At 39.0% G+C, this 124,854-nt stretch overlaps 1 protein-coding gene across 7 annotated transcripts; it reads left to right on the forward strand.

Annotated features, from left to right (window-relative positions):
- Positions 1-9,106: 9,106 nt before the first annotated feature.
- Pikfyve (phosphoinositide kinase, FYVE-type zinc finger containing) lies at positions 9,107-94,212 on the forward strand. Of its 7 annotated transcripts, none has more exons than XM_085698897.2 (43): positions 9,108-9,260; positions 12,920-13,100; positions 14,102-14,251; positions 14,487-14,522; positions 17,178-17,296; positions 17,940-18,111; positions 23,486-23,693; positions 25,496-25,585; positions 31,792-31,930; positions 35,167-35,324; positions 38,003-38,114; positions 39,390-39,537; positions 40,050-40,217; positions 47,870-47,929; positions 49,758-49,887; positions 50,254-50,434; positions 51,038-51,112; positions 54,124-54,231; positions 57,657-57,797; positions 58,542-58,668; positions 58,902-60,058; positions 62,732-62,832; positions 64,252-64,323; positions 65,273-65,444; positions 68,400-68,578; positions 69,295-69,408; positions 69,745-69,853; positions 69,959-70,113; positions 70,598-70,688; positions 73,184-73,244; positions 73,542-73,679; positions 74,739-74,859; positions 77,185-77,280; positions 78,707-78,790; positions 79,600-79,697; positions 82,206-82,370; positions 83,938-83,997; positions 84,573-84,749; positions 85,802-85,905; positions 86,635-86,763; positions 89,641-89,902; positions 90,255-90,329; positions 90,918-94,212. In XM_085698897.2, exons 2-43 carry the CDS (start codon positions 12,929-12,931, stop codon positions 91,031-91,033), a joined length of 6,330 nt encoding a protein of 2,109 aa, XP_085555023.2. In that variant the 5' UTR covers positions 9,108-9,260; positions 12,920-12,928; the 3' UTR covers positions 91,034-94,212. The 7 variants fall into 7 exon arrangements, with proteins under 7 accessions (XP_085555046.2, XP_085555023.2, XP_085555033.2 ...); XM_085698907.2 differs by having other exon boundaries at positions 14,490-14,522; XM_085698903.2 differs by lacking the exon at positions 9,108-9,260 and adding an exon at positions 11,684-11,805.
- Positions 94,213-124,854: the final 30,642 nt, after the last annotated feature.

Below are 124,854 nucleotides of genomic sequence, written 5' to 3' on the forward strand. Positions count from 1 at the left end.
GGTGGGCGGGGCCGTAGGATGCAGCCTCCGGGGTGTTCCCGGTGGGGGATGGGGCTGGGCGCCGCCGGGATTCCTCCGGAGCACCCTGCCGCTGAGGAACGAGAATGCCACCTACAGGCCGGCTCCGGACGTCGGTGTCCTGGTTCTCACCTAAGGAGAGCTCCTTTGACTGGATTTTGGCAGGTTCCCTTCGTGGCGTTTCCGGATGCTCCTTAATCTGGAATGTGCATTTTGAAGAATATGCGTTTGGGGGGGGATCTCAAAAGTGGGGAGTGGCTATAGGCGCTGCTAGAATGCAAAGGCTGAACCGGCCGCCATACCACCTCAATAATTCACTTCACTACCAATGATCTGTATTCCCAACAGTTACTACTTATAAATAAGCCCCATTCAGCGCTTGCCAAGGAAGACAATGAAGTTTATTTTCTAGGTTCCGATGAAGCTTACTAGAGATACAGGATACAGGACTTTTGATTCTAAGAGTGGGTTAAAAATATTCCTATCTCTCCAGAGGTTTCTTTTCTGTGTTCCTTAGTCTTGAAACAATAATATTATGACTTGTAGGACAATAGGTCCCTGATTGCTCAAAATTCAATCTTCCAAAATTCACCTTTAAAACATCCAACATTGCAGTGTAAAGTTATGAGTACAAGACAATTAGCAAGATGCATTTGGGAGTATTTCCCCAGCTGGAAAAGGAATAATGAATATAGTGTTCGCTGTCAAGTGGATGAACAGGTACTGGGGGCCACTTCCATTTATTCTTATGAGATGATTAGAGAGGGTGTGAGTTTATACCTTCACTTCTTATCTCATACCCTAAATCACACGAGACGGTAAATGTTACTTCCTACTGCATCAGGCTCTTATCGTTTATTCTTGTGTTTATTACTAAAAGTAACTATTCCTATCCATTTGTGTTATAGAAAGCATTCTAGAATAAATTCAGGAAACAGAATAGAGCACAATAAGAAGTATTGACTCTACGTAATGGCATAGGGTGTGATACAGGACGAAGGTGAATGTAGGCATAAACATCCTCGTTATGTTCTAAATATGTGCCAGGCATGCTGAACGTGTCTCTAAGACACGGAGATGGGAAATACGGCACTCATGAGCATGTCACCGTCTGAAACCATGTTTCCAAGGACTATAGCATATGATAACTGATATATAACTGAAAGCGAGTATTTGTAGATGCCTAGAATTGAGTTACATTAAAATATTACAAAATAACCATGTACAGTAGTGCATATTTGTATTCCCTACACTCAGCAGGAGGACTGACTGCCTCAAGATCCAGGCTAGCCTTGTCTACCTAATGGGGTCCAGGTTAGTCGGACCCCATTTCAAAACCAAGAACAGCCAATACCCTACTCATAAATAAATACATGGGTAAAACCACATGGGATCATAAAATAAAATAAGTTTATAGACCAAATGACTAAAAAAATTACAAAGCATTTTTAAAGGTAATTATTTGTGTATATATGTGAGCATGGGGATGTACATGCCACAACAGGGATGTGGAAGCCAGAGGATAATTTCTAAGCGTTGTCGGTCAAAAGGCTCACGGGAGAAATGCTTTGACCCAGCTGCCTCCTTCTGCCCTCATGGAGCAGGACCTCACCATGTCAGCAACAGTTAGACTTAACAACTGATGTTCGGCTGAAGTTGCATTGCTGTTAAAAATGTGAACATAGAGTTCACTGCTTCTATTTACTCTGCTCACTGCACTTCCGTGCACATGGCTTGGTACTGTTTATTTTCACTTACACATAGAATCTAAATATTTGAATACTGTCTGGCACAAAACACTGTTGCAAACATCAGTGGAAACCTGGTCAGAAAATGTCTTTCGCATCTGTTTGGCTCTGAGACACTCATTCAGATGATGGGATTCCCAGGAAAATCCAAAGCTACCGCATTTTCATTTTGGCCATCTGAAAACAAAACAAAACAAAACAGAACAAAACCGAAAAACAAAAAACAAACAAAAACAAACTTGAGGTAGTGGACTGGCGAGGTGGTTCAGTAGGTCAAGGCATTTTCTTCCAAAGTAGATCTTCTGAATTCAGCCCTCGGTACCCACATGGCAGGAGAGAACTGACTCCTGCAAGTTGTCTTCTGACCCCCACATATGTGCTGTGGCGTGCATATGTACATAGATGTGCAGGCATGCATCCATACATGTCCAAAATAAGTTTAAACAAACAGGACTTGATCACTTCTGTCTTAGAGTCTTTATTGCTGTGGAGAGACACCATGACCACCGCCGCTCTTACAAGAAAAATATTTAATTGGGGTGACAGCTTCCAGTTCATTATCATCATGGCAGGGAGCATGGTGGTGTACTGGCTACATCTTGACTTGCAGGGAACAGGTAGTCAACTGACACACTGGGAGGCATCCTGGGCATAGGAAACCTCAAAGTTTGCCCCCACAGGGACACACTTCCTCCAACAAAGCGACACCTCCTAATAGTGCCACTTCCTATGAGATTATGGGGGCCAATTATATTCAAAGGAGCACAACTACGTATCCATGAAGGTTATGGGCAAGAGAACAGCAAAGGTGAGTGCTACACTTGGGGTTTGGGTGATAGAACACCCCTCAACAAGGAAGGGAGATGGACGTGGATTGGTTGGCTAAGATAATGAGTGAAACTCCAGGACTGTTTGAAAGTGTGTGAAAAGTGTGAAAGGCTGTGTGACAGGAAGATGGGGTGTCCAGGAGGCAGCTAGCTACGTGCATCTGGAGCCCAGAAGAGGTGGCTGAGCAGGGGATGTGAACCTGGGTTTTGGTGGTGTCTATTACCAGCACTGAAGACGGTGTGGGAGCTCATCCAGAAATTCTGTCAGGAGAAAAGCCTACCAGGCTTGTCTAAATCTTTAAGGGTCATGTGGAAGATAAGAGCCTCCCACCCCGAAGAGAATGAGGAACTCGGGTTAGAGACTCCCAGTATCTGATGTGGAAGCCAATAGCTCAGAAAGTTGCTAAAAGGAAAGAAGTACTAAGGAAAATGACAGAGCCCGGAAATAACTTGGCAAGCAGGAAGATCTCACGAACGCAATTTTAGAAGGATGACTCCAAATTGATTATGACAGGAGCCATGGTGCAGAAAGCAGTTGTGAGCGGAAGATATTAGGAGGGAGACAAGAAAGATGATTGCGAGGAAAACACTTCTTAATAAAGATTGTCTCATGTAGTCCAGCACTGATTTGCTATGTAGCTGAGGCTGGTCTAGAACTCCTGATCTTCTTGCCTCCACACCTCAAATGCTAGGGTTACAGGCTCCTCCTATACCTACCTGGCTAGAAAACATGATTCCGTTTTGATGACTCCACACTTTCCCAGCATTTGGCAGACTTGCAGGCCTTTTGTCTTAAGCAGAGTGGATCTGAGTCTGTTACTGTGGAGTCGTTTGTGTTGGTTGTTTCTGTTTCATTTCCTTATTGTGCCAATAACAATGTAAAACACATCTTTCTTTATCTTGCTTGTTTAAAATGCTTGTATCAATTCTTTAAGCTCGACTAGTGGAACTGTAAGTGTTAGAACAAAGAATATAAACATGTTTACAGTGTTTGTGAGATCCGCCAAATCATTTTGCCGGCAGCATATACCCATTTACGCTTTCACACAAAGTATGAAAGAGTGGTAATTTCATGATATTCTATCTAGAACTGAGTCTTTCAATAAGACCAAACAAAACTAAACAAACAAACAAAACCAAAAAAAACCAAATAGTTTTTGCAATATTTACCAAAGAGAAGCAAAGCTTCATAGACATCAATTGATTATAGGCACTGGGCAGGTAATGTTGGAAACGAGTCCGCTGGGCCAGGACTGCCCTGCCCACAGGTCAGGTGCTAACATCACCGTTAACTGTGGAAATTGAAAGCCTTTTGTACACAGTCAGACAAGGATGCCCACTCTTCCCACTTCTCAATACACAATACAGCAATTAGGCAAGACACCGGCATAAAGGTATCCAGATCAGGGAGGGAAAAGTGAAAATGTCCTGTCTGTACATGATATTACCTTAGGTATAGGAAATCTTAAAGCTGGGAGTAAAAACCTGTTAGAAGCAGTGCAATTGAGAAGTACTGTATATCACACAACCAACACACAAAATCAACAGTATTTTTATTCACCAATGACAAATTCCTCAAAAGAGATACAGAAAACAATCTTACTTATAATAGCTACAGAATTAAAATTCTACCTGGGCGAGGTTGTTGTGTGATGTTTTTATTTGTATGGCTCTTTGGGGGGGGACCACCCACAAAAATAAATCACACACAGAGGCTTATTCTTAGTTATAGATGTTTGGCCTTAGCTTGGCTTGTTGTTTGCCAGCTTTTACTTAAGTTATCCTGTCTACCTTTCACATCTGGGCTTTTATCTTTCTCTATTTCTGTATATCTTCTCTGAAATTACTTCTTGCTTGCTGTGTAGCTGGGTGGCTACCCCTGGTGTCCTCCTCTCTTTCTCTTGCTCTTCTTTCTCCCCTATTTATGCTCTCTGCCTGTCAGCCCTGCCTATCCTTTCCCCTGGCCATTGGCCATTCAGTTCTTTATCAAACCATCAGGTGTTTTAGACAGGCAAAGAATTACAGCGTTAAACAAATGCAGCATTAACAAAAACAACACATCTTAAAGTAATTTTCTGCAACACATGGTGGCACACTCCTCTAGTTCAGCACTTGGAGGCAGAGGCAGGAGGCTCTATCTACATCAGTTCGAGACCAGCCTGGTCTACAAATCAAGTTCCAGGACAGCCAGCACTACACAGAGAAACCCTGTCTCGAAAAAACAAAAAGAAAAAAAAGTTAAAATCCTTAGAAATAAATTTAACTTTACAAAGGTGATACTGAAAAGTATAAAACAGATGAAAAACTGCAGAAATAGACAGAGACAGTGTTTGCCTTCATCTAGAAGAGCATTTTCTCTCTCTCTCTCTCTCTCTCTCTCTCTCTCTCTCTCTCTCTCTCTCTGTGTGTGTGTTTGGAAAACCTAGGGAAAGAGGGTATGTTCAATGAATGTTATGGGAGAAACTGAATACCAATTTGTACAAGAATCAAATCAGATTCATATCTCATACTCAATATGAAATTGAATTACATATCTGTGATGATTTGAAAGAAAATGGCCCCCAGGGGAGTGGCATTACTGGGGGTGTGGCTTTGTTGGAGGAAGTGTGTCACTATGGAGGAGGGCTTTGAGGTCTTTTGCTTAAGCTTCACTCAGTGTTACAGATGACTTCCTGTTGCCTACAAGATGGAGGACTCTCAGGAACAAGTCCAGCACCACTGCCTGCACTCTGCTGTGCTCCCTGCCTGCACTCCGCTGTGCTCCCTGCCTGCACTCTGCTGTGCTCCCTGCTATGATGATGATGGACTGAGCCTCTGAAGCTGTAAGGCAGCCACCCCCATTAGATGGTTTCTTTATGAGTTGCCATGGTGATATCTCCTCACAGCAATAAAAAACCCCAACTAAGACAATATCTAAGTGTAAGACCTGAAAATGCAAAGTAACAGAAGAGAACAGAAGTGAAAAGCCCACAGACACTGACCTGGGTAGTGACTTTTATTTTCATCTTGTATAACCCAAGGTTAGGGAGGAAAGGCAAAGCAGACACATAATAGGATTATATAAAAATAAAATGCTCTGAAAAGTTAGAAAAACAATAACCTATGGAATGACAGAGGATATTTACAGACCGTACATCTGCCAAGATGCCATTGTCCAACGTTTGCCGAGAACTCAACAGTGAAAAGCACTAAGGATGTTATAAACTGAAGAAAGGGTAGGAAAAAGCCAACACCCCTGAGTAATGAAAAAAGATAAGCATCACTAGCTATCAGAAAAATGTAACTTAAAGCCACACAGAGGTACCATAGCCTCACATCCATCTGAATGGCTATTGTTATAACAAGTTTTCACAGGGAAGTGGAGAAAAGAACATTTGTGCATAGTGTTGGTGGGAGCAGACACTGGGGCAGTCATTATGAAAAACAATATTCAAGTTCCTTAGAACATAGAAATTCCACATGATTCAGTAACTCTGCTTTAGTGTATATGCACAAAAGAAATGAGTGTGTCAAATAGACAAATACATGCATCTCTATTTTCAGTGTAGAATGACCCATGGCAATTAAGATGAATAACTAACCCGTCACTGGAGGAATGGGTAAAGAAAGATGTGGCATATTTGCATAGCAAAGTACTATTCATCCTCAAAAAAAGAAAGGTGAAAGAAAAATAATAAGGTTGGAGTGATAGTCCTGACCCTGAGTTGATCCCCAGAACACATATAACAAACACAGGCATGGTGATGCATACACATAGTCCCTCCTAGTGCTGGAAAATGAAGACAGGCTGGTCCCTGGGCTCTCTCCATGGCCAGCATCATCTAACTGGTGAGCTCTAGACCAATGGGAGACCTTGTCTCAAAAACAAGGCATGCGGCAACTGAGGAACAACATCTGAGTCTGATCTGCGGCCTCCATGAGTCCTGGCACACATGTGTGCATCCTCCCACATGACTTTGAAATACAATAAATACAAATTCCAAAATAAGTAAATATCATTTGTGGCAACATACACAACCTGTATTAAGCGAACATTTTATTAAGTGAAATACATCAGAAAGAAAAATCCTGCAAGAGCTCATGTGTAGAGTTTTTAAGAAGTTAATCTTAGGAGAAGAGAGTAGAAAAGTGGTTAGGGATGGGGAGCAGAGGTAAGTAAGAGGAAAATTCAAAACAAAAAGCAAATACTCAGGTCATGGAAGCCTGGCAAACCCTCCCAGCAGTTTTTATGAGGGCTCCTATCGACCAGATCAGGGGCAACTTCCCTAAACGGAGCAGTGGCAGTGCTGAATTAGGGCACGACTGAAAGACAAGAGAAGTCGATACTGCTAAGAAGGAAAAGCTATGGCTTTTCAGCAAAGTGTAAGTAATTACAATGTATAGAAGCATGTGGCTCCATACTATATCCCAGCTCAGCAAGAATAAGTCCTTGGATGGATGTTCATGGGGAGGATAGCTACAGACATTCACAAAATGACTTTACAGATGAAATCCACCTGGAATTAAATTTTGATGTCTAGTTTGAGGTAAAAAATCTAACCCGGTTTCTTTCCCCCAAAGAGAAATCAAAATTTCCACAGAAGTTAAAGTGCATGCTTGTTGTAAGGAGACCACTAGTTAGTTCCTGGCTGCTTAGCCCCGGAATAATCACACAGAAGCTGTATTAATCACTGCTTGGCCCATTAGCTCTAGCTTTTTATTGGTTAACTCTTACATATTAATTTAACCCATCTCCATTAATCTGTGTATCACCATGAGGTAGTGGCCTGCCAGCAAAGTTTCAGTGTGTCTGTCTCTGGAGGAGGTTTCCCTTCTCTTTCCCAGCATTCAGCTTAGTTTTCCCTGCCTAGCTCTGTTCCCCTAGAGCTCTGCTATAGGCCCAAAGCAGTTCCTTTATTAACCAATGATATTCACAGCACAGAGGGGAATCCCACTGGAAATTTCTTGGGAAGACAGACAGCATAATGGTGGAAACTTTATTCTTTCCTACCCCACACAAGAATGCTCCAATTAATGACTCAGAAAATGTTAGTTGAGGAGCTGGAGAGATGGCTCGATGTTCGGGACACATTCTGCTTTTGCAGAGGATCCAAGTTTGAATCCTAGTACTCATATTTGGGGGCTCACTACCTCCTATAACTCCAACTTTAGAGGAATCGGACTCCTTCGGCCTCCACACTGTTAGTTGAATTGGTGTTTCTTTACCAGACAAGGGGTTTGAAAAAACTTTTTTTTTTTCAAGGAAGATGCATGTGCATGTTTATGAGCCAAGGAAAAAGTTATCGGGAAAGATTTGGTTGAGGAGACATTGCAAGCCCCCAGGGATAGAAGGCTGGAAAGCTGAGAAAGAAAAAATTATGATCTGTGAAAGAGGGAGGCTGGCCCAGATAGATGTGGTTGCAGATAAATGTGTGGTGGAGTTGGTTAGGTTAAGAGTTGCACTCATGATAGCCCATGGCATGGATAAAACTCTCAGGAAAAAATGACACCCGGGAGTGGAGAGGTACAGCAGTAATGAACACCAAAGGCGGCGAGAGGGCGCTGAGGACACTAACCAAGGGCCGAGTTAAGGAGCGACCTGGGGCTGCAGCGGCCCCTACCGTCAGGTTTTGGTGATACCTTCCAGGGTTGAAAAGACCAGCTGGAGAAAGATGAGTGGACATGCCCAAATTCTCCAGGAACAGGATCAGGAGACTTGAAGTCAAATAACACCACCCTCAGATTCCTTTCAAAGCTCCCCTGCAAAGCCCCACTTTTTCAGTGAGCAGGTTTTAGCTTGTTTTCTACTTTTAATTGCACAGCACTTTTTATCAGGTCATGTTCATACCAAGCTGAGAAAGTCGGGGCTTGATAACTTTATCTGCAACACAAAACCCGAATTAAAAAACAAAACAACACTGTACAATCAACATCACTTGGGCCGGGCTCTGTGCCGACTGCTTTACATAAACTATTTTACCTCATACTCAAAAGAACAACAAACAAACGAAAACCATGGAGGGAATGCTGCCTTTAATTAACCCGCCTTTTCCCACCAGAGGTCGGAGGCCTAGAAAAATAAGCCATTTGTTCGAAGTCACGATGTTGATTCAGCGGAGTCCTGAAAGCATCCTGAAAGCATTCACCTCTATGCTTTTGGCTACTCAGGAGAATGCAGGTCCAAGAGACCACGGAGAACGGTCCCATATTGTGGGTGCTCACAGTGTTGAACACTTACGGTAACGGCAGTTGGGCTGACGTCTGGTGCCCCGCGCGCCACCCAGTGACCTGCACGCGTGACGCTCACGTGCACTGACATCCCCCCGCTTCCTTCGGGAAGGCTGAGGCCGCCTTAAATACTCCGAGGGGGGCCTAGGACGAGACTCTCTGTCTTCGATTCCTTCTGTCTGGACATCTGATCGGAAGGTCCGGAGGGCGGGGAGGAGTGGGCGGAGTCGGCACGCATAAAAGGTTGTGATTGGCTGGGACGGAGATTGGGCGGAGCCTTGAGGCGGTGGGCGGAAGCGAGAAGCCGCAGCTACCGCGTAAACCTCTTGACTTCTCGAGAGGAGCCACCGCCGGCCGCCTGGGAAAGCCGGGGTTGCTCTTGGCGGCGGCTTCGGGCGGAGCAGGGTGAAGAGGAGGCCGGGGTGGCGGGAGGCCGGCGGGGCCGGGGCTGGAGGCGAAGGTAAGGAAGGCGTCGCGGCGTGGGCCGGCGGGGCCCGCAGTGGGAACAAGGCCGGCGTGGATCGCCGAGCGCGGCGGGAGGGATGGCGAGGGCCCGAGGCTCTGCGGCCAAGGCTCGGCCAGGGGAGCGCGGAAGACCCGACGGGGACCAACTGGCTCCTGAATACCTGCTGGCTCTGTGTGGTGGGACAGGACGGGAGCTGGCTGGGCACCTCCTGCAGAGGCTTTCTTGACACTCTGAAAGTTCTCTTGCCCTTTTGTTTCCCTGATGCACGAACTTATTTCGGAGGGGGACCGCCTTCCCTTCCTGAGCCTGTGAACTCAGTCTCAGAGGTGCAGCTCTAGGCTGGAAAAGAAAGTTCTGACCCACAGAAACCATTCCAAACTTGGCGTGTGTTCAACAGATTAAACGCTGACTTTTGAGGCCTTTTCACTTCAACTTTGCCTTTTTTGAGGAAGAGACTTGATTTCCCAACAGTCAACCTCCCTTTCCCAAGAAAGGATGAAAATCAAACTTGATGGATGCATTTAGGAATTTAGGGTCTTCTGCCCTATTTAAGTTCTTAAGACATTCAGGGAAGGTGCAGATTCCGTACAAAACAGGTCACTGCTGTGTATCTTGTGTGTTATGTGTTAAATGATAAAGGTTGATCATTCGGTGCGCCCAGTGTTGGTATATTGACAGTAGAGGTAGGCGCATATTAATTCACACCATCTTGTTTCCCATTTATTTGAGTCCTTTCCAGTATCCCCACTTTTCTTCTCACGCCCCCCCCCCCAATAAAGACGGAGGGAGGGATTCTTAGTTTTTTTCTTTCTCTTAGGTTCAGGCTTGTGACAAAGACAAAGGTCAGGCCTTTTTTTTTTTTTTGAGAGCAAGACTAATTTTCTGAGTTCCTCCCCCATTTTTTGGGATTTATTTAGTGTTTCTGTTGTGCTCAGGTCAAAAATAAACACCCCCCCTTTTTTTTTCCAAGACAGGTTTTCCCTGTAGCTTTGGAACCTTCCGTAGAACTCGCTCTGTAGACCAGGCTGGCCTCGAATTCACAGAGATCTGCCTGCCTCTGCTTCCCCAGTGCTGAGGTTAAAGGCCTCTGCCACCACTGCTCGGCCCAAAAACCCTTTCTCTGTGGAAGTGAACATTGCTTGTATTGAGCTGCCCTGCCTTGATAGATAACGTTTGAGAGCTGTACTTAAGACAACTGACCCTAGAAAACGACTAGGGTGACACTTGGATTTTCAACTAAAGTTTTCATATGGGCTGATGAATCAAGTTATTTTCTACACTTTAATAACGGATTAGTTTTCTGGTTTGCTTCACCAAGATACTGTGTAGCAAGTCTGCATATATCATTCTCTCCTTGGAATAAAAAGAGACAGTTTTTGACATTGCAGAAGTTGTTGGATAAGTAGGTTAATATTTCTAATTATGTATGCAGAAAGAGCCATGCTTTACAGCATAAATAGTTATTATGCTGCTAAAAATCAGAGTTGTATTTTTTTTGGATGCTGGTGGCATGTAATTACTGAGATTAATTCTGTGTGATTGTATTTATGTTGTAGAGACAGCACTTGCTGTGCACTTTCATGCTAATTTTTACCTTCATATTTTCAAAGCTTAATGAACGTTCTGGCTATGGATGACCTTTAAAAGTAATTCAAAGACTCCTTACGCATATTGGTCACTGTGCTTTTGTTGGTACTTTTGTGGAATTGGAATAGGTTGTGTTTAGAAACTGAGGGGGTTTATTGCCATTATATCCTTCTCTCTGGTGGTCTGCAAGACAAAACAGAACAAAAACTTGAATTTTTACTTGACCAGTCATCATCTTAACCGTTTATGCGGGAGCATCAATTATCACGATAGTTTAATGTCAACTTGACATAAGCTAGAGTCTTCAGAGAGGAGGGAGCCTCTATTAAGAAAATACTTCCAGAAGATGGGCCTTAGGCAAGCCTTGAGGGCATTTTCTGAGTGATTGATGGGGTAGGCACCAGTGTGGGTGGTGCCATCCCTGAGCTGGTGGTCCTGAGTTCTACAAGAGAGCAGCCTGAGCAAGCCATGGTGAGCACACCAATAAACAGTTCTCCCCTGTGGCCTCTGCCTTGGTTCCTGCCTCTATCCGACCACCTTTGACAGTGAACAATGATGTGGAACCTTTCCTCCCCTGGTTACTTTGGTTATTGGTTTATCATAACAACAGTACCCAACTAGACAGTGTTTTGCATTGTCTCCCAGTGGAGCGTGACACTAGAGGTTCTCCTTCCCCGGCTTTCCTCTTTTCCCTTCCCTTTATTCCCCTACTCCATTGCCTTTCTCTGCTCCTTTCTCCCCCATCCCTTCCAGTAAGCACTTGTTGCCAAAATCCCATCAAAGCCAGTGGTTTTATTTCTGCTTTATTACCAGTGACATTACTAATCTGGGGAAATCTTCAGTATTAAGCAAATGCAGCTAGAATTGGAAGTCTGTGAAGAGCTGCAAAAATAATTTTGATCATTAGCAGACAGTTGAGAATTTTGTGACAGTACTTGGAATATAGTCACAAGTAAGTTACTGTCTCTGATCCACCCAAAGAAAATTGTTTTACATTTGGTGTACTTTAATTGCCACAGCTATTAAACATAGAAATAAGACTTGCTTGTGTGACTTCCAGGAGTATTGATAAAATAAAATGAGCTGATAATGATTTTGAAGGAGCAGACCCTTTTTGAAGTGTGTAATGTCCATTTCTGTGCAGTGTAGATTACACGATGTAGCATCCTGATGATTGGCACAGCCAAGGATACTTAACTTTCAGTCTAAAGGAGGGAAAAAGCCCCAGGGCTCTTCTGTGCCCTCTGGTTGGTGATTAGACTTAACTGCTTTCACCAGTTCTGTTTTTTGGTTATATACTTTTAAGAAGGTCATTACCTTAATATCTTACGAGTTTAGACTTGGGGGGGTGGGGTCGTAGAAATCCAAGTTTATGTGCCTGAGAGGGAAGAAGCTTTTTGATTTGAAAACTTGTCACAGGTACTGCCAAAAGCTAACTGCTCAAATTGGGTAGATGTGTCCAAGGGGGCTGATTGTTCTTGAGATGCATTAGTGGAATAAGGCAGAAAAGCTTGTGTTGTGTAAAGTCAGCTTCCCCTGTAACTTTAAAAGGCTATTAAGTATTGTCCCTCCCAATCCTTTAATTTTTCGTCTGCTCACATTTATGCCTTACCTGCAAATTTTAAATTAACTTTAATTATAAAAATAATTAGAATGGTCTCCAAAGCTACAGAGAAACCCTGTCTCAAAAAAAAAAAAAAAAAACAAAACAACAAAAACTTAGAATGGTAATATTTTAAATTTAAATTAGCAGGCTAATGTTCTGCCTGCATGTATGCCTATTGCCAAAAGAGGGCACCAGATTTCTTATAGATGGTTGTGTGATTGTTGGGATTTTAACTCAGGACCTCTGGAAGTGCAGCCCATGCTCTTAACCTCTGAGCCAGCCATCTCTCCAGCCCAAATAGTGTTTTCTAATCCTGAATTTGAATATGTGAAAATAGATTTCATTACTCTTTGGTGTTTATTGGTATGAATTATCACACAGTTGGGCTGTGTGGATATTCGCCTGTTCTTCGGATGGCTTCTAAGGAACCTCTTTCAGTCTTTCCCCACTTTCTTTGTAGACTCATGCAATGGCCACAGATGACAAGAGTTCCCCGACACTGGAGTCTGCTAATGATCTGCCTCGCTCGCCCACTAGTCCGTCTCACCTCACTCATTTCAAACCCTTGACTCCTGACCAGGATGAGCCCCCCTTCAAGTCAGCATACAGTTCTTTTGTAAATCTTTTTCGTTTTAACAAAGGTAAGACTTATTTCTAAATATCAGAAAATGCAGTTTTGGTTCTCTGCATTCAGTGCTGTGCTGTTGCAAGGCAGTGAAATATTAACAAGGTGGTGGCTTTAATCACAGGACACTAAGTCTTTAGAAGGGAAAGGTAGCGTTTCATTGTAATCTGATTAATTATTTGTATGAATTGAGTTTAAAATGGTTAAGGAGGTCCTTTTTAAAGAGAAAGCAGTTTTCCATATTTTTTTCTGTTAATGTGCTTCAACTTAATAAGTTTACAGAATGAAACTTCTTGTGAGGGAGGTGTTAATAACAAAGATTTTTAATTAAAGCAATAAAGTTAAACAGCAGTGCATGGTTTATACATTTAAAAAATTAGAAGCTGCCACCAGGCCTGTTGAGATTTAACACTTATTGGAATTAGGTTTAAGTAATATCAAATGAACAAATAATTTAAAAATGAGTTCTTGAATAGTATATTATTTGTTTTTTAACCAGGAACAGGGAGAATTAAAAAAAAAAATCAGCCATATCTTGCCCGCAGTTTGCCTTTGATTTTTTGTTTGTTTGTTTATTTGTTTTGAGACAAGAGTCCAGTGTTTAGTCCATGCTAGTCTGAAACTCACTGTGTATCTCTGACTAGCCTTGATCAAGAGGCTATCTTCCTATATTAGTCTCCTGAGAACCAGGATTACAGGCATGAGCTACCATCCTGATTCATTTGTCTTTCTTGTTTAAAATGTGTTAGAACAGCAGTTTTTGACCTTTTCTTTAAAATATTTAAAAATTAAGAAAAATAGTTTTATTTTTATGTATAGACTTGTGTACACGTGTGATCGCCTACGGAGGTGGTGAAAAGAGGACCATAGTTACAGGTGGTTAGGAGCTTCTAAACTGAGCAAGGGTCCTTAGCAAGAGCAGCACACACTCAGTCATGAATTTAATACATGAATGCACCTTCTTGTTGAATTCTGAACCTTAGCTTTTCATGTAATACCAAGTTTCCTTTGTCACAGAGAGAGGAGAAGGGGGCCAAGGAGAGCAGCCGTCTCCAAGTGCAGGTTGGTCCAGCCCTCAGATCCCTTCGAGGACACAGTCTGTGAAGTCGCCTGGACCTTATAAAAAGCAGCTCAGCGAGGAGCTCCAGCGGCGCTCTTCAGTGCTAGGTAAAGCAGCGTCTTACCCTCTTCGTGTGTGAGTCTCCATCATGTGTTTCTAGGTCAGGTATTAACAGTTTTCCTGTTTCTGGGAATAGTTAAGTACTCTTTAGAATAAGTAAAACTCTAGTAATAAAAGAATTTTTCAATTCCCGAAACTCTCTTCATCATGTCATTAAACTTTGATTGTGCAAGCACTGATTGTCTTGACTGAATTTTGATTAATTGCTTGCTTGGATTTCAGCAGAGAACACTTTGCCACATCCCCAGGAGAACACAGGTTAGTTCCAACTTTACAGATGGATTCTGCACCTATTCTTGGGATGCTAATGAAGTGTGATGTGCATGCCACTGGCTGCCGAACACTGTCAAACTCCATTCGTGGGCTGTCAGTTGGATTGTTCTTAGGCTGTCGTTGTTGGGGTTCACACTGTCTGTGTGGCTGAATACACTGCTTCTCTTGCTTGCTTGTTTTCCATCTTGCCTGCTTGTTTACCATGTAGTCACCTCATCATTTTTCTGCTCTTCTGATGGGTGTGGGCTGGCAATCTATGCTTCAGTTGAGGACTCGGGTGGTTTATATTTTATTTCTGTTAGATTGTCTAGCTTGGTGATAGAAGAAGGGCAGTGGCAGCAGTTCCATAGAGAGGAGAACCAAGTGTCCCTAAACCCCGTGCCTGTCCTGTCTGGCCACCGACTTCCATGAAATGCTTGCGTGAACACTGCTTGTGTAATGGTGGTTGGCAGAATGTTTTATTGCCTGTTGAGACTGGATGGTGGGGGAAGCAGAAGTAGACGAGGAGCTTCTGCTGAAGGTTAGGACAGAGCGGACTGTGTCACGCCCACAGGTTTTCCAGGGCAACCACCTCTGCCCAACTTATATCATTTTGAAATGAAGAGTTGGGAGAGGGGCAGAGGACTTTCTTTTCATTCTAGATCACCCAAGTTTAACCTTAACCTTGTTACAATTCCCTTAAACCTGACCCGTGACTTTGGAGGATAAGGCAGGAGGATTGCAAGTTCAAAGCCAGCCAGGAAATATTAGGAGATTCTAGACCAATGTAGACTCCACAGTGAGACTATCTTAGGGGAAGAAGCAAAAACAAGTTACAGCCACAAAACCTGGCCCTTGGCAACACTGCGCTGTATTTGAGGATGCTCTTCTGCTCAGATTCTATGCTGAATTAAACGTTACTGTCCGAAAGCTTTTGTTTATTTCCTTCTCCTTGCTAAACAACTCACATTTAGTTTTTCATATAATACCAAGCTATTCTTTGCTGCAGAGGGAGGAAGAATGGGCCAAAGGGTAGTCTCTGGGTTTCTTCACTTGTGAAATTGAGGAATTGGACTCGGATCCTTGTAGTCTTGTAGGGGTTGCAGAGTTGTAGCTTGCCAAAATTTGCCTTTGTTGTTAGGATAAATCTGAACTGTTTGTCCATAGGCAGAGCTTGGATGATCTTCACCGTGGTTCCCACGTTCCTTACTGTCCAACAAGTCTACTTGCGTCTTAGATTTTCCCTTGGAGGTCTTAGATCTCAGAAGCTTGGGACTGCTTAGTCACATCCATCCCCCCCCCCCCCCCCCCACTACATGTCTAACTCTACAGTTTGGTACTTCTCCTATCTTAGGGAAGTTACTTGATTTTCTGGAATCCATTTTACAGATGCAGTAGCTAATGGTGCTTGTCTGAGGGCAAGGGTCTCCTTTCTTCCACTGAGGCCAAGCAGATCTCCCTGCTCATTCTTTCCCAGTGGAAAATAGTGATACTTTTCTTTCCACTATGCAGTGAAACCTATGATAAAGTTTAATTTATAAATTAGACCAAGAGATTAATAATAGTAATGCTAACCAGCACAGTGGTAACTATAGTAAAATTGTGTGAATGTGATCTGTTTCTCTTGAGCTAGGACAGATACTAATATTTTCAGACTATATGACCAAGGGTTACGGAAACCTTAGGAAGTAAAACTGAGATAGGGAGGAGGGAGGAATTATGTAAGTTGGGGGGACTCCACAGGTTGTTAGATTACTGTGCTTAAGCTAACAAGAATGCTCATCTTTTTTTTTTTTTTTTTTTTTTTTAATCAAGCCACCTTCATTTTCCCCTGAGAGTTTGAAATTTCTATAGCCAGGTATCCAGGTATAGATAGAAATTTCACTTGTGATTTTTGTGTAAATAAAAAAGGAATAGGTGGCAGCTATGGTAGTCATACTTTGTTCTGGATTCAAAGCCAGAATTTGGACTTGTTTTATTATCAGTAGGTTTGGTTTCATATTATTTCAAATGTAAGTGATCCCTTGCAGCGTGTAATTGCAAGGTTGAAGAGGTGGCGGATATCGGTGTGGGCTGGGGGAAGTAGGGTCGAAGCCTTTGGCAGTTTTAATCTGCTTGGACACTGGTCATATTTTATCATCCTGGATGTCCTATAAAGCCTGCTGGGATCTTTGGAAAGCTGGTCGATAAAATTTCTTTCTGATGATCGGCTATGGAACAGAACAGTTTGGTCCCATTGCTTATTTATTTGGCTTTTAGACCAAGTTAAAATAATTCTCTGGGATTACTTTTTTTTCTGTTCAGTGTTTCCCAGGTGTTTGTTATTTATTTGGTTGGGAAAAAAATGTGCAATAAATCATTAATAAATTCTGGGCTTGTGAGTGATGACTCCATTTCCACCCTCGAAACCATCCATCATTTAAGGTAGTTCTCAGTACTTAACTACATTAAAGTCGTGGTTTATGTGTCATAAGACATACTTGAAACATCTTATTACTCCTGATAAAGATCAGTTTTAATTCTAATCAAATGTTAATGGCTGAGACAACACATGTATGCTAACAATAGAATATGATTGTATTATATTACACGCGTATAATGTTTAATATTATTCCTAGAAACTATAAAACAATTAAGTGTTTTATTTTAAATCTGACTCAGACTCCAGAAGGAAAGTAGAACCAGCCTTTGGAGGTCATGACCCACGTACAGCTGTTCAGCTCCGAAGCCTCAGCACAGTGTTGAAGCGCCTCAAGGAGATCATGGAAGGGAAGAGCCAGGTACTACGGTGCTTGGGAGAATTCACTGAGCTCATGGAGATCATGCCATACCCGCTGGCAGTGGCATCAGATCACTTAAATGAAAGTTTATTATTTCTTCTGATTCTGAATACCAGAGTTTTACACATAAATTTTTATTTTTTTTTTTCTTATTTGCCCTTCTTATGTTTTGTTTCGGTGTTGCTTTTCAGGTCAATGTTAGTACATATTCTCACATGTGGCTTTGTCAACAAGCTTTATTATTTTTGTTCATAAATAGGGTTCAGGTTTCCTTTTGTCCCTATAGATATCTAGTTGGATCCAGTACATTGTTTTTAGAAAGCCTTTCCTTCAGTGACTGCATTAGCTCATCAGAAGTTCATACGCTGTGTTGGCATGCCACTCTTTCCTGTACTAAAGTTCCATTTTTTTATGATTTTGTACTGATGCTCTGTCTAAGTTATTGTAGCTTTAGAATGAGTTCTAATAGTGGGTGAGGTAAGTACTTCAATTTTTCTTCTTTAAGATTATGTTGGCTATTTTAACCTTTTTGCATTTTATCTTAAGAACTAGCTTGTCAAAAGATACCTTCTAAGATTTCATTTGTCATTACAACTTAATACTCATACTTTGAAGAAGCCGTCACACATTTTTGTGTTTGTAGGACAGTGACCTGAAGCAGTACTGGATGCCAGATAGCCAGTGTAAAGAGTGCTATGATTGCAGCGAAAAATTCACGACCTTTCGGCGCAGACACCATTGCAGGTTGTGTGGGCAGATTTTCTGCAGTCGTTGTTGTAATCAAGAAATCCCTGGAAAGTTTATGGGCTACACAGGTAAGTGTATTTCCTTAACAGTATTGTATTTAAAAGTCAAATTATGAAATAGTTAAATAGAAGGCCAATATTAAGCCATTTTTTAAATTTTGGGCTTTATATTTATGGTAGCAGGGTATTATAATGAGAAAAAGAGATACACTTTGATTTTAAGAACTTTATATTTGAATAGTAAAAGAGATGAGATAAATAACTAGAGTAAAAGTAGAGATATTGTAAAAACCTATAGCAGCATTAGAGATTATTAGATAAGTAGATTGTAAATTTATATTTCTATAGAGTTTCTATTCACAAAGTAAAGGTTGACAAAGTGTACTTTGTCAAATTGTATTTTATTCATATTATTTCATTGGGAATGTAGTGAAATTGTAGTAATGGAGAAAGTTCGATGGAGGTTTGTTAATTGAATGCAGTCAGTGCTCAGGTTAATACTTAACAAACTCCGTGTGAGGGTGTTGGACTCCTTGGAACTGGAGTCACCGACCAGTTGACAGCCATGTGGGTGCTGAGAATTGAACCCTGGTCTGGAAGAGCAGTCCGTGCTCAACTACTGAGCCGTGTCTCCAACTCAAGTTTCCTTATTTTTTATGTCTGTCTTCATAAGCAATTCTCTTCTCTTTAACTCTGTTCTTTAACACAGTTTCTGTGTGTAGTTTTGGTGACTGTCCTGGAACTAGCTCATGTAGATTAGGCTGACCTGAACTCACACAGATCTGCCTGCTCCTGCCTCCTGAGTGCTGGGATTAAAGGCGTGCACCACCACCACCAGACTTTAACAGTTTTTATTCACCTACTTAAAGTTTGAGACTCTTGGCAATCTTATCTTAGCAAGCAATATGGCAACAGAAAGTAAGCACTTCTTCCTGTAGTTTTTTTTTTTTTTTTTTTTTTAAATTTGTTTTATATTGGTATTCCCAGGAGGTTGAGCCCAGGGCCTTGTGTGTAGCTACATTCCTAGCCAATTTGTAAGGTTCATGAGCTGGGAATTTGAGTCCTTAAGCTCACCCTTTTTTCTACTTTGTGTTGTATATTTAGGAGTAATGAACTAATCTCATACTTGTTGTTTTAACAGGAGGTTTGTTAAATATTAACCTGAGCACTGTCCGTATTCAATTAAGAAGATCTAGAGTTACTCTTGCAAGTCTTTATTTCCCTACCACTTTCTCAGTGTTCTTTTTACTATTGGAAATACTCACTAATATTTTTATTTTTATTTAGTTTTTTTAAAATTTTTTAAAATTATTTTATGTGCATTAGTGTTTTGCCAGCAAGTATGATATATGTGTGCTATGGATATGCGTAGTGTTCATAGAAGTCAGAACAGGGCATTAGATCTCTTGGAACTGGAGTTATGGATGGTGTTGGGAATTGAACCTGGGTCTTCCTCAAGAGCACCAAAGTGCTGTCAACCACTGAACCTTTTCTCCAGCCTTTTTATTAATTCTTTTAAATTGAATCTAATTAGAGAACCAATTTCAGAAACTTTAGAAGCCAGTTCAGAAAATTTATCCCTAAGATACTGTGTCTATAAAACCGTTCTTGTACTGAGTCAGTAGAGTCAAGTTTCTCCAGAGAGTGGAACTAGTGGGTGGGCAGACAGTTACCTGTAGTCAAGGACTCGCTCAAATGTGTGTGCGGCCGTGAGTCCAAGTTGAAGGCTTAGTCAGGAGACTGGAAACTAGGATTCCAGTTTTTGTGCTGAGGCAGAGCTCCTTTGGCTTTTGGAAACTCTTCGTACTTGGGGCCTCAGTTGATTCGAATGAGAGTCGTGCTGTGGGTAGTTAACTGCTGTCAGAGGAAAGTCAGCCTTACATGTTAATAACACTGGAAAAACAACAAAACCAAATGAGCTTCAACATTAGTGTTGGAACAAAAGTTTGTGTAGTCAAATTGAACCTAAAGATTAGCCCTTGCAAGTGAAAAATGTATATTGGACACAATTACTTGCGAAGACCCAGAAAGAAATGTAAAATACCTGGAATATTGATAGATAGAAAAATCAATGAATTGGCCTGGTGTTTTGGCACATGCATTTAAGCCCAACACTCAAGAGGCAGAGATTGGTGAATCTCTCTGAGTTTGAAACCAGCTTTGTCTATGCAATGAGACATTGTCTCAAAAAATAGAAGGAAAATCAATGAGTTTTATAGAGAATCAGTGAGAATTAAGCTGCTGTTATTGGTGGTGATAGCAGTAACATCTGCATTTATCAAAAGTTTTTAAATTGCATATGTTCAGTTGTCTCCAGTGAGCTATAGATTCTGCAGGCAAGGACATGTCTTGTCAATCTAAAGCCTTCCAACAATTCTAGGCATGTCCAGTAGTCCTTTGCTGATGAACAAACATTCTTCATGGAATGAAAGCTTTTGTGGTCAGGCTTGGCTCTGTAATTTTAGTAGTTGACTGGTTAAGGGAGTTTATTGTTTATAGTCTAACCTAGTCTTTGCTGTGGTAAAAATTGAAGGGCTTTCTGCAGGGAATAATTTTGCTTCCTTAATATAGTTAAGTCTGGGACAGCAGTAGTGATTATCAGAGCACTTTTATTTATCCTACACCAAAGAACACTTTATTTTGTTATTGTTTACTGAGTCCTGATTAAAATGGATATATTTGTCTTCACTGAGTTTTAGATAAATTTCATCTGCTAAATTATAATGTTAGAAATTAGTAAACTAGTAACATTTTATTTTGATTAATATACATATATAATTTAATTAAACAGAATTATATAATAGTTATCTTAAAATGAGACAATAAAAGTAGTATACTTGGTAGTAATTTATGGTAAATATATATTGAACTTTTGGAAATATTTTGTATTACTTCAGATTTTTAATATTAATGATAAAATATAATTAAGGTATAATTGTTAAATGCCATGCTATTTAGTGAACAGCTGTTTGTCTTGCTACTTAGTGGTAGGCTAAGTTCTGAGAAATGTATTCTTGGAAATTTTTGTTTGTTTGAACATCATAGAGTATACTTAGGAATAGCTAGATAGTAAGTTAGTAAGTTGCCTCCAGTGAACTATAACTTCTGTAATGGCAGGGAATGATCTCATTGTTAGAACAAAAACTATCAAGTCAAGAAACAGAGCCAAGGGCTGGAGAGATGGCTCAGAGGTTAAGATCATTGCCTGCTCTTCCTAAGGTTCTGAGTTCAATTCCCAGCAACCACATGGTGGCTCACAACCATCTGTAATGAGGTCTGGTGCCCTCTTCTGGCCTTCAGGCATACATGCAGACAGAATATTGTATACATAATAAATAAATGTTTAAAAAACATTATTTAAAAAAAAAACAAAAAACAAAACAAAACAAAAAAAAGAAACAGAGCCAAGGCCCTGTGGTGGTGGTGCATGCTTTTGATCCCAGCACTCGGGAGGTAGAGGCAGGTCTACTAGAGCCTGGTCTACAAGAGCAAGTTCCAGGACAGCTAGAGCTGTTAGAAAGAGAAACCGTGTCTCGAAAAACCGAAAAAGAAAAAAGAAAAAGAACAGAGCCAAGACCGACCACAAATGCATTGTGGTCATTGAAGAGTGTCCACTAGACGTGCCCTTCCTTCTGGTTTTTTGAGTCACAGTACCATATGACTCAGGATGGTTCTGAAAGCCTTATCCTCTGTCTTTGCCTACCAGAAGGCCTTCTCTTCCTACTCCACATACCAGGTATGTGCCGCTATGCACAACTTCCCTGTGCATGTATCGTCTTCCCAATACCAACATGGCCCCTCAAAACAGTAAACTCTTATTTTGGTGAGTAGAAGAAAAATGATAACAATAAAGTAAAGATAGAAACCAGTGACATAGTTGTTTCTCTCTTTGTTTTTTTTTTTTTTTTTTTTTTTGAGACGGGGTTTCTCTGACTGTCCTGGAACTCATTTTGTAGACCAGGCTGTCCTTGGACTCACTGAGATCCTTCTGCCTCTTGCTTGCCTGCTGGGATTAAAGGTGTGCGCCCCCACCTCCTGGCTAGTTGTTTATCATCAAGTGTTATTTAGATCATGTGTTTTACAGTTTCATGACTTACAGATCAGTAATGTGAATAATATGCCACCCTAAACTATTATGATGTCTGTTGGACCAGGCAGTAAGATGTTTTCAGCCCCACAATCTCACAAAACCACTGCTGTATGATGTGGTCGGTTGTTAACTGAAATGCCATATGGTACTTGGTATATTTTGCCTCTTAGTACACCAGATTGTTATGGAGACACATCAAACAGTGTTTTATAAAAATGAGTAGAAATGAAACTTATTTTGGGACAGGGCTGTGTCCAACAAAATGGTTAAAAGTATTACGGAATGTTGTTTGTGCTTCTAGGAATGATTCCTGGAATGGAACACCATTCCAGGTTGAACTCGGCCTCATGCATTCTGGGCAAGCACTCTGTCACTAAGCCACACTCTTAGCTAGAACATTCCATTTCTTCTTCACTAGGGCTTTTCTTTTAGTTTGGATCCTATGTGTCATATTGTGTGTAAGACTATTTCCTATTAGTTTTAAAAGCTGTGCTAGTAGATGGAGGAAATCTACAAGACCCTATTCCTAGAAGAAGAGCTACGTGTCTGCTGAGAGAAGCGCAGTCTGTCTTCTCCAGGGACAGGCCCCTGAGAGGTTATCCAGTCCCATGCAGTCAGCCCTACACACATCTGAATAGATCAGGTTGTAGTTTTTTTAAATTTTTTATTGATTTTATTGAACTACATGTTTTGCTCTGCTCCCCTTCTTGCCTCTCTCCTCCCCTCCAACCCTCTCCCATAATCCCCATACTCCCAATTTACTCAGGAGATCTTGTCTTTTTCTACTCCCCATGGAGATTAGATCTATGTAAGTCTCTCTTAGTGTCCACATTGTTGTCTAGGTTCTCTGGGATTGTGATTTGTAGGCTTGTTTTCTTTGTTCTATGTTTAAAAACCACTTATGAGTGAGTGCATATGATAATTATCTCTCTGGGTCTGAGAGCATTATTTCATCCCTACTTACTATCTAGGGACAATAAGTTGTTTCTGTTGTTATTTACTATATTAAGATCTGTTCTCATTGAAAGTACTACCTCTGATAGATCCCTCATTGCATGAATACAGTTATGAAAAAAATATTCTTACAGCCATGATTTTCTATTATTATTGGGTCAAATTTTCTTAACTGTTACAGATACTTGAAGTAATTGAGAAGCTTGTTGAATTTATCATAATAATAAATGTAGCATGTACAACAGACCCAACCAAGTATTCTACATATTTGGAATGTCTTTTTGATAGTCTTTACTTGGAGACACTTCCTTTTATTAAAGTACCTATTAACACAAAGATTTAAAATATTTTATTAACTAATATATTACTGAAACCTTTCCTTATTATTTTTCCTCCTAGGAGACCTCCGAGCGTGCACATACTGCAGAAAAATAGCCTTAAGTTATGCTCATTCCACAGACAGTAATTCCATTGGGGAAGACTTGAATGCTCTTTCAGATTCAACTTGCTCTGTGTCTATACTTGATCCAAGCGAACCTCGGACACCTGTTGGGAGTAGAAAAGCTAGTCGTAACATATTTTTAGAGGATGATTTAGCCTGGCAAAGGTACTGTCACTTGAATATAATTTGATTTAAATGAGAAATGCTTAGTCCTGTGACTTGTATTTTTTATTAGAATTTATTTTTCTTATTATCTGCCAATTTATTATTTTTTCCAGTTCATATATAGAAGGATCATAGATGTTTATGGATGGTGATTATATTAGCATTGAAATAAGTGCATGAGAGGAGAGTTTTTATGCTTTTCTACTATTAAATCAAGAACAGAATATGTGGCAGGTGCGTGATCCTTGCAGTAGTTGGTGATGAGGCAACAGAGTCATGACATTAATAATTCCTGATGTAGTCCTCTTAGAGAAAGCAGAGTGCACCTAAGATCTAGGTCTGTTTCCAAATTCAGTTAGTGTTTTTTTTTTGTTTTTTTTTTGAGTATTTGACGTGTTTATGTTTACACTGGAATAGATTCAAGGTTTATCACTTATTTACTTTAGGAGAATTATCTTCTTACAGATGATTTCTAATTGTCAGCAATCTTAAGAGTTTTAATTGCTTTTTCTTTTTCTTTCTTTTTCTTTTTCTTTTTTTGTTTTTTTCTTTTTGGATTTTGAGACTGAGGCAGGGTTTCTCTGTGTAGCCCTGGCTGTCCTGGAACTCACTCTCTGGTCCAGTCTGGCTCTTTCACCTGCCTCAGCATCACAAGTGCTGGGATTGAAGGCATGCACCACCATACCCATTTTAACTGACATTCTTCTGATGAGTAATTTTCTTAGTTACTTTTTAACAAAGAGAAGAATTAGTATATATTGCATACTTAAAAAGAAATGAATTACAACTAATTCAGCATATGTGAACCCAGAGACATAAGTAGAAAAGAAAATCACAAATCAAATACACACTAAGATTCTAATTATATATTGTTCAGAATTATATAAATGAAGATACAAATGCTATAATTATTAGTTACTTGTCTCATTACTCTAACACAGTCCCTAACAGAAGCAGCTTATAATTGATTCTGTATTTACTAAAACAGTATAAAGATTACATTCTTTAGCTTTTTTATTATTTTAGTTAACAATGCTTACTATTTGTGTGTGGTCCAGTTGTTTGATCTCAGAATTGGCAGATATCATTTAGTAAAGCATCATGCAAGTCAGAAGATGAACTTCAGAGACAGAATAAAATAGTTCAGTTTTGGGCGCTGTGTTAAGATTCATGTGTCGTTCTCCTTTAGTCAGCACATCTTTTTGGTGGAAATCGTTTCTTTTTTTGACAGATGTTGATGCTAAAGTTCAGAAAGTTTGTGTAGTGAGTCTGAGTTCACGCAGCTAGTAAGAAATGGATGGGCCCTGTTCTTGGACCTCGGTTAGTTTATGAGTTGTGGGTTGTGGGACAGATAATAGAATTTTGGAACACAGATTTTTTTTTTTAAACACAAATCACTTTTCATCACTTTCTATATGTGGTATGGAAATGAGTTTTATAAATCACCTATCCAATCAGATTTGGTGTTTTATTGATATTCAGTGCATTTAAAACATCAGTATTTGATATTACAGATGAAACTGTGCTTTTTTTTTTTTTTTTAAGATAAGGTTTCTGTGTAGCCCTAGCTTTCTGGAACTCAATATGTAGGCCAGAATAGCCTTTTCTGTCTCTTGAGTGCTGGATTAAATGTGTGTACCACCACTGCCCAGTGAAACTGCACTTTTTGCCTCAAATAAATGAAAAGGACAAAAATGAAGTATATATAATCTCATTGTTGCAGGGAAAAATAATTTGCTTCAAAATTTGAAAGCATCTGCTTGCAGCCCCAAATGACCCCAGTGTTTTCATTTTCTTCATAGCTTGATTCATCCAGACTCCTCAAACAGTGCTCTTCCGACAAGACTCGTCTCTGTTCAAGAGGACGCAGGGAAGTCTCCTGCTCGGAACAGGTAAGCGCCCAGTAAAGCTGCTCTGGTTTGTGTTTATGTCCATACAAATGAGAACAGACAAACAGGTGCGATTGTGTCCTTCCTTCGTCTGGTAGTTTCTCTTTCAGCTATTCCTTGATGATCGCAGATATTGAGACCTTCTTCTGTCTTCTGGTTTAGTGAGGCATGTAGGCATTCTGTGAAAATGTGTACCAGGGAAACAGAATGGCAGATGCTCAAGGGGGACCACACCTGGTAGGAGTATGAGAGGTCCTGTGTGCTGCAGTAGACTGTCTCAGGATGGATGAGTGGTCAGGGCATTTTAATCTGGTCTCAGATGAGGAGTATTGAAAGTAAAAAAATATTCAATTGCTGTGTAAAATTGAAAATTGTAAAAGTCTTTTAAGAATATGGAAATAAATGTCCATATATTTTCCATTAAGACATACTTATATTTTGTCTGTTTATTTTGACACATCTTATATAATACTTTTCAAGAAACCATTAAAGAGTAATGCCATCGTTTTTTAGTTTTTTTTGGTAAATAAGTTCAAGAAATGTTTTATGTTTGAGACAGGATCTTGTTGGCCTCGGACTCACTGTGTTCCCAGACTGGCTTCTAACTTACAGTCCTCGCTTAACTCGTTGAGTGCTGGGATTGTAGGCAAGAACTGCTTACACCAGCTGAGAATTCTTCTTTGTTTTTTTAGTAGCAGTTTTGGCTTCATAGCAAAATTAAACAGAAACTTGGAATCATGCAGCATGTACATAGAAATAATGATTTCTTTCAGTGGTAATGTGCACTTAAGTTTCTTCTATCTCTTCATGACTTACTGCATACTTTTCTTTGTTGCTAAGCAATATTTTAGTTTCTAGATGTACCATAATTTATGACTTCACCTTCTGAAAGACATCTGGGTAAATTCCATGTTTTGGCAGTTATATAGAAGACTGTGAACATCTGTGTGCAATTTTTTTTTTAAAGTGAGACTTGGCTTATTATGTTGCTCTATCTGACCTGGAACTCACAGAGAGCTACGTGTTCCTAACTTCTAGTGCTGAGACTAAAGGTGCACACCACCACACTCAGCTCTGTGTCGTTTCGTTGTTATGTGTGGATGTAGTTTTAAGTTCATTTGGGTAAATACCAGAAAGCATGATTGTGGGATCATATAGAAAGAACATGTTTAATTTTGCAGGGGATTACCAAAGTTTCTTCTAGAACTGGCATTGCTGTTTTTCATTCCTATAGGCAGTGCAGGGGAGTTCCTCTTCTACTGCACCATTTCCAGCATTGGTGTTGCCAGTGTTTTGTAATGAAGTTTCCATTTCCTGATAAGAATTAAACATTTTTTTTTCATTTGATTATTTACCTTGCATGTGTCTTCTTTGTAAAAGGAGTACATTTTGTGGTTACATTGTTTATTTTTTTCACTGTTGAGTTGTAAGAGGTTTTATACATATATACATGTATATATGTATAAACCTATCTTCTGTTTTCTAGTTAGTATAATGGCCGTAAGGATGTGAGAAAGTGAGGCATGTAGGGCGGTGGTAGCTCACACCTTTAATCCCAGCACTCTGGAGGCAGAGGCTGGTGGATCTCTGAGTTTAAGGATAGCCAAGACTACACAGAGAAACTCTGTCTCAAACAAAACAAAACAAAACAAATCTTTATTAAATGTATCATTTGCAAATACTTTTCAGTGGTGGCTGGTCTTTTCATTTTTTGACATTGTCTATGGAGCACAAGTACTTAATTTTAATTGGAGTGTGCCTTTGGTGTTATGTCTAAGTAGCTATTACTATATTCATGGCATCTAGGTTTTCTTCTGTGTTATATAGTCTTCCATTTTATGTTTTGATTTGTGATCCAGTTTAAGTTATTTTTTTGTGATGGGCATAACTTTATATTTCTTTTTGTATATGTTGATCCATTTGATTCAGTATCATTTACTGAAAAAAATCCTCTTTGCTCTTTTTTTGCCTTTGCTTCTTTATCAGAGGTCATTTGAATGTATTTTGAGGGTCTTGAACTCTGTTGTGCTTTACTGACATGTTTGTTTTTTTGTTTCCCCATGCTTTATGGTCCTGATAGATGTAGTTGTGTAGTAAGTCTTGAATTCAGGCAGTGTCAGTTCTCTAACTTTTGTTTGTCTTCTTATATAACAGTGTGTTCAGGGTTTGCTGGGTTTTTATTTTGTTGTCCTTACGGTCTTTAGAGTCAGCATCTGCAGTGTAATTCACTTTGCTTTCAAGATTGTGCTGACTCTGAATGTGTTTTTAGACAACTCTTTTTTTAAAAAAGATTTTTTAATTTTTATTTTATGTGTATGTATGTTCTACCTTCATATATGTCAGTGTACCACATTCATGCAGTGCCCATGGGCGATCAGAAGGGGGTGTCAGATCCTCTGGAACAGTCATGTGGGTGCTGAGTGATGGCTGCTAGAAACATCTTGGATTCATTATAAATTTGATTTTGAATTAAGTTTTGGTTGTTGTATATTCAGAAAATTTTCATGTTTGCCAGATTTTTCAGGACCCCAAGATTTAATTATGTGATCCTCTATGAGATCAAGACAAATTAAAGAAGGTGGGCGCTACACTAGGTTCATTTATTACATTTGATTGTCATTTCTTTTGGTCTACTTTACTATGTAATAATTCCTTTATTTTCCTGATAATCGATTTGTAAAGAGATAGCCAGTTATTTAGTAGGATGTCCACTGATTTGTGCTTGTCATATGCTTCTTGGATTGGATTTATGGTATAATTTTTATCCTTCCTTCCTTCTTGAAAGTTTTGTGTACTTTTCATTCTGTCCTACAAGAATGGGTACAGTTCTGTTTGTGTCATTGGTCGCATTGACTTACGGTTTTGCTAAGATTATGTCTTAGTTTACCAGTTTTCCCTTTGTCATTTAGAAGAGATATGTGGGGGATACTTTGAGGTTGCATTGGTTCAGTCAGTAGTTTTAGCTTTCTGACTATTGCTCTAAGGCTATAAAATGGTATTTTTTCCTAACTAAATCAGTCCTTCTGTAATTATTAGGTGACATTCTAACCTATGAAAACTTTCTCTTGTTGGAAAGTTGAAAGGGGGAATTTGGAGCATGCAATGTTCTGATTTAATTTTTAAAAGGAGTCTGACTTCTGTAGTGAGTATATCGGAGGAGAAGCAGCAGCCCAGGTTGGAGAACAGCATATAAGTGGGGTGAGGGGTGTGATTAAACTAGTAAAGGACAAGTTCTGCATATGTTTTGGTGGTATGTGTAAATAGGACTTGCTAATAAATACAATGTAGGCTAAACCAGAAAGGACATCAAAGATGACTAAGGGTTTTTTGACCTGAGCAGCTTAAGTGTGGTATTAGCATTTATTGAAATGCAGTGGAGGGTGGAGCCATGTAACAGTTTGATTTTAGACATGTTGAATTTGATATATCATCTAGATATCCAAGAGAGATGTCAAGTAAACACACAGATGGGTTAGAGGAGAAGTACTGGCTAGAGACAGAGATCTCAGCATTGTCATCGTGTGAATGGTTTAATGGCATAGCTCACCAGGAAAGTGAATGGGAGAGAAGGGGTGGGGAAGTGAAGAGGAACTGGAAGAGGAGACTGAGATGGAGAGACCAGTGAGGTGAGAGAGAGAAACGCCAGGAGGCCTTTTGTATCAGCAGCCATGAGCAAAGGTGTTGAGCAAGGGAGGAATTTACTGCAGCTGTGTTACCTAAGATGAGTTAAAGCTGAGCATTGGGTTTCGAACAACACCGGTGACCATAATAGACCATCTCGGTGGGTTGTTTGTCATCAAAAAGAGAAAAAGGAAGAATTGAGGATGGGAGTTTCACTGTAAGGAGGGAATGAACAGAAGGATGTATAGCAGAGCCAGGTTTTAAAAGGTAAGATATTCGCAGTCCCCTTGTCGGCATGTGCAGAAACAGCTTTGCTGGTTTGTGTGTCTCCCTGGGCTTTGGGTTGAAGACGTGGATCGACAAGGTCTTCAGGCCAGATAGAATTGCGTCAGTATATGCCGTCTTAATAAAGTTTAGTCAGCATTCTTGTCATAGCTTATTTGCTAAAGCTTTTGACAGCAAAAAAAAAAAAAAACCCTAATTTTCTTTTCTTCTTGATGCTGCTTTATTAGAGTGCACGCAGGGATTTTTTTGCAATGTTAGAGAATCAGGCAGCATGAGTGAATGCACACACTGAGGAGGAGACTTGAATTAGTTGACTGAGATACAGCCACAGTCTTTCACTAAAAGAAAGTGTCAAGAAGCAAGTAATTGATTATTATTAACTAACTCTGCTAAGTCTTTGAATGATTTATTTTAAAATATTTTTGTGTTTATACTGCACAGAGGGTGAATTTCCTCTTGAAACTTAGGGTTTTGGCTGACACTTCTTAGTATTAGTGAACTGACTTTAGATAAATTTCTTTATACCTAATTCATGAATGATGTGGGATTTCCCTCTGTACCATTAATTAATAAAGAAACTGCTTTGGACCTACAGCAAGGCAGAACTTAGGTAGGCAGGGAAAGCTAGACTGAGTGCTGGGACAAAGGAGAGTTAGGGAGAAGCCATGTAGCCCTGCTGGAGACAGATGGATGGAACTTTATCTGGTAAGCCACAGCCACATGGTGATACACAGATTAATAGAGATGGATTAAATTAAGATCTAAAAGTTAGCCAATAAGAAGCTAGAGCTAATGGGCCAAGCAGTGATTTGAATAATATAGTTTCTGTGTGTTTATTTTGGGGCTGAGTGGCGAAGAGAAACAAGTGGCTCTTTTCATCACTTGAGTTAAAGATTGTTTTACATTTAGTAGATGGTAGTGCACGCCTTTAATCCTGCTCTTGGCAGGCAGAGGCAGACATATCTCTGAGTTGAAGGCCAATCTGGTCTACAAAGCAAGTTCCAGGACAAATAGAGAAACTCTGTCTTGAAAAAAATCAAACAAAACAAAACCAAACCCCAAATTTTATCATTTATATATTTATTATTATTATTATTTGTGTGTGGGGGGGAAACGCGCGCGCATGCGTGCATGCACAGGTCACAGTATGTGTGGACATTCCTATTCTACCATGTGGGATCCAAGGTTTGAATTCAGATCAGCAGGTTCGGTGGCAAAGACCCCTATCACCTGAGCCACCCCGCTGGCTCCTGGTTCTTAAATTTTTTTCCCTAACCTGTAAAGTGGAGCTACTCCATAGAATGTATGAGGATTAAGTAAAAAAATGTATAGGTTACCCCAGAAATGAGTTGTGTAGTGTCAAGTGAAGTTTCTTTTCATCTCTTCTGTTAAAGCTAAAGTTAGATTTTATTTTTGTTTTTGTTGTAGACGATGACTAAAATTTCAGTTAAATTAAAAAATACATAAAAGCTTGGTGTTATGATATTCTGTTTATAAGTCACATGATATGTGCACAGAAGCAAAGTTAAAGATCATGAGAATACTTGCAGAAGAAGAGGAAACACAGTTCCTGTAACTTTTTTTTTTTACTGAAGAAATACGTGTGTGTGTGTGTGTGTGTGTGTGTGTGTGTTGGTTTTCTGAGAGACAGGATTTCTCCGAGTAGCACTCTCTCTCCTGGAACTCACTTTGTAAACCAAACTGACCTCAAACTCAGAGATCTTCCTGCCTCTGCTTCCCAAGTGCTGGGGTTAAAGCCATGTGCCACCACCACCTGGCCTGTATAATATTATTTGAGTACAGTATTTCAAATATAGCCTTACTAATGAGAAGGAAAATAATTTGTTCTTGAGGCTGCTGTAATTCAGGTCATGTGTAGTATTCCTATTATCAGATTCATTGCAGGATGTTCAACTCTAAAACTGATTCTTCTAATTTCTGGGTGATAGAAAAACAAGGGCAGGCTGGATTTGGCATGCATGCCATACTGCGTTTAACCCAGATACGCAAGGTTATTGTATGTAATTGTTATTTCTTATTTTTCTCAGTTATAAAAATGAATTTCCAGTATTTTTTACAAGCAGAGTTTGTGTGCTTCCTTTGAAATACTAATATGCTAACTGTATGATTGTTTCCTATAGTATTTAAAACTGTTCAAATTTTTTTGTTCAAACAATTGTTTCTGGTGTCCTTCCCTATTGTTCCTCTAGCAATAGCACCTAAACATCTGAGTATGAATTTCACATAACTCCATTCGCAGGTGAACTTCAAATTGTGATTTTACTTTTTGTTTTTATTTCCAGATCAGCCAGCATTACTAATCTGTCACTGGATCGATCTGGTTCTCCTATGGTTCCTTCATATGAGACATCTGTCAGTCCCCAGGCTAACCGAACCTATGTTAGAACAGAGACTACTGAGGATGAACGCAAAATTCTTCTGGTACCAGTCCAGCATCTAACCTGTTGCTAGTTTTGAGCATAAAGAGTGATGACTTTTTATTCCCATAAAGAAATCCATATGTGTCAGCTGGGCTTGATATGCATGCCTGTAAATCCTGTACTGGGAAGGCTGAGGCAGGAGAGTCTTGTGTTGGAGGCTCGCTTGAGATAAGTGGGATGTTGCTCTAAAAAAATAAAGTTTATCAATTAAACAGAGAATTAATTAGCTTAACCTTTAATTTACTAGCATCAACTGAGAAACTGGGTAAATACTCTTTCATACTCATGTATTACTGTTTTCTCCCCCCTTTCATTTGACAAAATCATTTATCTAATATAAGAATTGAAGTTAGATTGTAGTTTGCTTAAACTTTGAAACATCATTCTTATATACATGGAAAACTCTGAGAAACTTTAATTTCAACTGTTTATATGACATAATAATTGGTTCTTTTTTCAGTTTATGTATATATAAAACATTTGCCTAATTCTAAGAACAATTCAAAGATATGAAAGATAAGTCTTTTGTCTTAAAGAGGTTAATTCAAAAGACAAAAATGATATCAGTGGGAATATTTTTACTAGTGAAAGAAGTAATATTTTATTTTATAATTTTATTGTGTTTGAGACATGACCTCTCTGTGTTGCCTCAGTTTTCTCTATATAGATGAGAGTGTCCTTGAATTCACAGAGATCTGCCTGCTTCTGCCTTCCAAATGCTGGGGTTAAAAGGTACATACCACTGTGCCCAGCTTTGAAATACTACTTTAATAATAAAAATGTATCAAATGTATAACACAGGTATATATTATAGAGAAATAAAATAGGAAGATTGTTAGCAGTTGAGGGAGCAGGAAGTCTTCAAGGGCTTGAAATTACTTTTGTTAGGCAGAATGTGATATTACAAAGGTATAGATTTAGGATAAAAGCATTTTCCATGGACAATAAGAATTTATTTGTTGAGATAAAATTTAAGTTGGAATCAGTACTAGTTAGATGACGGTTATTTTGATTTACCATTGGGAAGCAATCCATTCAGTCTGTCTGTTTACCATTTTAGAAGTGATAGGGCCTGGGAGAAGGGAGCCAACAAATGACCATGTTCTGACGTCTCCCTCTTTTTAATTTTTTATTAGTAGGATATCCAGAATGCTTTTGACTTGAGATGTTGTAGTTAAATCTAGCATTCTGTGTAATACTCTGCCACCAACACAGGGATCCAAACTATGTCTGGTACTATTGGTTACATTATTATAGTGATGAGAAAAACTAGAGAATAGCTTGGAAAGAGACACATATGATCAGTAGTTCCGGACCTTTGTAGAATTTAAGTCCATATTGTTTGCCTTTTACTAGGAACACAAATGTTATGATGTCGTATGCAAATAGGAAGTGATTTAAATCCCAAAGAAAAATTAAACTCAGTTCTGTCTTTAGATGAATGAAGGAGTTTATGATGATCCCAAGGTCCAAGCATAAACACGAAGTCATTAGTAAAGATAACAGGAACTGAATCCATTAATTCTATCTGAGTTGATGCAAAGAAGGATGAGAAACATAAGTGTTCAGAGGCACTCTCTGAAGATGCACAGGTCAAAGCAGATATATACAGCAAATTTCCAGCTAAAGGGCAAAAGGAGATATTGACCATAGCATTAGAGGTTCTGTCTGCCCTTGTGGGGGCAAATAAGGCTCTATCTGCATATCCCTTCCCAACTGACTGTTAGTGGTGGCTCATGCTGTTAATTCCAGTACAGAGACAGAGGCAGGTGGATCTCTCTGAGTTCAAGGCCAGCCTGGTCTACAAGAGCTAGTTCCAGGACAGGTTCCAAAGCTACAGAGAAGCTCTGTCTTGAAAATCAACCGACCAACCAACAAACAAAAAAACAAAAACAAAAAAACCAACCCAAAAAACCTGAGTGTTAAGTTAAGGGTAATATAATACAACAAGGATCAAATCTATAAATGCATACAATTGCTGACATTGGGTTCTCCCCTGATTTATTAATTGAGGGAAAGAGGAGTAAGGTAAGCATTTGGTGTGAATAAATCCATTCCAAAGGTTTATCTTGGGCTGGAATGTAGTGGGGAAAGTAAGTAAGCTTAAAGGAGGTGAAAGACCTACGTGATACACAAATGCTCTTTTTAGTCTAGATTCAAATTGCTCTAGTTCTTTTCTTCTCAAAATCATATGCAAAGATTGTCCATGCCATCTTCCCTTCTAGAGAAGCCTGCTCTGGTTTCTGCCCCATTATTCGCACTCACCTTCTGTGAGTCTCCCTGCTTTTTTTTTTTTTTTTAAATCTCATAGCCTATTTCAGTTCCTGTTCCTGGCGCCACTTTTTTACCTCTCTACCTGGCGGTGGGACTTGAGAGAATAGAGCTGATAAAATGAGGCAGGTTAAAGTCTCATGCAATTGCCAGTTTTATTCAGAGCATCAGACGAATTTATATTCTGAGGGTAGGAGGAGTCACATGAGATATGTGCACTCAGAGCAAGCCACACGTGGAGATCAAGTCTCATAAGCATATAAATAAATAACAGTAGCCAGTTATGATGAATAATCTGAGTTAAACTTCTATCTGCTATACCTGAGAGGAGCATAAAAACACATTCCAGGAGCAATTCCATGTTTTGAAGAAACTACGGTCACAAGACTCTTGCCTTGTTTTCTTGGAGTTTTCCCATAAGCACTCAGAATTCTCTCACCTCTCCATATTTTGGAACTAGTTCCAACATCTGTCCTTACATATTTACATTTGAACTTGTAGTTCATGAACTTCTTTGAAAGTTTTCTTGAGTAGGAAGTTATTCAGCAAAGACTTTTCTTTAGAAACATTTACTGGTCAGTTGAGAATAATGGGAGGACATCTAGAATCTGTGGAGTGGAGGCTACTCTAACTAGGTTAGTGTAATTGACTGTCATCTTTGTCTACCTTGATTTGTCTCCATAGAATGTATTGTGTGCTTAACTAAGAGACAAGTAATATGTGCCATTGACTGAAAAAGAAGGAACATTTGGAATATTTTGTTTTGAAGAGAAAAAAAAGCCCAAATGTGTCAAATTCAGGCTGTTTCCATGCATGTGCCATTTATATTGAATAACTTATCATAGTTAGCAGCTGTGAAGAACTCCAAACTGAGATTCCTTTTGAGATCTCAATCATAGGAAAGCCTCTGAACAGGTACCCAGTACCCCTTTCAGGGATAACTGATTACTTTTGATGTGATTGCAGGACAGTGTCCAGTTAAAAGATCTGTGGAAAAAAATCTGCCATCACAGCAGCGGGATGGAATTTCAGGATCACCGGTACTGGCTGAGAACACATCCCAACTGCATTGTCGGAAAGGAATTAGTCAACTGGCTAATCAGAAATGGACACATTGCTACAAGGTATTATAATTTTAAAATGTTTTGAAATTATTCATTAGTTTATTGTTTATTAATGACTAGGATGTATATTTGAAGATGTAAGGGTCTCTTTTGCGAGTTATGGTGATGTTTTATGGATTTGATGGTTTGAGGAACAAGCTCTTCAACTTCCTTTATCTGATGAGAATGTTTGCAAGGAACCTGATTTGGGTTCAATTTACTATACTTAGAAACAAGGACTTGGAGCTGGTGAGATGAATCAGTGGGTGAAGGCACTTGTTCCCAAGCCGGAAGACCTGTGTTGGATTAACCAAACCCACATGCTATAAGAGGAGGACTAATATGGTGAAAAGCCCCATGGGAAAAACTGGGTGTAACAATGTACTCCTGTAACCCAGCTTGGGGAGGCAGAAGCCAGAGGTTCAGCTGGTCTAAGTGTAATTGATGAACTCCAAATTTAGTGAGATACCCGTGTCAAAAGATAGGTGGATATCAATTGAGGAAGACACTTCCTGTTGATTCAGTTACTCGCTTCACCGTGTGAGCACCCATGTGCACACAAACACACAGAACCTGAAATATGCAGTAGTTCTTCATATGGCTCCCTAGCAAAGCTGAATAGGAGAATGTAGCTGGAGTCTAAGGTCAAAGGATTTTCTTGTCACTATTCTGTAATCTAGACATTGCAACCTGGATTGAGAATTGAGTCTGTAACTCATTTTTGGAGGGACCTAGTCTGTCTCAGAGATCACATATAACAAACAGGATCTGCTGGTTTTTTTGGGTTAGCTACTTTTCTGTTGCTGTGATATTATACTATGTCCAAGGAAATTTATAGAAGAAAGAATTTATTTTGGCTTAAGGTTACAGAGAGTTAAAGTACATAATAATGGGTATCTTAGTTAGAATTTCTGCTGCTATGGTCAAACACCTTACATATATGTAATGACAACTATTAAAAAAAGGGGTCATGATTTTGAAAAAGAGCAAGGAGGGTATATGGGAAGGCTTGGAGGAGGAAAGGGGAGGGAGAAATGATGTAATTATAATCTCAAAATGAAAAAAAAATAAAAACACAACACAACACCATGACCACAGGCTCCTGGAGGAAGAAAGGGTTTGTTTCAGCTTACAACATTCAGGTCACACTCCATCACTGAGGGAAGTCAGCACAGGAATTCAAGCAACGGTGTGGAGGCAGGAACTGAAGCAGAAGCCTTGGAGGAATGCTGCTTACTGGCTTGCTCTCTAAGGCTTGCTTAGCCTCCTTTATTACATACCTGCTACCACCTGCCAAGGGGTGGGAGCACCTGCAGTTTGTTGGGCCTTTCCATTTCAGTCATTAATCTAGAAAATGCTCCAGAGGTTTGACCACAGGCCATTCTAGTGGGGGCATTCTAGTAAGGAAAAACAAAAACAAGCAGAAAACAAAACAAAGTCCTAAACAGGACAGCAGCGTAGCATTGCAGCAGGCAGCAGGCATGGCGACAGGAACAGGATGCTTAGAGCTCACATCTTGAACCACAGTAGAAGGGCAAGAGGTTTTCACCCTGAAAGTTGGCCTCCATTAGCATAATTCCTCCAGCAAAGCTTCATCTTTTAAATCCCCCAAACACTACCATCAACTAGGATGTTGTAACATGTGTAACATATGGGAACTGTCTCAGTCACTGTTCTGTGAAGACACATCATGACTGTGGCAACTCTTCTTATAAAGGAAAACATTTGATTGAGTTTATAGTTTCCGAGATTTAGTCCACTACCTTGGCAAGAAGTGTGGCATTCATGCAGATGTGATACGGCAGAAGGAGCTGAGTTTTACATCTTAATCTGCAGGCAGCTGGAGGAGACTGTGTACCACACAGGGTGTAGCTTGAGCATCTGAGACCTCAAAGCCCACCCCCACAGTGACACTTTCTCCAAAGGCCACACCTCCTAATAGTGCCACTTCTATGCGCCAAGCTTTCAAACACATGAGTCTGTGGGGGTCATTCCTATTCAAACCACCACACCTTTCAAGTTAAGATGTCTCTTAGCGCTTGATACTTGCTCGGATGAGTCTCCTCTCATGAGAAGGAATAAGAAAGAAATAGCGGTAAGCAGGGAACCTCTGGGTTATAATTTGGTTGTAAGTCTTTTTACTTTTGTGTCTTTAGTCAAAATTTTCAGTCTCGTTGAGACTTGGACCCCTTAGTTCCAATGTAGGGAAATGATTTAGTATTGTAAGTAAGCTGTGGCTATTGAACAAAATAATGTTGGCTAAGTGCTTTATAAATTTGTGAAATGTCATATACTATAGTGCGTTGTTTCCATTTCATTCATGTATTTCATATCTCTTTAATATTTGTGTTGTTTTCTCATCAGGACCGGAAGTTGTTTGAGTATAGGAACCATGCCATTCTCTGTGTTTTTTACTTTGTTAAAGATGAGTGTGAATGCCTTATGTACTCAGTGCATGCTTACTGAAATTAAAATAAGCTTGTTTTTAGGTCTACCTTACCAGTAGTTTCTCCTTTGCTATAGTACCTAGTAGACTTTGTTTTAAGTAGTTCTTTCTTATCCCTTTTATCTAAAGACCATTTGATAGTTCCTCTTAGATTAGAAATAAAACTTAAAAAAAAGAAGTGTTTTATTATGTGCCCAACATACATTACTCTGCATGACTTTTTAAAATTTTAATTTTCTTGGTCTCGATTTAGGGCACAAGCGATAGCAATTGGACAAGCAATGGTTGATGGACGTTGGCTGGATTGTGTCAGTCATCATGACCAGCTTTTCAGGGACGAGTATGCACTGTATAGACCGTTGCAGGTAATTGGTAGTGATACTCTGATAAGAATGTAGTAGCTCGTTTTGAAATTCTGTTTTCATTAGTAGGGATAAAAAGTGGTTGAATCGCCTAAAGACTCTGTTTCTAATACCTCTCAGACTCAGTGCTAGGGAGGTGCTCCTCCACTGAATGACCTTCGTCTAGGATCAGGCACTGTTAGTGTGCTGTGGCTTTGCTCACACTTGGCTTCTGGTACTTATTTTACTTGTCATTTAATTTTAGTGATTTTCATTTTTACTTTCTTTATCTTTAGGACTAAGAGGGAGATTTTAGAACTAAGGGCGGAAATCAAAGTGATTTGAAAATTTGATATTAGCTATTGAGATAGATTTTTGACTCTATACAAATCGTACACTAACGATTTAATGCTAAAATTTATTCATAAGAATGAAAATTATTTATAGATAATTATGTTTGTTTGTTTTGTTTTTTTGAGACAGGGTTTCTCTGTGTATCCCTGGCTTTCTGGAACTCACTATAGACCCAGGCTGGCCTTGAACTCAGAAATCTACTTGCCTCCACCACCTGGCTATAGATAAATTCTTTAGAAAAGATGTAATTCTTTAAATTTTGGTTTGTGTAAAAGAATACACACACACACACACACACACACATTCATATGGTGAAACTGTGAGCAGCTTGTGAACCAAGATTTATAAACTGAAATTGGAAGCCCCATAGTTAGAAATGACCAGTAGCCTCATAGAGTGGTGTGCTATAATTTGTTAGAATCAGATTGTTTTCTAGGGGGTTAGAGTTGCCAGGGTTAGACTACATTTTATGCTATCTTCACTTGGCACTAAAGGATGAGGTGAGACCTTGCCAACTACATACCAAAGAAATGTTCATTTGTGAAATGCTACATTCGCTTTGCAGCAGTGAAAATTATAATTTTAAGAGTATGGTTATCGGGCTGGAGAGGTGGCTCAGAAGTTAAGAGCACCTGCTGCTTTTCCAGAGGTCCTAAGTTCAATTCCCAGCAACCAAATGATGGCTCACGACCATCTGTAATGAGAGCTGGTATCCTCTCCTGGCGTGTACATGCTAGCAGAACATTGTATGCATAAAAAACAAACAAATAAACAGTGTGATTATCAATATGGTACTACTGCTTTGCACCTCCTTTTGGTTATTTAGTTATTTTTATGTGAATTTATCGGGTTGTTACAGTTATAGAAGTATAGGCCACAACTTCTTTATCATATGCTAATGTTGTCACTCAGGCTCAGTTGCTCGGTTTGCTTTGGTCCTTTCAGAGTACCGAGTTTTCTGAAACACCTTCTCCAGACAGCGACTCGGTGAACTCTGTGGAAGGACACTCTGAACCATCCTGGTTTAAAGACATAAAGTTTGATGATAGTGACACAGAACAGATTGCTGAAGAAGGCGACGATAATTTGGCTAGTAAGTTTGACTTTCTAATGTTGTAGTGTTTATGGCTTATTGCTGTGCTGGAAGGGTGAAATGATTGTCTTGTGGATGACTTATGGTTTCCACTTGATGTCAACATGTGATAGTAGTGATCCTTGCTTAGATACAGTATTTTCTGAAGGCAGCTTGTTAGTCAACTGACATTTCTGGATGTTGCCATGGCCTCTAGTTTGCAGCAGCTTAAAAGTAACTCTTGAGCTAATATTGCAGCAGGCAGCTTTCTTATCTCTCTACTGTGGTATCGACTCTCTCTCTGCAGAACCTCCAGTGTATTTTCTCTTTAAAACCTCTTTAAAAAATTCGTTTTAAATTTAACATGCTTAAATTTATTAAGTCTACCCAGAAGAACGTGAAAATACTGTATCCATTTTGGTATTGCACATTGGGCTTGTGTATTAAAATTTTTTCCTTTCCTCCAATGCCCTGATAAAACCCGTTTTTACTCCCCTCTCCCTATATTCCTTCCCCCTTCCCCACACTAAAAGACTCTGCCAGTCCTAGCAAGCGCACCTCAGTCAGCAGTTTCCAGTCCACAGTGGACAGTGACTCAGCCGCCTCTATCAGCCTGAACGTGGAGCTGGACAACGTGAACTTCCATATCAAGAAGCCCTCCAAGTACCCACATGTGCCCCCTCACCCTGCCGACCAAAAAGGTAGGAGGCAGCACCACCTGCACTCCACACAGGCCGGGAACTGGGCCCTGGGATCTCATACAGCCTGTCCTCTGCCTTCCTCTGTCCCAAAAGGCTGCAGGGATCTGGAGTGGGTTTTGTTCCACCGTTTCTGGTTCTCCTCACCCCGTACTCCTCTCCACACCTTTTTTTTTGGTTGATTCTTTTTATTTCTTATTTTCTCCCTTTGCACTACCATGCCCAGTTTAAAGCATATAGTCTTGAAAAGGAACTGTATCTGACTGTTCTTCCCATAATGTGCAACTTCCAAGGTGGAAATTCTTTGCATTTATAACATGGACGTTCTGCTCTGTTTTTTTGTCTTTTCTTCATTTAACATCACAAATCCTCTTTGCCTGTGCTATTCTGCTTGAGTGTAGATGGGGGAAATTATTCATTTATGTTCATTACATTTATTTTAAAATGTCTTCTCTAGTGAGAAATGAGTTCTTTTGTAATAAATTCTTTAGCTGTCTTATTTGATTTTTTTTTAGTTTGTGAACTCAAAAATACTAATGACCACATTAAAAAACATCCAAAACACAAAAACATGATGTAAAAGGAAAGATACAGCAAACCTTTTCTAATACGTAACATAGCAGCATGAATTGATTGCTCTTTTTTAAAAATGCAGGATGAGATATATATTATTAGATACAATTAGAAGCTAATTTCAGGTATAAACCTAATGAACCTAATGTACCATTTTTTTCAAAGAAAATAAAATAAGTAATTATGGCAGTTCATTATAATAATCATCATCATCAAAACATCTTTATTATAAATATGGTGCTTAATTCCATGGTTTTACCCAATATTTGAATTTTAAACATTTAACTCTCTGAAACTGAATTGCTTCTGAAATGCTTGCCTAATTCTTTGCTACTCTTTACTTTGAACCTAAAAATAATAAAAATTTATAGAACCTAAAAGTTTTTTTCATAATTTGAAACATTTACATCCCCCAACAAATTTCTCATAATTGTCAACTATTATCAAGATGTGATAAAAATGTTAAGATAATCATGATAATAAAAGGTGCTTCTTATTTAAAAAATAAGGCACTGAGAGAGAGAAAGGAGATTTGCCCATAGGTGAGCTTTTGGGTGAGTGTGAAGGGCAGTGTGGAGATCTGACCTTGGGAGACTGTACCGTCCGCCACAGTTCCAGGAGCTTAGGCTTCTGACAGGGATGGGGTCAGTAGAAGACTCTGTCACCACAGGACATCTGCCCTCTGAACATGCATGCTAGCTGTTCCATTTTGCTGAAAGCCGAGTGTAAAGTACACTTGCCATTTGCTGGTGGTTTTACCCCTTGTAATGTTAAGGATGTCCTGAAAAGTTTGAAAAAAGTAGCGTTTCATCATAGAATTCCTAAGGCAGAGGGTGGGCTGCTAAGCCGGCACACACACTTTAGGAAGGAAGCCTAGCTCAGTGTTGGTGAGGAGTGGAGCTGGAGACTTCAGTGTAGCTCCCTGGAGAGTAAAGAGGACACCTGCCATGGAAAGCTCATGATTCCTCTTGGAAACTGTCTGGCTTTAAATCTTTTAAAAAATTTTAAAAGTTGTGAGCAGTAGCCGTCATGTGATGAGAAATCTGAAAGAAAGTTACATACTTGTTAAAAAAATAGCTAGAGGCTAGAGAGGTGATGGGCCAGTGGTTAAGAGCACTGGCTGCTCTTCTAGAGGACCTGGGTTCAATTCCCAGCACCCACATGGCAGCTCACAACTGGTCCATGACTCCAGTTCCGAGGAATCTGACACCCTCACACAGACAGAAGTGAAGACAAAATACCCAATGCATATAAAATTTAAAAAAAATAAGAAAAGTAACAAAGATCTTTACAATAACTAGTATAACACGAGAATCATGTTAAGAGTGTTCTCTTGAGTTAAGGATACAACTCAGTGGTATAGTGATTACCTAACAGGCTATGGAGTCTGAAATAGCTTTATAATAATCTATTGCTTATTTAAAATGATAAAACGATCATTGTCTATTAGATGCTAGTAGGCAGAGGATGTTCTAAGTTACCCTATAGGGCTTTGCTTCCCATAGTCATTGCCCAACACTTATTAGTGTAGATTAATAGTATAAGATAATAGGTTTCATTATGACTTTTTTCATATATTCATAAATTTTTTCACATTTGTATTAGGGAGTTATATGGTATGAAGTGATGCAGTGACATTTGTATATAAGGAACAATGAGTCAGTAAAACCAGTTAACATCTGGCATCCCAGGAACCAACTATTTTTTTTTTTTAATGACAAGAACCTTCAAATTTTACTTTCTTAGGAATTTTGAAATATCTACTACACATTACCATATTGCATTCATCATGGTATAAAGTAGATCTCGGTTCCTTTTCATAACTGAAACATTCTACCCTCAACCAGTACTTCCCTATTGTCTCTACTCCCTGGCCACTGAGCCTCCTATTCTGCCCACTGTGAGCTTTATTTTCGTATGGAAACACGCAAAGCATAGTGTGTTTGGTACGTGTAGGAGTTCAGCAGTGCTACTACTAATATTGACATATAATTATGTAGCTTGCTTGAATGATTGTACACAATATTGAAGTGATACCAGCAGGAAGAAGATCCTCCTAGGTTTTGTTACAGGACTTGCCATGTCTATAGTCAGTTTGTTCAGTACTTCGTGTGTGGGGGTTGTGTGGGGCATATGTTTTTATGAAATCTTGTGTGTGTTTGGAGAAGGCCAAAGGTCAATATTGGCTGTCTTACTCAGTATTGTTCTTTACTTTATTTTTTGAGACAAGGTGAACCTGGAACTTGCTGATTTTGTTAGAATATCTGGTTGACAAGTCCCAGGATCCTCCTGTTTCTATTTCCTCACTGCAGGGATTACAGGCGTGTGCTGCTACATCCAGACTTCTTTACATGAGTGCTTGGAATCTGGACTCAGATTCTCATGCTTGTGTGACAAGCACTTTGCAGGCTGAGTTATCTCCTCAGTTTCTGTTCAATACTTTATAAACATTTCCATTTACATTTTTTGTGTGTATTGTTGTTTTGCCTGCATGTATGTATATGTATCATATGTGGGCCTGGTGCCTGTAGAAGCTAGAAGAGGCCAGTGGGTTTCCTTTAACTAGATTTATGGATGGTTGTGAACCACCATGTAGGTGCTGGGAATTGAACCCAGGTTCTTTGGAAGAGCAGCTAGTGCTCTAACCACTGAACCATCTCTTCAGCCCCTGTTCAGTAGCGGTTTATAAGTGTGTAGTATCTGTCTAGAATAATGCATTTCATTGTGCTATTTTCATATATGCATATAACATACTTTGTATTTTCTAAAATTTGTTCCAAGAAAGTATTGGCCAAGGGCCAATGGAGAAATGAAGGGTTAATGTCATTGTCCCTAAGTTATCTGAAAGAAAAGGTGGGAATTTTGTATGTAAAAGCGTCAAGTCCAATAGTTAGGGGTAGTGAGATTCTGCCACTTGACTTTGGAGGTGTTTACATTGAATCTGGATGTTCACCTGTCAGGGTTATGAACAGGGTTATGAAGAGAGATTAGGTGGATTTAATGTACTTCAGATTTTCTTTTAGCTCCAAATCTGTGAGATGAAAATCTGACCTTAGAACTTTAAGGTTATGAGAGTCACTCGCAAGACTATAGAGAAGAGGGCTTACCAACAGAAAGAGGATAGCTTTCAGGTGGATCTGATTGGTTGTTTACAACCTTGATAGTCTTTGTTTGTGATGTGAGAACTTAAGAGTCTGTACCTGTTCTTGCCCTCATAGTTCCCTCTCACTAGCCTTTCTTATACTAATGAGAATTCCTATTGTCTGACGAAGCTGAAATATGAGGAAACATTTTACTCTGTGGTAGTTAAGTCGAACACTGCTAACAAGTAAAGATTATCAAAGTAACTTAGAGTGTTGTGAAGGAATAGAGTTCTGCCTATGTGAGCAGGGATACTGACTTTATCCTTCTTGTGGATTGCCCTTTATTTCACCTATTTGTGTGTGTGTGTGTGTGTGTGTGTGTGTGTGTGTGTGTATCTACTGCCTGCCTATCTATCTATCTATCTATCTATCTATCTATCTATCTATCTATTTTATTCATATGAGTGCTCTATCTGCATGTATGTCTGCATGCTAGAAGAGGGCATCAGATCCCATTATAGATGGTAATGACCCACCATGTGGTTGAGGGGATTCGAATTCAGGACTTCAGGAAAAACAGCTAGTGAGTGCTCTTAACGATTGAGCCGTCTCTCCAGCCCATCCTTTATTTCTTATAGCTGAAGAAATTTAGATTTATAAAACTACTGAAATATCCATACTTAAAAAGTTGCTCTTTTTTTTTGTTGTTTGAAATCTAATTGCAGGGTAGCAAATCTTTATGGGTGTGTTCAGAAGTAGTTACAGGGAAAACCTAGGCTGCATCCTTCCATGTTGACCTCCACATCCTGATTCCCATGTGTGGAAGATCAGTGGTTTCCATCAGATTCTCAAAGAGCTTCTTACAACTACAAGTTTAGAACCACTGTTATATTCCACCCTATCACCCAAACACTCTACTGAATCCTAGTAGTCAGCCTTCTAATTTTTTCCTGAATCAGAGGCCAACCTGAAGAACATCCATTCATTATTATCGGACAGCTAGCCTCAATTAGTTCCTTGTCCATTATTGTTCTCTGCAGAAGAATTGTCTGTATTCTGCCAATCATGTTTTACGATTGGTCAGGCAGGAAGTATAGGCAGATCAACCAGACAACCAGACAGAAGTAGAGGTGGGGCAATGAGAACAGGAGAATTCTGGGAAGGAGGAAGCCCATTCCTCTGAAGTTTTGCCCAGATCACCGAAGAAGCAAGATGTGACCTGCCTCACTGAGAAAGGTACCGAGCCATGTGGCAAACAAAGATAATAATAATGAGTTGATATAAGTTATAAGAGTTAGCAAGAAGCCTGAGCTAATGGGCCAATCAGTTTATAATCTTATGGAGACCTCTGTGTGATTTTCTTTGGGGCTAAATGGCTGCAGGAACTAGGCAGGACAGAAACTCTGACAAGCCTGGCCCATCATGTTACAGTTCTCCCAGTGACAATCTCCAGCTTAATTGAAGATAACATCCTAAAATGAATTTAAATATCCTGATAGTATAATTGTTACTCCTGGTCTTGCAAACCAGAAGTGAAGAATTAAACTTCTCAGGATATCAAAAAGGAAGGCCTAATGCCCCACCACCAACATTCAAAGCTTATATTTTACTTAAACTACCTCTTGTACATTTGAACTATCTCTTCTACATTTTGCCTTTACATAAAATGATCTAGTACAGAATATATACATATATATCGCACATTAACTTACATCCCCAAGCGTATAAGTATGTAATTATCATTAATGATTCATAAACTACAACAATTTAAGCCCAGTTTGGGTGGGCTCTTTTTTTTTAATCTATAAGACAGCCTCAAAAGCTTGGAAAACTTAGTGTGCTTTCTGGTTTAATAATTTTTCAATTTTTTTGAAGATTTGTATTATTAAAATCTATTCTGTTACAGGCAGGATTCTGAGCTGTTTTTAGAAAGTTAGTGACTAGACTTTGACACAGGCAAAAGCCATGGCTCTGTCAGCCCTTTGAGTAGCTTTCCCGTGCATAGAAAACATGAGATGAGGAGCAAGTTCAACACACCACGGGGAGACACTGGATCAGATCTAGAAAGGGGGACTTTGTGTAGGACATTTGCCTGGTTCTGTCAGAACTCATTACTGTGGAAAGAAAGTAGGAGGTATATTCTAGATGAAAAGAGAATGAGGAGGCGTAGTGAGAGGAGTCCTGTATAAACTTGATGGGATCTTGTCTTCGAGGATATATCTATGAAAGACTGTGAAAATAGATAAATTTTAATATGGATCAGTTCTGTGATTGTTGCAGTATTGTATGTTTTCATAAGTGTGTACATGATATGGTGGCTGTAGAGAAGAGTGCCCTTGGTTTGTTTGTTTGTTTATTTTGTTTTTGAGATGGGTTTCTCAGTACAGCCTTGGCTGTCCTGGAACTTTCTTTGTAGGTCTGCTGACCTCGAATCAGGGAGACCCACCTGTCTGCCCCCCAGTGTTGGCTGTAAAGGCATGCACCACCACCACCACCCTCCTAAGTGGCCTTGTTTAAAGAGAGGCATCCTGATGTGCTACTTGAAAAGTGCTGTGTGTAACTTGAATTAATTGGGATAACTTACATTTAAAATTTTTTTCTGTTTACACGTATGTGTGCATATCTGTGAGTATGGGTGTAGGGTGCTGTGGAACTGTGTAATAGAGAGAATTGTGAGCCGTCACGTGGGTGCTGGGGATGGAACCCAGGTCCTCTGGGAAACAGCAGATATTCTTTACCCCTGAGCCATTCCTCTAGCGGCAGGGTAGCTGTAAAAGCATGTGCAGATATACAGAGAAAACAGATATGACAAGTCCTCATTAATTACTGAATCTAGGTGAACAGTAGACAGGACTTGTTGTGTATTTTAATTTTTCCATAATGTGAGGAGAAAACCATCACTTCTGGAATTTGATATTTTAAGTTTTAGTATGAGAAGTAGGGCTTTTAAAGAACAATGCATTGGTTGAACTAACAGAATTTGACATTGCTTATTTCTGCCAGGAATAAATTATAGAAACAAATTGTATCTACATACCTGATTGTATTGTATAATGCTCTTCAGTTATAATGTTTTCTCTGCATTGTAACTGGACTGGAAGGGTAAATGTATTGGCTTGGAAATGAACTCAGAAAAAAATTTGTGGAGAATATTCACATTAAAATAGTTAATGCTTTGTGGTTTACTTTGCGTAGTAGAAAGAACTCCTCTGAGCTGTGTCTTGAGGAAAGTTCACTTATGGAAAAGTGTTTAGATTTTAAATGCTTTGAAGGCATTCAGTCTGTTCATCAGTTATCTTCTGGTAAAGATTTGGTAGTAAGCTAGAAGTTTTAAAGAACCAAAAATTGACTTTAAAACTTAACCACAAAAATTCCTTAAATTATATCTTTATCATCTACAATATGAATTTATTTTATTGCATATATTCTGAAGTTAAAATAATTATACTGTTCTCTTAGGTGGCTTCTATGAAGCACTGTATATATAGATAGTTTTTGTTAGATAATGCAGTAGTATGCGAGGAAAGTGGTGTGATATTTTAAGCCTTATTATACTAATCACTAAAGACCTTTGCTTTTTTTATGTTTGTTTTAAAGGAACAAAAGAGAGGTTATCCTGGAGCCATTTTGAGTGACCGTGGCCCAGGAACACGGATTTAGGTTACCTCAATTTCCATGTTTCAGCGTGGAAGCAGTAGTTCTGTTTTGGCAACTAAGCATCATTTGAAAAAATGTATGTTAAAATGCCTGACATTTGAACCAAGGCAAATTGTTTAATGGTTCTGTCATCAATTTAAGTCTACTGAAAATAGTTTAATATGAAATATATAGAACCTGTGTATAAAAGCATCGTAGTGAAAATGTTTCTGAAGTTTTCCGGACAGTGGTGAGTTTTGTAGGAGTAGTGCACACTGTGTGTGGGTGTTCTGCTGCATAATTGTGCTGGCGTATTGAAGTCATATGTCTTTCCTTCCTCTTCTCTCTTCTCCTGGTTTGCAGAGTATTTGGTTTCTGACACTGGAGGACAGCAGCTCTCAATAAGTGATGCCTTCATCAAAGGTAATTTTACAAATGACTGTACTCGAAATGATATCTGTTTCATGATGCTGTGCTTGAAGTTTTAGCACTTTGACAGAAAGTGCTGAAAGTATTTTTAATTAATATCATAGGAATATAATTTTAAATATGTAGAATGACTTTTGATTATGTTGAAAGTCAAGGATATAAACTTGGTCTTGATTTGAGAGAGAATCTTTAGTTTAAAAATGATTGTTTAATTTTTTGAGTAGTTTGTATTTTATTCTTTATAGGCAGTGTATAAAAGTGAATATTGATATACATATTGTCAAGGATTGCCTCTTTGCCAAAGAGCTCACAAGTGAGCTTATCACTTGCCCTGTAGAGTTGGGAAAAGAAGTAGACAAAGAGAATAAAGCACCAAATCTACTGATGAGTTTCATCGAGACTAAAGAAGAGTAGATGAGTATAGATCTCTTCTACCTTTAACTTAAACTTTTCTCCCGTGGAGAAAGACAAAGGGAGAAGAGACTCCTCCTCCAGTGGTCATCTTAGTTCCTGGGGTTTTAGGACAAGAGAGAAGGTGGGGCGAGTTGGAATAAGGAGGCCAGTGACAGCAGATCTGGCTTGATACTCTACCTAAATTTACCTCCTAACATGTAGCTCAGCTGGAGGTTTATAGACTGGCTGTTCATTATCGGGAAGTACCAGTCTTGTGCCTTATGTACCATGCTTTATAGAGGCTGGTTTGCTCTAAAAGAGAAAGCACTAGAATTTTGTCTTTTCATTTGTTGTCATAGAATTCAATGATTATTTAATGAGCATGTTTTTGTAAAACATTATTTTTTAACTTTTTGTAATTTATTTTGCCCTTTTAAAAATTACTATTTTTATTTTTTAAAGTCATGTATAAGAAGTGTGTGTCTACATGTGTTTATGTGCATGTGAATGCAGGCACCTGCAGAAACCCGAGGTGTTGGATCCCCTGGAGAGTGAGTTACAGATGGTTGTGAGCTGCCTAGTGTGGGTGTTGAAAACTCAACTCCAGTCTTCTGGAAGAGTAGCAGATGCTCTTATTTTCCCAGCTCCAAAAGCAGTGTAGACCAGGCTGGCCTCAAGTTCATAGAGATCTGCCCTTTTTTGCCTCCTGAATTCTAGGATTAAAGATGTGCACGACCACACCCAATCATTTCACTGTTTTTAAAAATTTAAAAACTTCAAAATCTTACATAAAACTATTAAGTTTTATTTAGTATAACTTTTTTAAGGTTTATTTTTTAAATCTACTTTGTTATAGTTTTGTTTTTAAAGCCTATATTGTAAAAATACAGTGGAGATTGTGTTGAGAGACTGTACTGTCATCTGGGGCTGGGTGTCCATGACAATTTTTCCCTTGAGAATTCAGTGCACACATGACTCTGTTATTGTCACCATTCAGGTTTCAATTGAAAGTGGTTTTCAGTTTATGATTTTATGTGCAAAATCTGCATTCTTTTAACTCTTTAAAACAAACAATGCAAAAATACTATTCTGTTTGTCTTTCGGAATTGATGTTGATACTCTTGACTGAGAGTCTTTGTTCCTTAGGTCAAGTTACTTTTCATAGCTGTGCTCAGATTTCCCCCCACCATGCAGGGTCGTGCACATGACACAGAAGCACTATACCTCAAGCTCTGCTTCTGCAATTTAGTGTATTGATGTATGTGTTATTGATTACATATTATATATTTTAATTGTGTGTTGTACAGGTCTTAGCCTTTTTATAGCAATAATTTATATCGGTCAACTTAAGATACTTTTATTTTCTAAGTATATGAGTATATGGTGTAAAATGTGACAGTGAAATACTAACTTCTTATTTTGTGTTTAGAATCTTTGTTTAATCGTCGAGTAGAGGAAAAATCCAAAGAACTGCCTTTTACCCCTTTGGGCTGGCATCATAACAACCTGGAGCTCTTGCGGGAGGAGAATGAGGAGAAGCAAGCCATGGAAAGACTGCTGTAAGACGCTACATCGATATTTTTCAGTGGCTTGGACATAATTCCTCTTCCTTATAAAGTGGAAAATACTAATAGAAAGTGTATTCTGACTTCTGGTGATGTAGCTCATAAAACAGAATCCCAAGCTGATTGTCTCCATTTTAGTTCATGTGTTAGAATCTTAATTGAGCAGTCTGAAGGTACTTTGTTACTTTGAAAATATTCACAGATTTCTATTATGTGCAGAATCATGGTGAAGATATATTGAAGGAATAAAATTGGCATGGAAGATCTTATCTGTTAACCATAATTGGAATGTTTCTTTGTAGAGTGCTTCTTGTGTCTTTAGTCCTAACCGTGCAGACGTGTTTCTGTGACATTTTGTAGCTCAGCTAATCATAACCACATGATGGCGCTGCTCCAGCAGTTGCTTCACAACGAGTCATTGTCATCGTCGTGGAGGGACATCATTGTGTCCCTAGTCTGCCAGGTTGTTCAGACAGTCCGACCTGATGTTAAGCACCAGGATGATGACATGGATATCCGCCAGTTTGTCCACATCAAGAAGGTGAGCTCTGCTAATGTTTGGGTTAATAGTCATTATCTCTTAATGGTGATCTGAAAGGAGCCGTTACTGTGAGGCTCTCTGCTCTGTTAACAGTTCAAGTAGAGCTCTTGGAAGCTGTCCATAGGAAGTGAGAGGTGCGTGGAAAGAGTGAGATGGGTGTGTGGTGAGGACCAAAATAAATATAGTTTCTTCCTTTCTTAATGCTTCTCCTTGGAAAGTCATTTATGAGAAAGTCTGTTCTCATAGACTATTGACACTGTCATGAGGAAAAGCAATGGGTAGATGCTTTAGTTAGATAATACTAAGTTCTGAATATATATTTTACTTGTAATATTTAATGTCAAAAGTATTGCCACAGACACCAGCTTATTTAGTCAATGAGTATTTTAGAGTAGCACATATGATATTAGAGATTAGAGGGAAGGAGAACACAGTCATGGTGAGATAACATGAGATGACGAGAACTATATTCTGGACCTTTTTGCCCCTACTTAGTCATGTTAATTATGATAGCAGTTCAAAGGTGTAAAGACATAATAAATAATAGTCGTGATTAAGTCTGAAGATATATCACTGGTTCTTATTGTTTTCTTGTTTTATTAGATTCCAGGTGGAAAGAAATTTGATTCTGTGGTTGTCAATGGCTTTGTTTGTACCAAGAACATTGCACATAAAAAGGTAATGAATTTCAGTTCAGCAGTGAAATCCAGCAGATCATAGCTATGTACTAAGCTTATAAGTTGGAATTTCTCAATTATGGAACAAAGGAGATGTTGAAGGGTACCTAGCCATGTATTTCGTAGAGGCAAAAGTTTGGAGATTCCAGGAATATCTCAGAGAGCTGATGATGAGTTGGGATTTGAATATGGAAATTTACAAGACAGAAGAAGAAAGAAGGGAAGAGTCAGGTTTCCAGATCAACAGTGGGTACCATACTGGTATCATGACTCCCTAGACCCTGCTTCCAGGCAGAGTTTTTCTGAAAGGCTGTATTCCTTTAAAATGGTGTAGTTTTCTACAACTGGTCTTCCTGCAGAATTGTCATTAGTTTCTTATGCTTCTCACCCATTATAGCTCTACCTTCAGTTCCAAGGTGTCTTCCCAGCACTAGCACAAATATAGGAGGTTAGGTTAAATATTGAGTGTTCAGGGATCTCGAGACACAAAAGTATAAAATGTTACAGTGTCAGACAATACTAAAAGAAACAGGCAGGGTCCCTGTGTTCCACCAAGGGTTTCAAACTTCTGAGGGCTTTTGATTCTCAAAGTACAGTGTATATCAGTATTTTCTGGGCACCTTGCTAAATATATGGACCTCTAAACTTAAACTGTCTCACTCAATAGGTTTAAGAGAGTAGGAAAAGGTAGATAAGTGAAGGGAGGGATAGTATTGCATTGAAAGTAGACACTATGAATATCTCATTGTCATCTGTTGGTTGTCATATTAAAGTAAATTTTTACTGATTTACTTTCTGTGTGTGTTTTGCTTGCATATATGTTTGTGCACCATGTGTGTGCCTGGTGCCCATGGAGATCAGAAGAGGGCATTGCATCTGCTGGAACTGGAGTAACAGATGGTTGTGAGCTACCATGGGTGCTGGGAATTGTATACCAACTGCTCTTAACTACTTCAGTGCCCTGGACTTTACATTTTGAGAAACTATAGCAGCATTCTCAGACCTTGCTCTACGTCCTGACCATCAAGGAAACTTTATAAAACTTGGGATTACCTTAGCATTATCACAGAAGATATTGACTTCATTACTGGAAAAGTTGAGACAGCTGTTCAAATCTAGGAAAGCAGATGGTTGACCTGTAGTCCAGTTTTCCTCTTTTCTAAGTGTAGACTAGTACAGTTGTCTCTGAGTTGTTGCAGGTTATGGATTCCAGGGTCTCAAGGGAATGCTGAAGTCTGGTGCTCAGGCTCCTTATATAAGCTATTGAATACTTTCCTATAGACTTGAAATCATCTTTAGATGACTTACAATGGCTACTACAATGTAGGTGTTGTATAAATAGTTGTTATACTAATGTGTGTAGGCCCTAATAAGTTATAATATTAGAAAAAGATAATTTGTGCATGCTTGGGACACATAGTCAGCCCTCTCCAGTCTTGCAAGATATTTTCTATCCACAGTAAGTCAAATCTAGGATGTGGAAATTACTGGTATGGAAGGCTTACTATAAGACATTTAGCCTTTAGAAAATTGTTATTGGTCACTTATAAATAATATGCTGGTATTCAATATTATTTCTTAGACATTGTCCCAAAATCACTGGGTGTTTGCTTATATAATCTTATAAAACAGTATATTACTCTTTTAAGACAGAATGTCAAACCAAAATAAGTGACGTTTATTGAAGTAAGAGTAAGCATGTTAACTGGGTGGTGGTGGCATATGCCTTTAACTCCCCACACTCAGGAGACAGAAACAGACAGATTTCTGTGAGTTTGAGGCCAGCCTAGTCCACAGAGCGAGTTTCAGGACAGTTAAGACTACACAGAGAAACCCTGTGTTGGAAAACCAAAAGGGGGAAAAAGACTAAGCATGTTATGTCTTTTCAGGAGTTGAAGAAAATTCTGTAGGAGAGGTAGTTATATATCCATGAATTATTATAATAATTTGCCTCACTGATCATATTTAGACATAGTGTTTAATTTTAGAGCCTGAATATATTTTCCATGTTGACTGAAGTTTCTGTCCCACCCGGTTCTTCGGTTGTTCAGTCCCAAAGAAAACACACAGAGGTCTACATTAATTATAAACTGATTGACCTATTAGCTCAGGCTTCTTATTAACTCTTATAGCTTATATTAGCCCATAATTCTTGTCTATGAGGCAGTCACATCTTGCTTGCTCTGTGTGTGGGTGACCACTGCAGACTGCCTCTTCCCAGAATTCTCCTGTTCTCATTACCCTGCCTCTACTTCCTGCCTGATTGCTTCTCCTCTACTTCCTGCCTGGCTACTGGCCAATCAGCATTTTATTAAATAAGTACAAGAAACAAATCTTCACAGGGTAAAACCATTGTCCCACAGCATTCCCCAGCTAGTTACTGTTCTTAGAACTGTTTGCCAGTTTGGGCTGTGTGAGCGTGGTCTAACTGAAAGTTTGACCCAGACTATTTTGCATGTGACTTTAGTTGCATGGTTGAGTGTTAGCATGAATTTTTGCTTTTGAGAATGATTTAATGTGTTTTAACCTCTTTTAACCTCACATTACATTACCCAGTTGAGCTTCCCAGTTTAAGATTGTTGGGGAATTTATTGTGTTAGAATAATGTTCAAGTGCCATTTCATTTTTCCCTTCCTTATTTTTCCCTTCCTTTTCTACTTTTGAAGTTTAGAAAGACTGAAATACACTTCCAACGTTGCTGATCTAGAGTGTGTGAAATAGTCTGCATATAATACTTATCACCACCTAGGGCATGCTGTTTCTTCTTACAGCATGAGAATTAGAAAAGAAAAACATAGTTTATGTTTTAGTATATAGTCAATGAGAATATAAGAGTAAAGAGGAATAGATAAGAAAAAGCTGCTTTGAAGAACTTGCTTTGAAAAAATTAAAGCAAATAACCCAAAAGTAATGAATTGGAGTTTATAATGCTAATTAGTAGGACTATAAGAATTTAAAATTATGATTAAAAGCCTATAAAGTGTAAACCTTTAACAAACTTTTTTTTTTTAGATGAATTCTTGTATTAAAAATCCCAAAATCCTTTTGTTGAAGTGTTCCATTGAGTATCTCTATAGAGAAGAAACTAAGTTTACTTGCATTGATCCTATTGTGCTTCAGGTAAGAATTTCTGGAAGAAATCATTTGATAGGATGAATGCTTACATTTTGTGCTGCTTGCCACCTCTTAATTTCAAAAAAATTGTTACATATCAAAAGTTAATTGTACACAGCAGATTTCTGTTAGTAAGTAGCTCATCCACATCTCCTTCACTCGTTTCTGAAGTTTCAGAGTGTTAAAGGAGCATGTGACTGGGGGTGTATGGAAGAAAAAGTGAAAATTGAAGTTTGGATTTATTCCTTTTCTCTGCTTTGGCTCTTGCTTTACTGGCACAGTTTCTCTAACTTCTCAAGTCTCTAATGGAACCTCCCATTTGTAATAGACTCCTACTACTACCTATTTGTAGAATTTAAATAGCTTGTATGTAGTTGCAAATAGAACAGTATCTCAAGGTAGAGGTTGTGTTGGTTTCTTTCTGTTTCCTAAGTTACCTCATCTGGCTATTGTGAAAGGTATTGTTTGCCTGATTTCTCTCTTAGTCAAATTGTCTTCTCTGTGTTAGGGGGGCTTCTGTTCTGTGAGTTAATCTTTTATCAAGCTGCTTTGATGAAAGTATTTATCAGCTGTAGAAGTTCCCTGGTGGAAATATTAGGGTCACTTTTGTGTGCTGTCATTATCTGTAAGTAAGTGTACTTTGACTTCTTTCTAATGTGACTTCTTTCCAATTTGTATCCCCTTACTGCTCTAGCCTAGACTTCAGGTACTACTTTGAGTAGATACGGAGAGAATAGACAACCCTGTCTTGTCCTTTTTCAGTGGAATTGCTTTGCATTTCTCTCCATTTACTTTGTGTTGGCTGTAGGCTTACTATAGATTGCCTTTATTATGTTCAGGTATGTTCTTTGTCCCCAATCTCTCCAGGACTTTTATCATGAAGATGTGTTGGATTTTGTCAAAGTACTTTTCTGCACTAATGAGATAACCATCTATTTTTTTTTCAGTTTGTTTATATGGTGGATTACATTTACTGACTTTTGAATGTTGAATCATTCCTGTATCTCTGGGATGAACCTTGATGGATGATCTTTTTGATGTGTTATTTGATTCGGTTTGCAAGTATTTTATTGGCGGGTTTTTGCACCTATATTCATAAGGGAAATTGGTCTGTAATTCTTTTTCTTTGTTGAGTCTTTATGTGGTTTGGGTATTAGGGTAACTGCGGCTTCTTAAAATGAATTGCCAGTGTTTCTCGTGTCAGTTGTGTGGACTAAGTTGAGGACTGTTGGCATTAGTTCTTTGAAAGTCGGGTTGAACTCTTAAAAAAAGTCATCTGCTCCTGGACAGTTTTTGGTTGGGAGGCTTTTATTGACTATTTTTATTTCACTGGGGGTTATAGATCTATTTAAATTGCTTATCTGATTTTGATTTAACTTTGATAAGTGGTACCTATCAAGAAAATTAGCCGTTTCTATCACATTTTCCAGTTTGGTAGAATATATATGTCCTTAGATTCCGTGGATTTCATTGGTGTGTGTTATTATGTCCCCCCTTTCATTTCTGATTTTGTTAATTTGGATATTTAGTTAGTTTGAATAAGGGTCTATCTATCTTACTGATTTTTCTCAAAGAACAAACTCTTTGTTCCATTGATTCTTTCTACTATTCTCTTTGTTTCTCTTTTATGGATTTCAGCTCTCAGTTTGATTATTTCTTGCCATCTATTCCTCTTGGGTGTGATTACTTCTTTTTGTTCTAGAGCTTTTAGGTGTGCTGTTAAGTTCCTGCTATGACATTTCTCCAAATTTTTTATGTAGGCTCTTAATGCTGTGATCTTTACTCAGTACCACTTTCATTGTGTCCCATAAATTTGGGTATATGTGTATTTAATTTCACTGGATTCTAGAAAGTCTTTAAATTTTTAAATTATTATTATTCGATAGGGAATTGTTCAGTTTCCATGAGTTTGTAAGCTTTTTGTTTTTGATATTCAGGCTTAATCTGTGGTGGTCTGCAAAGAGTTATTTCAGTTTTATTGTATCTGTTGAGACTTGCTTTGTGTCTTAAGTATGTGGTCAGTTGTGGAGAAAGTTTCATGAGGTGCAGAGAAAAAGGTGTATTCATTTGTGTTTGGGTAAAATGTTCTGTAAATATCTGTTAGTTCCGTTTGGTGTATAATGCCTGTTAGCTCCAGTATTTCTCTGTTTAGTTTTTGTCTAGATGGCCATCCATTGGTGAGAGTGGGGTATTGAAGTTACTACCAGTGTATGTATCAGTATATGTAATTCTTTTTGTTTTGTTTTGACACAGCTCTCCTCTCCCATTAATACTATTAATATTAGTTTGTGGTCATTCAAAATATGTGGTTTTTAGGAATGTAAATGTCATATACATGGAAACATTTATACTTAGTTCCAGAAATATTTAGGTAATAAAAAATTACTTTTACATTCATAGATAGTCAGATTTTTTCAAGCATGGTAGAAGTAGTCACTTTGTATTTCATTCTGTAGATAGTAACTAGCAAAACACAGTTGTAGTTGAAGTTAAGGGTTCGTATTATATTACCTTGGACTGTATACAGTATTCTTTTGCTTTGAAATAAAGCTTTTATTGTGCCAAAATTTCTTTCTTTTTTTTCCTTTGTTTTGTTTTTCTTTTCTTTTTTTAACAGTGAAAATCAGAAAGGGGAGGTTTATTTAATGTAGCCACATTGGGAAAGGGGACAAAGTAATTCAGTAGTTTGTTTTGTTTTTTCAGAAAGGATGTCTCTGAGAAACAGCCCTTGCTGCCTCAGACTCTCAGAGATCCACATGCCTCTGTTTCCCAGAGACTGGGAGTAAAGGTGTGTGCTACCATGCCCGGCTATTGTGGTGGTATTATATTAAGCATTATATTAAGAACTTGAGTTGTATTTGTCTGAAGCAGGGTGTGATGTTAGGAAACAGGCGGAGTAGCATCTGCCTGAGAACTATTAATTCTGACTCCTAGGAGAGAGACGATTGTACATTACAGGTGGAAAAGAAAAGTCATAATCACATAAACTTAGAAGTTGCTTTTATTGTAACAGGTGTAGGAATAGGCTTTTTGTTTCTTGAAAGTTTATGCTACTAGGTTCTTAGTGTTTATTATCCATACACATACACACATGCTCACATGTTGCTAGCGTTGATCCATAGGACCCTAAGTGTGTTCAGCCTGTACTCTCCCTCAGGACTACATCTTCAGCATATTATAGATTATCAGGGACTGAAAATCTTTCAAAATAAAATTGATTGGGGGATGGAACATCTCCTAAAACTTTTAAGTATAATGACTAGTTTAGAATTATGACTAAAATTCTTTGTTGTATTTGAATTTTTTACAGACTTACTTGTGAAGAAAAATTATAGATTGAAAATTGATATTAAGTCAGATTATCATGATATTTTAATATTTTTGAATATTGAATTGTACCAGGTTTTGTATTTCTGTTTTATCTCACTTAGGAAAGGGAATTCTTGAAGAATTATGTTCAACGGATAGTTGATGTTCGACCCACATTGGTTCTAGTTGAGAAAACAGTATCTCGGATTGCTCAGGACATGTTACTGGAACATGGCATTACTCTGGTCATTAATGTAAAGTCAGTGAGTGTTTTCTGTATTTATTCACTTAAAAAACCATGGCTTCTAAATTAATATGCATGTATGGTAGGTATGCAGCATTCTTTCCTTTTGATGTACTGCTTGTGCTGCAGGTGGGACACAGGTGTGGTAGCTGCTTTATTATTCAAGTGTGACTGACTGTGTAGCTATTCTTTTGGGTCTTTATGGAACCAAAGGTAAAATGAACGTTTGCCCATCAACAAGCACTTACCAGTGCTTCACTAGTCCCTCTGCAAAATGGAGGACAGGAAACCGATTTTTCTATTTGTTTGTTTGCTTATAGTATTTTGTACTAAGACAATGGCTAGCCAAATGCTCTTTCAAAAGGTAATAACAAAATAAAGTAAGATTAAAAAAGAAGATAAGGTCTCAGGTTGTACCTCTAGCAGGTCTGGAAGTCACTAATTAAGTCAGTATGACCTCATACTTGCACTGGTCCTACTTCCTCTGTCTCCAAGTGTTGGGGTTATTCAAGTGCACCACCATACCATGCTCCTCTTTTGATGATATTGCAACAAGCATGGTTTGTTTTTGAGGCCATCCATTGATTATTTAGCAAGCAAATTTGATCTAATACAGAATAAAAAAGTCATATAATTATTAAAATTAAGGAAACTAATTGTGAACATTATTTTATTTTAATATTTCATGTACTTTTTCAGGTTAAATTTATTAAAAATTTTACTCATAGCTAATTCTGTAATACACTGTTTTTCTGTGTTGTAGCAAGTTTTAGAACGAATCAGTCGAATGACCCAAGGTGATTTAGTGGTGTCCATGGACCAGCTGCTCACTAAACCACACCTGGGCACTTGCCACAAATTTTATATGCAGATATTTCAGTTGCCTAATGGTGAGTCATCTTAAGCATACATTCATTTAGCTTGGGGAATCTCAAGAAATGAATCAACTCCTAGTTAAATATAGTATTGTTTACTCAGGAAGTATTAATATCTGTGAGCATTGATAGAGAGAGAGTGATTCGGTGTCGTCTTATTCCTGTAAGGATTTTCTTTTTTGTTGGTAATAAATTCTGTCTGGTCCTCTGGATTTTCACCTAAGTCTCTTAATTTTGTTTATTTGTAGAACAAACCAAAACACTGATGTTTTTTGAAGGCTGTCCACAGCACCTAGGATGTACAATCAAGCTCAGAGGAGGCTCCGATTATGAGCTGGCTCGAGTTAAGGAGATCCTAATATTTATGATCTGTGTAGCTTATCATTCTCAACTAGAAATCTCCTTTCTCATGGATGAGTTTGCTATGCCTCCAACTTTAATGCAAAGCCCTTCATTCCCTTCTCTGTCTGAGGGCCGAGGGGAAGAGGGAGTGCCCCAGGAGCAGTACAGTGGCAGCTCCCTTCCCCAGGACCCAGAGTGCCCTCCTGACTCCCTGTCTTCTGATGATAGCATTTTGTTGGAATCAAGGATTATGCTTGAGAAGGGTGAGCAGGACAGTAAAAGTGTTCCCCAGGTGGTTGCCTCTGTGAAACATCAAGATTATACTGCACCCGCTTGCCCAGCAGGTATTCCCTGTGCTCTCTTTGCGTTGGTACCTGAATCCTTGTTGCCTCTCCAAGTGGATCAACAGGATGCTATAGGAAATGAAGAACTAGAGACATCGCAGCAAACAGATGAACAACAGGATCCCAAAAGCCAGATACGAGCCTTTAGAGACCCCCTACAGGATGACACTGGGATGTACATTACTGAGGAAGTCACCTCCTCTGAAGATAAACGAAAGACTTACTCTTTGACATTTAAACAAGAATTAGAAGATGTGATCCTCTGTATCTCTCCAGTTATTACATTCCGGGAACCTTTCCTTTTAACTGAAAAGGGGATGAGGTGCTCAACTCGAGATTATTTTCCAGAGCAGATTTACTGGTCTCCTCTCCTCAACAAAGAGGTGAAGGAAATGGCGCTCAGGAGGAAGAAACAGCTGCTCAGGGATCTCTCTGGACTTCAGGGCATGAATGGCAGTGTTCAGGCCAAGTCTATTCAAGTCTTACCCTCACATGAGCTAGTGAGCACCAGGATAGCCGAGCATCTGGGTGATAGCCAGAGTTTGGGCAGAATGCTGGCTGATTATCGAGCTAGAGGAGGAAGAATTCAGTCAAAACATTTGGACCCTTTTGTCCATTCAAAAGATGCATCATGTACTTCAGGTTGCAAATCGGGAAACAAAAATGAGAGTGATGAAGAGAGGGGGTTGGTCCCAAGTGACGCCTTATGGGCGACGAAGGTAAGATGCAAGATTTAAAAATCACTATGACAGATTGCATAGGTTTATTAAATATTTACTCTTCTGCTTATTTTTCTTCTTGAGTTGGATGACATTTATGTATAAAGTATAAAACTGGATTCATAAGGGAATGAAACAAGGATTTTGGATTTTAATATGTGCTTAAAGTAGGAAGGACCTAAGTTAAGGGAAAGTGGGCAGTTGCTTGAAGTTTATATCTGTATTGCTTATATGTGGTATGATGTAGCTCTTGACTTTTTTCAGTGTTTTAAGATAGGTCTTTAGTTTGTATTTTTGTTGTTGCTATGGTCAAATACTTGAAAAAAAAGGCAACATATGGAAGAGTTTATTTAGTTTGTAATTCTAGGTTACAGTTCCTGTTAGGGGCAGCAGGAAGAGGTAATTTATGATACCACAACCACAGTCAAGATAAAGAGAAATAAATGCATATATGCTGCTTGCTTGTTTGTGTTCAGTTCTATTCTCAATTCCTAATAGTTCCAGATCTTTTGCTAGGGAATGGTGCCTCCCACAGTGGACTGGCTCTCCCCACATTTTAACTTAAGACAGTCACTCAAATGTGCCCATATTCCAACCCAGTATATATAATCCTTCCTTGAGACTCTTCTTCCTAGTTGATTTTAAATTGTATCAAGATGCACTTAAGCTAACCTCACAGGTCTCATTATGTGGTCCTGGTTGACTTTAAGTTCACAATCTTCTTGCCTATACCACTTTATTAGGATTGTAGCTCTGTACCACCACAACTAACTATATTGTTTGATTATAGTCATTGTGAGAGATGGAAATTTGTTACTGAAAATGGACCTGTTTTAAGAAAGTGTATTTAATAGTAAAAAGTTTATATTGTCATTTAACTTTGACAGTGATCTTTTTTGTTCAATTAGAAATTAAAGATATTTAAAGAAGATTTATTTGTGGATGGATATATTACTAGCAGTGAAACTAATAAAAAGACATCTAGTTTTACTGATAGTCAAGGAAGTGCTAAATGTTTTTTGAGACCCACGAAAAGAACCATGGTTAGTGTGAGTCAAGAAATTTTGAATGCTTTGTCTAAGTGTACAAATGTCTAAAAGTGTTAAGGAGGTTTCTCTTACTGTACGTGCATGTCTATACATCCCTGTCGAAATGTACAAAAAGTGATAAGGAGATTTCTCTCACTTTAAATGTACGTTTCTCACCTTTGACTCAGGATTCCGACTTCTCTATTGTAGAACAAATTAAATACATCTGTGTAAGAATATGTGTACAAGGGTGTTTGTTTGTTGAAGAACTACATCCATTTTTTTGTAGCAAAACATTATATTTTGCAGATATGGAAAATATCTGACATTAAACAGTTTAAGAGGGTTTATTTTAGCTCATGATTTCATAGGTTTCAGTCCATCCTCCTTGGCTTCATTATTCGTGGTAGCTAGATGGCACAGAAGACAGGAAGCAGAGAGAAATAGGAGGGCCTGGGATGAGATACAGTCTTCAAAGAGACATCTCCAGTGACCTATTTCCTTCATGTAGGCCTCACCTTTTAGTTTCTAGAATGTCCAACATAGCTCCCCAACTGAGGGACACACCTTAAATACAGGACTCTTGGACAGGAGCTCAATCATACATATTCAACCTGTACCAGATTTTTTTTTTTTTTTTTCCTGAGATAGGGTTTCCCTGTGCAGGAGCCCCAGCTGTCCTGGAACTAGCTCTGTAGATCGAGTTCTGGCCTCAAACTCACAGAGATCTGCCTCCCTCTGACTCCTGATTGCTGAGATTAAAGGCATTTGCCGCTGCCACCCGGCTAAAGGATGGGGTTTGAATGTTTTTTTTTTAAAATGCAACTTTAAAGTTTTATTACTTATTAGAATAAAATACTAATGGTTATATTCCAAAAGCAAGTTATAGTAATATATTTTTTAGCCTATCTCATTTTAATAAAAACAAAATCACCTGTGTATATTTGTGTTTATGTACATGTGTGATTGTGCATGTATGTAAATGCCAATAACATGAATAAACAAAAAGTGATTTTCCTTTTGGTGTTTGTTTGAATTAGGGTTTCTCAGTGCCTAGGCTGGCCTCAAACTCAAGATCCAGCTGATGAAGATGTTAAATTCTCAATCCTCTTGACTCTGCTCCTAAGTGTTGGGATTTCCATGTGCTACCATGCTGGTCTGAGTAGCTTTATAAACTTTAGTTTGAGAGGTGGGTGGCATCCAAAAAGGAGGAACTTTACATTATGTACCTCTGCTACTTGAATTTTACAGGGAGCAGGTGTGTTTAAGAACAGGCACAAGCACAGGTAAAAAAATACCTTAGAATTAGGTTTCTAGACACCACCGATTGATACCATAGCCGTCCACTGTCATAATGTGCCATAGGAATGTGTTTTAGTTAATTTGCTCTTCCAAACTATAATACAATTTTGAAAAAAAAAATTGGAGTGTTTATGTTAAGAAACAAGCTTCTTAGTTGTCTCGCACTTTCAAGCACAGTGCTGGCCCTACCGCTGGTACATTTCCAGCCCAGTTATCTTATGCTTTTACGTTTACTTTGTAGTTCTTAGGTTTAGCTTTACTGACAGAATGGACTGTGATCTAGGTCAGTGACCTGGTAGACACTGTGTTCTCACTTGGGTGCTCACCTGTCCTTGTCCTGCAGGTGGACTGCCTGAATCCGGCCAACCACCAGAGGCTCTGTGTCCTCTTCAGCAGCTCCTCTGCCCAGTCCAGCAATGCTCCCAGTGCTTGTGTCAGCCCTTGGTATGACGCTTCTCGCTGCCCTATTTCTCAATGAAAACTAATTCCTGCTATTGGTTACATGGCACATTGATGGCCACATACCATACAGTAGAATGTTTACACTTGAGTAACTGTGAAATTTCTTTGTTCGTGGGTAAAAAATAGTACCTTAAACAAGAGTGAAGGAATCTGAGAGAGAAAAAGAAATTTTTACATTACAAAGGTTACAAAGTTGACCTGCAAAAACTGGCTAAAAGTTTTATAAAGGCTAAAAGCTACATTTTGATTATATCATGTGCAGTTTAGGTGAGTTTTCCTGTTGAATAATTTTTATAAAAGCAGTCAGCCTTTTATCTTAGTCTTTGTAGTTTTGTTACTGAGCTATACCACATACTGGCCTTTTGTCTCCTTAGTACATTCTTCTTGGGAACATCTAAGTAAGTTTATAGAGACAAATACATTTTATAATGTAATATTTCCAGTGATAGTCACAAAAACCTTACATACCTGTTTTAGGGTTTGTTTGTTTGTTTTGTTGCTGCATTAAAAATTCTCTGTTAAAAGCAACCTAAAGGAGAAAGGGTTTTATTTGGCTCCTGTCCATCGTGGCAGGGAAAGTCACTGCAGCTGCAGCTTAAAGTAACTGATGACATGAAGTCATCATTCAGAAGAGAACAAGAAGGCGTGGCTGCAGGTGCTCTGCTCCACTCCCCTTCTCATGTGGTCCAGTCAGGGAATGTGCCACCGCAGTGGGGGGTCTTCCCATAGCAGTTCACACGGCAGGAGAAGCTTGCTTGTGTTTCATCTCCTCCTCTCCTCCCTGTGTGCACATACACAGCTTTGTGTGTGGGTGGTGGTGGCGGTGGCGGTGGTGGGGTTTATTTTCAGTGGAAAGATTTTTCTTGAAACGTGTAGTTCCAGGACAATTTTAAGCCTGGCTTTCTGAAAGGCCATAGAATTTTTCTCAGAATTTAATGGACTCCTTCAGTAATAACAGAAGAGGATACTGGTTTCAACAAGCACAGGTTCAAAGTCTAATTTTGGGCAGTTGTGAGTTCAGTTCAGTTAGGAACTGGCTCCTTATTAAGAGAGAGAGCTGCTGCTCTCTATACTCACGGAAGATAGGGACCAGAGGGCAGTCGGGCACCCACCCCACCCCACCCCACCCCAGTGTTGATGGGGAGTGAAACTGTGGCAGATGATTTTATCTCTTCCTCATGCAAATCAGTTTTATTCAATTTGTTGTTATGGTTTATGCACTCATTAAATGATTTCTTAAGATATTAACGGGTTGGGAGTGGAAGGGTGAAGTAAAACCAGTTTTGTAGCAACAACATATATGATTTGCTTTTTTACTTCATTATAAGCATATAATAATTAGAATATGGTGGTCATGGTGGTAATGTTGACATATTTCTAAGAAATTATCTCTTCTTTTAGGATTGTAACAATGGAATTTTATGGAAAGAATGATCTTACACTGGGAATATTTTTAGAAAGATACTGTTTCAGGTAAAATGCTTTGCTCTTTCCTTCCTTCCTTCCTTCTTCCTTTCCTCTCCTCTCCTCTCCCACACTCCCCTCCCCTCTCCTCTCCTCTCTCCCCTCCCCTCCCCTCCCCTCCCCTCCCCTCCCTCCCTTCCCCTCTTCTCCCCTCCCCTCCCTTCCCCTCTTCTCCCCTCCCCTCCCCTCCCCTCCTCTCCTCTCCCCTCCCCTCCCCTTCCTTACCCTCCCCTCCTCTCCCCTCCTCTTTATAGCCCTGGCTGTCCTGGAACTCACTATGTAGACTTCGCTGGCCTCAAACTCATAGTGATCTGCCTCCCATGTGCTGGGATTAATTATTATGCATTTTTGAGGCCCATAATTTCAAGCTAAAACATGTGAGTTGAATGTGAAGGACTGTTGATGGTCCTTACCTTTACACCACATGTCAGAGCATTTCTTACAATGATCAACTGGGAGCGCTTAGCGCTTGTCTCCTCTATTTCTTGTATATTTCAGTGGAGCTGTTCGGCTCCTCTGCCATGCCAAGACTGTTTTGGTGTGTCTACTTTTACAGTGATTCAAATGGAAAGCAGGAAAGACTTAGGACCAGCTCGACTTCAGTTTGTGATTCACTGCTGTTACCAGTTAAATTACACAGCATGGGATGAGTAATTTAATGTTAGCAACCTCTTCCACAGGAAGTACAGCCCTTAAAAATGTCTGGGTTTTACTGTTGTTTGAAACTGGGCATTAGAAGGTGTTTGACGAATGGACAAATGACAGATGCTTTATGTTTAAGACAGAATGTTCAGCTGCAGCTCAGGGCCCATGTGTCCCGTTCAGATTGTCCACTGTTGGTCATTACTCTAGAGGTGGCGTGTCACTTCCTTGGTCATGGCTCTGATTATTCAGTACTTGGTATATGTGATCCTCTGCTTCATGCTTAATGTGAGAAAGATTCTCTTGTTTATCACAGGTCGTCTTACCAATGTCCTAGCATGTTCTGTGATACCCCCATGGTGCATCACATTCGACGCTTTGTTCACGGCCAAGGCTGTGTGCAGATAATCCTGAAGGAGTTGGATTCTCCAGTGCCTGGATATCAACATACAATTCTCACATATTCCTGGTGCAGAATCTGCAAACAAGTATGTGCTGCTGCTGGAATATTTCTTTCTATTTGTGTAGTGCTTTGGGGCATAGATAATCAATAGTATTTTGAGCTTTGTTATTTGTCATGATCTTATTTATATACCTTCTTGTGCTATATGTTTAACCTAATGCTTTAGAAAACTTCACTTAAAGAATGTCATTAGCTGGGCAGTGGTGGTGCATGCCTTTAATCCTGGAACTTCCGAGGCAGGGGCAGGCGGATCTTTGAGTATGAGGCGAGCCTGGTCTACAGATCTAGTCCCAGGACAGCCAGGGATACACAAAGAAGCCCTGTCTTGAAAAACCCTATATATATAATGTCATTAAATAATGATTTATGTATACCATTTTCTAGAATAATATATTGAAATTATATTTTGAAAATACTCAGTTATTTTTGTTAATTTAGCAGATACTTAATCCCATCTGTGTTCTAGGTACTGTGTTGCATTTTAGGCATAGAAAGAGAATGAATGTAAATCGCTTGTAAAGAAGGAGACAGACTTATAAAGCAGTAACTATAATATTTTAGGCTATTTTCCTAGCAAATCTGAGCTATATTAACATCTCTTCTAAAAACGTGTAGATGAGGCTTTGTTGACAATGACCTGTATAGACTTTTGTATAATATTAGAAAATGATATAGAATCATATTTAATTTCTTTGAACTATCTTTTCAATCTCTGAGGGAATTATTTGATGTCAGTATTGTGATTTTTTGTTGTTTTTTATTAAATCGATTCAATCAATTTTTTTAGAGAAGTGGCATAGATTTAGGTTTAAGGTTTATTTAATTTTATTTGTATATGTGTGTGCCCAAATGTCCGTATGTGTACTGTGTGTGAAAGTACCTGAGTAGGCTAAATGAGGACTTTAGATCGCTTGGAACTGCTACCTAATTATGGGAATTGAACTGGGGTTCTCTGCAAGGGCTGCAAGTGTTCTTAATTGCTGAGGTATCTTTCCAGCCCTAGTTTTATGGGTTTTTTTTGATGTGTTTGTTGTTTTAATTTACTTTTATTTTATATGTATGCACATTTGCCTGCATATATGTTTGTGTACCATGTATATGCATATTTCCCAAGAAGATCAGAAACTAGTTAAAATGGTTGTGAGACACTGGGGGATCAAACCTGAACTCTGTGGAAGAGCAGCCTGTCCTCTTTACTGCCGAGCCATCTCCAGTTCCTATCACATTTTAAATATATACTATTCACTCATGTTACAGCCTTCATTGTTATCTTGATGTATTTTCCAGTGTGCTTGGAAAGCATTTATGAGAATTGTAGATAAAATAGCAGTGTGTCTGTTAGTATAACACTTGAGGATGGTGACATTAGATTTCTTTATATGCTGGGAACATACCGACTTGCGGTGATTTCATAGTAATGATCAAGTCTTCTGTACTTTCTTGTATATGTTAATGGAGATCAGGCTAGGCAAGTGCTTTATTTACCCTCAAACTAGGTCATAGCGTCATTCTCATACCATAGACCCTTAGGTCCTAGTCCAAAATGCTGGTAGATCAGTGGTTCCTACCTCTAATACAATTTTTCATATTGTGGTGACCTCCAACCAGAAAGTGATTTTGGTCACCACTTCAAAATATAAGAGTTTGCTTCTGTTACGAATTGTAATGTAAATATCTGTGCTTTCCAATGGTCTTAGGAAACCCTTGTGAAAGGGTATTTGACCCTCAAGGGGGTTGTGACCAACAGGTTGAGAGACACTGTTGTAGATTCATTGTTGAATTAAGTCAATAGCTAAATTTTGGTCTGTTTTTCATGCTTTGGTTTATGCATTTAAGATTTTTTTAAGTTTTATGGAGTTATGCTAGAAAGGAAAAGAGTTTTTGTTAACATATACACAAAAGAAAAACTTCTAGTACAAGAAAAATTTAATGTTAAATTTTGTAAGCCACAGTAATAGAAAAAATGGGCAAAGGTCATGACAAAGCAATTAATACAAATGGTCAGTTAAATATGCAAATGAATTTATTTATTAACTAGTTGAAGCATAAATGAAGCCAAATATTAATGAAACAAGTAAAATGCATTAAAAACATTTCAGAGATGAATAATTCATAGGATTGGTAGGAAAGTGAGGGACTTAGTATTCTTAGTTACTGTTGTTCAAAATGTGTAAATGAATATACCTGATTTGACAAAAAAAAAAAGAAAACCATTGCCCTTTGATCCATCATTGCCCACCCTTACTGATTTATTCTAAAGGAACAAATATGTCTCTTTTGAGTGTGTTTGCAAGAATGTTCAGTAGAGCCTCATGCAAATAAGGGAGACCTGTCTATCTCAAATGCCCATTAGTGGACAGTTAGTGTGAGACCATACCCCATGGGCATTTAAAGGTTGTAAAGAAAGCAAATTGATGGTGTGTGAGGGTTTATTAGAGCTATCCTCCTCAACCTCCCAGTGTTGTCGGGAGGGCTGCTTGTTTGTCCCGGCCGCCCAGCTAGCTTAGCCCCGAAATAACCACACAGAAACTGTGTTCATTTAATCACTGCTTGGCCTATTAGCTCTAACATCTTATTGGCTAACTCTTACACCTTGATTTAGCCCATTTTTATTAATCTATGTTTCACCACGTGGCAGTGGCTTACCAGGAAAGATTTAACATGTCTGATTCTGGCGGCTCCATGGTGTCTCTCTCTTCTGCTTTCTTTCTTCCAGAATTCAGTTCTGTCTTCTCTGCCTACCTAAGTTCTGGCCTATCAGGCCAAAGCAGTTTCTTTATTCATTAACTACTACAAGCAACACACAGAAAGAAGGACCTCCTACACCATCCTAGCTCAAATCCATTTTGAATATTTTGTTTTTTTCCCATTTTTTCTCCCTCAGAATATGTTGTTTGTCTTAGAAAATAGAAAATACATCTTTCAAAAAACGAGATTTTCAGCATGTAATTTATTAAATTTTTTTCTTTCTGAACTCCAGGTAACACCAGTTGTTGCTCTTTCAAATGAATCCTGGTCTATGTCATTTGCAAAGTACCTTGAACTTCGGTTTTATGGGCACCAATATACACGCAGAGCCAATGCTGAGCCATGTGGTCACTCTATCCACCATGATTATCACCAATATTTCTCTTATAACCAGATGGTGGCATCCTTCAGGTAAAAAAGCAGAAAGGTCTTGTACTTATCACCTGTTGTTTTCTTACTTACCATAGCTCTCTATTCACATTTTATCTGCCAAGTTCTTCCTCCTTCGTTCTTGGTTTATTATTTCTTTTGCTGTAGTGCTCTGATAAAAATATCTTAGATATTTACATTTTGTTTATTACCCTCATCTAATTCTAGAGTTAGGAGGGCAGAAATTTTGGTGCTATATTCTTGATACTTAGAACATTGTTTCACACATAATATACTCACAAAATATTTATTAATTAGAATGTATTTCCTTTTTAAAGCAGGGTCTTTTAACGATAAACATAGGGTGTAGGTTGGATGCAGCATTTATTAGTCAATACCTCAGGTAGGAAGGACAAGAAGACTCATGAAGAACCCTAAGAGCTGGAAGGTAATAAATTCCTTCATTTTAGTCTCTTCAGATCCAAAGAGAAAGTTTACAGTAAAATCATTGCTGTTTTATAGCAGATGGCCCTCAGAGGGATAATAATAATGGCATCACAGTGCAAGGATAAGAAATCCTCTCAGTACTGGGGAAGATACCTCTGCTGGTTGAATGTTACTTTTATTTTTTTTATCTTTATGAAACTTGATTTTATAGAAAACTTTATTTTTCTCTTATGCTCATTTGAATATATATTTATGCCCCATATAAATTATTAAAATATTTTTTCTCCTCTTATTGTTTTTTTTTTCCTCAGTTATTCTCCTATTCGGCTTCTTGAAGTGTGTGTTCCACTACCAAAAATATTCATTAAACGTCAAGCCCCACTAAAAGTGTCCCTGCTCCAGGACCTCAAGGACTTTTTTCAGAAGTAGGTTTCTTTGTCTTTGGTCATCCATGTTTGTTTTGTCGTGTTTGTAACCCATTGCTGATTTAGTTGTCAGGTTTACCCATATATGTAGTGTGTGCTCAGTGTAAAAGAAAAAGTTCAAGTAACACAGGAAAATCTCTCCAAAACACAAGTGACAACTGGAAATTTTGAAGTAAATCCTTTGAGGCTTTGTTTTGCTTTGCAAAATTTCCATGTGATTATTGATAAGATAGCTTATTTTATTGATAGTTTTATATAAAATACCTTTTCTTCTAATTTCTATGAAGTGGTTTGATTTTTAACTCCTCTAACATGTGATACCCTCCCCATTTTTAGAGTTTCACAGGTGTACCTAGCTGTTGATGAAAGACTTGCATCCTTGAAAACAGATACATTTAGCAAAACAAGAGAGGAAAAAATGGAAGATATTTTTGCACAAAAAGAGGTAATTTGTTTCTTTTATAGAAAATACTGAAGTTACTGACTTGCTGGAAATCCCTTTGTCTCTGTGGTGTCTCTGCTTATTAAACTTGAATCTGTTGCCTTCCAGATGGAAGAGGGTGAGTTCAAGAACTGGACTGAGAAGATGCAAGCAAGGCTTCTGTCCTCCTCTGTGGACGCCCCTCAGCAGCTGCAGTCCGTCTTTGAGTCACTCATAGCCAAGAAGCAGAGTCTCTGTGAGGTGCTGCAAGCGTGGAACAGCAGGCAAGGCTTTGTCGGGGCCTTCTTGACACTGCTACCAAATTTCTTCTGCCATGATTTTTCAAAATTTGTTTTCTGGTCCTGAAGATTAAATCCAAGGCCTTACTTTTGCTAGGCAATACTCTACCACTTAACTAAATTCCCAGTGACAATATTTTAAATTTAAAGCTCTATTTATTATAGATGTTTTATTTTTTTCATTATAAAGATTTTTTTGACTTTTGTTTTCTTCATCCTTTAAAACATATTGCAGCCTTTACATAGTTTGTTAAGATAAAAACAAACAAAACAAAAGGAAACAGCCCTCTTTGCTGTTTAAAATATGTGTGCTGCTGAGTGAGATTGATTGGATCATTGTCCCATGAAACATCATTGGCTATCATAAGAATTCAGTAGTGGCTCCATATACCTTTAAAGTCTGTTTCAAGAGAAGGTTTGTAAGTATAAACTGGAAACAAAATCATGTCCTTTCTGCCTGTGACTATAGGTTGCAGGACCTTTTCCAGCAGGAAAAAGGTAGAAAGAGGCCTTCGGTTCCTCCCAGTCCTGGGAGACTGAGACAAGGTGAAGAAAGCAAGGTAATAATGAAGTGTAGCTTTGTCTTTACTGTCATTGATAAACACACAGTCAGTTCCATTTCTAACACTTTAGGAGTTGTAGTTTAATGCATTAAGTTTTCTGTCATATTGGTGTATTTTCAGGGAAATATAATCTGGATTACTTTTATATACTAACCCCAATTAAAATGATGTGTTCTAATTAATTTATTTGAAGTATTTGTCAAAAGGTTACTGTCCCTGATACACCATTGAGGATATTACAGAGGAAGCTTGTAGGTTCTCAGCGTATATAATAGAGTTCTAATTTTTCATTTTCCTTTCTTTTAAAAATATATTTGTTTACTTTTATTTTATGTGCTTAAGTGTTTTGTCTGCGTGCCTGTATATGTACCTCGTATGTATCTAGAGCCCACAGAGCAGAAAGGGCATCAGATCCCATGGAATTGGAGTTACAGGTGACTGAGCTATCATGTGGATGCTGATAGCCAAACTTAGGTCTTTTGGAAGAACAGCAGGTGCCCTTAACTGTTAAGCCTTCTTTCAAGCCCTTGGGCACTTTTCTTACTGTGTAGTTTTGGGTGTTTGATTTCTGTGCTTGAATGAGAAGTTCTTCTTAAGCCATCTTCCCTGGATCACTCCCTTCCCAACTGATTGCTTTCTTTTGCTGAAAACAAAATACCACAAACTTTGTGTTCAAAAATGCAGACTTAACTGTTTTATAGTGGTGTATATGACTGGATTCTTTATTCAAAATCCCACAGAGCTAAAATTAAGGACTCAGCCAGGGTTTCTCTTATTTTTGAGGGTCAGCATGTTCTTCCAAGCTCCTTTAGGTTGTTGACAGGACTTGGTTCCTATAGTGACCGATCTTCTATTGGTGGCTGTTGATGCTTACATTCCCTGCCCTGCAATCCGTTCCATCTTCTAAGCCTTCCACGCTAGTTCAGCTCCTCTTGAGCTTCAGATCACTTTATCTCTGACTTACACAGCTTTAAGATTTTTGTACTTAATGTATCTGGATTTTTCTTCGTTTTGTGGTCAGTTGACTTGGCACCATTATATTTGCAAAATTCTTTCACAGCAATACTTATACTTCTGTTTGTTAGAGTGATTGGAATAAGGGTGTATACACCAGAGGCTAAACATTTTTGGGGACCTTTAGAATTCTGCCTGCCATGCTGCTCAGATATCACAGGAAATGATGCTAGTGTAGTGACCTTGTATCCTGACATCACAGGGTTTTGAGGATGGAGGAGGTTCTTTTCATGTCACCAGACTGTTGTAGAGAAATGTCATGGAATGATGGCTCTACATACTGCAAATCATTTTAGAAAATTGAATGGTTATTTTTGTCTGTTAAGCGACTATTTAATAATTGTATTTCCTCTTAATATTTAGATAAGAATAACAGTTGGAATGATAGCTCAGTAGTTAAGGGCCCGGGTTCATTTCCCAGCACCCACATGACTGCTCACAGCTGTCTGTAACTCTAGTTCAAGAGGATCTAACACCTTCACACAGACATATATGAAAGCAAAAACATCAATGCACATAAAAATAAATAAAAATCTTTTAAAAAGAAAGAAAGAAATGCACTATCACTCATGAGATGATCTGCTTTTGGAAAGGTGAAAATTGACTTGAAATCCTGTTACACTGCCTTTTGGCAAATGGTTTTGAGTACCTGTTTTTCTTTACGTGTTTTTCTATGTTATATGGCATTCACTTGTGAACAACAGTCATAGTTACTGTCTCATAAAAACATTTGCCTGGTTAAAAAGAGACTGATAGAAAACACATGAACCCAAAAGGATTTAGTGACTATAAAAAGGTTGTAGAAAAGTGTAAAGAAGGCAGAGTTTGGTGATGGAGTAGGTGTTAGTGGTGGGTTTATTTTGTTTAAATGACACAGAGAATCTCTCTAATATGGTAGCTACTACTGACATGAAATGACTTATAAGTAAATTCCCCATGGGACTTGTAGTCCTGATAATGGTGTCCATGGGTAGATGGCTGTTAAGAGAGGAGTAGGCTTACTAGACTGATCTGAGTGTGCCTAGATGTGTCCATACCAAGGTGTGAGCTACTATTTAGAGCAATATTCTCAAAGTCATAGGTCCATGTCTACAGGATATAGAGTCTAGTTGTCTTCTAGTTAGCCAGACATCTAAGATGGTTCTGCTAATGTAAAACAGTGACACTTCTTCATTAGTGTTTTTTTTTTTTTAATTTTGGAAAATAGCTTTATTCTGCTTCAACTAGCTTTTATATTTATGTTTCTATGTAATGGTGTTATTTCTAAGTGAACCAATAAATGCATACTTAGAAATGTACTCAGACTTAATTAGTTAAAATGGCAAGAGCCACTTTAAATTATTAAGACGTAATATTTTAGTGGAAACATGTCTTGAGTTCAAAAATTTCAAGATTCACTGGGTTAGACTACTTTTAAAGTGTGATTTTTTTTTTAAAAAAAATATATCCTTAAAACTAGCATATTTATTTCTCTTCAGATAAGTGCAATGGACACATCTCCAAGGAATATTTCTCCAGGACTTCACAATGGAGAAAAAGGTTGGTCTTTAGTGTGGTGACCTCTTGCTCTTGCATTTAAAGAGATTTTACTCTGTAAGTTACTTTTAACTGCTAATGTGAGCATTATTTTCTAACACACGTGGCCATAGTAATTTTCTTCCTTGTAGAACAAGGAATTGTCAATTTTTATGGCATAAGTTACATGACCTAGAAATTTTCAAAAAGGTATAATTCCACATTTTAAGAAGTAGAAATACGATTTGGAATTTAAAAAAGTGTTATCAGGTGAAATGGATTCTTATCTTAACTGACTCATTTAAGATTATGTTTCTCTAGAGGATCGCTTCTTGACAACCCTGTCCAGCCAGAGCTCCACAAGCTCTACACATCTCCAGCTGCCAACTCCTCCTGAGGCCCTGGCTGAGCAACTAATGGGAGGGCCTTCCGACCTCGACACAGCCAGTGGCTCTGAAGGTGAGGTTCAGGCCACTGTTTACCCTTTTTCATTGAATCTAAGACTGAGATGATTCCTTGTTTCATATGTGTCTCTGAAAAAGAAAAACATGGCTAATTCTTTGTTATAGTGCTTCTTATCCTTTAGAATTGTTTATGTTTGTTTAAAATTCTTTTTTTAAGGGGCTGGAGAGATGGCTCAATGGTTAAGAGTATCTGCTGCTCTTCCAGAGGACCCGGGGCTCCATTCTCAACACCCAAATGGCAGCTCACAACTCTTTATAATTCCAGTTCCAGGGAATTTGACTCCCTCTTCTGACACCTCCTTGGATACCAGTCAAACACGTGGTGCACATTTACACATGCAGGCAAAACACTCATGCACATAAAGAAATAATGAATTAAATTTTAAAATACCTTTTTAAATACAGCCTTTTATTATATCCCTTCCATTAGCTGAACTGACATGCATCACTGTGTATATGTACGTGTCCTAGTAAAACTGTTACTCATTGTTATCTACCCTTTGGGGACATCTTTTTTAAGGTGTGTAAGGTGCTTTGTGTATTGCTTTGTAAGATGAAGGAAAATTTTGCCATTTTTTTCCCAACAGACATTAACATTATAACAAAATCCATGCCTTCTCTCTTTTCTTGTTTTTTGTTAAGCAGTACCTACTGAATTCTGAACTTCGGCTCACTTTGCCGTTGCTGTCAGCTGAGGTGTAATAGCTAGAATGCACACTCCAGTGCTGCAGTAACAGCACGGTGGCATTTCATGCATAGTCAGACAGTGAGTCTCTTGTGGATCCTGTGACAATAAGAGACCGCTGATCAGGATGTCCTGAGTTTCAGATGTAAGGAACTAAACATGTTTCTTGGAGTTAGTGCTGAGTTTACCTCACTGTTGCCATTTCATTTTCTAAGAGCCACTTTCTTGGGCTAGTAAATGAAAACCATAGTTTATATTCATGATGCTCAGTGTGCCTGTCTATATTCTCAAGAGAAAAATAAATAAAAGACGCTTCTTCTTTTATTTTTCCTAAATGTTAATGTGTAAGTAGAATATTTTTCATCCTAGATGTATTTGATGGGCATTTGCTGGGATCCACAGACAGCCAGGTGAAGGAAAAGTCAACCATGAAAGCCATCTTTGCTAATTTGCTTCCAGGAAACAGCTATAATCCCATTCCATTTCCTTTGTAAGTATTTCAAAACCAAGTGACCCTCTGTGCTTAACTCACTATGTATTTAGATCAGTTTATCTACAAATATGTTTCTTAATTCTAAATTTTGCATCATCCTCATAAAAGAGATGGCTTTTAGCGTGTAATTTCCACAATGTTATCACTATATACTAGAAAATGGAAGAAGAAATGTTAACTTATGTTGCTTAGTGTCTAAAGGCACTAGTTCTGGAAACAGACACACAACATATGTTCATCTATGTAAAGACATACTGCTACATCCATTGATCTTTTTAAGAATTTATTTTGGAATTTTGCTTGTATGTGTAGTATGTGAAGTGTATGTGAGATCGTGCATGTATGTGTACGTACACATAAACATGTATATGCAATATCCATGTGTATTTGCAATATCAGGGCCTTTCACTGAACCCAGAGCTAGCTGATGGCCAGCAAACCCCAGTGATCTTGTCTCTGTCTCCCTTAGTACTGGAGGTCACAGGCATGTGTGGTCATATCTGGCTTCTTATATGGTGCTAGGGACTTGAGTCATCTCTTCAGCCCACATTCATTTATCTTTAAAATACATATTGCTAGTTGTATATGAGTGCATTGCCACCCTATAATTAATTTTAACAGATACTGATAAGGAGCAAAATGATCCATGTATGTTTTCATGTTTTTATTTTGTTTTGTTTTGCTCAGACTGGAAAGAAATGCATGACAACTCTAAAAGCTTGTTTTTCTGCTGGTTGGCTGTGTGGCCATCAAATGCTGCCTTTGTTATGCTGGCACAAGTATATCCAAACCACGAGCCTTTACTATGTTTTTATTCAGTAATAATTTTCATTTGGTGCTGTTCTCTTGTCCCCAGGTAGAGAGCATTACTCTTAGGAGCTCATGGTCTTGGGGAAGAGACAGTAGAGATACTCAGATAGTTTAGGGATTCACTACATGGTGTCTTGTATAAAAGGCTCACTTGGTCAACTGCAGGCCTAACAGTCTGTTCTTCGATGTTGTTTGTTCTTCCTATTGGGAACAATTGCCTAATGCTACTATGGCCTTTGTGCTCTTACGCTCTTTCTCAGTCAGGAAGTTATGTTCTTTTTTGAAGAAAACTTTACTGGATGCTCCTTCTGTGCCCTAGTACTGACTAAATTAAGTCTCTATGTGTTGTCAGAATTCTTGTCTTCATGTAGGCTGCTATAATGAATTTTCATATCTTGGTTTGCTTATAAACAATACAGATGTATTTCTCACAACTCTGGAGGATCACACTGTGTCAACAGGGTCGGTTCTGATGAGGGTCCTTGTCCAGGCCGTCCTCACATGGTGTCCCTTATGGCAAGGACACTGACCACATTTATGGTGTCATTATTCTTGATCTAAAGACCCTATCTCCCTCTACCACTACACCGGGACTTGGGGAACAGGATCTAACATTCATCCATAATAATTCTCTTGCTCACTCACCATAGAGAGTTTACTTATTTACTTGTAGAATTGTTTCTTTACCGCCTGCACTACAAACGTACATGCTGGTTCTGTTCTCACTGGTGTATTTTTAACTATGTACATATACGGAAAATATGTAAATAGAACTTTTTCTCACTGTTGTTTTTACACTACATTGGATAGTCAGTAAATGACATCTAAGTAAAGTCAGTGACTCCTAATGGTTCCCAGTGGAGTTAGACCAGAAGTCAGGAGAACAAAATTTGGGTTGAAATTAACACTTGGTTTCCATGTGATCGCAGCAGAGTGACTCTTAGATTACTGCTGTGGAAGTAGAAGCACTATTGCTACGTGATTTTAGGAGGATTCTCTGAGGGTTAGGATAGAACACCGTATTTTAGATTATTTATTGCATACTCATTTTTGAGACTAGTATGACCAAGATCTTGGCAGTAGGTAAAGCTTTGGAGTAACCATTTCTAAAACCTCATTTGAAACCTATTTATTTTTAAATTTTATGTGTCTGGGTGTTTTGCCTACATGTATGTTTGTGTATCATGTGTATGCCTGGTGCCTAAAGAGGCCAGAAGAGGGCATTGGATTCCCTCTGGACTGGAGTAACAGACAGTTGCAAAGCTACCATATGGGTGCTAGGACTCAAGCCCTGGTCCTAGTGTTCTTAACTGCTGAGCCATCTCTCCAGCCCCAAAACTACTTCTAACATTGTTTCAATGAATTTATAAATATTTCTTTTTTCTTTTTGCTGTTTAGTTGCTGTAGTCTCTCAGCATTTGCGTGCCTCTTGGCTTGTATTGCTTAGCGTATGGCTGCCTTAAAATTGTCCTGAGATTTGACTTCTAATTATAGTCTTACTTTATTGAGCAGTGATCCAGATAAACACTATTTAATGTATGAACATGAACGGGTACCCATCGCTGTCTGTGAGAAAGAGCCCAGCTCCATCATTGCTTTTGCACTCAGGTATTCTAAGTCTTTCCTGTAGTTACAGCTGTAAGTTTCTGTGTCTGTCTGTTAATTACCCTATTTAGGGGCTGTTTCCAATAAAATAAAGGAAAATGATTAAATGCAAGCAAAAGTATATGTTCTATAGTCATGATGATTTTTCTTTTTGTTTTTTGTTTCTTTTTTTAATTTGAAAACCTTTACTCAAATAATGGGATTTGGCATGACTTTTAAGCAAGTATACTTAACAGCTAATGTGACTTGGCATAGTATTTACTAACTCTTGAATATTCTGATCACGCTGTCTGATTGATAGCCCTGGTAACATAACAGTGAAGCATACCTGTTTTGGCATTATCTGAATATCATTTCCTTTCTACTTCACACACATACTGCCTGAAATTTTCCTACCTAGAAAATTCTGTTTCTGCTCTCTTGTTCCAAAGACATGTTTGGATGTATAACTTACGGACCTGTCGTTTATCTTAAAGAAAGCATTGCACCTTTAAAATATTTGTATCTAATATCTAAAAACCTAAGAATCTCATTCATAAAACTATTTTGGCTGTGGATGAATTTAATTTAAATAGCATTTGAGGTGCTTAACTAAAGTTTTCCTTTCATTGTAAAGTGTAAAATAATTTTTTATGTATTGATTATACAAAACGTCACATTTATTCAAAAACATTTGGTTATAAACAAAATGTAGTGCATAGATATTGGATATACCAGAGTAAGTAGTATAGTTGTATCTGCTTCTACCTTCATGGAGGTTAGCGTTTTCTGTAGATAATGAAGAGTTTTCACTTTCTAAGAGTCTGTATAATGATTCTTTTCTTTGTGCTTTAGCATTATGAAGATAATATTTGCTTCTTACCTAGTTGATTAATCACAGTCTGTCAATAGATATTAAAGGGACAAAAACTTTAGCCATTCTTTATATTATTAGGAAGCAAGTGTTCTACCTGAATTCATGTTTCAATATTTTAGGAAAGTGATGCATACTAATATTCTAGGCTACTCCTCCAGGAATCAGATTTTAAACCTTTGGAATGTTATTTTTTTTTTTTTTAAGTTTAGATTCTTTAAAGAGAAAATCACTTTCAAATTCCGTTACTCTCTCTATTGTACTAAGTCTCAGTCTTTCTTATTTTAACTTACCTGTTCATTTGATCCAGATAGTTGTAGGTAGGCTTTTTGGGGGGTAGTTGTGTGAGGGTTGCTGATGGCCATTAAATCCAGGGCCTTTAGAGCAAGAGCTCTCCCACTAAGTCATATCCCAGCCCTTATACAATGGATATAGTTGGTGAACTGGTGAGTTAAATCTTTATGGACATTCACAATGATTATGCTTCTATAATGCAAAATTTATTTTAAAACTTATGTTTTATTGTTAAACAAGAGCTTAATGTTTTAACACTTTTCAACCTATTTCTGCCCCAAGTTGTAAAGAATACCGAAATGCCTTAGAGGAATTGTCCAAGGCAACTCTGTGGAACAGTGCTGAAGAAGGGCTTCCAACAAATAGGTGATTAATGATTGAGTAAAATCTTTTTAAATTGAGCTATGTCATCATCTTCTGTGTCCTGGACTTTAATTCTGTGACATCATATATTAGCACAAAATCTCCTGGGATTCACTTAGTCATTTCAGCTAACTGCTGGAGCGGCACAACTCAGGTCTTCTCAGGTCTTCCACAGCCTTTAGGATACAGTTTCTGACATTTGTTGTGATGTGTCACTGTGTGCTATGGATTAAAACTTGCAATTTTTTAAATGATAAAAATAACAAGCTGTTTTATTAAAGAAAAAAATAACCAGTAACCTGTAAAGTTAGTTGTGGTACTGCTTGGCTTTATAATTTTAAGTGCTTGTCAAGTTTCTTTAGTACTAATAAACCTAATACTTAGAAAATAAATACTCAAATCAATGCACTTAGCATGTTTTGTGTTTTCGACAGAAATTTCCATACGCTTATCCTTACTGATATAAATTCGCCTGTTTTACTGACCTAATAAAATTTAGTCTGAATTATCTTTGCGACTAAAGTAAGAAAAATGAAATTGATATATTTTTGTAATTGACTTATTATAGTTCTAACAGTGTTTGGGAAAATTTTATAAAAGTCTATTGCTTTGTACATTTTTTATATACTTTTCTAGTCCTAGTATTTTATTTCTTTAAACGTAGTAAATATTTCAATATTTTTTGTTACTTGTTTTTATCAAAACCATGAATCATATTTTTGGTATTGTGGGTGGCTTTAATTTAGGAATTAGGATGCTTGCTTTTTTCTATCTGAATATCTTCAAACTATTTTTCTTTGTTTTCATGGCAGTGCTTTAGATAACAGACCAAAGAGTAGCAGCCCCATTAGATTACCTGAGATTAGTGGAGGACAGACAAACCGTCCAGTAGACGCAGAACCTCAATCAAGTAAGATTTAAGTTTTTATTATATTTATATTTATTATTATAATCATCATTATTACTATTATTGCATGTGTGTGTGTGTTAACATGAGTGTGGAAACCAGAGGACAGTTTTTGGAGTCAGTTTGATCCTTCTACTGTGTGGGTCTCAGCAGTCTTGCCCAGGTTCTCAGGCCTGGAGGCAAGTACCCGTAACCCCTAAGCCATCTCACAAGCCCGAAATACAGACATTTCTATAATTGTTCTATTTATGATTTGTAGAGGAAAATAAAAGTGATAAGAAATGCCATCTGATAAGAATTGCTCTTTGAAAAACAAACATTTTTTTTAAAAAAATCCTGTTTTATAGATGTTTTGCTTCTGTGAGTCTTCTGGAAATGCAGATTCAGTTTATTGAATTTAAAATGTGTAGAAGCCCTTGGTGAGAAGAAGGATTTGTCTTTCTTAAGCTTTCCACCTAAAATATACACCCTAAGAAACAATAACAATGTACACCTTTTTAAATTTTATGTTATTATTGGCATACTGACAACTTTTTTGCTACTATCTCCTTTAAACTTTACCATACTCTCATAAGAATTGTCTGTTGCATCCATGTTTTTAGGAAGGAAGCTACGATTTAGACTAATTCTCTTGCTCAGGACTAGATGGAAGTAGAGTTGGGGCTTGGATGTGGCTCGTGTTCAGTGTTTGCTGATGCTTTGTGGTTGGCAGGACCAGGAAGCACAGGTGAATGTAAAGCCTTAGTGAATGACTGACACCCGGCAGCAGACAGGTGCGGGTGGTGATCTGCTCAGAGACAAGAGAGGATTTTTTATTTTTCTCATTTTCTTTAAACTAAAACAATATTCCAAATCTGTGCTGAAACAAAGAGAAGGGTGGTGTAGGGTGTATCTGTGCTCTTTTGTTACAGGCGCATCTGTGCCCTGTAGACTTACTTGTCAGGCCCCAGTCTTAGGGCCAGCCACCTCTGACTCTACAGTGTCCTGCTGTGTTTATATGAACCACCATCCAGTTTTTTGGGTCTCTACACATGGTTATCCCCACAAAAATTGCATTTCTGTTAGCAAAGACTTATGCATCAATGGATAATAAGCACTATTATGATTGATACTCTGTGGATTTTGTAAGTGATACTGTTAGAATCATACATATTAATATGATGAATGAAATTAAAAGCTGTAAACAAAAAAGCAAAAGTACAAATTCTTGTTATTCTAGGATACTTTTTAAAAATTTTATATATGCTAATTTTTTAAGATTTTATTTTTTGTGGCTGGAGGAATGCCATTATGGCTGAGTGTACTGACAGCTTTTTCAAAGGATATTCTTCTAGATGACCCAGGTTCAATTCCTAGCACCTGCATGACAGTTTACAACTGTGTTACTCCACTTACAGGGGACCTAACAAAATACCAATGCACATAAAATAAAATGAAAAAAATATTTTATTTGTACTTTTATTTTTCATGTACATGTCTGTGTATTTATGTATGCTGTGTGTGTCTCCTTGGAGGACAGAAGAGGATGTCAGATCCCTGGAATTGGAGTTACAGGCAGCTTATAGTTGCCTGACAGGGGTGCTGAGGACCAAACACAGGTCTCCTGGAAGAGCAATGTGTGCTGTTAACTGCTGAGTCATCTCTCCAGCACCTATTTTATTTAATTATGTGTGTGTGTGTCTTTGTAGGGTGTGTGCTTTTGAGTATAGGTGCCCATTGAGTCTGAAGAAGGTGTCAGATCTACAGCTGGAGTTATAGGCAGTTTCGAGCTGTCTGATGTGGGCGCTGGGGACAGACCTTAGGTCCTCTGCTAGAGCAGTATGATTATGCTCTTAGCTGCTTTGTTGTCTTTCCAGCCCCCCCCCCCTGAAAAACGATACCTATTTCTTTCTTTCTTAATTTTGAAGGATTCTGTGCACAACATGTTTTCCTCGGTTAAGATACAGAACACAGGGACTGGAAGCTGGCTCAGGGATTGAGTGCTGGTGTCTCTTCCAGAGAACGTGGGTCTGATTTCCAGCATCCACATCATGGCTAACAACCTTCTGTTACCCCAGTTCTAGGGGATTCTGGCTTCTTCAGAAATTCATGAACATGGTTTACATGTATGCAGGCAAATTGTCATATGCTTAAAATAAGAATAAATAAATATTAGGACAATACAGAGTGCAAAAGCTAAAGTTACCTTTAGCTCTGAATTCTTTTAGCTTATAAAATTGTTTCATGTTGATTTTTCCTGCAATGTTTTAAGAATGCTGTGGTAATTCATGCTATTGCTTAAAGAGTTTTGTCTGGCTTTCTGGAGAATTTCTCGCATTTCACTTTCAACTAGCTGAACGTTTTTGCCTTGTTTCTGATGAGGGTGCTCACTGACTTAAAAACGCATCAGCATGTGGAATTAAAATCTGTAAACAAGAGTATCTACGTAATGCAGACCTTTAGCTTCATGCCTGATTACTGCCACCGTTAGTGATCTACACCTAAGTTTATATGTTACCTTTTATTTTTAAGCCAAAAAAGCTTCAGGAATGTTGTCCTTCTTCAGAGGAACGTCAGGGAAGAGCCCCGATCTCTCTTCTCAGAAGAGGGAGACCTTACGTGGGGCCGACAGTGCTTACTACCAGGTGGGGCAGAGCGGCAAAGAGGGGATGGAGAGCCAAGGCGTGGAGCCTCAAGGTATGAAGTGGAGTATGTGTGCTTATTTTTAGCCTTCATTCATTTCTTTCAGTTTTGTGTACATTTTTTAATAGACTTAACTCTTTAGTGTAATAGACCAGAAGCAGCATGATACTTGAAGAGTCCATTTGGCTTCAGATGTCTGCAATGTTATTTTTTGAGTGCTAGAATCAGAAAGCTTTAGTGTCCATACCTATAAAGAAGCAAAAGCAAAGTCTTCTAAGGGCTCAGTGGCATTATACATGTAAACACAACATAATATGTATTCATCTTTTCATTACCCATTATCTCCTCCAGATGCTTTCTTCTTCCCCAGTCCCTGTAAGATGGCTATGTATTTCCTACCCAACAAACTGTTAGTCGTTGATTCGTGCTGGGAAAGGAAAATCAGTTCTTGCCAATGGAATGTCTCTGTGTTTATCAGCCACATTCTAGGGCCGGCCCTATGCCCAGGAGTAATTGGCCAACAGAAAGCAGATTACAGACTCTTGGTTTTTGTATGTGTGCATATTTTCTTTTAGGATTTTTTTTTCTTGTCTTCTTAGATTTTTGTTTTGACTTTCATGTTCTGTTTTCTGTCTTTTTTTTTCTTTTTGAGAAAGAGGGCAAGAACATGAGAGCTGAAGTCAGGTCAGTAGGGAAAAGTGGATGATATTTGAGGAGTTGGGGGAAGGGAAAGAATATGATCAACATATATTGTATATAAAAAAGAAAAAATCAAAACTGCAGATTGACTTGGTGGTATACAGGTATAATTCTAGCACTTAGGAGGCTGAGGCAGGGGGATTTTAAGTTTATGGCCAGTTTAGGTCACACTATTTCAAAACTAAGAAAAACAAAGCAAGAACATAGCAACTGATAATTTTTTTTTACTAGTATTTGAAATACATGTTTAATATTCTGTATGTTACTGTTGGTCTGTAGGTGTCTGTTATGTGATCCTTGGAGGGATATGAAGGGATGTGATGCCTAATAAATGGTTCTGAAATGTGAAACTTAGGGGATGGTTTGTTCTTCTAGATATTAGGGTGTGTTTCGTATTTATAGTAAATGTTGTAGAGAGAACTCAGGTGGAGGGATGTTTTGTTGAGGGACAGTGAATGGGAAAGGAGGCGGGACGGGGAGACCGGCCTCTGGGGACAGTAGTAGCAGAAGAGAGAGAAGGGAGAACAGAGAGATAGACAGAGACCGAGAGAAAGAGGGCGAGATGGAGGCGGTCAGGGCCCTTTTTAAAGGGAATGCAGTAAATGTACACAAGAGGTGCCTGTAGTGGCTGCAGCTGAGGACGTATACCCCAAGGTCAGGCCTTGCAGATGCCTGAATACTAACAGTAAGCATAGTGGGTCTGGCCAGGAAGATGAGTCAAATGCAAAAAAGAAAAGACTTTAATATGTCAAAGAAGCATTATTGTAGTCATTTACATAATTTGTCTGTCTAATGCATATTTTATAGTGATTTGATTAGGATATTTGTATTATTGATTTGCTAAATTTTGTTGCTATATTTGGAAAAAGGACAAAATGAACGTCTAATGCTTTGTTTTTATAAATGATATTAAATCTTTTAGATGAGGTAGATGGAGGAGACACACAGAAAAAACAACTCACAAATCCTCATGTGGAACTTCGTAAGTATGCTGTTAACGTTTTGTCTAAGGACAGGGACTGTAACTAAGATGTCTAACTTCATTCTAGATAAATGTACTGATTTTTTTTAAATGAATGTTAGGTATTGGTATGAGTTTTCAATTTATAAAATCTGTACTATTTATTTTCTTTATTTAAATTATAATTATAAATTAATTATACTTTAATTTTTAAAATTTAAATATTTTCTTACTATGTAATTGAGAGGCACAGAGCTTGACATCATTAAGGTGTTTATTTGGGGTGGGAGATGACATGCTCGCCCAGCATGTTTTGGCCCTGGTTTCAGTCCTCATTGCCATATGACTATATGCTCATAAAAGCTGACGTTTAAGAAGTGCTTTAGAAATGCAGTGAAGAAAATACAGCACCCAGTGTAAAAGCAGAGCAGAGCCTCATATTCGATGGGCAGATGGTGTTCCGATATATGAAGCTTGCCACAACACAGTTGTGATTGACCAGATTTTTACTTCATTATGTTTGGTACTTGGAGAGGTAAGAGATTTTCTGTTTACATCTTTTTTTTTTTCTTTTTAATCCTTTCAACTCTTTGTAGAATTTTCGGATGCAAATGCCAAGTTTTACTGTCGGCTGTACTATGCAGGAGAGTTTCATAAGATGCGGGAGGTGGTTCTGGGGAGCAGTGAGGAAGATTTCATCCGCTCCCTTTCTCACTCCTCACCCTGGCAGGCCCGGGGAGGCAAGTCAGGAGCTGCTTTCTACGCCACGGAAGGTAATCTCTTTACTCACTAGTGCAGAACACTGTTGTTCTTTGCCTTGAGATGGTTTATGACACACTTGACGTAGGCATTATATAGTCACTGTTGGCAAACAAAGTCCTCTAGATTCTTTCTGTTCCTGAGAAGAGTAATAAAATCTTAAAAGACTATATAGGCTGAGACATGGGTCGCATGCTTACTGAACTCTCTCCAGGTCTGAGTTTTCAGATCTATATAGAAACTCCATTGGTTATTTTCTATATCTGCACTCCAGATGCCTGACAGAGATAGCCTAAGGGAGGGCAGGTTTATTTCAGTTCATGGTTCAGCTCCTGAGTGGTTGGCAGAGGGAGCATGTGGTGGCTGCTAGCCATTCACATCATCACAGACAGGAGGCAGAAAGTGAGGCTTGGGTGGAGGGGAACAGTCTTTCTCTGTTACCAGCTGGGCCTGCCTCCTAAATGTCTCACCCTTTTCGTAGCAGGGTCAGCAGACTGAACAAGCTTGAAAGCATGGGGCTGGTGGGGGATATCTCAGATTCAGACCACAGCAAACAGCTTGTTGGAAACTCAGTTGGGTGCCACAGAACTGATGATAGAAAAGGAACAGTAGAAATGTTTGGCCAGAATATACAAAGGCCAAGTTCTTTCTTATGCAGACTTACCTAATAACATAATACCCACTGAACGCAAAATTACTGAAGACAGTGTAGATTGTGACTTCATAAAAACTTCAATGACTTTCAAGAGTGACTGAAGTAGCAGTGGAGTTATTAAGCATTCTTTGAGAGTTATAAAAAGTAAATAAATGAATTTATGCTATGAATTTAGATTTGAGGGTAGATTTGAGTACTAGGCGCTTTTAGTCCATATAATTCTTAGGACTCTGAATATTTTAATTACTTGGGAATTGCTCTCTGATCAAAATTTTCACTGTGTGGTTTAAAAAAAAAAGACCCTTGAAACAGAAAATAAACAAGTGATTTGGGTTCTCTGGAATGATTTCCCTTTCATTTTATAGCAGACAGTATGTATTGTGATGAATAAATGTGGATTTCTTCCTGTAGATGATAGATTCATTCTGAAGCAAATGCCTCGTCTGGAAGTTCAGTCTTTCCTGGACTTTGCGCCACACTACTTCAACTACATCACAAATGCCGTTCAACAGAAGGTAGAAGTCCTGAATCTTGTTTGTAGCAACAGTGTATTGGGCTGTTTTTATAGCCTCAGTTCATCCTGATAAAGCTTTCTCTGTGGAAAGATAAGAGCAGGGCATGCCTGGAATCTTTTATTCTATTGTGATGTGAAGGAATGCAGAGTTTTTAGATAATCTGTTTTCCCTACCTCTGCCATTGAGGAACCATGTAACCTTAAACAATTAGCTTTTGGTTGATGTATACATACCTACATACATCTGTAAGTTAATATAAAATATTGAGATTATTAGGTATCCATTTAAAAACATAGTGTTTTTGTTGGGACAATAATAATAATAATGTTGAGTAATGAGGAGGTGCTTCCCTTAGCTAGCAAAGCAGTAGCTCGTGTTTGCCCTCTTGTCATTGATCAGTGACCGTGAATATTAATGAAGGAATTATGAAGGGTTTTCTGGCTGTTGTCAAGTAATAATTTATTGCAGATTTTTAGGGTAAGTAATGTTCATGTGATGATAAAGTTTTTGAATTTGAACAGCTGTGAAGGGCTAGCTACCCTGTTGTACTATTTAAGGACCTCCTATTGTTACTGGCATGCAGCTTCTGACATTGAAGAATTCCAAGTACCTATTCCTGGTATATTAGTAGAAAACCATTCTTGGCTATTACATGGACAAACCAGATATTATATGACTTAGAGATAATCTTATTATGGTAATAGTTTATTTTGATCTCTTTTTGACTAGAGGCCCACTGCTTTGGCCAAAATTCTTGGAGTTTACAGAATTGGTTATAAGAACTCTCAAAACAACACTGAGAAGAAGTTAGATCTCCTTGTCATGGAAAATCTTTTCTATGGGAGAAAGATGGCACAGGTAAGGACATTGTGTGACATCTTATGTTAGTCAGTAGTGCACATTTGATTTACTTTTGGAAGAAAGAAAAGTTGGTATGTATTTCATTTTAAAATTTGACATTTCATATTTTAGACTCAGGTAGTTGGTGGACTAAGAAGACAGATGCCCTCCCACCATCTTAACTGGAAAATAGAATTAGCTGAGCCCTACAAAGATTGGCTGTTTTTAGATTTCATGTTGGTCTAGATGTGAGTGACATTCCTACTGCTGCGGCTAACTAGGCCTCTAATCTAGACTCCACAGTGCTCTCTGGGTGCTGCTCCTTGACCTCTTTCTAGGTGTGTGTGTGTGTGTGTGTGTGTGTGTGTGTGTGTGTGTGTGTGTGTGTGTGTGTGTGTGTGTGTGTGTGTGTGTGTGTGTGTGTGTGTGTGTGTGTGTGTGTGTGTGTGTGTGTGTGTGTGTGTGTGTGCCGGGATTGAGACACGGAGGCTTCTTTTCAGGTGGAAGAACCCTTCTGTGGAGGCCCACCGGCCAGAAAGAACACAAACATCCTTGTCAATTACAGACCAGAAGGAAGTTCCCCTGCTGGTCAGGGGGAGTGAAGGCAGCTGGATCACAACAACTCCCCCATTTTATTTTATTTTATAATACCTTGCCTGTCATGGGGAATAGCCCTCTAATATACCCTGTCTTAGGTAGCATCCTGCCCCCAAAGTATTGCCCGTCCATGGCTACCCAGACACATAGCATTAAACCAAGTATCCCCAGGACTGACAGTGCCAAGGAGCCAAACCAGTGCTGTAACCATCTAGCATGCACTAACTGGGTGGTAAAATTAACAAAAGCAGTATTCCAAACCCCTCTCATAGGACAGCTGAGTTCCGTAACAGTAGCAGAAGCATGCAATACAGTGCCATGAGTAACACACATAACATGATTAACTGTTGAAAAGTCCAAAGATAGTCCACTTACTCCTGAACCACAGCCACTTGTTGGTTTAAGGTCAGTATGCCCAACTGAATATGTCCATTAAGATTTTGAATGTCCAAAGCATTGCTGACTCTTTTCAGCCTGCTGGTTGACAGTCTCAGCCGTCTGCACAGTCTGTGAGAGAGCAGGTCCAGCAGCAGTAGCTGTGGTGGCAAAGCTCTGCTCCAGCTGCCTCTGGCCCCAGCCGCACTCACTGTGGATCCAGACTGCTGCATGGAGCGGAACAGAACTCAGGGAAGCAGGCTCACTACTCCTGCTCTGGAACCATTGAATGGGCCCCACTTTAACAAGCTTTTAGGGAATTTGGGCGTCGTCAACCTGTCTGGCTACTTCCTGCTGAACAGGGGTGCTGCATTCTTGGGAGTATTTTACATCAACATTTCAAGGGGTCTCGATGATTCAAACCACATAAATTTGCAATGAATCCACAGGTTCTCATCCTCTGTGAAGACAAAAGCAGAAACTCTTTTTCCAAAGCATCAAATCCTTAGGCCCATATTTTAAAGTCAAAATACCTTTTTTTAGCAGTTCCAAGAATCAAAAATATCTTTCTCCAGTCCAGAACATAAAAGACAACACAATCAACACAATAACATGTATCTCTACACATTCTATCTTTTGAGGCCCTCAATTCACCCTCCTGCCTCCTCATTATTGCTTCCCTACTGACCAGTCTTCCAGAGGGCATCCCTCAGAGCATCTCTGGGGATGAAGACACACATTCTCTTTTTAATCTGACTTGACTTGTTCTCAGTCTGGAACATTTAAACCCCCTCCTGTACAAAATCTTTGGCTGTCTTCCTTGTTACTTCCGTGCCTTGTTGCTTTAAGAGTTTCAGTTACTTTTTGAGGCCTTTCAATTCACCCTCTTGCCTCTTTATACTTGCTTATCTTTTGGAGGATGTCCCTCAGAGTTATCTCTGGGGATGAAAAATAAAAACACTTTACCTTCCCCCATACGCTCCTCGATTTAGCTGGCAGCTGGAGCCACCCCATTCACGTATCCCCACTTTCCAGATCTCGGTTGGAACCTCCACTTGCTGCAGCCAGCGCAACAGCCTGGATGGCCAAGACTGGCGGGTGTGTGTGTGTGTGTGTGTGTGTGTGTGTGTGTGTGTGCACCGGGATTGAGACACGAGGCTTCTTTTCAGGTGGAAGAACAGCAACCTTTAGTTTGCCCAGCAACCTTTTATACCTCTACTCCTGTGGAGACCCACCTGCCAGAAAGAACACAAACATCCTTGTCAATTACAGGCCACAAGGAAGTTCCCCTGCTGGTCAGGGGAGTGAGGGCAGCTGGATCACAACAAATGTGTCACCGAGAACTCAGACTGAGCTACACTAGGTGCTTAATGCCTTTACCTTCTACCAGTAGCTGTAACGTCTTCATGAGCCAGGACTGACTGCCTAGCGCTGGTCTGTAGAACACCCTCTAGGGTGGACTGGTTCTAGTCATCCAGTTCTTTGACATTCCTACCCTTCAGATGTTCTGAAATTTATATTCTCACTTGTACCTTGCTTTTAATGATTGTATAGAATTTTAATGTCTTAAGTTTCCTAAGTCTTCTTTCATACCATTGGATGATCTGAAACTTAATATATTTTAAATTGGTTAAATTGACAGATTATTTCTGAACTGTTTTAATAATTGAGTGCCAGTATATTGTTTTATATGATATAATTGTGTCACCATGAATTTAATGTATTATACACCATGTACTTTTTGTATTACATAATTATATCACTGTATACTTAGGAATTAAATTAGAAAAGTTAAATTTTGAAATAAAATTTAGAAGTGCATATTATGATAATAACTACAAGGAATCTTTAGTCTTTTAATTGCACTAATTAACTGTAGTGGCAAATTTGCACATAAATAATAAAGAATTTTTGTTTTGGTAGGTTTTTGATTTGAAAGGTTCACTTAGGAATCGAAATGTAAAAACTGACACTGGGAAAGAGAGTTGTGATGTAGTTCTGCTGGATGAAAACCTCCTGAAGATGGTTCGTGACAACCCTCTGTATATTCGTTCCCATTCCAAATCTGTGCTGAGAACCTCCATCCATAGTGACGCCCATTTTCTTTCAAGCCACCTCATTATAGACTATTCTTTGCTGGTTGGTCGAGATGACACTAGCAATGAGCTGGTAGTTGGAATCATAGGTAAGTCAATAATTGTACCCTGTTTATAGCTTGTGGTTAAAACTGGAGTAAAATTTCAGAGAGCCTGTTGAACTGGCTTAGTATCATAATCACTGAATACTTTTGGAAGCTTTCATTTATAATTTCACAGTTAACAAACAACATTTCCAAACATATATAAATTGAAGGGTAATGACAATCGCCTTAAAAGGAGGCTCTGTGTCATGGCTGTAAGAATTAACCAGAGTAATGTGGGGACAACTCTTTGGACAGCACTAGCAGTGTGCCATAGGACTTGTAACAGGCATTGCTACTGTTCTGACTTATGCTTACAACAGCTCTTCTGCTCGTGTTGCCCCCTTTCCATCCCTAGATTATATTCGAACATTTACATGGGACAAAAAGCTTGAGATGGTTGTGAAGTCAACAGGAATTTTAGGTGGACAAGGTGAGAAAATGTTACTTTGTTTACTATTTAAACTGTCCTCACATATTCCTTGGATAATTAAGAAACATGGTTACCAGGCATGGTGGTATAGTGTAATTCCAGTGTTTTGGAGTCTGAGGTATGGGCATCTAGAGTTGAAGGCCAGCTTTGGGTATGTAAGACCCCTCTCTACATGCAAAGTAAAACAAAAAATTAATGTGTATATCTTTGATTTTCTAAAATGACTTTAATGTGAAGATGTATGTAAGTAGGGAAATACTGGATTTATGACAGTTTTTTCAAAGTAAGAAGTTTTTTAAAAGCTAGAGATTCTGAATAAAGGATTTACCTTAATTAATACTTGGTATCTTCTAGATTCTCTAGTTCATTCCTGAGTTTAAAGCTCAGGAGAAGCTTTAAACTTCTCCTGAGCTCAAGAGAAGAGCTCATATCTGAGAAAGACTCTACCTATGGCAGATGTCAGAGCAGACACCGAGTGCTTTGGCATATAGCAGTTCGTGGTTGTTAATTCAGTTGCCCGATTGATTTTTTTTTATATGCACGTACACTTAATTTATTAATTCCTCTCTTTGTCTTTCATTGTCGTAGGTAAAATGCCAACTGTGGTTTCTCCAGAGTTGTATAGGACTAGATTTTGTGAAGCAATGGACAAATATTTCCTGATGGTGCCGGACCACTGGACAGGGTTGGATCTGAATTGCTGAAATTCTGCAGATGACTTGAAGTAGACTGTGAAGGAACGTGGATCTGAGCAAGAGGCCCAATTCTCATCTATCACTGAACACAAAGGCCTTTCAGTTCTGTGATTGCCCATAGACTTTTTTTAGACTATTCATAACTGCAGGGTAAAAGCTCCATGAATTGTACTTTGCTTCTGCTCCTTGAAATTAGCTGACTATAAAGCAGGAAACTATACAAAGTTAAATACAGGTTCTTCTCAAGGGGCTGTGATTGGAGATGAACGTGTAGTGTCATATTTACTAACTCAGTTGGTTAAAGAATAAAGCTCTGTCTGGTAGACTGCGACTATCTGGTGGACCGTGACTATCTGATAGATTGTAGCTGTCTGGTCAACTGTGACTGATAGATTGTGACTATCTAATTAAGATTGTGGCTGTCTGGTAGACCATAACTATCTGATAGATTGTAGCTGTCTGGTAGACTGTGACTGTCTGATAGGTTGTAACTGTCTGGTAGACTGTGACTGATAGATTGTGACTAATAGATTGTGGCTGTCTGGTAGACTGTGATAGATTGTGACTGATAGATTGTAGCTTATCCGGTAGACTCTCCCTGAGACTTACAGACTTGCTTAGTTCATTTTATGTTTCCTATGTAGTAACTTTATGTGTGTACTTATAATTTCTGAAATATTTAGGAAAGTTCTTATTTACTCCATTAATAGCCCGTTAAACAGATTGGTGCTTGCTTTATTAGGAGTTTGATTAAACTGGGAATCCTGTCATACTCTGTATTCTCAGCTCACCTTGTTTTTAGTTGTATTTGAGGCTTTATCATTCTTTTTGCGGGTGGTGAGAGCCTATAACCGTTTGCTTTAAAGCCTTTCTTAGAGCACTTTAAGGAGCTTGTTTAGAACTTCTGTGTAATGTGCCAAACAGCACTTAGCCTGCGTGTGCATTTATAGTCTGGAGTTTTCTCTAATTTGGGGGAAGCAGAATGAGCAGGAAATGAATCTGTAGTCACTGAATCCCAAACTGAACAATTAATAATGAAGGATTTTTTTGATAGTAAAAGATAGATTAGACCCAATCTAAGAGTGAGAAGAAATAATTGTTTTGTTTTATAGTGGTAAAGTATCTTTCAACACTGTTAGCAGTTTAGTGGGATCTCTAAAGTTAAATGGTTTTGCTGTGGATATTCTCACTTTTAAGTTTTTACCACACTGACCAGTGCTGCTGAGAAATGCTGAGAGGTGAAGTTACTCCTATTTAAGGACTTTGTTACTAGCCAGCAGGCTTGTTTAAAAAGTGACTAGGAATCTTGAACTATGAGATGCTATCACCCCAGAAAATAATAAGAAATATGTGAACATTTCCTCTTGACTTTTATGTAACAAGGATATTTGGACATTTATAAAGTTGTAATTCAATTTTTTCAAACTTCATCTAATAGCACATCAATATTCACAGAAAAAAAAAGAGGCTGGATGTGTTGTGCTACGTAGAACAGCCTGCACCTGAACTAGGCACACAATTGACAGGTTTGCTGTAGAGACTGAAGTGATAGCTAGCTATTTGTTTATTGAGAACTTTAGTTTTGAATTCATAGCAAGTTAAATAAGGACGTATGTCTACCTGGTGTTAAGCCTCAGCCTCTCAGTCTTGTGTCTGTGCCTTGTGAAGGTGGACCAAATCCTGCAGAGTCCAGTTGTGATACTAAAGGTCAGCAAAGGAGTTGTACTGATATGAAGATTGTGTGTGTGCCACTTCTGTGCGTCCAGAAACAAAGGCTGTCCTGTCTGGTTTGAAATGCCAGCTCTGTTCATTCTTTCTGTCCGGTTGGTTAGGGCTGTATGTCCTCCCAACTTCCTCTGGGACTATACTGATGCCTTTCCCTGCTGTGTGTGGTTGTTTCTGTTTTTCTTGTTGGTTTCAGTTCAGTGCACAGTGCTGAGCTCCAGGGAGGGCAGTGACCCCTGACAGGAGCATGGCGTTCCCATCCTCTCTTGCCCCTGACTTGAAAAGCAGTTTTGCTTTTTAGAGTATTGCCTCTGGTATTTTGGTAACTAAACTTTCTGAGGCAAGATTATTGCTTTGAAAGCTTGACTTGTCCTTTTAAAATTAATGTTTGACTGGTATTAATGAAGGGGAATTGCATAATTGATCTGTCTTGCAAGATACAAGTGTGTGACTCCTGGCTGCTTGCATTTAGCCACTGCCATGCATATGTTTATATAGTATTTCAAGTGCTTTGAATTGAATGACTGGTTTCCTCTTGAACTTCCTTTCATGGCCTAAAGAATTTTAATGTTGAAAAGCTGTGAATAAGGAAGAAATCTCATGCTCAGATTATAAAATGAATTCCAAAGTAACTGATAGTAACATGAGAGAATTATGTCAACATGTTGCTTTGTATAAAAAACTTATCTGTAAATACAAAGCTTTTTGATTATATAAAATTTTGATTAAAAATTAGAAGAGACTTTTTTTTTTCTCTGTCTGAGGGAAGAAAGGAGAAATGAGCCGTTGTGAGCCCCTTTGTAGTCTACTGTGTGCTTTATAGGTTCTTAAGGTCCTACAGAAATCTAAGCATCTGTATAAATAACAGGGTCATTCAGACCAGCATTGGCTCGTGTGACAGCTTTGTGGCTGACTGGTTTTGGCCCTTTAACCATCAGCAGTGGGCTTCTTGGAAATGCCAAGGAGAGTTATTAGCCTGTAGAAAGTTAGCTGAGTTTCCATTGTGAAAACGATTGCCAGTGAGTCTGGTGAAGTCTGACTAGAACATTCATGCTCTCAAAATGAATTATGCAGTATTCAAAATGTCCAGTGCAATGCCTTTTTTTTTCCTTTTTTTTTTTTTGGGTTGTTTTTGTAACGGGTGCAGTGTATTATAGGGAAAAATGAAAATTACAATCATGAGCAGTTTTGTTAATGCTGCTTTGCCAGTTTTATAGAAGATGTACATACTGTCTTTCAACAGGCTTTAAACCAATAGAAATAATGTTGTAAATCACAGTAGCCTCTTAATTTAATATGAAAAACTCAATATTAAAAGTACTTAATGTATTGAAATGTATATATTTCTCTAACCTTGTTTTCAATTGTTTTATATGATTGACATGTTATTTAAAGATAACCCTAGCCTTTTAGAGACTTGTACTGTAAATAAAGAGGACCTACAATAAACTGGAATTTATATACTCTTCTGTGTTATGGATCTATACAAAGTGAGAGGAAGTTCTGCCTGCCTGTATTGCTTTCTGTTTGTTCTTTCTGTTTATTCTCTTCCCTTTTGTTTCCAGTAGGAGAATGCAGTTTTGCATTTTGATCAGTAATGGGCATGGTCATATGGGTCTTCTAATTCTTCCTGTTTTTTTCGTTTTCTTGATAGAGCATTCAAGGAAGGGAAACCCTTTTCTTACAGGATCTGCAAATTGTGGGGTGGGTGGGACTCCACCGTTCATTACTTTCCGCTGTGAACTTGAAGGTAAATACTATTCCAAATGACGCTGAACTCACCTCAGTGCTGCTCAATAATGCGAGATACAATCCCATACCAGTTTGGATTCAAAAGATTATTTATTTGAGGGAAAAAAACTTACAGAACACCGTCCTACACGACAGCCAGGAAAGGAGTCTAGTCGCTGGAGCAAGAGAGCTAGTGGAGGGCTGCCGCTGCTTTTAAAGAGAGAGTGAGACCACGCCCCAGTGGGCTGGTATCTAAGCGGCTATTGGCTGAAGGAGCGGAAGGAGCTTCCGCAGCACCTCCCCTTTTTGTTTAAGTAAAAGAGTTCTAAACCTCCTACGAAATTATATACAATAAGAACAAATATCCTATTCTAACTAGCTTAAGTCTTGTATAATAAATAACTTGGCCAAGTCATGAGAGGAAAGTAACTACAACTATCTAGTCTTCAACCCCACTGAAGATCTGAGAAGGGAAATAATGTTACCTGAGTAATTAGGAAGTGCAATCAAATAACTTCCAAAACATACAACAAATCACAGAGACAACTGGCTACCTGGGCAATCACCCAAAGTCACATTTGCAGTGTTGAAGCAACCAACTTTGACTAAGGCCTAGAATAATTGACAGATTTTTAACAGGCAAGAAATTTTTCAAAACCGTCTTACCCTGTCTTGGCAAGATTTGACAATTCTGCTCATCCATTTCCAGATAGTATGTATTTTGTCATTACTTGAGGTATGGGCAGTTCCTTGCCCAGAGGCCAGTTTTACCAAGAAGACAAACTCCAAGTGGAGTGTCTTTGGTGCTCAACAGTATCTCGGGAATACATCGGTGTTGCCAGAAGCAATTGTGTCTCACTACCACAAAACTCTAAGATTAAATTAAATGCCATTTTCTACAGCCCTTTGAAGAGGTTGAAGATTTTTTATACAGAATATAATATATAGTCTCTATGTCTAAAGAACTTGATTAGTCTAACTATAAATATGATAAACATAGATGACTATTGATTTACAATTCTTAATACCTATCTAAAGACTAAGAGAATAACGAACTGTTCAATAAATGAGGACAATGTCCTCCAATTGTAAACAATGTACAAGTATACATTGCAATATGTTAAATATATATCAATACATAAACAATATATAAGTATCTTAATCAGAGGTAGAAATGTACACTGCAATATCTAAATATATATATATATCAATACAATATATAAATACATGAAAAATGTTTTAAACAGGTAGGAGCATGCATGCATACAATATTCAATATAATTTAATTTTGTATCCATATACAAAACTCTATGACAATGTAATTTCTATAAACAATAACTCACAAATGCCAATCTATTATCCCATCATCCAATTTTCCTTTTTTTTTTTTTTCAAAATGTTCCCTGAGCTTATAAAATTCCTCCCTCAACCCTCAACCGTATACTAATTATAATCAATCTCTAAATGATGTCCCTAAACCCGAGGACAAACTTTACTGGGAGAGGGGATGTCCTCTAGAATTACTTCCAGCTGTCATGTTCTCTGACTGTCTCACTATGTAGGTGCATTAAAAAGAACTCTGGTGGGGGTGGATATTTGCCCAGGCACAAAGGATGGGGGGGAGAGGGTGGTCAACAGGCCTAAACTGGCCTAAACCAGACTAAACTGACTATCTGAACATGTGGTATGTTTACTTCCCAAAAATGAGTCTACCTAGGTCTGCCAAGGGGCCCCAGCAACAGCTGCTGAATCATGAGACAGGAGGACCTGAACCAGTCCCCAACTGCCATGACAGATGGCCTGGTGCCAGTGCTGCTGCTTCCCCTTCCTCGGGCTGGGGTGGAGGGAGGGTATATAAAGCTTTTCCTTTCCTGAATAAACTAGCTTGCTGCATTCAGCTTGCCTGCCGGAGCCCATGCTGTTGACCTCGCGCCTGCTTGCTCCCTCCCCCAAAGGGCAGCACCATAGGGTAAAGCAATAGAACTCTAGGAAAAATCAGTCAAAGGCTTATGTGTGTGAGCACGTGCACATGTGCGTGCACACACGTACATAAGCATACCTCCACACAATGAACAAGTGTAGTAAAAAAAAAAGGTAAGTATTGTGGTTTGAATGATTCATTAAACTCATTTTGGATTTAATCCCCATTGTGAGATCTTAAAAAATGAGATGAGAGAGGATTTAAAAGGTAAGTAGATCACAGAGGCACACATCTGATGAATGGGTTGATCCATTAAAAGGTTAATGACGTGTCCTGGAGTAAGACTTAGAAATGCCCATGTGGGTTTGCCTTCTTTTTGTGCTTCCCTCCCCTTGTGGTGTCCGCTGCCACCTCAGCACTCTGCAGAGTTCTGAACAGCATGCAGACCGTTGATCAGAGGCAGCCCCTTGTCTTTCCATCTGCTTGACCTAGGGACTGTGAGGTGAGTAAACCTTTCTTCTTTATAAAGTATTCAGTCTGTGTTATTCCAGTTATAGCAACAGAAAATGGTGTATGACTGTATATAATGGATTGCTTGGAACAAATACCTACAAATAGGAAGGTATGCTTATATTTGCTAAGGTCTTTCACCTAAAAAATCAGTGACATTCAGGGAGAACTGACACTTTAGTCAACAATTACTGTGACCGTCATACAGTCAAAAAAGAAAGGCCTGACACAGGCGTGTGCACAGAAGAAAAGAGTTTTTCTGTATAGCCTGGTCTTAAGCACACAGATGGCTACTTAAGGCTTTAGCACTGTGGCTTTAGAGAGATTTGTGGGGATGGAGTTTATTGGGAGGGTATGGGAGAAGATGGGGACTGGGAGTAGGCAGAGCTTCTCTTAAAGGGACCTTTGCACCTGTGTACAGTGCCATAGCAGAGGGGTTCCAGTGCCCAAGGCCCAGGGCCAAAGTGTGCCTGGATACTAACACCTGGTGCCTTCGGCTAGAATGGGAACTGCTGCGTGGTGAAATGGAGACCCAGATGTGAAAGGAAGATGTCTACATGTTACTTCACATCAACCGTACTTCCCAGGAACTCTTTCAGAGCTGTCATCTCCTGAAAGACTCCCCATCTTTTCCCTTGTGATTTTTGATTAGTTAATCTGCAAATAAAAACATGACAGTAATTTTACTTGTTCTCCTGATTGCCACTCGCTGCTTGTTATCTTGGAAAATTCAAGGCATTGTCTGCCCTTCTGTGACACATAGGGAGTTGCTATAACCGCTGTTGCTCTTCAGAGGACTGGAGGAGTAGAATATTTGGGACAACGTGGGTTGCAGAGGTGGAGAGTGGCCACTAGAGGACACTAAAGCCTTTGGTCTAGGATTTGTACATTGGCCATTCAGAGCAAAGAAAGCCCATCCCCAAATCCACCCGAGCCCAGTCCTCATTCCTTAATGCTTTCTTCTCATGAATTCCCATTTTCATATTGAAGTGTAAACTCCAGATGCTGGTTTAGCTGTTGTTTTAAACAATGCAGCAATTTCCCAGAAAGTTGCCCTAAAGATTTATAAACTCTAAAATACTACGTGATTTCTATATTTGTTCTCTCTATAGTGCTGAAATAGTGGATCCAAGGCTGTTTGTGAAAATGAGTATTGTATTGCCATGGGAATAGCTCCATTACTTTCACCGTGTTGATCTGAATTAGGGTTAGTGGGCAGTTGGATCACTTATTGTCCCTTGTTGTCATACTAAAATACAGTTCAAAGAGAGGACTATTATGAACCTAGAATAAGATGTATGTTTAATGAGCATCTACAGTTGTCCCTTGGCAACCCCTGAGGTTGTTTCCAAGACCCCCTGCCCCCCACCCCCAGGTAGCAGCCCCTAATCCTAATGGTGCTCACAGGAAGAGGACTCATGCTGCCTGAGGCAAAGTGACTGCTGTAAACAGGTTGTTTCCTTGTAGTAAATCGTGTCAGAAAAAAATCTGTATGTATTAGTGCAAACAAATAAATTTTAATATGTGTGATCTGTGAGGGGATGAACCCTTGAATATGGAATCTGCAGACAAAAAGCACCCGCTGCCATTTCAGACTTTTTTAAAATCCGTTTTTGACTAGTTTCTTCACTGCTGTGATTTGAATAAAAATTGACCTTATGGGTCCATGTGTTAAAGGGTGGTCCCTTGCTGACAGCCCTATTTTGGAAGGTGTTGTAATCTGCTGGCTTTGCCTGTCACCTGGGTACCTGTCCCTTTAAAAGACAAATTCTGCACACTCCAAATCCCCCCTTCCAATGAAGGTATCTCTCTCCTGTTGAAGGAGTTTGCTTGTTGGTTCCCTGCTGCTGAGCCCCAAATAATCACACAAAAGCTATGTTATTTAAATCACTGCTTGGCCCATTAGCTCTAGCTTCTTATTGGCTAACTCTTACATCTTAAATTAACCCATCTCCATTATTTTATATTTTACTATGAGGCTTGTGGCCTACCGGCAGGGTTTCAGCATATCTGTCTCTGGCCATGGATCCATGGCTTCTCTCTGACTCTACCTTCTCTTTCCCAGCATTCAGTGTACTTTTCTCTGCCTCTCTACCCTATCAGGCCAAGACAGTTTTCTTTATGAACCAATGGTATTTACAGCATACAGAGAGGAATCCCACATCACCTCCCCTTTTCTGTTTAAATAAAAAGTAAGGTTTAACTTTAACATAGTAAAATTACATATAAAAAAACAGTTATCAAGCAAGAATTACAGTTACAACATTTATAACTACCTTATCTTTTATCATAACTAAGAAAAACTACAATTATGACTATCAATTCTTCAAGTCCATCAAAGACTCCAGAAGGATATAATATTACCTAAGTAAACAAGAAGTGCATTGTAAGCAACTTCCAAAACTCTAGAAATTACAGAGACATCTCACTGCCCAGATAGTCACCCAAAGTTCTTATGTATCATTGGGGCATCCATCTTCAGCCTACAGGCCCACAGTGTCCAGCAGACTTTTCCACAAAGCAGGAAATTTCAAAGACAGTTCTGCCTATATTGGCAGTGTCAGCCACTTTCTTCCTTGTCCAGCAGAATGCCTAGCAGACTCTTTCTATCCTTTCATGTAGCAGGAACCCCGAAGGATGGTCTCACCTTTAGGCAAGTTCAGCAGTCATTTCTCTGTGGGTCCTGCATGTCCAGTTCACATAGCATGCCATCAAGCAGTCCAAGCAAGAGCAGTTTCTTGCCTAAATGGCTAACAAAATCCATAAGGAGCCTCTTCGATGCCCATCATCCTCTGTTGGAGATTGGTGCTGCCAGGAGCAGATGTGTCTCATTGTCATGAAAAGTTCTAAGTTACTGAAACATTTTAAATACCATATTCTATAGGTCTCTGAAAGATTTGAAGAATATCTAATAATAAAATATTATTACTGAAATATATCTCTATATGTCTAGAAAACCTAACATGTCTACAGGCTTGACTATTATAGATGACCGGTTATTAACCTATATTTCTTAACCATACATTACACTTTGAAATGAGCTGCACAAACACAACACCCTAATCAAGAGCAGAAGTATACGTACAATAAAATTGACCTAAAGTTTTTATCGATAAACCAAGATCCATACCCATGCAAATCTCTATAGCATATCCCCCTTTAAAAAGAAATATTTATAAATAATATTTGGGAATATGGGCATATTTCTTCTCCAAACCATTTCCTGATTTTTGTTGGGCAAAGTATTTTTTGGGGGGGTGTTCACAGCGACATTTTAATGGGGTCTTGATCTATAAAATCACATTAGTCTGGAAATATTCCACAGGTTCTTATCCTCTGTGGAAACAAAAGAAGAACCGCTTTCCAAAGCCACAAATCCTTAGACATAAATTCTGAAGACATGATACCTTTAAAGTATATATATTGATTACTTAGCTTCTTCACAGTCAAAAACTTCAAAGAAAACAATAATATACATAATCCAGACTCTCTGTGTATTCTCTATCTTTATGTGGTTTATTTGCTTTTACTCTATTACTTTTTATTATTTGATTATCTTTACTCCTTTAATCTATGCTGTCTGTACTCTGTCTCTTTAAAGACTTTCCCTCTTTAAAAAAACATTTACTTCTTTATATAACTGTTTATATTCTTTTTTTCTCTCCCAAGCCTACATACATTTATCCAGTACTGTGATTCATTTAGAGGTTTTTTTCCATCTGACTCTATCCTTATTGAAAACCTGTAATCCTTTACTGTCCAGGAGTACTTCTTAATATGCTAAGCACTTCTTAAAAACTTAAGATACAGCATTACTAGGGTATATACAGCCTTGCCTGCTTGCTCTTCACACTCCTACATGGTGGAAGTCCATTCACCGCCTCTGCAAGCTATGCACATTGCCCCAGTTCCAAGTATGCAGCAGGTCTATGTCAAGCCATTAAGCAGTTGTAGCACTCTGCTCAGAAAACCCCATTTAAATACTCAGCTTTCTGAAAGAGCCAGAGGTCGTGCTGGCAGCATGGGCCAGAGAGCCAACATTTCAAAGCCAGCCATACAGCTTTTTTTCTGCTACCGCTGAGTCAGGAAAACCTCTCATAAAGGAGCTGTGGTATGTTGCCAACAAACAGCAAGAAGCTGTGTTAAACCCTGTATTTTTGTGTCTAGAATTCCTTTTCAAGCTCTCTCAGGTTTTTAGTTGGCCACACTGGTGTGCCAATTTGTTGGAAGGAGGCTGCTTGTTGGTTCCCGGCTGCTCAGTCCTGAAATAATCACACAGAAACCATATTATTCAAATCACTGCTTGGCCCATTAACTTGTTTCTTATTGGCTAGCTTATTGAATAGCTTACATATTCATTTAACCCACTTTTATTAATCTGTGTATCATCATATGGCAGTGGCTTACCTGCAAGGTTTCAGCATGTCTGTCTCTGGCTACAGCTCCATGACCTCCCTCTGACTCTGCCTTCTCTCTCCCAGCATTCAGTTTAGTTTTCCCCATCTCTCTATCCTATCAGGCCAAGCCAGTTTTCTTTATGAACCAATGGTATTCACAGCATACAGAGGGAAATTACCCCCATCCATCCTACTTCTGAAGAGGCAGTTTCTGTTTCTATCTACCCTCTTTCTGTCCCCTCTTCCTTCACTCCCCTCCTCCACCCCTTATTCTTATATCATTCCTAATACCCACTAAATAAACTATATCCAAACTCTCTCTGCATGGCGTATCTTGACCTCAGGTCATCTGCCACTGCTCCTCATGGGACCAGCCTTGGGTCACCTGCATCATGAATGATAACAGAAGGTGGTGTGAACGTTGGAGGTAGAGGTCCTGGCTGAAGGAAGGAATCCACTGGAGCATTGCCTTTGAAGGGTATCTTTTCCCTGGGCCCTTCTTTTGTTGTATTCTGCTTTCTGCCCTCATGAGGTGAGAAGCATTTGCCACATTCTTTTGCTGCCATGATGTTTCTGTCTTGTCTTAGGCCCAAAGCAAAGGAGTCAGCTGCTTTTGTGATGTTGTAAGCCCAGATTAACCTTTACTTCTCTGATAGACTGGGGTTGTGACTCACTCACTGGCAGACTGTGTGCCTTCTGTGTGCAAAGCCTGGGTTTGTGGGTTTGATTCCTAGCAATGAAAAAAGGGGGGCAAAAGTACAGAGGCAATCTAGAAAATATTTGCGGACATCACACCCTAACTTGGTCCCACTTCTTGAAGATAATTGGTTAACAAAACTTCCCTATCACCTTCCCCTTTTGTCTAAACAAGAGCCATCTAAATCAATACAAAACTGTATACAATAGGAATATATAGAGCTGGCTTTGGAGTTGGCCAGTGGCTCTGTACTTCTCTAAATCCAAGCATGAATTTCCCTTCTAGTTGATCATTATCAGTCTGTAAAGACTGTATCATTTTTAAAGGTGCCTCATTTGACTGGGTTCTATTTGTCAAATTTGTTGTATCCTTCCAGAGTGCTGATTTTCACTTTTAGTTGGTCATTAACAGTCTGTACAGACTGTATCATTTTAAAAGCACCTCATTCTTGACCCTATTATCAAACCATGTTTTTAAGGAGAAATTATGGAGGACAAAGCTAATCCCCAGAATCAAATAGAGGGATGTAGGAGGAAAATCATGTAACTTTTGCATAACATTGTACATGGTATAAGTCAAAAGGCTATTGAATCCCTGGATTGTTAAACTGTCCGTCATCTTGCCCTTTTAAATTATAAGTTTATAATTTCTATTTTAAATTATAAATCTTACCTTTGGTTGAATTTGAGCTGGAGTAGGTGCAATAACTGTTACCTGCCAGTAGGTGACATGATGTACTTGTAGCCAGATGACTGGCTTGATTCTGAATTTTGGTGTTAAATGCTGAAAGATATGCTCAGATTAAGAACAGTTTCACAGTATAAATCACAGACTGTGTGCTCAGAAGAAGTCCCTGATAGTCCCCAGCCACATGAGCCCAAAGAGAGCAAGAAAGGAGGGAAGCCCGCATCCACACTGGATCTAGAAACCAGCTGTGCAGTCGCGGGTGGCTAAGGCTCTCTGAGATATTTAATGAGAAAATATGAAGAACCGTGGCTAGTGGCTACTCAGGGCCACTGTGTGGGAATTTTATACCTAAATAAATGGTATGGAACCTGACAGTGGCTGTCTAGAGCCACTGGAGACCCAGGCCCCATGTTGGGTGCCAACTGTAGAAGTTAGCTTGATTTGGAAAACAATCAGGCTAGCTAAAAGATAAAACAATTATATTTTTATTTATTATAAGGGGAAAAAACTCACAAAAGAGGAATGAGAAGTCCAAGCTCAGCTGTGCTGCAAAGAAAGCACAGAGAGAGAGCACCTGGGCCACGTGCCCATTTTTCTCTGGGTTCCAGAAAGCCATACCCTAACTTGGTCCACCTCTTGAAGATAATTGGTTAAGAAAGCTTCCCCATCACCCACCCTCCAAGGATGCTGTTCCTTACTGGGTAATGGTTAATGTCATAAGAGCTCATTCTTGTGGTTTTCCTGTGTCTCCTGTTGTTTTAAGGTGGGCGGTAAGTATGGTTCCTACTACTCTGTCTTGACCAGAAGCATTTGGAATTCGGATTTTGTAAAGATTATATCTATATGTTGTGTTGAATATTTGATATTTTCTCTGGTGAAGTGATAGCTCTTTAGTTGTGACTATTTTAAAATCAATTTCTAAAGAAAATTAAAGTTTCTTCTAATTGAAGTGCCATTTCCTGTAACAAATCAGAATCGAAAGTACATAATTAGAGAAAATGTGCTATTGAATTTGCATTTCCAAGAATGTCCGCACACAATCAGGTGGCCTTTAGCTGACTGGAAGCAAGATGTGGCAGGTGTATTTGAGAGTGTTTCCACATAGGACTTGATCAGTTCTCTGCAGTGAACTTGCCACTTCTTCTCAGGGAAATCACCTGGCAGTTCCATTCCCACAGAATCTCGCAGTTGTCACCTCCTCAGGAATACCATTTAGATGGGATGCTCCTTGGGAAGGCATCATGAGATGCAGAAGGGACAGCTCCCCCACACTCCATTAAGTGCTTCTTCCACTAGTGCCTCTTTGGATGGGCCACGTTATGTCTAGGAGCTCAGATTTGGCTTTTCCATGCTCATTTCCCAGCACCGTATGTGGGGATTTCAAGGATTATCCACATTTCAGAGCATTGTTCTTTGCTTGTCTCTTGGATGTTAGAGCAGTTTCAGGGGACGCTTAAGAAACTAGATGGGATATTGCTGGGAAATCCGAGATCTATGGCTTAATGTAACCCAGGCATGACAGCTGCTGGGTGACACATTCCGTGGGTGCCACAGCACATGGTTTTGTCTGTTATTGTCCCTTAGCATGGCATGTATTCTACATGATGCCAGGCCAACCACTCTTCTGTCCAGCAGTATCAGAAAAACCATGTTACTAAGCAGAACTTCCCCTTAGGACAAATTAACAGGTAAATTTTTTATTCCACACCACTTTGGTATCAGGTTCATTTTCCTTCACTTTTCTATGGTTTCCACAATACTCCCCATGTTTGTTGTGTGCATGTGCACAGGGACAGGCAAATTTATTGGGCAAGCCATCCACAGTGCTGTGACTTTAAAATATGTTATTTGGGGCTATGTTTTGCTTTCATCCAAGTTAACTGAACCACAAACAATCTAAATTGTGTACCATAAAAGCTCTTTTTTGGTCAAGACTGTATTAACTTACATATGAATATGTTGATGATATGAATAAGTTGATGATTTTGAAAATTTTGTGCCTGTCTTTATATATGAGATTTGTAAGTTTAAATTCTGATAATCATATTTGCTACATTTACTACTTTTAGATCTTACAGGCTGGGAATTACAGTTCCTACTTTTGTTTCAGAAAACTATGTACATTTATATGAACAAAGAGATCCGCTATTTTCAGGGCAGAGAGAAAATACCATGTTTAGGTGAAACTATTTCCTCAGAGTAGCATCTCAACACCTTGTTTATATCCATGTAGTATTTGAATACACAAGAGTTTATTGTATGAATTTAATGAATTTATCTGTCGCTCTTCTTAATCCTTCTCTGTGAACTCTAAAGAGAGGAAGGTTTACCTTGGGTCTCCCATGGAACATGTATGGCTCTGAGAAAGAAGGTAGAAGGACAAGTCAAGTCCCTGGGGAAGACACCTCACTGTAATTCCACCCAAGGCTCCTTGTCAATAGTTTGACACTGACTACTCTTTGTTAGATCTCAAACCTGGGACAAATAGCCAACGGAGGTGCCCACTGAACATATTAAAGCGGACCTGGCAGTACCTCCTTCCAGTATCCCTCAGTCCTTACCTGCTGCTAGGATGGCTGGTACACCCTACCTCCTATCCTAAATTTTTCAGTTGAGAAGCTGAGCTGCCCTTCCCCCAGCTGCCCTTCCCTGTATAGTCCAGCCATTTTGCTTACCTGGCTCTTTCCTTTCTCTTCCCCCTTCTCTTCACAGGGCTCAAGGCCATGTTCATTCTGAACTTTCTCAGATGTCTCTGCCTCTGGCTATGTTTTCCCTTTTATCTATAATAAACCTTCCCCTACACCATCCTTATTTTTATTTATTTTTTCATTCATCCTATTAATCAGAAGCCTTTTCTGACTCAGTTTTTCAATGTACTAATTTTGCTTTTCACCTCTTGTTGAACTGGAGACAAAGTCATGAACCTCTAGGCTCTCAATGTTTTCCTTTTCAAATAAAATGCTATGAATAATTTCTCTATATAACCTCCATGTTGTTGGCCAAGTCTCCTGATTGTCATGACCATTACCGATGGACACATTTCTGCTTTGTGCCCAAAGTAACTGAGTATAGGCTAGCTATAGTATAGTCCAGCAGTCTGAGGCCATCAGACTTCATATTGGATGGTGATTGTGTCTTAGGGTTTTTATTGCTGTGGAGAGACACCATGACCACGACAATTCTTACAAAGAAAACATTTAGTTAGGATGGCTCTCTTACAGTTTCAGAGGTTTTGTCTGTTACCATCATGGTGGAGAACATGGTGGCAGGTAGGCAAATATGCTGGCTACATCTTCATATGCAGGTCACAGGAAGTCAACTGAGACACTGGGCAGTATCCTGAACATTGGAAACTTCAAAGCCTGCCCTCACAGTGACAGACTTCCTCCAACAAGGCCATCCCCACTAATAGTGTCAGATTATGGGAGGCAATTGCATTCAAACTGCTACACTGTCTGTGAATTTAGTCAACTTCTTGGTTGTGGTTTTCATAGGCAGCACTAGAAGGAGGCAGTTCGCATATGAGCTGAGACTTTGATTAGAGAGAGAAACTGAGAGGGAGCATTGGTCAGTGCTGTAAAGTGCTGTCTTGATAAAGAAGGGAGAGAGCCCTCCTCTGAGTGGTGGCTAGGGACTCATGTGCCTGGTACTTCTGTGGAATACCTGATGATATTTTCTCATGAGTGAGTTGAGTTTAACTCTCCAGGCCAGAGAGGCTTCACACCTCACCCCCTCAAATAATAAATGCCCATTATGTATTTGAGCCGTGATCTGCTCCACACTGTGTAAAATGCTTTAGTCATTAATGACGGGACAGTCATTAAACTGTCACAACTTGGCATTTCACCATGCCATGACCAGTTAGCCTTTGTGTACTGTTTTTCAGGCAGTAATGACTGAGTTTGTCAAGATAATATAGTGTTAAACAATATTGACTGAAATCCTTTATTTTATTTTATTTTCTGTATAAGGGTCCTTTGCTTGCCCCTGAGGCCAGAATAGTTAGTCGGATCCCCAGAAACCAGTTTATATGTGAGGGCTGGGAATTGAACCGAGGTCCTCTGCAAGAACAGCCCAGTGCTCTGTTAAGCCATCTCTCTAGCTATCCTAGGAATTTTTTAAAAGATATAAGACATAAAGATATAAAACTTTTAAAAGTATTACAAAGGAAACCAAGAAACATTGAGAGAAAATTTTATTACCCATATTAATTTAGAATTTTGCTTAATTTAAATTGAAATGCCTGCATTGCATTTTATTGTATTTTGTACATATAAATAAAATATGGTCTAGTGAATGTGTGCTTTTCATCAGATAGTCTTTTTAAAAAGCTGTAGTGAGCAAAAGCTTATTGATTTAGCTTTTGTGTGTGTTTGTTGTGTCTGTGCATGTGTGGGAGTAGAGGAGTCCATTTTCTATGTGTGTGTTTGTTGCATACATGCATGCTGGTGTGGGAGTAGAGGAGTCCAGAGACTCACACCAGGTGCCTTCCTCAGTCAGTCTTCCTCTCTCACTGAACTGGAGCTTACCAATTCAGCAAAATTCTCTAGCCCACAAGCTCCAGGGCTGCTTCTGTCTCTGTCTCCCCAGCACTGGCTTCACAGGCATGTACTCCCTTTCATGCCTGGCTTTTTCCAGGGGTGCTAGGAAACTCAACTCAGGTCCTCATGCATGCATAGCAAGTACTTGGCCAACTGAAGCATCTCCCTATTTTAGAAATTCTCTCCTTGTTCGAAATGTCATATTGCCACATGAATTGATCAACAGAAATTCATTTCAAAGACCTAAATTTATTTCCAAGAGAATGCACAGAGACTTTGAGCTATTATTTTCAGGCTTCCTACAAAACCCACACAGGCAATTAAGTACTAGAAATAAAATCCCTTATAAGTTAATTGTCTTTTAAAACTAGCTTCCTCTCAACAACACATCTTTTCATTTATTGGTCTCATAATAGCGAACACATGTTCTTGTCATCTTCCATTTTGATATTGATTCTCAACCTATAGGTCTTGTCCTTTTGGGGGGTCAAACAACCCTTTCACAGGGGGCACCTAAAACTATTGGAAAACAGATATTTACATTTATAACATTATCAGAATTACAGTTATGAAGTAGCAATGGAAATATTTTTATGATGGGGGTCTTGCCACAATGTGAGGAACTGTATTAAAGAGTCACAGCATTGGGACGGTTGAGAACCGTTGCTCTTTGGGCTTGATTTGCCACATCAGTTCTGTCCCTCGTCTAGCTCCTTTTATTGTGTGCTCTCACACCTATTCCATTAGTAAGATGCTCTTTCAAGACTCTACAGAAGGACCAACAGTTGTTGCCTTCAGCAGAAGCCTCCACCCAGTGCCGAATCCTTATGCTGAAGTCTTCACCCTTGGCATGATGGTGGCATTAAGAATGGAGTCCTTTGAAGATAATTAAGTCATAAGAGACTACTCATGAATGACTTTAATGTCCTTATGAAAGAGTTCCCAGAGAGTGCCCTATCCTTTCTTCCATGTGAGGACACTGTGAGAAGACAGAAGGACACTGTGAGCCAAGGAGACCTCACCAGGCACTGGTTCTGCCTGCAACTTGATCTTGTACTTCCCAGTCCTCCAGAATTGGGAAAAATAAAGTTATTCTAGTCATCTAGTCTTTTTTTCCCCTTTCTTTTCTTGGTAGCAGCTTAGGTGAACTAAGATGATATATATTTACCCTGATTTCCATTTATATATGCTGTTTAAAAACTTTTGTTACTACATACCAGCTCTGTGATGTCAGGTCTCACCATCTTTTCTGTACAGTTAATAGTGTCTACCACCCAGGATTTCAGAGGACATTAATAAAGTCTATTTAAACATTGCAAGTATTGCTACATGATTATTATCTCCCATTTTTTGCATTTTCTAGAAACTGAGATCTCTTTTTATAATTGTTAGCAATAAAATATAACCTTTCGTTGATTAAAAAATTTTATAATAAAAATATTCTGTGCTTAAATTTTGATTAAATGACACTCGTAAATCAATGTAGGAGTGGGCACTTTTAAAGAATGGTTTGTTTAGGTAAAGTTCTAAGATGACTCCCAAAGACTCATAGCCCTTTTCAGTCAATGCCTTCCCTTTAAATGACTTGTCCTAATCAGTTGATTTTGAGGTAATCAAAGGGAAATCATTCTGGTTACAATGAATTGAATTTTTGCTGTGTGTGGTGGTGCATGTCCTTAATCCCAGCCCTTGGGAGGCAGAGGCAGGCAAATCTCTGATTTTGAGGCCAGCCTGGTCTACAGAGTGAGTTCTAGGACAGCCAGGTACTATACAGAGAAATTATGTTTCAGAAAAACACAAAAACAAAAAACAAAGCCCAACAAACAAACAACCCAGCCAGGGCTACACAGGGAAACCTTGTCTTGAAAAACCAACCAACCAACCAACCAAACAATCAAACAAATAACCCCCTCTCATAAACCCAATTAATTGAATTTTTTATTTTTTATTTTTATTCATCTATTTATTTTACATCCTGGCCACAGCCTCTCACCCTCATCCTCTAATTCCATCCTCCCCTCCCAATCCCTCTCCCCAATGTCCCCTCCTACTTACTTCCTGAATCCTCTCCTCTTCTGTCTCCATCAGAAGAAATGGAAAGAGCAGAGCTCCTATGAGTATCGATAAACCATGGCATATCAAGTTTCAGTAAGACAAAGCACCATCTCATGTATTAAGGCCAGGCAAGGTGTCCCAGTATGAGAAGTAGGGTCCCAAAAGCCAGTTAGAGAGTCAGAGGCATCCCCTCTTCTTGTCATTCAGCAAGTGATGGAGGCACATGCAGAGATCCACAGCGAAACATTAGGTGGAGTTTGGGAATGCTGAGGAGGAGGAGGAGAAAGGGGTGTAGAGGTCAAGGACTCACAGAAGTTTTACAGAATCAACTAACCTGGGCTCATAGGGGCTCATAGAGAACAAACCAACATGGCCTAGGCACTCTGTATATATGTTACAGTTGTGTAGTTTGGTCAACTTATGGGACTCCTAACAGCTAATTGAATTGTAATGAGAAAACTGGGACTCAAGTTGTACAACTAAAATGTGGTAGTAATGGAGTCTTAACCATACAGCATATGTCAGCTAACTTTTGGATCCTGGGTAGGAATTTGCCAAAGAGCACAAATGTGAAACAAAGGTGTTTCCCATATCCATGTCCCATGACTGAGACAGAGATTCAGGAGAGAGGCACACGCTATGTAGTTCAGGTTGGCCTTGAACTTACTGCAACCTCCTGCTTCCGTCTTCCAAATGCTGTGATTACAGAGTGAACCACCAATCCCAGCAGGTTTGGTATTTTTCTAATTATCATAATGCTCTTTTATTTCATCTGAGTTGCTGTGTGCACATGCAGGTTTGCTTTGCTGTTTGTTCCATTGTATTGCCGGAATCTACCCAGGGTGCTTATTCATGTGTACTCACAGGTGTGCAGTCTTTCCTATCTCCTAACTGTAATGAATACGCGTTCCATAAAACATTCATGTCCATCTCTGTGGTAAAGACACAGCTTTTCATTTCTCCTGGGGAAATGCATAGGAATGGACCTGCTAGAGAATACTTGTAGGTCTAGCTGCAACATGGTAAAAACTGTCAATTTGTTTTCTAAAGTGGATCTTTTAGGCTCCCTTTTATTAAACAAACAAACAAACAAAAAAAAACCAAGCAATTGTTGTTGGGGTCAGAGCTGCTTATTTGTCCCGGCCACCCAGCCCTGAAATAACTACACAGAAACTGTATTTATTAAAATCACTGCTTGACCCATTAGCTATAGCTTCTTATTGGCTAATTCTTACACCTTAATTTAACCCATTTCTATTAATCTATATATCACCATGAGGCTGTGGCCTACCAGCAAAGTTTCAGCACATCTACCTCCGGCCGCAGATCCATGGCATCTCTCTGACTCTGTCCGTCTTCCTCCCAGTATTCAGTCCAGTCTTCCATGCCTACCTAAGGTCTGCCCTATCTACAGGCCAAGGCAGTTTCTTTATTAATGGTAATCACAGCACACAGAGGGGACTCCCACATCAAAATGTGTTAACTATTTTGACACTCTGCATTTATGCTCTAAGAGAATCCAATAATCGCTCCTCAGAATGTTAGTGTGGAGATTGGTAAGGAGGATTGGCATGAAGATCTGGATGAGGTCAGTGAGCTGGGGATTTCTGCTTTAGTTTCTCCATCCCACCCCATTCCGGAGTCAGAATTAGACTGATAACCTCTGCTTCTGTGGGCCCCTTTTCTTACTTAGTGATGGATCTAGAGAGACAGGAAGAATTTAAACTATTCCAGGAGGTTTTGGTATTACTCTATACCCAAGGACCTCTGGACCGCAGTGTGTGTCACCCCAGCTGCCAGCTCAATTTGGGGTTTATCAGTCTAGCACTGACAGCACACTGCACTGTTTTCCAAGGTTCATTTCATGCTGCTACTGTGCCCTACTTCATAAAGCCAGGCCTTCTGCACTGATTGGACTCTGGATTCCATGCCTGGTTTCCCCTTCTGACCCCTAAGGATTTAGTGTTTTCATAATTAATGTCTTCTTACAACTACACTCTTTCTTTGTTACTATAGTGGGCAGTTCTCTACCCATCCATTCACTCAATTTCCTTTTTTTTAAAAAAAAAAAATAAAACTAACATAAATAATGGATTTCCTTATGATGGAAATACCATGAGCTCTCTTCTTATTCACCTTCCTTGTCTTCTCCTCTCACCCATTTCATTTTCTTTTCCTTCCCCAGTAGTCTTCTTTCTACCCTCCTCATGTGTATCTGTGTGTGTGTGTGGGGGGGGAGGCACTGTCTGTATACCTATGGCATGGCATGAGTGTGGAGGTCAGAAGACAATTTGTGATTTCATGTCTCTCCTTCTGTCTTTATACAGGTTCTGGGCATGAAACTCAGGTCTTCAGGCGTATGAAGTAAGTGCTTCATCCACTGAGCCATCTTCCTAATCTCAAAATAGATTTTTAAAGAAAATTATGCGTAGGAGAGACTATGCAATATTTTTTTTTATTTTGAGTCTGGTTCAGTTTGCCTAACACAATGGACTCCAGTTTCAGTCATCTTTCTGAAGAACATGTAATTTTGTTTCATTTTTATGGTCAGATAAAACTCTACTGTGTATATTATACTACATTTTCATTGTCTGTTTATCTGTTGGTGAATATCAGCTTATTCCACATCTTGGTTAAGATTCCTAGCCAGGTGGTTGCGGTGCATGACTTTAATCCCAGTATTTGGGAGGCAGAGGCAGGCAGATTTCTGTGAGTTCGAGGCCAGCCTGGTATACAAGAGTTAGTTTCAGGACAGGCTCCAAAGCTACAGAGAAACCCTGTCTTGAAAAAAACCAAAATAAATAACAAAAAAGATTCATTTGAGTGTATATCCAGAAGCACTGATGTCTTGATTTTTACCTCCCCTCTCTCTCTCTCCCTCCCTCCCCCCTCTCCCTCTCTCTCTCTTTCTCTTACACACACACACACACACACACACACACACACACACACACACACAAGGTACATCTTCAGGGATTAAATGTTTCATTAAAATCTTTGACACCAAAGACCTCAGCATAAATCCAGTTATACTGAACCTGATAGAAGAAAAAAATGGGACATAGCCTTGAACACATTGGCACAGGAGACTACTTCCTGAACATAACACCAGGAGCACAGACACTGAGACCAACAATTAATAAATGGAACCTCCTGAAGCTGAAAAACTTCTATAAGTAAAGGACACTGTCGATAAGAATGGGAAAAGATCTTCACCAACCCCACATCTGACAGAGGGCTGATCTCCAAGATATATAAAGAACTCAAGAAACTATACATCAAAATACCAAATAATCCCACTTTTAATGGGGTACAGATCTAAACAGAGAATGCCCAACAGAAGAATCTTAAAGGGCTGAACTACACTAAAGAATTGTTCAACATTCATAGTCATCAGGGAAATGCAAATCAAAATGACCCTGAGATACCATCTTATACACATCAGAATGGCTAAGATCAAAAACACTGACGACAGCTTATGATGGAGAGGATGTGGAGTAAGGGGAACACTCCATTGCTGGTGGGAGTGCAAACTTGTACAGCCACTTTGGAAATCAATATAGCAGTTTCTCAGATAAATAAGAATCGATCTACTGCAACACCAAACTCTACCACTCTTGGGCATATACCAAAGGAGGACACTCACACTACAAGGACATTTGCACAACAATATTCATAGCAGCATTTTTGTAATTAGCCAGAACCTTGAAACAACCTTTATACCCCTCAACTGAAGAAAGGGCAAAGAAAATGTGGTACATTTGCACAATGGAGTACTATTCAGTTGTAAAAAACAATGACCTCATGAAATTTGCAGGTGGATGAATGGAACTAGAGAAAAATCATTCTGAGTTTGGTAACCCAGACCCAGAAAGACAAACATTGTGTATATTGACTCATAAGTGGATATTAGAAGTAAAGCATAGGATAACCAACCTACAATCAACAACCCCAGAAAGGCTAGATAACCAGGAAAGCCCAAATATGGATGCATGGATTTCCCTGGAAGGGGAAATAGAAGAGATCTCCTGGACAAACTGGGGCCTGAGGTGGGGGTTGGGGAATGGGATCTAGAGGGATCCGGTTGCACAGGCTGGGTGCCAGAGGTGGGTTTGGGGCAGAATGGATGGAGAAAGCAATGAAAGAGATATCTTGAAGATGGGGGCGTTTTGGGGTTAGGGAGATCCCCAGGAATCCACAAGGATGACCCAGCTAAGACTCCTAGCAGTAGTGGAGAGGATGCCTGAACTGCTCATCTACAGTAATCAGATTGGTGACTACTCTAATTGTCATCAGAGAGCCTTTACCCACTAAAGGATGGGAGCAGATGCAGAGATCCACAGCCAAGCTCTGGGCTGAGCTCAGGGAGTCCTCCCAAAGAAAGGGAGGAGGGATTGTATGAGCTGGGGGGTGTTAAGGTCATGACTGGGGAATTTACAAAGACAGCTGACTTGAGATTGTGGGAGCACATGGCCTCTGGACCAACAGTTAGACAGACCTCTGCCTGTGTGTGACAGTTGTGTAGCTTGGTCTGTTTGTAAGACTCCTGGCAATGATATCAGGAGCTGTCTTTGGTGCTTAGCTGGCTTTTGGGAACCTGCTTGCCATGCTGGATTACCTAGCCCAGCCTTGATGCAGTGGAGGAACTCCTTCCTACCTCAACTTGATGGGCCATACTTTCTTTGTACAAACCCTTGGGAGGTCTGTCCCTTCCTGAATGGAGAAGGAGTGGGTGGGGAGGGGTGTAGATGGGAGTGGGGGAGAGGGAACAGGAGGAGAAACTGTGGTTGGTATGTAAAATAAATGAAATAAATGTTAATTAAATAAAACAAAATGAAAAAAGATACTCTAGCAGTAGCTACAGTTGAACTATACAAATAAACAGATGTGAACATTCCAGCTTATTTAGTAAGTACTAAGTGTAAAATAATACTGTCTAATAAATACTCTTTTAACACCTATTTTAAAGGTAAACTTGGTAGACACACGAGTTAGTGTGATGATTTGACTGTTGTGAATAGTGTTTCAATAAGCATTGAAGTTCACATAAAAAAAGAATCTTAGACGCCTGCCTTGGGTGTGCAGACTCTTGGTCACCTTCAGACTCTCCAGTGTCTCTGCACCTGTGCCCTGCCAGTGGGTGGGGGGAGGTGTTCGTTCTCTCTCTTTGCCAACTGTTTTCTTTCATATGCATTTTTTTGCAGCTTCTGGACCACAGTCTCTACCCTCTGTTCCTGCCTCAGAATGAGTTCCTCACTATCAATTTAGTACAAAAAATATTAGTCCATTGCTGCGATTGTATACTGGCTTCTTTAAATACATAATGTTTTATTTGGGGTATTTTTCTTTCTGGAATAATTCTCTCTCTCTCTCTCTCTCTCTCTCTCTCTCTCTCTCTCTCTCTCCCTCCCTCCCTCCCTCCCTCCCTCTCTCTCTCTCTCTCTCTCTCATGAATGGGCATGTGGAGGCCACGAGAGATGTTTTCCTCTTGCCCTCCACTTTCTTATTTAAACAGGCATGCTGAACTGGAAACTCACTGTTTCAGTTAGCCCGACTGTCCAGAGAGCTGCAGGAGCCGCTGCGCTCTGCCATACAGTGCTGGGACTGCAGGTGCACACAACCATGCCTGGCTTTCCAGGCATGTGAATTGGGTGGTGGGCATTCCTACCCAGGTCTTCTGACTTATATAGTCAGTGCTCTTACCTACTAAACCAATTCCCCAGCCCTGAGAATTTTTTTAGGTGTACTGTTATTTAATATTTTAGAAATAATATAGTCTCATAAAAACAAAGCACAGCGTAGCAACTCCTCAAAGAGAAGTGACTGTCAAGCATGCATAACTCACTGGATCTGTCCCCAGTGCCTAGAAATGGAATAAAAACACATGGCAAAATAGTACAAGCACTCGTGGAGCATCTTCCACCATGCCCTGCTTAGAACAGACACAAGTCTGTGCTTTAAACAACGGCAGAATTGTATTTCCATGTGTTGTTTTCCAAGTTACATTCACTACTGAGTACTGTTAATACCTTCACCTGGTACTCCTCTTCAAATATGCTTGTCCCAAGAAACTGTTCTTAAATTCAGTTAAGTACACATGTGATTATTTTAAAAAATGGTCATTTGAAAAGCAGCCAGTAAAAGTGGTTGAAAAGCACATTTAAAAAGCTTTCCTCACTTCAAAGACATGCAAGTTCAAATAGCCCTTTGGCTTTCAAATTAACACTTTAAAACTCAACAAGGAAGAGCATCACACCTTTCTTGGCTTTTGATAGCCATGACAGAAGCTCTGAGGTGTTCTGATTTGTCCACACTGTGTGAGGGGCCTTGCAGGGCCCTGGCTGCATGAGCACCGATTGTCACTCTGGAGAAAGTTGGCGATGCTGGCTTATCTGAGCAAGGCACAGTGAGGGAGGTGCTGCCAGCCTGTTCTTAGCTGTAGTCTTTGTTTTCTAGTTGTTGCTGGTTTTTGTTGTTGTTTTCTGAGACTTAGTCTCCCTTAGCCCACAGACTACCTTAGACTCCTCCTGATCCTCCTGCCTCCACTGAGGGCTAGGATTCCAGGTGAGCACTATCACTCACCTATATTCTCCATTCTCTAATTTCCAGCCAGATAGAATCAGTCAATTTCCTGGGTCAGATGTATTAGCAGAGCCTGGGGTTTGCAACAGAACCAGGCTTTCAAAGTTGGTGTGTCTCCTTCTAACCTGATACCAGACCTCTGAAGACCCAGAAGCAGAAGATTCAAACACACTGAGAGAACTTGTTGCCCAAATCAGCTGAGGAAAAAAAAAAACACCTCTAAATATTTTATTTAATGAATGGGTCCTGCCTATCTGAGACACAGAGGAAAAAACTGCTCTCTTCTATCCTGACTCAGACCCAGATATTTGAGAATTTATCTTCACCACACTAATTGGGGGGAATTAAAAAATTTCATACATTTATTTATCTATTCCTTTATTTGATGTGTCTGTGTGTCTATGGACCCATCACGTGTTGCCTTTGCATGTGTGTCAGTCAGAGGACAACTTGTGAGAATCAGGTCTCTCCTTTCATTATGAGGTGCTGGGGACTCAGGTCCTCAGGCTTGGAAGCAAGCGCCATTGTCTCGCTGACCCTTGGGGATAATTGTAAGCAGATATATTGCTACTCTCTTTATTTATTTTTTTTTTCTACAGACACTAAAAACTCCAGAAGATATTTGAGTCATCAAAATTTAACTAATTCCATGTGTCCCAACATCCTTATTCTGAAGAAAGTCAGATTCGACCGTTGCTTTCCACTGTGCTGTGCCTGTGTTCCTGATGCCTTGTAAAGATATTCTCACATAACTCACATTGCTATGTACACATATATATCACATAATGTTTGGGTTGTGATGTATTGAAACACACAGACTCATAGCATATGTGATGTGGATGGCTGCATATAGAATACTGGTGTTGTTACAGTGTGTTGCTATAGTCACATCTATGTTCCATACACATCTGGAATACCTCTGTCAGTATTCGCATAGAAGGCACAAATAAGTAAATGCATGTGAAGTTTTTTGGACTTCTGGCAAGCTTCAGTGAATCAGTAATTTTGTGTGTACAAAGTCAGGGGCTGGGAAGAGGGACTTTTGGCTATGATTGCAATCACTGTAGACTGGATGACTAGAGAGACACGGTGGAGGGCCACAGTGCAGCAGATTATGTTCTTGGTCTTCATTTTGCACCCTTCTGCCCTGACAATCACAGCTTTCTGACTGTGCCCTCATATCTAGTGCAAAGGGAGGGACAGGGCACGTTGCAAAGATGCACAAAAGCAAGCATTTGTCTCAGGAGCACCGATCCCCACTATGAGAGGACGTTCTTTATGACCTACTTATCTCTAGGAAGTTCAACCTCCAAAGTCCGTAGCATGGAGGATGAGGGCTTCAATGTGAATTTTGTGGGGGCACACATGCATTCAGTTATAGGAGTTAAGAATTTGTTTAATATTTGAGAAGTTGTTAAAAGCAAAATTTTAAATTTAAATTGCACTTAGTTTTCTGTTTTCAATCGTAAAAAAAAAACCTTTGAATCTTTTCCTTCATTGCTCTATTGCATCATAGGCATAGAGTAGTTGTTTTCAGAGATAACATTTGACATTTTAAAAAGTTTTGTATACAATGTTGAATTTGAATTTTTAAAACACCTTTTATGAATAATGCATTGCACAGATAAGCTTCAGGGAAACTCAGGGGCACCTATAATTTATGTCTTAAACATAGCAGTGCTAAGCACTAGGTGAACAGCCTGCATTTGCCAAATGCACATTCAGGCATCCTCATCAAAGAAAATGACAGCCATCCACTCAGCAGGCAGCTCACTCACAAATGATTTGCTTTTCCAAGTTTCTGCCGTTCCGTCCATGTTCTTTGCGCTGTGTACTTGACGGGTCTGTTACTGTGATTTTTCAAGCTGTAAATTCCTGCAACTCGAGAAATGAAACACCTCTTAACTGCATGGAAATTTAACCCTTCCCTTAATATGTGGCCCTGTTCCTACAACTAGATGATGAGTCCGTTGTGAAAGTGATGGAAGCAGAATCTCCTTGGGTTGATTGGATTACAGAATCACAGAATTACAGATGGCTCAAGTTTGCCATCATCTACGAAGGTGGTTAATCCCTTAAGGGTAATGCTCACATTCACCTGATGCGCTGACTGCATACATTCTTATGGCTAACTTCTAATACAGGCACACTCTCAACTTTTCCTTTTGCGTCCGTCTTCCTTTTTCTTTTAAAAGAACAGGGAACGTGTACTCTTGAGTTAAGTTTCTTATTTCAGAACCACAGATGATCCTGACAAACCTCAGTCTGGATACAACACTCTGTTATTCAGTAACAGTCCAGTTCATAAATATTGCACCATGCTTCCATGGAGAGAGGCTACACCATCCTTCCATGAAGACATGGGTGGAACTAGGAGTGAATGATCAGTGGTTTCAGACTCTGCTACCCACTCACATTAGTCCCATATTCCATAGATGTCTCAAATGGTATACCATGCCGTTCTTCAGACCATAAAATGATATCTCTTCTGTTGTGTCTACTGCTGAATCTCATCAAGACTTGGAGACAACCTGGTAGACCATATTAACCTCCTGTTGACATTCTCTGTTTTGGTACAGGTATACTGTAACTGCTGAAACCCTATGTTGGCTTAAAATACATCTTCATAGAGTCATATTCTTGGAAAAGATATGGAAAAGATGTAGAAAATATATGCTGACATAGGAACCATTACAAGGCAGATAGAAGTAAGTAAATGGATATAAATTCATAAGAAAATCTGTCAAAGTGCTTGGCTAAGCCATCAGGATGTGAGATGTACCAGCTCCTTGCCCAATTCCTAGTATTTGGATTTATCATAATATTTGGTTATAATGCTGCATCCAGAACCTTCACAGGCAATTTTATTTATTATCTTTATTATTCTAGTTTTTAAAATTGAAAATAGATTTTTTTTCACACAATATATTATGATCACTGTTTCCTCACCCCCTACTCCTAACAGTTTCTCCCCATGTCCCCTTCATTCTGGGTCCACCTCCTTTCTGCCTTTCGTTAGAAAATAAACAAGCATCTAAGAAGTAAAATACAATAAAATGTAATATGCTAAACCAAAACCAAACCAGTCAGAAGAGGACAAAACAAGCAAACATAAGGAAAAGAGCCAAAGAAAAGGCACAAGAAACACATATAGATGTAGAAACATCCATCTTTGCACACACAGAAGTCCCATAAAAACAGAAAACTGGAAGATACATATGGAAAAGACCATCAAGGTTAGCGCAAGTGCCCTGACACACCATTATGAGACAAAGAACCCCCAAAAGATGCTGTTGAGTTTTTTTTTTCTGTTAGACATTTACTACTGTGCATCAAGGATAGTTTGTTGTCCCTGTTAGACTCCCTTGGTGAAACTAATTCTTTTCATTTGCAAGCGGTTATTAATTGGAGCTAGCTTCTGGGTTAGGGATGGTGGCATATGTCCTTCACCTTTCAGCTCCAGGAACCCATCTGGTGCAGACTCATGTGCGCCCTGTGCACACTGCCTCGGACTCTTCATAGGTAATTTTAATTAGCAACTATACTAGGGGAGAGAGTACTCATCTAGTGTCTGCTGCTCATTAAGAACTCACCAAGGGAGAAAAGAGACTTCTTTTCCATCAAGTAGAATTATTTTAAATGAGTCTGTAAAAGAGGTAGTTTAGTACAGTGATTTAAGGGCATGAACCTAAGATCCAAACTACTTATGGTCAAGTTCCAGCTGTGGTGTAAAAGTCTCTGAGTTTAGGCTTTCCTGATTCGTCATATGTGAACAGCAGCAGCAGTTCCTTGAACAGTTAAGTCAACATATACTTGGAACAGTGCCTGGGCACTTCATGTTTTGAAATGTAAAATGGTAGGTTACGTTTTTATGAGCTGATATTTTCTTATCCAAGCAAGAATAACTGTCACAAAACCACTTTGTAAAAAAAAAATCATGTTTTAAACATAACTAAGGGTTAAACTAAGTGAACTTGCTTCTCTACTACCTTAGCATCTAAAGTAAGAACATGCTTTAATGTGACTACTTTCTATTTAATTTTTACTAATATGTCATTATTTCAAAGGTCTTGCTTTCTATTTTCATTTCCTGAAAGTGATACAATATATGCCCTACTTGGAGGCAAACACCATGCTTCTTTTGTGAGTACAGACTTTGGAATTTATGTCAATGGTGTCCTTTTGGTAACTGAGCACATTTCTTTTAGGGACTGTCAGATTATCTTCTTAGAGTCAAAGTTCCATAAACCTAAACAATCAAAGAAAGCCTCGAGGTTCCTAGATAAGGCAGCCAAGAGGGAGGGGAGAAGGGAGGGAGGGAAGCTCTAAACATGGAAACCAATGTCTCCTGTCCAAACCTCACTGATCAGATGCTTTGAAAATGTATTAAACAAAAATATGAGCATGCTAAATAAACACAAAGTAAGGTTACTCTTCAAAGTTACCTTAAACCTACTAGATTTACTAGGGATTATATAAAGTCCAAGCAACACAGCTAATGTGGTTAACTACCCATTACTAATAAACACAATACAGAAATTATTGAAAATGATTGGCAGATAGTTTAGTAAAACTTTACACTTCTATTCATAATGGATTCATTTGAGAAAAATCTCAAAAAGGAAAATTTTACAACCCATAACTTTCCTTGTACTTCATTCAACTACCATTCCTTAGGTTCCTAAAGAGATAACAGGTGATTAAGCAAGAAAATTAAGCCCTTGTCTTTAGTCTTACCAAGAAACCAGTCACCACGGGTAAAGTTGTCTTTAATCCATCCTAAACTAAACTTTAGTTTTACAACTCTTTTCTGTAGTTCCTAAATTCTAGTTTAACTTTGTTCATGACTTTCTGAATGTCTGGTCAGAAATGAAACAGAGATTAACAAATATTATGAGACATTTGTTTTATCCCTTATGTAGATAACTTCCTTTGCTAACTCACTTTTTTATAGGTATAATTCTTGTATCAATGTTAATGAACTTATCATAAATCTAATACCAATTATAAGGATGTTTTCTCTTCATCTAAAAAAAAGAACTTACCAATGTAAGCAACAAAGGCCTCATAGGCTCCTTGGATCACAACACATGTATAAATAGCAGTGGAAGAGTATTTAAGCCTTTTGTGAATATGCCAGCTTGAATAAAGTGACTTTGATACTCACATCTCTGTTCCCTTTTCAGAACTGAGAGATTCTGACAAATATTAATTGTGTGTTCCATAAGCACTAGAGTATTCTTTGAAATAATGGAAAAAACTAAATTTCTCACAGCTTGTTTTCTGTTCCTGAGAGCATTATAAGTATGCCATACTTTATAGATATATTAAAAGCAAACTCGCATGTGCATGAACACACACACACACATGCACACACACACACATACATGCACACACAGTCTATTTGGAGACTGTCTCCAGATTACCCATACTGCTTGATACAGCTCTCTGGTGTTGTGTACCATTTCATTAATATTCTCTCTTCTCATTATTTTTAGCTCTTGACAATTGTTATGCTTAATTAACTCAATCAATTTTGGATTACTGCCAGTTATATTTGCAGAAACATAGCACTTTATTAATCTTCTAAACTGCCAAAAGATAATAGAAGTGCTGGAGGACTGTTAATTAAATGCATCTTTTAATTTCTAGCCTGTAAATTGAATTTAGCTTGTGTTAGTGGGAAGGTTTTCATCAATGTGCACACTCTGGAAGAGTGTCTTTCCCCTGATGAGTCCATGTGTGACACTCCAGGGACAGTAGTGAATCATGGCTAAGCTTCCACAAAGTGTACCAAGTATGACATGTTTTGTAATAAACCATTAATGAGTCAAATTTTAATATCCTTGAAGGAAGGTGTAACATGAAGGGGCCTGCTTGTTAGGGTATCTGTCCCGCCCAGTACCCCATAGCTGGCCAGCCCCAAAGAGAAATCACACACACAGGACTCCATAAGATTATAAACTGATTGGCCCATTAGTTCAGTATTCTTATTAACTAATTCTTACATCTTATGGTAACCCATAATTCTTGTCTGTGTTAGCCATATGGCTCAGTACCTTTCTGAGTGTGGCAGCTCACATGTTGCTTCTTCGGTGGTCTGGGCAGGAGTGGCGGAGGAAGCTTCCTACTTCCCAGAATACTCCTATTCTCCTTGCTCCACCTCTACTTCCTGTCTGGTTTTCCCGCCTATACTTCCTGCCTGGCCAATCAGCATTTATTTAAAATATGATTGACAGAATACAGACAATTCTCCTGCACCAGGAAGGTTTTTTTCAACTGCATAAAAAAAATGTGTGTGTGTGTGTGTGTGTGTGTGTGTGTGTGTGTGTGCCAGGAGGGGTAATTGGGTGTCTACCTTGACAGTCTCCCTCTTATTTTTTGAAACAAAGTCTTTCAATGAACCTGGAGCTCATGGACTTGTCCTTACTAGTTGTCCAACTTGTAGTTCCAGGGATCCATTTGTCACTGGCTTTCCTCATTCTCTAGTGCTAAGATTAAAAAAGTATATTGTCACCAGCTTTTAAAATGAATGATAGGGAGCAATACACCAGGATCGACTTTCTGCTTCCAAAAACCTGTCCCCTTCCCAGAGAGGTGAGTGGGTGCTAGCCTGGGCAGCCTGCCTGCCTCTCCGGGAAGGGAGGACAGCCCTTCCCCCCTCAGCTTCTGCGGCAGGGTCTTCCGTGTTCCAAGGGACCCCTCCCCTCCCCCCACTGCTGCGGGCCCTTTGTCTCCTGGGTCCTGGGAAGACCAGCTAGCCCTGTTGCCCTGCTGAGGAGTTCTTCCCAGAGAGGGCTGAGGCACTCTATCCAGAGAGTGCTGTGAAGTCCTACCCAGAGAGTGCTGAGGAGTTCTATCCAGAAAGTGCTGAGGAGTTTTATCCAGAGTGGGGGAGATGGGCAGGCGCCAATGCAAGAATTCCTCCAACAACCTGAAAGGCAACATGACATCGCCAGAATCCAGGGAGCTCGAAACTAGAAGAATTGAACACCCTACTCCAGAAGAAATAGAAGAAATCGACTCTAAGCGCTTCTTTATGAAAATAATAGAGGAACTTAAACAGGAGGTGAAAATCTGCCGTAAAGAAATGGAAGATAAGTATAACAAAAAAATTGAGGAAATGAGTAAAGAATTGGAAGAGAAATATACCAAAAAGTTTGAAGAAATGAGTAAATCCGTAAATGAAATTCTGGGAAACCAAGAAAAAACAATCAAACAGGTAATAGAAACAGTTCAAGATTTGAAAACTGAAATGGAGTCAATGAAGAAATCACAAACCGAGGGCCGGCTGGCTATGGAAAATCTGGGTAAACGAACAGAGACTTCAGAAACAAGCTTAACCAATAGAATACAAGAGATAGAAGAGAGAATCTCAGACTCTGAGGACAGCATAGAGAAATTAAACACTCTGTCCAAAGAAAACAGCAAATCCAACAAATTCTCATCACAAAACATTCAGGAACTGTGGGACACAATAAAAAAACCAAATCTAAGAATAATAGGAGTAGAAGAAGGAGAAGAATTGCATTTCAAAGGTCCAGAAAATATACTCAACAAAATTATAGAAGAAAACTTTCCCATCCTAAAGAACGATATTCCTATGAAGGTTCAAGAAGCATACAGAACACCGAATAGACTGGATCAGAAAAAAACATCCCCTCGTCATATAATAATCAAAACACAAAGCATTCAGACTAAAGAAAGGATATTGAGAGCTGCAAAGGAAAAAGGTCAAGTAACTTATAAAGGTAAACCTATCAGACTTACACCAGACTTCTCGATGGAAACCATGAAAACCAGAAGGTCCTGGATAGAGGTACTGCAGAAACTAAGAGACCATGGATGCAAACCCAGACTACTTTACCCAGCCAAGCTATTGTTCACTATCAACGGAGAAAACAAAATATTCCAGGATAAAAACAAATTTAAACAATACGTAGCTACTAATCCAGCCTTACAGAGAATACTAGAAGGAAAATCACAACCCAAGGAATCCAACATTCCCAACACTGCCTACATTAACTCAGACATCTAGCGACCCTTCACAAGCACAACTCAAAGAAGGAAAACACAAACACGCTACTACCCAAAAAAATGACCGGAGTCATCGATCACTGGTCATTAATATCACTTAATATCAATGGTCTCAACTCACCTATAAAGAGGCACAGACTTAGAGATTGGATACGAAAACAGGATCCAACATTCTGCTGTCTCCAAGAAACACACCTCAACCACAAAGACAGACACCTACTCAGAGTAAAGGGTTGGGAAAAGGTTTTCCAAGCAAATGGACCTAAGAAACAAGCGGGGGTGGCCATTCTAATATCTAACAAAATCGACTTCAAACTAAAATCAATCAGAAGAGATGGAGATGGACATTTCATACTCATAACAGGAATAATTCATCAGGAAGAAGTCTCAATCTTGAATATCTATGCCCCTAATATAAAGGCACCCACATATGTAAAAGAAACTCTTCTTGAACTCAAGGCAGTCATCAAACCACACACACTAATAGTAGGAGACTTCAACACTCCTCTCTCACCAATGGACAGGTCAAACAGACAGAAACCTAACAGAGAAATAAGAGATTTACTGGAGGTACTGAATCAAATGGACTTAACAGACATCTATAGAACACTCCACCCAAATAGGAAAGAGTATACCTTCTTCTCTGCAGCTCATGGAACCTTCTCGAAAATTGACCACATACTTGGTAACAAAACAAACTTCCACAGATACAAAAAAATATTAGTGACCACCTGTGTCTTGTCAGATCACCATGGATTAAAATTAGAATTCAACAACAATGGTACCCCCAGGAAGCCAACAAACTCATGGAAGTTGAACAGTCAACTACTAAATCACCCCTGGGTCAAGGAAGAAATAAAGAAAGAAATTAAAGTCTTCCTTGAATATAATGAAAACAAAGACACAACGTATTCAAACCTATGGGACACTATGAAAGCAGTGCTAAG

Source organism: Myodes glareolus, chromosome 1, assembly GCF_982192425.1.
Source record: "Myodes glareolus chromosome 1, mMyoGla1.1, whole genome shotgun sequence".
Taxonomy (NCBI): domain Eukaryota; kingdom Metazoa; phylum Chordata; class Mammalia; order Rodentia; family Cricetidae; genus Myodes; species Myodes glareolus.

What these genes read in the sequence shown, in the direction of transcription:
- Pikfyve (XM_085698897.2), top strand. Translation starts at nt 12,929, where the DNA reads ATGGCCACAGATGACAAGAGTTCCCCGACACTGGAGTCTGCTAATGAT. An exon ending in AATGGACACATTGCTACAAG is followed by an intron (nt 35,325 to 38,002) that starts GTATTATAATTT and finishes GTCTCGATTTAG; the next exon opens with GGCACAAGCGATAGCAATTG. An exon ending in AAGTGATGCCTTCATCAAAG is followed by an intron (nt 47,930 to 49,757) that starts GTAATTTTACAA and finishes TTTTGTGTTTAG; the next exon opens with AATCTTTGTTTAATCGTCGA.